The sequence below is a fragment of the Homo sapiens genome, chromosome 7 (assembly GCF_000001405.40).
Source record: "Homo sapiens chromosome 7, GRCh38.p14 Primary Assembly".
NCBI classification, from domain to species: domain Eukaryota; kingdom Metazoa; phylum Chordata; class Mammalia; order Primates; family Hominidae; genus Homo; species Homo sapiens.
In genome coordinates this window covers 93,953,315-94,097,493 of record NC_000007.14, presented here as the reverse complement: position 1 = coordinate 94,097,493, position 144,179 = coordinate 93,953,315, and the positions used below count along the sequence as shown (strand labels likewise).

Here is a 144,179-nt window from a genome sequence, read left to right as displayed (position 1 = left end):
GGGGGGGGTGATAATATCTTACTCTTTTTATGTATAAAGCACAGAAGTGCATATGGGTATGTAAACAGAGATATACAGTCTATCTGTAATATTAACATTTCATAAAGGGAGGCGATTAGGGGAAAATTGCCTAACAAGGCTTCTTAGAGGGTTGGTAACAAAAAAAGTTGAGAAACACTGTTTTAACCTTTGATTCCAAGTGTGGAAACAGTGCTGGCCCCTTCCCCTAACTTTGTGTAGTCTGGCTTAGACTAACCAGCAGGTGTTTTACAAGATTTTACTAAATATTCTGGGGGTTTAGAAGATGAGCATCCTGGATTAGTGCTAAATGTGGTCTCACTCAGATCATGTCTGCCCTTAGGGTGCCTCACAACCTGTTTCCCTGCCTGCTTCCTTTTCTGTCTGGAGCTGCTGCTTTTCAGGGTGATTGACGCTGGGAATCCCCCCTTCCTTCAGGATACTGGATACTCACAATGGGTAACCTTGCCTCATGGCCTCCAAAAGGAAAATCCTATTGGAATACCCTAGTCCAATGCAGTACAATTTTCAAATCTGTGATATCTGGTCTTACATTCTGCTAAGATTGTAACATCAACAATTCCATCAAGATTGAGATTAGTAAAACCCAACCCAATACAGTTTTGATTTTCCTTCCGTCTGGTATGAGATCATATTGGCAAGACCTCCCAGTCATCTTGAAGATCATAGTGCCCAAGTCTCATACAAACATTTAGAAAATGGTCAAGAAATTATTTGCCAAGTTATAATGGTTAGGGGCTGGGTGCGATGGCTCATGCCTGTAATCCCAGAACTTTGGGAGGCTGAGGCGGGTGGATCATCTGAGGTCAGGAGTTCAAGACCAGCCTGGCCAACACAGTGAAATCCCTGTCTCTACTAAAAATACAAAAATTAGCCGGGCATGGCAGTGCGTGCCTGTAGTCCCAGTTACTCAGGAGGCTGAGGCAGGAGAATCACTTGAACCTGGGAGGTGGAAGGTTACAGTGAGCCAAGATCGCACCACTGTGCTCCAGCCTTGGTAACAGAACCAGACTCCATCTACCAAAAAAATATATATATGTGTGTGTGTGTGTGTGTGTGTGTGTGTGTGTGTATAGTGTGTGTGTGTGGGGGTAATCTCGAAAAGTGTATCATTATTCTGTCTTCTTTTGAATACCATCACATGTGTGTCCCAGCAAAGTTGTCAGTGTTTGGGTAGTTAATATATGGTTTTATGCTATCTCAGATCAAAGTGTGCACTGATGGTAAGTGAAAGACAAGTTGCCAGGAGGTTTGCCAACTGGCCTTGCTTTGCCTGGGGCTTTCTCAATCTTAGCACTGAAAGTCCTGAGTCCCAGGACAAACTCGAACTGTTGATCACTGTAGTTTCTCACTTAGCTCAGTAACTACCTGGAGACCATTCTGACAAAGGTGACATAACATCAGCAGGTATTAGTGTGATCTGTGGTACAGTGCTGGCCTTGTTCCCTTGGTGCCACATTCTCCCTTACCCTATTCCACTCTTTAAAAAGAAAAGCTATACAGCAATAATTTTTTCATATATAACAAGTTAAACATTGTATCTTATGATCAATATGTGAACACACATATCTTTCAGAAGATATTTAGATGGTCATTCTGTAACAGGCTTCTACAATAGAAGATGCTATTATATCTGACAGCAGGAAATGGTGAATCATCCTACTTGGGAATCACAGTTTGCTAGTTGTCAAAAAAAAAACATTTTAAATATTGCACGTTATTGCTTAGCCCTCTGCCCCTCCTTGTCAATGCCGCTGCTATGTCTCCTGAGAGACCCAATATGTTAGGGCATGTCCATTGAAAATTGAAGCTGCATAATCTATTACAATGCAAAATAGAAAGCAGCCTCACGCTGTGGGTAGCATTGAAACAGGCTTGTTACATTTATAAAGATTGCTCTGATAAGAGCATCCCCACTTGGCCAGCATATGGGCACTGATGAGGCTGTGTGTCTCTCATTTAAATTATAGTTGGAGCGTCCACCTTTGAGGTTTAACTAGCTTTTCAATGGTACATTTCGCACCTGTTCAGTATTACTAATCCCAAAGACTATTTTCTGTTTTATCCCATGGAATTACCCAGAGAGGCCAATTAAGAAAAAAAAAAGCAATTCAGGGATATAAAAATGTGCTTTATCCCAGAGGTTATGAGATAGAACGCAGGAGGGAAAATGAATTCATCTTTGAGTTTGCTACTTTAATTTAAAAAGTAATGTCTTACATATGTAAAAAATTGGTCCATACTTCAGGAAGCTTTTAATGAGCTTTAAAAATCTCTATTAATTTCTAACATATATAATTTAGGTATTTGTGTAGTTCCTACTGTATAGATTAATGGATATAGACAGCTCTTCCTTTTCTCTTCACAGAAAGAATAGAGTTTAATATCTCATAACTTCCGTCTTGGTTAGAGGAAAGTAGGAGATGCTCTCATTTCTATTTTATTAATGGAGAGACCATAACACAAAGATATTGTAACAGCTCATGTAACCTAATAATTTGTCAGCATGCCTGAAATATGAGTGAGTTGGCTCCTACATCCCTCAGAGCTATTTGGTGGGAAAATGGTCCCCTTTTTTCTCACTATATTTTTTTGTCCTGAAAAACCTAATTTGTTAAATTTATAAAAGATTTATTTTCTGGTGGGTTTTTAGGGTGAAACCAGAAGGAAGCCAAAAAATCAGGTATTAGAAGTTCTGTGAAACCTACGTAGAGAATAAATTTCTGTAAATAAGCTGGAATAAGTGGAGTATTTGTGCCCTTCGAAGTTTCAATGAAAGCAGTTTTTGCTTTTGCTATGTCAGGATAGTGATCTTTGATATTTACTATTGTTTTGAAATGATTAAGAGGCAGTCTTTTCATCTATGACCTGATACAATTATTGTGATAAATTTTGGTACTATGGAATTAAATCAGATCAATTATGGAAGACTTTATGTAATTTTTCTACTTATTTTAGAAAAATTTCAGTGCCCTAATTGCTTAATAGAACTGCTTATATTCAACTAAGATAAAACTATAGTAGATTCTATCATAATATTTAATTATGAACAAAGGACTTGGCTACACTAAAGAGAGTTCTGACCAAATATATAGTTTAAAACACATGATTCAGTTTTATTTGGTTCAGTCTCACAATTTCAGGTCCTAAAAGAATTGTGGCTCTATTATTTCAATAACCCAATCCTGATATAAAAATCTCTTTTTTCTTAAGGAACTCTTTTTTCTTAATCAGCTCTACATTCAGAATTTTAGACTAATAGAATGTTGGGAAACCTAAGCAAGTTTTATAAGATACCCAAACTTTTTGAAGTTTTGATATATGTCTTTTTCAAAAAAATAAAATCTCTTTTGCTGTTTTCTTTAGCTAAAGGAAGCATTTGAGGTATGAGTGGTGGGGAGAGGATGCAATGAATGTTCTTTAAAAATATGTTTTATAGAATAAAAACTTATTAAAATAAGTTTTATAGACTTGATAGAAACATCTTAGTATACTGGGAAGAGATTATTGGGAATTGCTGGCTCACCGTTTTAGTGGCATATTTAAACGCTGCCCATTCTCAAAAGAATCTGAGGTGGTTCACAAAAATATATGAATACAAAAGGATGATAAATAAATTAGGAAATTGAGGAGATAGGAGAATAAGAAACATCAATTAAAAACCCTTCATAAATTGCAGGACAGTGGAGTTCATCTCTATACTAAAGTTTCTCAGCCTTGGCTATACATTGGGATCACATAGGAAGCTTTTTAAAAATTTCAATGCCTGAACTCCACCTCAGAACAGCTATATCAGAATTCTGAGGGTGGGGCCTGGGCACTGCTACTTAAAAAAATAATCACGTAGCTTATACTAATATGCAACAAGAATTAAGAATTATTGTCTTATACAAAAACCGCCTGAAAACATAAACAAAGCAAACAAAAAAAAATCCCTTGTGTTCTCTCCTTTAAACATAAAGAAACTTACTAGACTTTCATTGCAACCTAGTCTGTCTCTTACGTCATTACTTTAATTAAAATTGGCTCAAATTCTTTTTAGGAATAAGTTATTTATCACTACCCTAACTTGTTTTCAAGATGCTTATCATCCTGTGAAAGCAGAAACAGAAAATACTAGTCCAAAATGCAGAAGAAGTAATTGTTGAGTAGTGGTATAAATATGGTGCTGTGAAAGAAAGAAGTGATTCATTAGAATTAAAGAGGAGGGTGTGAAGAATCACAAAGGACTTCATGGAGGAGAAAGCATTTGTTCCAGGCATTGAGAGCTAAGAAACAGCTCTTAGAAGGTGGAGGCAAACACACTTGTGGCCGAGGGAGGAGGGAGCAGAGGCCAAGAATGGCCCCTGTATGTGGGGATTTCATGGATAGAAGAGCCCCATTAGGCAGAAATGTGGCTAAATAATTACACTTACAAGTAATTCTCATACTACATTTCTTAAAATATATTTTTTCAAGGCTGAATGAAGCAGGAAAAAAATTCCCATTTGACTACCCTGGCGTTAAAGAAAATTGATGGTATCCTGTGTCTGTGGCAGAATAATTAATTGAAATATTACTTTGTTCTTGTTATCCCTAAGATTTTCCTGCCTCCATATTTTTTGAAGCAAGTTACCAGGCTTTGTGGTTCGTGTAGTCCTTGCAGCCAGAAATTTGAGTAGGATGAAAGACAGAAGAATCCCAAAGCACATTGTTGGAAAGGTTTTATCAGTTGAGATTTTGCTAGGAGGATGATAGGAGAGAAAGCCTTTGAGGGGGCAAAGGATGTGAGACAGGGCTCATTCCTCTGAGCCAAGGGGCATCTCAGGAGGTAGATCTTGGCGCCTTGGTTCAGAGCATTAGCTTAAGATTCTCTTACTTACATGGGTAGGGACACAGCGAGTCAGGGAACTTCGAAAGGACCAGAGTAGGCAACAGCCATCAGGAATCAGTAGCAGCCGGGATATCAGCAGCTCATCCCCTCCAGGTACCACAGAAATCTTTGAGATTCTGCCATAACCAAGGGGAAAGAGCCTGTCACAACTGATACAAAACTCCTACTGCTCTGAAGGATGATACAAGGTGAAGAGTTCATGCACACTCAAGTTTGTGGACCAAAATTTGTACCTGCTAAATACATGAGAGTCTTGGCCTTAAAAGCAATACCTTGGGCTGAAGGGGATCGGGGAGAGGTCAAACCACCTAAGTTTCTGCCTTTAGTTTTTGGCAGAGCTTCTAGAATATAACTAAATTTTTAGTACACACTCAGTTCAAGATATTTAGTACATTACTTTATCTTTATAGTGTCCCTATAAGGTAAGAACTCATTTTATTATCCTTATATAGATGAGACCAGACCAGTCAACTTGGTGAAGTCACTCAAAAAGTATACGGGGAAGCTGGCTTCAACCCTAGGCAGACATGCCGAAAGCTTATTTCCTTAACTTTATTCCTGTGTTCCCTCCCTATAATCTTTATTCTATGCCCTACTAGTGAAACATACACACTAATAAGCCACAGGATAGGAAGGCTGTCAGCAGAGGACTTATTCTATTACTTTTCCTCCTTGATAATGTGAAAAACTCTGATGAAAAAGGGCTGAACAAATTCAAATCCTCACTATACCAAACTTCCTTTTAGAGATAACTGGAAGAGAAGCATCTCCACTATTACCCAACTTGCTCTTCTGGTGTATCTCTGCACATTTTTTCCTTCTCTGACAACTGGAAATTTTTCTCTGCCAAAGACTACCTGCCATTTACATTCATTCATTGTGCTCTGATAAAAGGACATCATAGCTTTAAAGTGACAATTCCACCAAAATAACCTTCAAAGAAACCATCCCAAATCAAATGCATATAGATCTCTGTCTCCCTGCTCCTTATCTTAAAATGAATATTTGAGAAGAAAATCCTTTTGCTACATATTCCCTGGGAAGGAAAATGGATTGCACTTTCCATACTTGAGGCAGGATTTTTGATAAACTTTGAGATATTTTGGTACTTTATGCACCTGTCACTTTCTTCTGCCATGGTAGTTTTGTTTTCTGACAACTCGTATATTGATATTAAGAGGCCAGTGGGAAGGTGACCTAAATAGGGAAAGAATTTCCTAAATGGTACTTGTGTTGAGGAGCGGCTTCTCCATAAACCCAGTTCATGGTGGAGGCCTTAGGAATAAAAGGGCCCTAAAACTTTCCTGGTGCTCAATTCTGTATTCCTCTGTCTCCATACAATGCAGTTGAGAAAATCTGTATGAGCTGGAGATTGGATAGAATAACCTGTCCATTTTGCTGTATTCAGGAACAGAGAGAAAGGGAGACAGAATGGATGCCTCAACGTAGAATTACAGAAACGTTAGTAGCTTAGTAATTAATGGTGAGATTTTGGGAGTTTTATTACCAGTTTATATTATTTTTTAGGATTCACATTTTTCTAAAGTGGGTATCTATCATTCATATTAATAATTTACAAGCAAAAAATGAATAAGATACATAGAAATAGCCTTATAGGACATCTGCAAAGAAAGGGAAAACTATATAACTCTAGCTTGAAAGTATCCCTCATTACCAACTAAAATGGTACAAAATGTTCTGTCAACCACAGGCAATGCCTCTGAGAACCTTGGAATGGAGAAAGGGAACAATGTCATCTGCACTCAGTCATGGAGGAAACAGCTGGACAAGTCAGCACAGGGCGGAGGTGACCGGTGGAGGCGACTAGGACTTCTTCAGGTACCTGGAGATCACTGAACGCTGGCCTTCCAGACCCCTTTACACCAAGTGCGCTATCCTGAGGGAAATGGCCTGCCTGAAAGGGACTAAATGAGTTTGGCCTTCATGCTCAGAGAGGCACAGCAGAAAGTGTAGGAGGAGATCAGGGTCTTTTGCTGTTTGCTGTCTCTCTACTACCAATCTCTGAAATGCCTTTCTTTAAAAAAAAGAAAATGAAATATCTTTATTGGCTTGGATTTTTCTAATGACAGAAAAGAGAAGTGAGGAGACAAGATTGGGAATTGAGGTCAGAGAAGCATCCGTGGGTAGACGTTGCATTGTGAGGCGACGTCGGGGATCTACTGATTAGCCGGTCTGGCTGCCGCTCTCCATCCACACAGGGCATTTGGCCACCCATTCCTGCTGATTAAGGGGCAGTGTCCTGGCAGCTTCTGATAGATAACTTGGTTGTTTTGTTATAAGGAGCTTTATTTCCTCAGGATGAATTATGAAGATTTTTCTTTTTGTTGTTTCAAAATAGGGCTGTCTTATCTGAGAATGTGTTAATTAAAGTTATCATGTATTACCTTGTTTCTAGTCCTACACATTTGATATGAACAAATTACTGTTTACAAGACAGCTTCCTGTACTTAGAATAGCAGCTGTTGTTACTCCACCAAGAAGAGCTGCCCAGAGGGGCTAGGGCATGAGGAATAGGTTTGGAGACAGGAAGAATAAAGGAATGTTCAGATCTAGCTCGAGGGCAGGCGGGACACTTGTGGTGGGATGGTTGGGTCCACTTCGCTTTCTGTTTTGCCTCCTAACCAATCTGATGTTATCTACTCACGGACCTCCATTTTCCTGGTGCACTCTTTTGGCTGGCCCTCCTGCTAAATCTCTTTGCTGGCTGAACCTTAGCCTTCCCTAGCCACAAGCCAATGAGAAAATCACTACCTCTATCTCACTAGGTTGGAGCGTAGCACTTTGGGAATGGAAGCAACAAGTCCTAACCTCACAGTCAGTCAGGCATTCAACTCAAATACATGATCATTTATTCAGGAGGCATCTGCTGTGTGCAATGGCTTTGGGACAGCACAGAGAGAGATGCAAAGATGGAAACACTGTCTCTACCCCAGTGTAGTTTAGGACCTGTCTTGGGAAGAAAGCAATTGTTTCCAATAACAGTAGTAAGAACAGCAAGAGAGATGCAGTGATGTAGAATGGGAAGGAGATTCAGAGCATTCTTGAGTGAGCTGCTAATTGGAGGGCTGAGGGGATTGTGACTTCATCCTTTGCATCCAGGTGCTGCTGGCGTGTCTGGTGCACAGTGGGTGCTCTGCAGTGTTTGCCAAGCCATTATTGAGAAGGGGTATCCAATGGTGTGCATACCCCTTCGAAAGGGCTTACTAGTCATGTGAGGTGCTACTAGAGAGACAAGTTAAGGTTTTGAATGAGAGATGAGAGTTGGAAGAATATTCTAGTGGAAAAAAAGAATATGAGAAACAGTTCAGAAACATGGAATCCCTGCTCAACTTCCTCTGCTCACTGCCCCCGGCCACTTCATCCAGGGATGTTGAGGACAGATTTCTCTACAGGTAATTGGAAGCAAGACTTACTTGGAGAAAATAGTTTCATTGGTCTCTTGTCTCTGACAGTACTCACAAAGCCTCCTTGCTTGTTTGCTTCCTTCCCTTAATCCCATTCTTTCATTCCGAACCTTTCTACGTCTCCCTTAAGTCCTATTTTCTTTTTCCCTTGTTCTGAGCTCCCATCACCATCTTTATCCCCTGTCAACCAAGGAGACAGGGCACAGGTGCAGTTACCAGGTCACCAAGCTAAACAAAGGGCTTTAGAGTTGGTCTTTTTTGTGACTGTCCTGCCTCCCTCTAGGTATTTATCTCTTTTCTGTGGGTAGCATAACAGAAGCTCAGAGAGTTGATGTGCCTGCAGCATGACATAAGTGGAAGTCACAAACATTCATTTTCCACTTCTTTATTTTGCCTTCTGAGTCATGGTGCCTCTGCATAATTTAAACCTTTTCTCTCCCCACTGCCTTAACCCCTGAAAATCTGCAACAAGTTCACATGCATCCTTAATTCTCCACTCTAGAATTTCAAATGGAAGTTTTAAACAATGTTTTGGCTTCTTGTGAAATCTGAGAATCCAGTGTATGTCCTTGGTCTTACAATAAAAGGCTGGTAAAAGTCCTTTTTTTTTTTTTAACTTCCTCTTTCTCTACTCTATTGTCCAGTTTTGGCTTTCCTATTTTCCCTCATCTTTGTAAAATTGCCTTCCAGATGTCTCTTCAAATGACTTGACAGCAGCCCTGTTATCTTCTAAGAGCCTAAAAGCACTTTGGCTGCTTTAGAAAAATGTGTTTGTTTTTTCTTCTTATTAGGCAGCATCTGAAGTCTCTCTGAAAACACAAGAAAAGAATATACAGAGAACCTCCCAGAAACTGCAAGTCCCATGGAAATTAAGGCCATTAGTGTTTTGTATAATAAACAGTCACCTTTGCATTTAAAATGGACTATTTTGTTTTGGATATAGGTGGAGTAGGATATAAATGTATACTTCCTTGCTTCTTAGTTTATCATAGGAATCTAAGAAAAGAACTAAGGATAAGAGAAAAGGAGGAAAAAAAGACAGCTCTGCTGCTTTTATCTCAGGTTATTTCAGAAAAAACAAAATGATAACCCTGCAAAATTCTCAGCACTCTTCACTTTGGTTCCACCGCTTTCAGTGGGTGACTTGTCTGGAAAGGAATCTCTTTTAGCCTTCCTGGCTAATGAGCCATGGCAGATAATGCCACAAGGTGTCACTATTGCTAAAATCGCTCTCCACCTACAGGATCGATTGCGGTTATGGTTATGTGAATGTGAATTAGATTTCACTTTTGTTTCTAAATAGGCTCCCTGGGAGAGGTACTTTTTGACTGGCAGTGTTCGCTGCCTCCTTCACTCCAAACAAACAAACTATGGCTTTGGCTAAATTATCTAGTGAAGCTCAGATTTCTAATATAGAATTGAGTAGGAGATAATTTCTGTCTTTCCGGGTAGAAAACCTTGGTATAGCTGAGTTTCAGATGCAGCACTTAGTAGGTACGCAACAAAAGTTAGCTCCCCTAACTTAAAAGCGAGGAATGGAGTTGGAAAGTGTGCATGGGGAAGAGGGTGGTAACTTTTTGAGGCCCCTTTCTTTCTTTTTCTTTTTTTTTAAATTGGATTTCAAAGCTGCAAAAATATCAAACACAGAGGTCTGGTTGTTGTTAACAGCTATGCCATAAAAAAATGTTTAGGAAAAGCTAAATACTATAGCTTCCTCTTACATAATCACCGTATTAAAGTCTCTAAGAGGTCCTGCTATAAAGAAATCTACTTAATTTTCTTTACAGTTTCTCAAGTTTCTTTGAGCAAAGAACATATGTGTATATATATGTGTGTATATACACATACACACACATTTGTGTGCATATACATGTGTAATATATTTATATATGTGTGTGTGTGTATAATTATTATTAACATCTAAATTGAAAAACTTTAGTCTTGTTTAATTTTTGATGTACGTATGAGAAAATAGAAACCTAGACAGTAAGGTTTGGTTCACAAAACACATGTCTTATTTTAGAACCACTACTGTGTTAGAACTGGCTTGTACCAGCTCACAAGAGCCAGCTATGCTCTTCTCTTCCCAATTCTGTGTTTGATGATGTCAGGTTGATAGCTTGAAATCAGCCACTGTGGGAATATTTACACCACAGAAATCAGCAAACACTACAAACCATTTTTTCTTTTTTTCAAGAGAGTAGGTTTACCAGTATGCTACTGTTAGAATCTAGCTGTTCAGATTCCCAATACTACATTCCTGTGATTTTTCAGTTTCTAAGGCACTTTGAAAATAGTTTGGCAAAGAAATGACAAAAACTCCTACTACTGTTCTACTATATGTAAACATGTGTGTGGGGGGTATAATATATATGATGCCTATATATCATCTATAATATATGTCATTGCAGGGAGAAGCAGAATATTTCCCTCATATACTAGGAGATATTTCCATTTTCCAGCTGGGTTCTAACTGGCCAGACCACAGTCAGTCAAATTTTAAGATGGAGAAGGAATGTTTGCTAACTCTTCAGTATCTCTTTTAGCTCAACTCTGATTTCTGGGTAGCTTCAGGGGCCAGATCAAATCAGTGGCTCTATCCATCCCACAGCTGGCTTAAGATGGCTTATTTTATAGACCCATGGAAGGCAGGGGTTCAGTGACTTCCAGGTGTTTCCCATCTGTTCTAAAAATAACTTTTTCTTTCTTGAACCCATCTGTCTATCTACTCTATCTATCTATCTATCTATCTATCTATCTATCTATCTATCTATCTATGTATCTATCATCTATCTATCTATCTATCTATCTATCTATCTATCTATCTATCTAGTTTATCATAGGAATCCAAGAAGAGGTATCCAATGGTATGGCTTTAACCAGATAGACCAATCACTAGACTATATATATATATATATACACACACACACACACATATATATATATTCAATATATTAACTCCTCATCACTGATATATATTAATCAATATATATCCCTCACTGGAATACCTGCTCCATGCCAAACACTACATTAGCTATTTCTCATCCCCAGTTTAAGTCTTATAGAGAAAACTGAAGTACAATGAAGTTGAATAACATTTCCCCAGTCACACCACTCACAACCGTCTGCCAGACTTTAAATGCTATGACCCTTCCCTTGAGCCATTTAGCCTTCCTTCTGTATAGAGAAAGAGGGGCAGAAATGATCTGCCTGGCAAGGATATTCTTGGACAAGAAAATATACCAGAACCAAGGAAGAAACCACTCTTTTGGAGAGGCTTCTATCAACTCTCTAAACTCACATTTCCCTAAAATAGGAGGTTGGAAATGGAGAAGTTCCATGCCTTGTGGGGGAATATTACAAAAATATGTTGGGAGACATAGAGAGATTGCTGCAGTTGATTGTTGGGTTCCGGACAGAGAAAATCTAGAGAAAACTAGAAGGTTAAAGTAGTTTTTGCAAACAAGTTTGGGTGTTAAGCCAGAATGACAAGCTTCTTCATGCTTCTTGGGAAATGGCTTCAAATCATTCATCAGTGTTTCAGTCATGACAACATTAACAAAGGCTCTGTAATTTGCAGTGCGATTGCAAACAGAAAACATAAAAAGCACATAACCTGTGGGCTGTGGCATTGGCCCTATCCCGTGGGGCTACTGGGTTGTTTGTGGGTGCTGTGGAGGCTCAGTGCCCAGGTATAAGAGAGTTGGAGACACTGGTCTGTCCTTTGCTTATGCCTCCAGCTCCACTCTTAGTGGCAGTGGTTATGAGAACCCAGAATTGCAATAAGACCAGCTAGGAATCCCTGGCAGTGATGAAGAGGACCTGACCACTCCAGCTGCATAGTTTTTATTATTATTATTATTGGTTTGCAGGATAAAGCTCTGGAGCTATGAAATCACTTTTGCATTCAGGCTTGGATATTCAATTTGTGTTCGCTATGGTCTACTGGTGAACTTCACACAGGTTTTTCATCTTGAAGAGTTTATATATTTTATTGATAAATTTGAATTCAATGCTACAAAATTTGAACTTGAAATCATATCCTATGCCACTATTTATGACTCAGATCAGAAAGGTGCCACTTCTCTACGACAGAGTTCAGTCACTCATGGTCAAGCTTCCAGAATCAAGCCTTCATCATTTGAGCATGGATGAATTGAATATCTTTTTAAGCACATTGTATGTTGGTTTTATAAACTGGTTGCCTGTGTCAAAAGATCCCTGTACTGAATAGTATGCTGTAGTGGAAAGGTCAGTAATGTAATCTGTCATGATCACAACTCCTTTCCAAAGGGGTTCAAGAGTTATTTACAGGTGATTGCTTATATAGTTGGCCATGTTTTGTACCACATGACATTGAATTATTCTTCCACACTAGGCCCATGACCTGTGATCAGGTCAGAATTTGAACATGAACACCTAATTTCAAACTGGTCTAGAGTTGTGTGCCATGAACAGTGGTGGCAGTGTGGACTTTGGCAGCTGTAGAATAATATCTGATGAAAGAAGTGGCCAAGAAGAAAAAAATATCAAAATGTGGCCATAGGGTTCTTCCACCATGACAGTTGCTGCAGCTTGTGGCTCAGCACTGGATTGGTCTCATGGTGGACAGGCCTCCTAGTGAGCCAGTAGATGGAAGGTTTAACTCATGCACTCAAATAGTAAGAATCTACAAATATCCCTGAATTGGGAATGAAAGCGTTTTAAGAATGAAACAGCATGAAAATATAGAATCTGATAGAATCTGAAGTTTAAATAAAAAGTAAGTAAAATATTAAATAGAACAGTAAGATCTAATATCCATTGGTGTTATTAAATGCAATTGATGATCAAACTTTCACTGCCTACTATTTTATTTTAGACCTTGAAAAGCATGACAGATTCGAAAGTTAATTATGAAAAGGGAGGGAAACATCATCACAGTCTTTGTGTGCTTATCTTTATCCACCACAGCAGTTGATTAGCACTGCTTTATCTGAGGATGTTACAATGCAGACACATCAACAAAGCTCATTTATTAATTCTGTTAATGAAATTAGATTGTCAGAGCTTGTTTCTAAATTTTTGGATCAAAGCTGAATATTAATAAGTAAACAGATAATTGAAAATAGAGGAGTGCCTGCTCTACAGAACCCCCCATTCTCACCCCTCCACCATCTTTGAACCTGTAACATTTACTATATTTGCTTAGGTCACCTATACTTGGAGGACCTTCTATTTATTTGTTGTATGGGAAGCAGATGCTTTCTAGTGGGACAGTCAATCGCAATGTCACTCCTACGTGCTTCTTCATTTTTCTTTTTGCTCTTCCCCTTCATTATAGCTTGTCTCCAACAACACTGGTCTCCTCACCATTCGCTAAATACAATTTGTTCTTCTGCTTCTATGTTTCCATTCATGTCATTATTTCCAAAAAGAATGCCCCTTCCTTCCAATTCTCATCCTCAAGTCCTACCCATCCTTCAAAATGCAGCTAAAAATGACTTAATTTGGCCCCCAGAGCAGGATATGATCTTGTCCATCTGGGGTCATCCAAAAAAGTTATTTTCAAAGTTTGGTGTATATAAGAATCACTTATAGAGCATGTCACAAATGTAGATTCCTAGGCTTTACTCCTAACCTTTCTGATTTAAACAGATCTTGGGTGTGGCTCCATAAACTTCATTGTTTTTAAAAGTATCACCAACTAATTCGGATGCACTGTTTGTGGACCATTTCTTAAAAGGATTGTATAAGCCAGACACCTGACACCTTGTGTTTATTGTTTTACATTTTCTATTTGATTTGGATCTTAAGAGATAAAATGACATCATTAAATATTTTCAGAACAAATAAATGAAATTTCGCCGGCCAGGAGTTCAACCATCATTTGCTCTGTGAACAGCAGCAGGCAGCTGAAGTAGTAATCTTCTCAAAATCAAAGATTCTCAAATCCCACTGTAAAGGTATCTACCAGGTGAAAAGGACAACATTAAGTAACATCATGCACATCGGTGGTTCTTATCAATGTCCACTGAGTGGTCTTGACCCTTGATAAAATTTTCACCACTCTATCTAGAAAAGCAATAGGGCAATAGGATACATTTTTAACAAAGCGCTTACTTTTCTTTTTAAATTTAAATATGGTGTTTTATTTGGGAACTATGTTTTTCCTTTTTGTTGCTATTAAATGCTTTTTTTAATTTTCTGCATGAAATAGTAATACTAAATGACTATATTTTTAAACATCTTTACTTAAAAAATTTGCCTCTATAATAGACCCCGTTTTTAAAAAATGACCAGCTACTACTGGTCAGTAAAATGATAAAGTCCAAATACCTCTTAACTATGCATTAATTCCAGCATCTCCATTCCAAAGTGCATCTCCTTTTCCTAAGACTCTGATATGTGATGTATGGTGCAGCTGCTGGGTCTCTGTATGATTTTTCAGCAAACCCTCTGCAGACAGTGCTATGAGGAATAGCTCCACTTCCTTGAGGAAACACTCTACCCTCAACATTGACTTTCTTGAGGACATTCCAGACCTTTGCTAAATAGCTTATTGTGATGCCTTTCAGTTTTGTTGCCTTAAGAGTGTCACTTTTTCTTATGAGATGGTGGCAGTGAATGATAGAATTTAACACCCTTGAAATAAATTGATACACCCCTGTGATGCTGCACAAAGGACAGAAAACCACAAAGTACTGGAATTCAAGGACTTTATTTTGATTTATCTCATTTGTATTACTACATTGAGTTTATTATATTTCTACCAAGGAATAGAAGTTTATTATTAACCCTCAAGCAGTATTTCCTTGACATAGAATGATAGTGCAGCAAAGGCACTCTGAGATGTTTTTCCTCTGATGTGGAGGGAGCCATCCACTGAGTTATCTGCACTTCCTGGCTGGGAGTTGCTAACAGCTCTGTCTCTAGAACAGATCAGACCTAATGATCATAGGACATTCTCTATCCAACTGCAGAAGCCAAGCATCATTTTTGAGATAGTTTTTAAAATTCTCATTATGAAAATATAAAGCCTTGGTCCCTGTCTTTAGAATTAGAAGAAAATTTGTCACTCTTTGGGGCTGTAATTGTTTCCATAAATTGCCCATAGTTGAGACTTGATGCCAGCTAATTTACCAATACCTTCATAGGTGGCTGAGGAGTCTAAATATATGGTCTGAATTATTTGACAAACAACCATTGTCTCAGTTCCTCCAACCATGGAAAAAATTATGGTTTTTCATTAAGCATACATCTAGCTAAACTTAGTAAACTATTACTTTGCAGAGAAGCTTCGATCCTATTTTACTTAATTTGCTTTGTATTAAAATTGTTCAATTAAACCCAGGAAGAAAAATAAGGTGTTCCTCTAGTGTTTATATAAAAACCATTATTCCAAATGAGTTTCTGTATGAATATACGTAGTATTTTGTCAAAAATTAATAGTTTTGACTTGAAAAAAATCATAGTACTATATATTAATTATCCAAAGCAGTGGTTTTATTTATGACCTCTTTGACACAGCTTTCACCTTAGTAGTCTCAACCCCAGAAGCCATGAAGAAAATAGAAAAGGAGCTGAATGTAGGTTTTCAACCGGAACAGTGGTTAATTACTTCTGTTCTACACTATTTGTGCTGTATGGTCAGTAACATGCTAATGAGTTTCAATTAAGTTACCTTTGCAAAACTGAATTGCCTTTGCAAAATTCTGCCAAGAAACAGAAATTGGGTCATATAAGGTGGGATATTAAATAAATAGTCTCTTGCTATCAGTGAAAATATATGCTTAACCCCTCTACTCTCCCATTATCTGTGATTCAGGTCACTGCTGTGTGTTATGGGGTTATGATCATGACTGCAAGTGGCTTAGAAGGAAGTAAAAGACTTAACAGACTAAGCAGTTGTAGCTCTAACATGTTCCATGCAACCTGAAAGGTGTTCATTGAACTGTTCTATCCTAAACCTTGACAGCACAACATGCTGAGGTGGGAAGGTGACTGGTCTGAAAAAAGGGGCTGGAATTAGAGCAACATTTGTCGACATGTTCTCCCAGAACACTAATCTCTTAAAATGAGAGGGTAAAAACATATTCTAGGAAACACTGCATATTCTACCTTCCCTTACCACCTTGCAGATTTATATAAACTGAAATGTCTGAAACTCCTGCAATTAAAGAAAGACCAGCAAATTATTTAAGCCTGTTAACCAATATCTCCTGATAGTTTCCCAAACTAAATCCTTATTTTGAGAACCATTCATGGAATTGGTGTTCTCGCATCTGCGAACAGAAATTTTAGGAGGGTTCCTTCCATTCCCAGAACTGGTAAGAGTGACTCATGGTGCTGAAACTATTTATATAGACAATGTGGTGTGTCCTCAACACCTGCTTTCCTTCTGGGAGTCTGGGATTTAGGTATGTGCTTGGCAGAGGGTCTCTATGTGATTAGCCCCAGTATAAACACTGGACAATGGGTCTCTGAGTTTCTCTGGTTGGCAACGTTTTACACGTCACAACTCATTGCTGGAGAGATTAAGTGCATTCTGTGTGACTCCACTGGGAAAGGATGCTTGGAAGTTGACGCTCAATTTCCCTGAGTGTCACCCATGTGCCACTTCCCTTTGCTGATTGTGCACGGTATCCTTTCACTCCAACAATCACAACTGTAAGCACAAATATCTGCTGAGTCCTAGGAGTCCTCTTAGCAAATTATCAAACTTGAGGGTAGTCTCAGTAACCCCAAACAGGTGTAGCAAGCAAAACAGACATGACTCTACCCTTGCAGAACTTACCAGCTGAGGATGCAGATATTATTATCAACAAACAATGCTTACAAAATAATCACTTATAAATGGAAAATTTAGATAAGTTTTTTTTTTTAAGGAGAAGTGCCAGTTTCTGTGAGACTAGTAACGGCAAAACGGAATCTGAATTGGGGATGTTAGAAAGGCTTTCACCGACGTGAGGATTAAGCTCAGTCCTGAAAGATGGGTAGTAGTTAGTTACTCAGGACAAAAAAAAGGGAGAGGAGCAATTTGGAAAGAGGGAGTAAAAATTGCAAAGGCACTAAGCCTTGTGGAAGATGACACATCTAATAAACAACAGATCAGAATTTTAAATAGGTTTCCAGGACCTCTGTTGAGTGGTCTTCCATAGCACTTATAGTACAATACTGCTTCACACCAATAGCATATAAAGATTTTCAGTCCGTTTTTTCTCTGATCTTTTCATTCCATTGCTCTGATCTTGTCACTCTGATCTTGTCATTCCATTGCTGTGTATATCAGGAAAAAAAGTCCAATCATGCTAAGGACCTTTATGGATTGAGCCCAGAGTCAAAAGATCTGGCTTCTTTTATATATGCCTTATTAGGGAACTTCTGTCTGCTCTTAATATTCTACATCTTGATCCAGGTGGTATATACCTGAAAGTACAGTTTGTGAAAGCCTATTGAGCTGTACACTTAAAATCTGCACACTTCGTCACAGATGTAATTTAGCTCAAAAAAATGTGCTGAAAAAAAATGTGAATTCCTACCCTGTTACTATCTTGCCCTGTTATCAACATGCTTTTGTTTTGTTTTGTTTTTTTACTTTGGACAAATCATACAGTCTCGTTGAGCCTCAGGTTTATTATCTATAAAATGAATGAGAACATCTGCCTGCAGTTTTTTCAAACTTTATTGGAAATAAGATGTCTTAATTAACAATATTATCTGATTGAGAGATGTGATCTTAGCCTGTGATGCCATTTTAAAAATTCATACTCATTTCAGTTGCCTCTCAATTATTCACTGTCTAATTATCTAATGTGTCAGTTTTCTAGACTTCAGCTCTTCTCTTCCAAACTGTTTACCCACAAGAGGTATTTCAGCAGAAAATGTGGAAATAAAAAGAACAATTTTTATTTTTTTACTTGGCACAATTTTGATAGAACAGGAAGAGGAATAAAGTCTTGAGTTTATGTTTTAGTATAGTTTTTAGATTGTCAATGTATTTCCATTTTGTATGCTAACTTGAATCTCTAACAATTTATTTTGATAATTAAAAATAATTGCTATCATTTATTGACTATACATTGTCATAGATCAGGCATTACATAAAATAACATATATATTATATATAGATAGATGTAGGATTACAAGAGACTTTTGTATAAAACTTTACTGAATTAAGAAAAGAAACATGACCTTTCTCATGGAAAAAAAGAGTATAGTTGAAAAAGTAGAGAAAGAGAGGGGATGGGGATTGACATAGAGATTGAAATCTTAGGAAGCCTTTGGAAGGACGTGAAATAGTGCATGACATGTTAGAGTAAGTAAACCAAGGCATCACAGTGCTTGAGACACTGAGGTCTGTCTCTAGGGCTGGTTTAGGTAAGAAAACAAAGACAGGACCTTTCTGTCCTGTTCAAGAGAAGGAGGGCATTGGTTGTTGGGCCCTGCATACAAGATTAACAAAGAGGAGACACAGCTTTCTGCTTCTGCATGATGCCCCATCAGCATCAGCCAGGCCTTACTCTCATCCATTTTACCTAAAAGAGGCTGACATAAAAGACTGTAACACATGTGGTAGCTTCTCTGAGAGATATTCTTTAACATATGAAGCCTTAATAATGAGGTCAGCTTGCTGAAAGGGGTGACAAGGTTGAGGGCAGGCAGAGTGGAGTGGAATTGTGGCTGAGAGGCAGACCTCAAGTGAAAGAAATAAAAGAAATCTCTGGATAAGTGAATGCTCTTAATATCTAAGCTGGTCACAAAGTAACTAAGAACAAAGTTAAGAACTTTATGTGTCTAACTTTGTGTCTCTTTTCCTCTCCATTCTGCTATCACTTCCCTGGAGCCTTTCGTCTCATCTGTAAGTGAAAGGCATAGAAATGGGTAGTCTCCAAGGTCATTCTCAGCTCTGACAGCCTTGGATTAACCCTTCCACGTGAGTGCAGCCCTTTGTACTGTATGTAATACCACATTTCCTATGGGGAGGAAACTAGACTGCAGCACAGAATTATGAATTTGAACTTCGAAATTTAAACTGTTTTGATTTTCACTGTTCTCCTAAGGCAGCGGTTCCTGTTCCTTTAGTATTTGGAAACTAAACATAGTTCTTAAAGCGAATTGGTGAAAATGACTATTATCCATCATTCAACACTGAGGTCTGTCTCCAGGGCTGGTTAGAGGGCACGTGGCTATTTGAGGTGGAGGGAATGGAGCAGGAGAAAAGTTTATTATGCCAAGTACTGTGCCCGCTAGAAATCTCAGGAAACCCAGTCTCTGGAGCTCCATGGAATTTGGAACCACTTGGAGCTTGAAATAATTCACTTCTGCCTAAAGAAAAAAAATTTCCAATTTTTTTCCTCTTGAAATATCACCAGTTGTTCCAGACATTTTAAAAAATAGCAGTATTTGGACATTTTAAAAAGAGTCAGCAAGATTCAGCTTACATTTGCCTTGAGGCTTTGTGACTTTATATTTCAAGTCAATTTGAAAAACAGTTTGAGATACCTGTTAAACTTTGAACACAGCGGGATTTATCTATCTCACTTTTTGAAGCTACAAATAATCCTATATATTTTGGTAATGAGGTAGAAAAGAAGCAAACATATCCATATTTCTAAATGCTCTGACAACAGAACTTGCTCTACTTTGGACCCATAAAATGAACCCAGCAACAGTTCCCAAATCCATCTTTTGGATGAACCTAAGATAATTCTTAGTTCAGAATGGCCTAGAGAGAAAACTTAAATATCTGAATCAGGTGGAATCCACTTAGAGGCTGGTTATTTTAAATGACATTTGCACCAAGAACTCTGTGAATTACAGGTACTGACAGAGCTGTTTCATTTATTTCATCAGCTCATGCTGCCAGGGAGGCCCCACATATATCTGAAAAGATGTACCATAATAAGTTGTGCCATAATGGAAGCGGATTTTTGTGTGTGTGTGTGCTTTTAAATGACTTCATGTGAAAGTAAATTAAGGCCTCTTTGGATGGTCACTAATATGTCCTATCGTCTTAGGTTAAGTTCCTTGGAAACAGATTCTGGGACAGTTATTTGTGAACAGAAAGTTTACTGGAAGGAAGCAAAATTAAGCAGAGGAAGAAACTAAACTGTGATATAGTCACAACTATGGTCTCAGCTATGAAGCTGTGATTGCCTTTCAGATTTGTCCTGAATTAAGGTAAGGGCCCCAGGCCTTTGTACTTCCTTTCCCCTCAGGTGAGCAGTCATTGGAGGAGGACTGTTCTTGGGGAGAGGGGAACATATATTTGAATGAGACAGAACTCTTGGGCAAGGGAAATTTCTGGAAAGCAATTCAGCTATGAGCTGAAAGTAGGCTACAGTCCTGACATAGGCAAATAGGTGTCCCATTCTTAAAGGGAGAATATGGCCTTCAAACCACAGCATCCACTATAGTCCACCCCTTGGGCTGCTCAAATCCACTTACTCATATAAAAAACATTTACCCCATCAAAGACAGCTCCTTCAGGATTCTAGTTAGTCCCTTTCCCTGGGAAAATTTAAAATAAGAGTATCACTAAGATAAGCTCTAGCCCTGTTTCTGTACTTAGCCTAAGGAGCTCAGGTGACATTCGTCACTTCTCGCCTCCACCAACTCACCCTTAGTTACCACCTTTTCTGGTTTAGATGGCTTAAATATTGAGGCAACTCAGACACTTATCCATAAAGCGTCTGATCCCCTGGCCACTGTGCCTTTTCAGATGATGGCTGTTGCACTTATCAATTTACTGCCAATTTGGACAGGGTAGTACCAAGAGATGTCCCAATGGATTGCCAGGTGGTCAAATGTATTCTTCCCTGCCTCCATGTAAGGCTTCCTGTCCCAGTGGAAGACCTGCCTCTGCCTGATCACCGGGGTCAATTACTTCTGCCAGGATAGTAATTCCTTCTGTAGCTTGCCAATCTTTTGGTATAAGAAGTCTGAAATAGGGCCTGACACGGTGGCTCACGCCTGTAATCCCAGCACTTTGGGAGGCTGAGGCAGGTGGATTACGAGGTCAAGAGACCAAGACCATCCTAGCCAACACGGTGAAACCCTGTGTCTACCAAAAATACAAAAATTAGCCAGGTGTGGTTGCACGTGCCTGTAGTCCCAAATAATCAGGAGGCTGAGGCAGGAGAATTGCTTGAACCCGAGAGGCAGAGGTTGCAGTGAGCCAAGATCTTGCCACTGCACTCCAGCCTGGTGACAGAGCGAGACTCTACCTTAAAAGAAAAAAAATAAAAGTCTGAAATGACCAGATGGCAGCCACAACTCAAAGTTAATAGGAATCAGAAATTCCACTGTCCCTGGTGGACACATTACTCCTATAGCAATCAGGACCTTTAAACCAAAAATGCCTAGAATTGCAGATATGGGAAGCATAACTTCTTCAAGTGGGTACATAGAAGCAGAGCCACTCTCTTCTACCACTTGTCTCTGCACCCACATAGTTTACCTCTTGGAAACATAGCACCATATAAACTTCATTGATTTAAGGTGTACCTCAGAGTATCAGTTTCAAGCTGGTGCCTTGTCTATGCTGTTAAAAAGGCCATCTGTTACTCTATCCAACTGGCAGTTTCTGTGTGCACGTGACTTGCATAACCACATGCCCACTGCTATGACTGCTACACCCTCTGTGATTGTTAATTTTATATGTCAACTTAAATGGGCCACAGGGTGCCTAGATGTTTGGTCAAACTTTATTCTGGGTGTTTCTGTGAAGGTGTTTTCGATGAGGTTAACATTTAAATTGGTAGACTGAGTAAAACATATTGCCCTCCCTGATGTAGATGGGCCTTATCCAATCAGTTGAAAGCATGAAGAGAACAAAAGGATGTCCCTCCCCTGAGTAAGAGATAATTCCCCTGCCTGATAGTCTTCAAACTGGAACATCGGCTCTTCCTGGTTCTACAGAAGCTTTTGGCCTTTGGACTCAAGCTAGACACTGGCTCTGCAGATTTTGGACTTGCCAGTCATCATAATTGCATGAACCAATTCCTTATAATAAATCACACACACACACACACACACGTGCACACACACATCCTATTGATTCTGTTTCTTTGGAGAACCCTAACAAGTACACCTCCTTGCTACAAAGTGGGCTTCTTGGTTCAAAGCCATGTTATTCAGAATCTTATATGGTGGTAGTAGTGCCTGAGGCCATACAAGCAGAAAAGACAATCTTATATCGATATTATTAATCGATTTCAGGTAAGATGAACCAATTCTCTTTCCTAGATGAAAGGGGTCCAGTGTAATCAATTTGCTATCAATAGCTAATAGCTCTTCAAAGCATGGTACTATATTGGGAATTCAGTGTTGGTCTCTGTTATTGGCAGGTTGGGCATTCAGCAGTAGCTACACACGCCTTGGTGAATATGCATTCATGCTGTTGGACATATGCATGGCCTCTGTATCTGCCACCATAACTACTCTGTTCATGTGCTCTTTGTGTCAGCCCTGGGGTAGCCAGTGGCAGCCTTGCTTTGTCAGCCCGGCTTTGTCAGCCCGGCTTTGTCAGCCCGAGTACTCTGTCTACTTTGTTTTTAGTGTTTCCTCCATGTAGGATGCCCTGCAGCGGACATTATCATTCAATACACAGACCTTCACACTTGGTGCCCAATCCCATAAGTCTGTCTACTGGCCTCTTCTCCAGACTGCCTTGTCTCTACAGTCCTCTAATCTCTCTCCTGGGCCCTGACCCATCAGGCAAGCCATTTGCCACTGCTCTTCAGTCCACACATATTCTTATCATGGGTCATTTTTCTTTCTACATAAAGTGGATGACCAGGTGTACCACTCAAAGTTTTGTCCCTAGGTAGGATTTCCTTTCACCATGATTTTAAGTGTCATAAGAGTGAAGCTGTAGTGTAACAGCAGTTTATTGTCATCTTTCACAGAGATATTGAGCTGACCCATCTATGAACCAAACTGAAGCTTTATCCTCCTATTTTTTGTGGTCATAAAGAATCCTTTATGTGGACTGGGTGTGGTGGCTTACGCCTGTAATCTCAGCACTCAGGATCACCTGAGGTCAGGAGTTCGAGATCAGCCTGGCCAACACAGTGAAACTCCATCTGTAGTAAAAATACAAAAATTAGCCGGGTGTGGTGGTGCACACTTGTAATCCCAGCTACATGGGAGACTGAGGCAGGAGACTCAATTGAACCCAGGAGGCGAAGGTTACAGTGAGCAGAGATTGTGCCACTGCACTCCAGCCTGGGTGACACACCGAGACTCAGTCTCAAAAAAAAAAAAATAAAGAAAAGAAAAGAAAAGGCAAAGAAAAGAATCCTTTATGTGGCTAAAGCTCTATGTAAGCTGAGGAGAAAAAAGTGTGGGTGCAATACTGGTGAACTTTGGGGATCTGGGCTACCTCCTGGTGAGATACAAGCATGCCGTGTCCTCTGGCCCAGCTCATGCCTAATTCAGTAGGTACCACTTCTAACTTACAATTGCTTTCTCCTGGGCTTGCTTGATGTTATCATTTAGTGGGTCTGACAGTAGCCAACCCTGTACCCATAGCTGGTGGAATCAAGAACAGAGATTGCTTATTTTTTGTCAGCAAGACAAAATCAAGACTTTTCATTTTTTTTTTTAATGAGAGGGGAAGGAGATATTTTCTAAGAGACCAAGAGATTTTAGAGAGATCCATTGTATTCAGGAGCATAGGAGTTCATAAAAAGTGAAAGTAAAGCAATGAAAATGAAGAATGAAGAAAGAATTGAGGAAAGCAGCCACTCTACAATTCAGGGTATTCAGGATGTGACTGCTTCCCTTTTAACATTGTGGGCAATTCAAATGAACCCCATAAAACAAAGCTAATGAGAAGCTTTTAGGTTGCTAAGTTTTATTATTGCTGGTGTTCCTGTGGTATCTATCTATCTATCTATCTATCTATCTATCTATCTATCTATCTATCATCTAATCTATCTATATCTATTGTGTCAGGAAAGTTTACCAGCCTGGGTAACAGAGTAAGACTCCGTAAAAAAAATTTTTATTTTTTTGAGAGGGGGTCTCGCTCTATCACCCAGGCTGGAGTACAGTAGTACGATCATGGCTTACTGCAGCCTCAACCTCCCAAGCTCAAGCAATTTTGAAAATTTTACTTCAATTTTTGCAGAGACAGGGTTTTGCTGTGTTGGTCTCAAACTCATCTAGGCTCAAGTGATCCGCCCACCTTGGCCTCCCAAAGTGCTGGAATTACAGGTATGAGCTATGCCACCTGGCCCATAAAATTTTTTAAAAAATTACCCAAGCATGATGATGTGCACCTGTAGTCCCAGCTATTCAAGAGGCTAAGGCAGGAGGATTGCTTGAGTCCAGGAGTTTGAGGCTGCAGTGAGCTATTATCACTACAGAATAAGATTCTCTCAATCAATCAATCAATCAATCAATCAATAGTTTAGAAGCCAGGAGTTCAAAGAAAAGAGAGAAAGTTGTGATTTCTGGTGTTGTAAGAGACCTTGATTTGCTAATCATGACTTGCTGCAGGATAAAGACAAGCTTCTTCTCACCTGAAGAGATGGTCTTGGGAAAGAAAAAATGACATCTCTAGTTCTGTTAGCTGATGCCCATCCTCACATCCATATGCTTGAAACACACAGAAAACTGGGCCTTTTTTTTTCTGATTTACCATATTATTAAAGACAAGAATCCTTGCTTGTATCTTTGGTATCTCAAACTATATCAGTTTGATTCATAGAGAAATTAGTATAACTGTTCTCAGACTTCAGTGAACATATGAATCACCTAGGAGTATATTAAATTCCCGGAAACCACCTTCAGATGTTCAGATTCAGTGAATTTAATTTTGTCATTTTCAGCAGGAAAAGCACTTCAGGTCATTCTGCTAGAGATGCTTGGGAACAATACCTTGAAAAACATGAATCCAGTGGACCCATTTGAGGAGGTATCGGCCAAATGACGTTAATTCTTTGTGGAGTTCTTGGTCATTGTGATCACAGTGATAATAACTCTTAATGAAATGTATTCTGTGGTATATTTTAGTATCAGCATGCTTTTCAGGCAGTGGGAAATTTTCTCATCCAATTGACATAAAGAGTACATCCTATTGAATTTCCTTTTTCTCTGTTCACTAGATGAAAGACAGACATCAGCAGTGCAGAGAATTAATTGCAGACTTTTGTAATGATTCAGATAATACTTAGACGTCTTGATTTGAACTTTGGTTTCTCATTTAGGCCCGCTGTCAACTCTAAAGCCATTGTACCACTCCATAGCTTGGACTGCCGAGCAACTAACCATGAAGTATGAAGAGAATCTCAAAGCAGGTTTTCTTGAAAAATGAAATGTGAACGAAAACTTATCTATTCCATTTAGTCACTTCTTATTGATAGAGAAGTTTCCATCTGAATATCTGAATTAAACATTCATTAACAGATCTTTTGAAGTACTATGTGTTCATTGCCTTTACTTCTGGAGAGTTTCTAATTAAACAAAATTCCCTTCCTCCATTTCTCTCCTTCAAGGGCTGGTTTTTTGTTTTGTTTTCTGTTTGTTTTTTTTTTTAACCTACAGTAGGTGCCATGAAATTTAGCAGTTGGTAGTGCATTTCTTTGCTCTCTAGATATCATATAAGAAAAAGCATTGAAAGTGATACAGAAGGAGAGAACGGTGTGGTCCCTGGCTAGGACTCTAACCCAGGCCTGTGCCCACGGACCTAGGTGCGGCATTTTTATTTTCCTGCCCAAATGTTGCATCTCCCAAGACCACCGTGGCCTGCCATGCCCCTATCCCGTGCCTATAAAAATCCTGAGACCCTAGCAGGCAGACAAACTTTGAGAAGAGCACAACAGGGGAGGAACACACGGGTGGCTGGATGCCGAGAGGAATGCACTGACAGGCACCAGCAGGTCTGCAGGCCATCGACCTGGCAGAAGAGGCAGAGTTTGGCTGGGATGGTTGGAGGAGAACCCAGGCCGCTCAGTGTCCTGACTCCAGAGGAAAACCTTCCCGCTCCATCCCCCTCTGGCTTCCCCCATCTGCTCAGAAATACTTCCACTCAATAAAACCTTGTACTCATTCTCCAAGCTGAGGTGTGATTTGATTCTTCCGGTACACCAAGGCAAGAGCCCGGGATACAGAAAGCCCTCTGTCTTTGTGAAAAGGTAGAGGGTCTAATTGAGCTGGTTAACAAAAAGCCACCTATAGATGGCAAAACTAAAAGAGCACACAGTAGCACATGCTCAGTGGGACTTCAGGAGCTGTAAACATCCACCCCTAGACACTGCCCTGGGGTTGGAACCCCACAAGCTGGCATCTATATGGCTCTCCTAGAGGTTTGAACAGTGGGGCACTGAAGAAGCGAGCCACTCCCCCTGTCACACGCCCTGTGAGGGGGACAAGGGAACCTTTCCCATTTCAAAAGCACTTCAAAAAGTTAAAGCAGTATGCTCCTATAAAATGACCACGATCACATAGGGATGGCTAAATGATTGTCCCATTGCTACAGTATGGGTTACTGAGAAATAAGTGTCTGTCTTCTAATCTTGGTTCCCAGCCTATGCAAATAGAAGGAGCTTATTGACTTAGCAATATTTGATCACCATATGTAAATTTATTTATTTTTTGGTCCTGTCTCATGAATCTTACAAAATCAGTTCCTACTACTAATCATTTATTGTTCAAACACATCTGAACATGCCTGTAAAATAATTGGATGCTCTAAGATCAGGAAACTGTGAAACCTGGCCTCTCTTCCTTTTTTCTTTTTCCCCTTATAGAAATTGTATTTGACCCTGAGTACCCTTTTCTGATAAGCCTGAGTATGACTCCAAAATCCTTCTTAACACATACATCAGGATTTTCTGCCAGTCAGCTAGGGTTTCCTACCAATCAATCAGGACTCAGAGTGACATCTTTACCATCCTTCTCCTAGATACCAATTTTAGGTTTTAGGTTCATCTGGACTTCTGGGAAAGAAACTAGTTATGGCATCATAAAACCTGGGCATCTAGTCCTGACACTGCCATAAACAAGCTGTATTACCCCAGGCAAGTAAGTTAATATATTGGAACCTCCATTTTCTCATCCACCATGTAAGATATTTGAACCAGATGCTCTCTAAGGCACCTACTGCCAGTTGTGAGAATTTGTGATTTGGTAAATGGAAGCCAGACAATCACAACCTGGTTGGGCTCTTCGTAGTCATAAGAATCCAATAAAATATACTTCTTTTCCATTTGTCTACCAGAAAAAGATCATTTATGTCTAACATAACTGCTAGATGTTTGTCATGAGCTTGTGTTTGCAAATTCTTGATGATTCTTTAATTTTTATAGTCCTCTGTGAGGAGAGCAGTCACACTGCTTATAATGGAGGTAACTAAGCCTTGGACGCATACAGTATTTGGGAACAGTCTATGGTATAACTCAATTTTACAATAACCATTTCTGGGTCCCTCTGGAATGGCACTTTGAGGTAATAAATGTATCTATTCCTTAATTCTACTATGATAGCCATGCTCTAGCTCTCAAGCAAAAACTTGATGCCTTATCCCACTTCGAGAGGCTTTGGACAGTGATGTTATATGTCTGAATCATCAGGCTCCTACTATAGTAATAGGCCAGTCAACCCAGGATGCTGTGGTTATCAAAACCCCAGAAAGTTAGTTTTTCCGCGGTGTCTTGCTCTAGCCTTGAGCTCCAGGATGAGCTCCACAGTCCCATTAGGATCAGAGCCCAAAAGCCACCTGTGCCTCCTGGCGATTTCATCATCACCCCAAACAGATCTGCTGGTTACTATGAGCAGTATGCAATAGGGGGTGGGAGCATATGCAGTAGGGGGTGGGAAAACACCGTGTTAACTCTAAAGCAAAAGAATGGTGTTCTCTGAGAGAAGAGGAACATCCGGTAAACATGGCTGAAAATGACTTATGTCACGAAGACACATCCTGAGCAGTCAAATAGAAAGAAATGCAAATATTCCAAGATGTTTTGTAACTTCCTGATGAAAATGCAAGTAGAAACACAAACTTTTTTTTAAATCTATGATCAGTGTTCCCACCAACACTTAGGAAGATGGACTCATCTGAAGAAGCATCATTGTGTGCACATGTTTTCTTTCTGCCGCTGTTCACCTTCCCCTCCCATCATCATCTCCATCTCCTCCTCCTCCTCCTGATGGACTCATCTGAAGAAGCATCTGAAGAAAACATGAGTGCACATGTTTTCTTTCTGCTGCTGTTTACCTTCCACTCCCATCTCCTCCTCCTCCTCCTTTCTCTCTCTCTCTCTCTCTCTCTCTCTCTCTCTCTCTCACACACACACACACACACACACACACATACACACACACATACACATACTCCCCTCTATAACAACTTAAAGATTTTAAGTACAGGATGTTATCTCTGAGGACTTGAGCTTGGATCCAGTTGTTTTCTATAGTTTTCCAAAATGTTTCTTATCCTGGTGTTTTTCCAGTCTTAGAACAAAAAGAAAATCTATGACTCACTGCGAGGTCAAGAAATACTCAACATGACAGAGCTCTTTTTCTGTCTGTGCAGATTTCACTTTTGTGGTTGCAACCTTGTTGTTTGTGGATAGAAATCCTATTTATTTTGTATTTTACTGGAGATTTATTTATCCATATATTAAGTAGGTGTCAACAGTATACAAATCTTATCAGAGGCCTCACAATATACCTGGAAATTGTGTGGCCTCTGAGAATTTGCATAGTGTCCTCTGAAGTGTGACAAGAGTATTTAAAGGGTATTAGTTCTGCAGAAATCTAACACTGTTAAAAAAAAAAAAGAAGGAAATATGAGGACAGGCAGAAACATTTTTCCTGTAAAATAGTTTTTAAGGTCCCAATTTCTTTCTAGTCTATATATTTAAAATTTAAACTACCTGAACTTTCCAAAAATAAATTCACATAAAGTATAATTTCATGGATGAAGGAGTTAAGTGCCCAATAGAAGCTGCCCCTATGATTTCTTTTGTTAATGAACATGGCTTGTCATGATGACAGGTTATTATAATCATGAAAAATAGTAGATTTATAAGATATCTGTGAACGTTTTCTTTGGTTTAAGGTGAAATCAAAGTCTTCTGTGAAGTTCACAAAATGGACATCAGGAAAAATCACTAGTACCTAGATGCCCTTCATCAATATTTATTCTTGAATAGAAGTTAAACATTTTAAAATGGAAAGCAATATATCTTCTATCTTATTCTTAAACCCAAAGGGGACACAGCTAGGAGAGGTGTTCAAATCACTATTCAAAATCAGAAAGGGTCTGAAGACCTGCTGTGCCAGGCTAATCTTTTTATTGCTGGAAATTAAGGAGAGACTGGGGAAATCTGGGTTTGACACCTGGTAGTATGTGTTATTCAGTGCTCTGGGCAGCAGCTGTGTACGAACCATTATAGAAGAATGCTAGTATTTCAATAATGAGTAAGACCATGTTTACTGGGCACAATATGGGAGAGAAGTGGTCATAGCATCAATAACAACATTCTTCATTCGTCCCTCTTGGGAGTAAAGCAAAATGTAGAGATTGTGCAAGGTTGAAGCTTCTCATTCCCAGTCCTCAGCATTTTGTTTTCTCCTTGAAACTCCTGAGAGTGGAGGGCCTGGAAGATGCTCCTGGCTCGGTAGGTTTATGAGAGGGTGCTGATCTTGGAGCTGCTTTCTACGGGTTGTGCTGGTGCTCTGCCCACTGCAGGTCCCGGGAACACTGAGTTATGGCAGCCAATTCTGATGATGATAAATGATCACAGCACTTGGCCTTCAAGAAGAGACCAGAGCAACCAAACAGAAATGCATGTGTCTGAGCAGTTAGACTAATTCAGTTACAACTGCTGCCACTTTTGGTTTGCAAAAGGAGCTAAGAAATGTTATAGGCAAGCTAGAACTTGAATGGAAATGTTGATCTGGTTTCCTCATTCATAGGAAGAGCATCATGCAACTGAAGGACATTTCTCCATTATGACTAAACCAGGTGGATAATAACATCTATTTTTCAGTTTACAGACACATGTTGTTTTTACAATGCAACAAGTTAGATATTATTTAACAGTTAACCAAGTAGAACGTGGATGCAGACAAGCCTGGTGGTCATTGAGTTATTCAGGGCTTCTATTCATTCTAAGATGATTTTTGCTATACATGCTACTAGAATTCATTTTTCAGAGATCATACTCAACCTTTCTTTTTTTCTGATTTGATGGTTTGTGCTGTTACAAAATAAAAAATAGTGGTACCTTACCATTTGTAATTTTAAAAATTCGTATGAAAGATTATTAAATATAAATTACTTATAATTTGAGGGAAAGAGGGTTATCTTTGAGCTGGAGAGAAGAGCATATCTTTCAAGGAAAAGCTAAGTACCATTTATGTAGGAAAGTAATTTATATAGAAAAGATATCAACAATCATGTTTGGAGGGCATGGTAGATATATCCAAAACAATTTGTTTATTCTCTATCATCTGAAGAAATATTAACTAAAGTCCTTGGCTATTCTTTGATTATACTGAATGAAATAGCAGCTGCATTTGACCAGGAGTTAAGTATTTCAGACAGCATTATCTAAGTTTTTACAGCATGAGCTGAATAGTAGTGAATGAAGATGAATTTACTAAAAGTTTCTCTCCTAGGCAGGATAGAACTTGCTTGTTAGGCAGAAAAATTGTAGCAAATAGTAACAAATTGAAGAACACAGCTCTAGGGATTAAGGCAGTCAACGAAGAGATGGATCTTTGTTCTCGCTGACTTTTCTCTTAGGTTGTCACTTGCAGCTAGCTCTGTGCTGAACTGGACCAGACGATGCCTGTAGGGATGGAACCAAGTCATCCTGCTTAGAAAACCAGTCTCAGAGGTGGCTACATCTCTGCTTTCATAGTGGTTTTTAGTCCACCATCCTTGACCACACTAGGTCTTGTTGCTGCACGGCTTGTTTGCTGAATAGAGTATTTCATACACAACAATGTGTGGTGCTCTCTGGCCCCATCACAAAGTTGCCTTATATGCCTAGATGTCAACTGGAATCAGAAAGTCAGAAAAGACATCTTGAACAGGCTCTGTCTAGCACAGGAGTTCTCAGGAGGCATGAAAGGGCACACTCATGCTTATTTTTCTGCGACAGGGTTCTGGCTAATATACTCATCCATCATTTTCTTTTTCTGTGCACAGAATGAGGAGATACCTTTTTATTTGGTAAAGTCTATAATATTGAAAAGTTGTCACAGAGCACGGGCCCATCTGACAGTGAATCAATGGTGATTATGAAAGCACCTTAGCCATCTTATCTGACTATATGGTTAGGAATAAGAACATTTGATTCCTTGACCAGAAATTACCACCAACTCCAAAAATAGACATAAAGGATACACAGTTCTCCTAACAAGCAAAACATAGGTCTCTTGATTCTTCTTCTGATTTTTCATTCAGCTTCACAGTGATTTTAATTACTTCAGAGCACTGACCAATTACTTCAGAGCCCTGACCAAGTGATTTTAATTCCTTTAGAGCACTGACCAAGACAGCCAAACACTTAGAAGAAAACATAACTAAATGACAGGCCGTGAAAATAATAAGACATTTTTGAGGGATGTAGCAAAAACTAAACTGTAATAAAAGTGTCTGAAGAAGCAGAGCCTAGTAATTAAATGCAAAATGAGTGAAGCAAAAGCAAAAAGAGATTTTGGGTCATCATTTCTGACTTAAGAATGATGGATAACCAGTCACCCACCAGTAGTAGGCTGGTTGTTCACCCCCAAATCTGCCCCCCACCCCAACACCACTACCCACATCCTAAAACCTGGAGCCTGTGAATATTACTTTATTGGCCAAAAAGGACTTTGAAGATGTGGCAAAGGATCCTGAAATAGGAAGATTATCCTGCATTATCCTGGTGAGCCCTAAATGCAGTCATACGTGTCTTATAAAAGGGATGCAAATGCCAGAGAAGAGGAGAAAGCGTTATGACTATGGAGGAGGAGATGGGAATGATACGACCACAAGTCAAGGAATGCCAGCAGCCAGCAGAATCTGTTAGACACAAGGGACAGATTCTGTCCGAGAGCCTCCAGAGGGTGCTGCCAACACCTTGATTTCAGCCGCCAAATACTGATTTTGAGTTTCTGGCCTCCAGAACTGTGGGAGAAAAAATTTCTATTGTTTTAAGACACCAAGTTTTGATAATTTGGTATAGCAATCTCAGGAAACTAATGGTTTCCTTATACAAACCATTCTTTTTCCTTTATAGAAACCAAACCATTTCCTTTCATTCTGTTATCTGTTACACCATCAATGAATCAGCCAAAATAGGCAATAGGCACTACAGATAACACAGTCAGCAGGCGTTTTTTTTTTTTTTCCTGGTTTATGATAATCTTCATAAAAGACCTGCCAGACACCACTCAAGAAATTTCCAAATGGCTTTCAATCTTTTGGTCTCTGTTCCTTCTGGTTTTTTTTTTTTTTTTTTTTCCAGAGTATTAACTTCATTTAGCAGTTACAGCTGTTGACCTGAAAGTCCTTATCAGCAGCATAGCAGATGAGTGAGAACAAGAGTTATGGGTCCTGAATCTATAGGGAAGCCAAATCAAACACAGCTAGAAAAATGCCTCCACTGTGAGTAAAGACAACATATCTTCTTTCACATGTTGTACTAAGGATCAGGAGAGCTGAAATCTCATGTTGATTTCTGATGATTACCTTTGTCTTCTTGAGCAAATGACTTAGTTTCTCTAGGTCTTAGGGTCCTCATCTGTAAAATGAATCAATAAGATACACTGTGAAATTCCTTGAACCCTTAACATTCTATGAATTTATCCAGCCCTGAGTTGAAATTAAAATTTATAACAAGCTCAGCTTTATGGACAGAGTTTGTGGTCACCTCTATGGGTATCAGATATCTCATCATCCTAATCACAAATACCAGAAATTTCACCCATAGAAATGACACAGAGAGAAAGAAAGAGAATATATGTATATATATTCTTCTGTTCATTTAAAAACTTCTGGGTAAAATGACGTAACACATTAGAGTAAATTAACTTATCAATCTTTACTATAGATGTTTTCATTCTGTTATTGTTATAGACACATTACACTAGAACTATTAGCTTATATGTCTGTCTATCCCACTAAACAACAACCTTTCTGAGAGAAGGGACTAGATCTTATATACCACTGAATCCTCATGACCAAGTACTTAAATGCTGGTACAAAGCAAGTGCTTAGTAAATATTTGTTGTATAGATGCATGGCCAGCTGGGTGACTTCTCTCCCATGATAGGATATCAGAAGAGAAGTGGGCAGTAGAATGGCTGAGAAGGTCCCAGGAAGGGGAGCACAAAAACCAAAAACCAAAAACATCATCTACATCTCTTAGCTGTGATGGACAATACAGTTCCCAAATCACCTATCCCAGACTTTTCTCATAGCTTAAAACCTTCATCATGTTTCCTTGGAGAGAAAATTGGGTGCTCTTCATCAGAGGTTTGGTTTCTTTTTAAAACATTCTTTATCTCTCTGAAGCACCATTAGACTGTTAATTGAAATAAAAGAGACTTAATTTGTAACTGGGACTTGTGAAGTGGTAATTAGAAACATATGCTATATTGCATTTGAATGCTTTCCTTATTATTAGCATGTCTATTGATTCTTTTTAAACCACTCCGTTCAGTTGAATTTCAGTAGATGAATTTCAGGTATTTTTCCATTGAAAATGACAGTGAAGAAAATTGCCAAGCAATGAGACATTAAGCAAAGAAATGAGTATTTGGCTGGGCTATTTTTCATGATGTTTGCTATTTTTAAAATAATTAATACAGCTTGTAAGGAAAAAACTATGGTGAGTTATGCCCCACTCTACCTGCAAAATTAGTCTAAAAACACAATGTTATCAAGAGTGGGACTGAACTTGATTTGTAATAGATTACTCTTTAACACTTATGGCTTAAAAAAAATCAGAGAGTTCTTAATTTATAGCATCTTTAGGAAAGGGTGCTGATACTAAATTAAAAATATTCCACTCAGTTAGGTGACTCTGTGTTTAAAATCTCTTCTGTTACTAGGAACCAAGATATTTACAATGTTTTGTTTCTTTTTAGGCTGACTTGGGTACTAATATTGAGAGATATGGGACCTTTTTCCACATCCTTCTCAGACAAGCCATTCAAATCACTACAGTTATACTGTAAGGTACTTTCTATTACACTCTGGTACATTGTTATCTATAAAATATATACTCAAATAAATGAGTGACAAATACTCATCTTCATTACATAATTAAACTGGACATACTTTAGCTAATAAATAAGATTTCTCTTCGAAAACTAACTTTCTATCTCTGTTAAATCTAATCCCTGAGAAAGTTGGACCCTTAGCAACTGGTCTGTGGGTGCAAATAAGATCAAATCTAAACTACTCCTTCCTCCGCAGTCCCTGGCCCCCTTTTCCTTGTATTAGATGTCTTCGTTCACTGCCCAGAACTTCTGTTTTACCTCTAGTCTCCATGTGCCTCTTCCTGAATCATCTTCATAGTTCTCTGCTCTTCACCCTTCAATTGCTTTCTCTCTCCTTGCCTGTTTCTTAGGAAATGATATCACTCTCTGGCTTCACCAACCACAAACTAGAGTGTGTCTGATTAGTAGCAGACACTAGAGTAGTCTGCTACTAGTTAAGATCTGGCTCATTATGAAATGATTATTCCACAAGATCTATATCAATAGTGAAAATAATACACTTTTAAAACCCTTATCATTGGGCTGAGTTTTTGAACATCAGCCAGCGATAGCAGAATGTGAACATAGCTGCATGCAGAGTTAGATGAAGAGTGGCATGCAGTTCCTGAGTTCTCTTTATCCAAGTCACCATTTTTGGATGAGGTCTCAAAAGAATTGGGAGATCCTGGACAAAGTTCCCTACGGAACTGAGATTCTCTGAGGAGAGTTCTCATAATCAGAATCATAGGGGAATTTATGACATTATCATTCACATTTACTCCTTCACTAAACCCCTCCTCACCATCCCCACTCACTTCAAAACAAAACAACCACTAGGCGTGATCTCCCCAAACAGTGTAACAATGTTGTCTTTCAAGACTTAGTTTCTGTCACAGGATGGAAAGTGTCATTGTGGTGCTGACAAGGACACACTTTCCCTGGAAGACACACAGAAGAAATAGAAGAATATAGTGGCTTGGCTCTGGGAATTCAGAATTCAGAAGGATTCCTTTTCCTCCAGAGTAAACCAAGAGCAAATCAAATTGCTTGGTGTCCCTTCAGCTCTCTCATTTTCTTTTCGCATATTTGAAGTGCTTACCTGGCCTTGCTTCTAAATTCCACCGCTGTTCCAGATTCGCTGGATTACTTCCTGTTTGGTTGTTCGGTGTTATCTTCCTTTATACAAATCAGTAGTCTGAAAGTCATAAGCATAGTTTAAAAAATAAAAGAGCAGACATAACTAAATGAGACAGTGAGACTTGTGCAAATTTAATATCCAGGTCAAACTGAATTCACCCAACAAAAGGAACAATAATTTATTTTGTTGTACCCAGTTACCTCCAAACAGATTTTGATTATGTTGATTGCTGAGGATACATGACGAAGAAAAACAGCTGGAACTGGCGGTCATAAATCTTAGGTTCTTGTTCTGGGTTTGCTGCTAACAGGCTTTGTGACCACAGGCAAATCACTTAACTTCTCCGTGCCTTTTCTATGTGTTACCCCATCTGTAAAACATAAATAACAGTGCTTGCCCTAACCTGACTTCTATGACCCCTTTAATACAGCTCATGTTACTAAAATAATTAATCCAGCTTGTGAGGAAAAAAATATGTTGAGTTATGCCCCACTCTACCCGCAAAATTAATCTAAAAACACAAAATATATAAACTAAATAAAAAATAAGATGTACCATAGTGAGTTAGCCTAATCCGACTCTCTTCCTTGTTCCTTTATATCAGGATGAAGTCACAGAGTGACTTTAGGTAACTAACCTAAAGTTACCTAAGATTTAGGTAACTAACCTGACACTGTGAAAGTCTTTCTAAAAGGCTGTCTTATTTAGGAAGAAGCTGAAATTAAAAAGACAAACAAATGGCTCTTTCTCTCAGGCGTCACTTTCCTTGGGAGTAAAATTAACCCAGCATCCTAACCACTGACTGATGTGGCTATGGTATTACGTGTTAGTGAGAGGAGTGGGAGGGACACACAGGAAATGAAGAGGATGACTATGATTTGAGCTGTTTGCAGAGTCAGTCTCCTTTGGGGTCAATGGTGGGGGCAGCATGTAATAAATCTTCTGAGATGGGTGCCTGAGACCTTGTTACTGGAAAGGACTGTTTGACTAGCCACCATTCTTTCCCCTCTCCCCGCTACCCCCGAGATGGAGTCTTGCTCTGTCACCCAGGCTGGAGTGCAGTGGCGCAGTCCCAGCACACTGCAACCTCCATCTCCCAGGTTCAAGCAATTCTCCTGCCTCAGCCTCCTGAGTTGCTGGGATTACAGGCGCCCACCATCCTGCCCGGCTAATTTTTGTATTTTTAGTAGAGACGGGGTTTCACTATGCTGGCCAGGCTGCTCTCAAACTCCTAACCTCGTGATCCACCCATTTCGGCTTCCCAAAGTGCTGTGATTACAGGCGTGAGCCACCGCACCTGGCCCATTGTTTTATATGTTACACATTCACTTTCATTGAAGAGTATGGAAATTATTTATGTCCTCTCCCTTGTGTATGTGTCAGACTTGCCAAAGGAAGTGCCTGGATGTTCTTAATTTCTAAAAGGTTTTAGAAAGGAAAAGGCAGAAAGCTTAGTCAATAAAGGCTCACAAAAGACAGGCTTGGGATCCCACTGCATGTCTTTCCCCACTAAAAATATAAATGGGCGTATCTGATCCGTAGGTGCTCTAATTTCTAAATACCCAACCTACAGTCTGCAACTTAGTCAAAGATAAGTATGATTTGCTAAATTATATACTTAAAACCAGCCAAAGTGGCAACGTTTTCCCTGTCAGATTAAGAAAGTTTAATTAACTTGTCTGTTACGTAGATAGCAAGGATTGGGGTCAGAATTTGAATGCAGCTCTCTCTGACAGTCAAACTGGCAAAGCTAGTAAGTTTTTCACTTCTCCACCCCGAGGTGATAGCTGTGGATCACATCCCTAGTACTTATTTTAGTCTGAAAGGGTTTGAAGTGATTTAGAAGTGGAAGGAGGAGTACCTCATTTCCGATTGCATTTGTGAACTTTCTTCTCACGCACAGATTGTGAAACCCTTGCTGCTGTTGTCATTACTGACACTCATTTGCAACATATGGGTTCACTGGGCTTTCACTGATGGAGCTCTGGCTGCTTTTGTTGACTGGTAGGTGGAAATTCGTCATGGGGACCCTTGGAAAGTGAGCAAGGAAAATACCATGCAGGAAAATGTTGTCACCTGAAAAAGTTACTCAATTTACAGAGTATGAATGTGCTTTCTTAAGAACTCCCGGGTCTTAAAGAAGTTTTTAATACTTTTACTCAACACACACTTATATAGCCCTTACTATGGGCTGACAGTGTTAGTGCTTAACAATTATTAACTCATCCAATTTTCATGAAAACTTGATGGGGCAAATACTATTATCATCTCCGTTTTGTAGATGAGAGAGCTGCGGCATACAGAGATTTAGTAATTTTTGCCCAAAGTCACAAATACAATTTATGGCAAATCTAGGATTCAAATCCAGGTATTTCTGCTCTAAACTCCATGCTCTTGAGCATTCTGCTATACTGCTTCCAGAAGACAGTTGGTGCAGATGTGATGTAAACAAAAATTCAGTAAAGTGAATACTAAGTAGTATGAGCCTGAATATTTTCTCCTTTGGTTTTTAGGTTTTTATTAGCTTCCCATGTAAAAATATCTTTAAAGCATTGAAGTTAGGAGTTTGACATCTAACATACACTTATTTTAAAAGAAATGGAAATAATTTTCAATTAGTGAGGACGCCTTAGAGGACTTGGCCCTCCATGTGTACTTGCTGGGACCAACTCTACTTCACTGTGCACTGGAGGATGGAGGCAGCCCATTGCTTGTTCATGTGTATCCAGGAGTAGCACGTGCTTGGGATATGGTGGGCCTTCAAGGTTGAATGAATGAATGCCAAACCTTATCCTGCCTTCTGGTGATGGGGGCTTGACTCAAGTGCTGAGAGAAGACATTTTCTCCTTCCTACCTTCAGTGGACCTTGAGATACATTCCTTAGTCTCCCTGAAGAGATTCCATTCTCTGTTCCCTTGGGACTTTTCTATTTCAGCCCTACTTCTTTAAGCCTTTTCCTTCTTGTTAAATCTTCTGTTTTCACCACTGTTTTATTGTTTAATATATATCTTAGTTAACTAATATTTATTGAGCAATTATTACACGCAAACTCTCTATTGATGGTTTCATTTTAACCATCATAAAATTGTGGCAAACTCTTAAGTCAATGCAACTTCTGTCATGTGCAAACAACTGCATGACCTTCATGTGTCCCATGAACCTCCTAATAGGAGGCTGCATCAGTTTCCTGTGGCTGCTGTAACAAATTACATCCAACTTGGCATAACAAACACAGATTTATTTTCTTACATTTCCAGAGGCCAGAAGTCTGAAATCAGTTGCACTAGGCTAAAATGAAGGTACAGGCGGGTCTGGAGACTCTGAGGGGTGAATCCTTTCCTCGGCTTTTCTGGCTTCTGGGGCCACCCACAATCCTTGACTTATGACCCTATCCTTACATTACTCCAACCTCTTGCTTTTTTTAGTCACATCCCCTCCTTCCTCTTCTGTGGTGAAATCTTCTTCTGCCTCCATCTTTTAAGGAAACTTGTGATTACTTGTAGGGCCCACCTGGCTAATTCAGGCTAACATCCCAGTCTCAAGATCCTTAACTTAGGCACACCTTCAAAGTCTCTTTTGCCATATAAGGCAATTGTAATGGTTAGTTTTTGTGTTAACTTGACTGGGCCATGGATTGCCAAGATATCTGGCTAAACATTATCCTGGGTATGTCGGTGAGGGTTTTTCAAGATGAGAATAACATATGAATCGGTAGACCAAGTAAAGCAGACTGCCCTCTCCGGTGTGAGTGGGTCTCAACCAATCCCTCGAGAGCCTGAATAGAATAAAAGGTGCAGTAAGGGAGAATTCAATCTCTTTGCCTGACTGTCTTCAAGCTGGGACATTGGTCTTTTCCTCCCTTCAGACTCAGATTGGAACTTACACCATTGACTCTCCTCTCTCAGGCCATTGCATTTGGACTGGAACAATACCATCAGCATTCCTAGCTTTCTAGCTTGCCAAATATAGAGTGCAGGGCTCCATGGCTCCATAACTGTGTAAACCAATTCCTTCTAAAAAAAATCTCTTTCTATATGTGGTGTATGTGTGGCGGGGGGTGGAGGGGTGGCAGGGGGGCGGCGGATTGTATCTCCTCTTTGTTCTTGTTTCCTGGAGAACCCAGACTAACATAACATCCACAGGTTCTGGTATATGAACATTTTTGGGGGCCATTCTTCAGCATACCTAGATGCTCAAAGACATTTATACAGTATTTCTAAGAATCAGATAATCATTTTTATGTTCATCAGACAAACCAAAAACACAAAATACCAAATATGTTTCTTCTTTTTAGTAAAACAGTCTGAATGCAACTAAGCACAGTCATAATTGAATTTTATAAGGAGCCATTCTCTCTCTTCAGCACCATCCCAAAACACTTTTAAAAATTATTGTGTGACTACTATTTTCTTTTTCAACCAAACTTTTGGAATCACTCAAATTCTTATAAAACTTAAAAATCCCTTATTGCAACAAATGGTCTCTTGACTCTTTGCTCATTTCTTAGAGAGTATGGTAGCTTTAGAACATGTCCATAAATTGTTTAACAATTCCCCACAAGAAAGAGGCAAACTTTTCTTCCTGTCCCTCCCCTTGCACCTGGGTGGACATTTGTGATGATTTCAACAAATAGAATATGGTATGTGTGATGCCAAATGATTTCAAAACGTAAGTTGCAAAAGGCCATGAAGATTTTGTCATTTCCTCTTGGGTAATTCACTTTCAAGACCTCAGCTGCCATTTTAAAAGGGTGACTAACTCGAAGCTGCTATGCATGAGTGATCATGTGGAGAGATCCCATTGAAATAGAAAGAAATACCTGAGGAGCTGCAGAATTCCAGCCTCTAGCTGTCATGTCTCCCCAGTGTTCACGTCTTCCAGATGAGGCCTCAGACATTCCAGCAACTCCAGCTGGAGTTTGCAAACTGCAGCCTGCAGGCCAAATCTGGTTCACTGCCTATTTTTGTAAATAAAGTTTTATTGGAACACAGCCATGCTCTTTTCTTGTATGCATGGTCTATGGCAGTGTGCTATAATCGACTATTTGAATAATTTGACAGTGACCATTGGCCCTGCAAAGCCTAAGAATATTTGCTATCTGGGCCTGTACACGTTTGCCAATACCTACTCTAGAGTGTAGACACATTCTCCTCACTGTGCCCATCTAAATTTCTGAAAATCTAATAGCATAATAAATGCTTGTTTTATACAAGTTAGTTTTAGAGTAATTTGTTATGCAGCATTGGATAGCTGATACAGAGTTAGGGTGATATCACTAGGACATTTCTAGGAGTCTTTTTGTTTTTGAAGTATATTCAAGCTCACTGAATATTACTGATTTTGAAGAACATCTCTGTTAGCTATCACCTTATTTCTCTGCTTCCTTCACTGAAAACTCCTGTGAAGGGTGTATTTGCTATTTTTCTCAGCTTATTTCAACCAGGTTTTTGGCCGTTATCATTACCATTTCACTACAATAACTATTATCAGTGTCATCAAGGGCACTTGCCAAAGCCAATGTGTTCAGCTTGCTGAAACTCTGTGGAGTTTTCTTTTTTTTTTTTTCTTTAAATCTTGGTTGATGATTATTTCTTCCTGGTCTCCTTAGTTGACCACTCTTTCCTTTCTTCTGTGAGTTGCCAAGATCCCACACCTCTCTGAGTTTTTATGTTACATGACTCAGCATGTTTTGCCCATTTGTCTGTGACCCTTCTTCTTCTGTTAAGCTTCTAGTTGTTAAATTACTTCAGGGAGATTGCTTCTGAGTCCTCAACTTTTCTTCATCTACTTTTTTCTCCTCTTTTCCTCAGAGAGTAGATCCAGCTCTGTGGCCATAAATGGCACTCCTGTATTGGGTGCATATATATATTTAGGATAGTTAGCTCTTCTTGTTGCATTGATCCCTTTACCATTATGTAATGCCCTTATTTGTCTTTTCTTGATCTTTGTTGGCTTAAAGTCTTTTTTATCAGAGACTAAGATTGGAACCCCTGCTTTTCTTTGCTTTCCATTTGCTTGGTAAATCTTCCTCCATCCCTTTATTTTGAGCCTATGTGTGTCTTTGCATGTTAGATGGGTCTCCTGAATACAGCACACCAATGGGTCTTGAGTCTATCAAATTTGCCAGTCTGCATGTGGCATTTAGCCTGTTTACATTTGGGGATAATATTGTTATTTGTGAATTTGATCCTGTCATGATGCTAGCTGGTTATTTTGCCCATTAGTTGATGCAGTTTCTTCATAGTATCGATGGTCTTTACAATACATATAAATACATACATATAAGTAAAAACACAGCAAAATTGAGAAAGGTGCAAGGATGTCTTATATGTCCCCTGCCCGCTATATGCATAGCCTCCACCATTATCAACATCCCCCAAGAATAGATGTTTTATTATATTAAAAATTATTTCAAAAATCCCAATATTTTAAACTGCAGATTTGATAAAGAAGATGATGAATAAGCAAGTAACCCGAAGCTCTAAAGACTTGATAAAGACAATTCATATAAAACCCATAAATAATACAAGTACTTCTAATTGACAGAACCAGGGTCAATTAAGTTTAATGTCAAAGGATATTAAGGAGAGATATAATTGGTGAATATTAAAAATTTGAAAGAAGAAACATCTGTGATTCAGTGTTCATTTAATATAAAATTTATGGCATATGTTTTAGAATAGAGTAATTTTCCATATCCTGAGGGGGTTACATATTTTTAACTTTTTCTTTTGCTTGTAGAGATAATTTTATATTTAACTTAAATTCCTGTTCTATCTATCCAAATTGAAGATCAATTAAAATATTAAGGATTAAAATGTTAAATTGATTATATGAGAAAAAACTATTAGGTAAAATATTAATGGAAAGAATATTAAAATGTTTGGGGCTGTATTAAATATTTACTAGCTATAGCCTTTAATAAATTAACAGTATTGCCAAAGTTTTTATTGCTGCTGCAGCTATTAAAAGTAGACACCAAAATAGCCATTGCGTTGAGTATGAATAATTAACCTTTTGAAAGAATATTATTCCATTTAATGAGTTTTATCTTGCCATCTTGAATATTTGCATTAAATATTAACTTTTAGCTAACTCAACGTGCATAGCATGGTGGCCTATGAATTTGGATAATATGAGGACTAGGGTTGTATTTTAAAGATGTTCTTTGCTCTTATTCTAAGACAATGGCATATTTTTACCCAAGTGAAATGAACTAGTTCAAATACATGTATATGCTATTTGTACCAGCAGGTTGCACTTTTTTTTTTTTTTTTTAGCATACATTCTCTCTGTGTGTGGTAACAGCAGGCTTTTTCTCTTTGAGCTTTTGAGAAGTCATTTTCCCCTCCTGCTCTCTTCCCCCCACTACCAGACATTATATGCAGTGGCTTACGTGGAGCTTTCAATCAAAGTTCACCTCCTTAACAAAAGGTGAGCACTTGACCTACTGTAGACCAGATGGCTAGACTCTTCCCTTTTTAGCAGAATGATTCACAGATGGAAAAGCAATTGGAGCTCCGGGAATAGTCCAACTGCTGGCCAGGATGTCTGAGCAATTCCACTTCTTGTTCCCTCCTGTTCTGGTCATCTACCTTTTTTAGTTTGGTGACTTCCCCATACCCTTGCCAATCAACTTCGCTTTTGTTTTTTGCTCCTCCGAACACATACACACACCTGGTTTTATGTTAAGTTAACCAGAATCGCTTCCTTTTGTTTTCAATGCCCCATCTGAACAAATTCATTTGGGTTCACGTGAATATGAAACTAACATCTGAGGGTATGTATAACATTATGAACTGCATTTAAAAGATAAAAGCAGATAAAAATTGTTACAAATAATTTCACTATAATATAGTGAATATATATGGTGTTTGTATGTGTGTGTGTGTGTGTGTGTGTGTATACATACATAATCTCCATGTTTGCCTCATCTAAGTTGCAAATACTTTTATATCGTGAATATTTTGTGTTAGTAGCAAGATTTGTTATCCAAATCGGTTTTTGTGTATTGATGTTAACCTAGCATTCCAGCATGACCTACTTGGCTGGAGAAAAGTCCTTTCCAGTCCACTGATATTTATTTGAACTGTGTGAATTCTGTTAGCTAATGCTGGTTCAAACAAACACCATTGAAATAAGAGTAAACACTAAGCAAACACACCTACTTTATCATAAAAAGTGAAAATCCTGTTTCAATAACAGCACTTTCTCCTAATACTGAGTGCATGTAAATTTTCTCTAACTTTCCATGGACCCTTTTATTTTCCACTATAAAAATTAAGAGGTTGCAGAGAGTGCTAAAACTTTTAGAAAAAAGATAATCTTTAAGAAACAGTAACACTTCTTTTATAATGCTTATTATTACTCATGTCTTCTAAATCAGCCCTTGCAACAACTTAAAGGAAGGCATTATCTCTGTTATTCAGGTGAAGAAACTGAGACTCACAGAGGAAAAATTAACTTGTCTGAGATTACCCTTAATTTATGAAGCGACAGGGCTGAAATTTGAACAGAGGTATCTCTGTCAGCAAAGCCCATGCTTTTAACCACGGTACTATTTAATTTCTGTAACAGATTTTATACTCTGTTTATCAGCCCATGAAAGAATATCTACAAGGCACAAGAAAGAAATTGGATACAATTTGTCACACAGAATAGCTTTCTAAAATCGACTCAGATAAGACACTTGGGTAGGTTGTATTTGAAGAAAATAAAATGATTGGAATATGTATCTCAGAGATTCCAATCTCTGCTTTCTTAACCTGATCAGTAATGCAGAACTCTCAAGTTCACTGTGTGATACTTACGGCTGCTAGAGAGACAAGTTCAGTGTTCTCTTTAACAGTAAAAATAGAAAAACACAAATAAAAAACATGTAGCACTAAGAAGTGAAACAAAAGTGCCAAATTGTTATCTAGTGATGTCACCACTTCTATTGTGAATATTGGGTGTTAAAAAGAGAACTTTATTGAAACCCACTTGCACAATTATGCTTAGAGGAGAATGTGGAGGGTGGGTGTAGGGGAAAAAAGTTCTGAAACAAGAATGTAAATTCATGCCACATGGGTAAGAAATTTTCACTAAAAATTAGATTGAATGAAAATTCATACCAAGTCTCTGTAAAATTGTCTTCTACAGCTGTTGTTATCAAAGTGGAATTCCTGTACCAACAGCATCAGCATCACCTGGAAACTAATTAGAAATGCAAATTTTCTGGCAACGCTAGACTCACTAGACCAGAAACGCTGGGAGTAAACCTCAGCAATCTGTGCTTTAACAAAGCCTCCAGGTGACTCTGATGCATGCTCAAGTGTGAGAAGCACTGTGCTAGAGATACAAACTGAGTTCCATTTCTTAGATTTATGGTTGAAGCACATAACTCCCTGCCATTAGACGAGACCCAGTGGGGCTTCTCAGGAAGGTAGAGGGAATCCCAAATAGTGCAGCTTTTGATTTATCATAAATGTCCAATTTCAACAAGCAATTTCAATGACTGTCTGGTTAACACATGTTGCAAATATAAGTCTTACTCTAGACTTCGGTGTGCAAAGAATATTATTATATATCTTTTGTTCATTCCACATCCCATCAAGTTGGCAAGGAATCTAATCATTGGCTATCATGGAGCCTCCCCTCCCCACTGTTTTAAGTGGGTCCTTGATTGTAGGGGAAAGTTAAGTCTACAAAGCTTGGGGGTATCAGCAAGTCATCTTAGGTTTTCAGTTCACACTGGTTACCACTGAGAAATCCACTGTGTAAGCCAACAGGGCTCATTTAGGTCTCGCAATTTTACTATTTCATGGCAGACTTGGGATGCAATACCATTGCTGAGATTAGGGTCCTTTGTTCCTACAGTCTGGCTCCTCTAGAAATACCAGGCAGGCATGCTTGTTGAGGTCTTGCCAGTACACTTAGGAGATTTCAGGAGGCTGAGAACAGGTTCCAGTATTTTTGGGACCACAGTTTCCATCCTCTTCTCAGTCTGAAGGAATTTCTTTCTCTGTGTAGGTGCCCAGAGAAACAGTCTCCCCTAATAGGAACTACATCTGTGGGCCCAAACTTTCAAAGAAAACTGGAATAGGGTTGTCTTTAGACGCAGCCCCTGCTTTGTACTTTCCCAAAGCCTCAACACTTTTGGTTCAATGAAAGAAAAAATAAATGATTATGGTCACCCAAACCAGTTGGCTCTATATGCTACTCACTTACACAGTAGCCTGACCAGAGTTCATACTTTTATAACCTCTCTCCATGCTGGCCACTGAGTCGTAGGATTACACCATCCTATCTAGGGTGTTTACAATGTTATCATTGGTAGCTAGTCTTAATAATAAAACTAATCATGATAATTAATTTTTATTTACTGAGCAACTGTTGTGTGGCAGACAGTGTGCTGGAACCTTTCTATAGGTCCTCTTGTTTTCTTTTCCAAAATAACCCTATGAGGTACTTCTAGCTTCAGCACTTGAAGTAGCTTTCCCAGGATCACTCAACTCTTAAGTGGAGGGAAAGAGATCAGGATTCAGCTCCAGCTCTGTTTCCTCTCCCAAGCACCTGAAAGAGCTTTGGCTCTTTTCCTATGCCACACTGCTTCTTGCTCTACCTCTCTGGGAGCAACCAACCAATGGAACTCATATTTGGATCAGTTACCCAAAGCTCCTCAAAACCAACCAAAGCACCCACTATGTGTCCCTCGGAAGTAGTCAAAATGACTGATTAGTACTGTTTTCAGAAAAAAACTTCTTCTTGGTTGTGGTGCTTTCTGGTCCTGCCCAGTGTAATGAGAGTCATATACTGTGGAGATAATAGGTTCTATCTCCTGGAACTAACTTTAGAAGCTCCATGCATTCTTCCTTTGAAGTATGAAGAGTGAGCCCAGTCTGCATTTGGACAATGCATTTTTTTTTTTTTTTTGAAATAGAGTCTCACTGTGTTGTCCAGGCTGGAGGGCAATGGCAAGATCTTGGCTCACTGCAACCTCACCCTCCCGGGTTCAAGCAATTCTCATGCCTCAGCCTCCTGAGTAGCTGGGATTACAGGAGTGTGCCACCATGCCTGGCTAATTTTTGTATTTGTAGTAGAGATGGTGTTTCATCATGTTGCCCAGGCTGATCTTGAACTCCTGGCTTCAAACGATCCGCCTGCCTTGGCCTCCCGAAGTGCTGGGATTACAGGCATGAGCCACTGTGCCCAGACAATGTATCTTAATGAATTAGCTGGCCCAAGGGCCCACACCAAAGGGGCTGTGAATTTTGAAATGATTATCAGAAAGGGCTTAAAAAGGAAAAATAAGGCTAATTTAATAAATTCATAATAGGAGTCTTCAGCATTTATAAATATTAAGGTCTGTGTTAAGCACTCCAAACATTATCATAGTTAGTGCCGTCAAAATCTCTCTGAAGTAGTTCTCTGTCCCCCAACTTCATCACCTGTTAAACGGGCATACTGTCCTCTCCATTGCAGAGGTATTGGGAGGACTCAGTGAGAGGGGACCTGGCACATGACAGGCACTCAGTAAATGTTAGTTATTTTTACTTCCTCAATTTCAGAATGAGGAAATTGTGGCTTGGCTACACTGAATGCCCCAGCTGGCATGGTAAGCGAGAGTCGAATCTGTACCTGCCTGGTTCTGGGAGCCACATTGGAAACCCCAGTGCTTGCCAGCCTCCCTGTTCCTCCTTTCAAATGCCAGGGAACAAAGCTTCTGTACCTCTCCCTTCCCACCCCTCAAAAAATATACTTGGTCCTCTTAGACCTGATTACCTTTGCCTACTTAGAAATTAAGAAAGACTATTTATTGAGAGAAGATGGGATGTTTATTATCAAGAGAGTTAAGAGGAGTCCAGATAAACTTGTCTGTGAAAGCCATTGGCACTTTCATTAAGTACTGATCTGCCCACTGAAAAGTTCTCCTTTGATGGATGTCTCTGGTATGGCTCCTACAGAAGTCACCCACCTGCCTGCCACGGTAATGTAATCAGGTAACCTTTGTCTGTGACAAGCCCCAGGCTGGCGAATGTTAAAACGCAAACAAAAGGAAATGACTTTTTGATTGACATGACTGTTTTGTGGATTGGCCTCACAGATAAAATCAGTCAAAACAAATCAGTTTATGCATCAACACATACTTAAGAAAGACTATTTGGAAATTTCATGGCAGATGTGATCTTTTCTGTTTTCGCTTTTGAAGTTCTCAGTGTCTATCTTACGATAAGGGGCAATGTTAAGAAAGAGAAAGTCAGCTATAGTTCTCAATTTTAATTACAAAAGATCACATTGGGAGTCTGCTAAAAAAGCAACTTTCTGGGCCTCAAAAGCGGAAATTCTGGTTCTATAAGTTTAGAATTGAGCCAAATATTTATTATTATTATTAATTTCTTAAAAATACTGCCAGAGATGACCTTGGGCTTTGAGAAATCAGAAGATGAAAAATAATGGGTGACATATGCTTTTACATTAATGAGAAAGAATACTTAGAACATAAATTTCACATATTCTTATTTTTAATTTTTTGTGAGTACATAGTAGGTGTATATATTTGTGGGGCATTCGAGGTGAAATAATCACATCATGAAGAATGGGGTATCCACCCCCTCAAGCATTTATCCTTTGTGTTACAAACAATCCAAATTATACTCTTTTATTTATTTAAAATGTACAATTATTATTGACTATAGTCACCGTGTTGCGAGATCAAATAGTATGTCTTATTCATTCTTGCTCTCTATTTTATTGTACCCATTAATGATGCCCTCTTCTCCCCTCAGCCCTCCACTACCCTTCCTAGCCTCTGCTCACCATCCTTCTACTCTCTATGTCCTCATTATGTTAAGTGAAATAAGCCAGGCACAGAAAGACAAACATTGCATATTCATACATGCTTTTAAAAAGTGAATGACTATGTCTTATACTGTCTTAGGCAGAATACATATTCCTGGGGGCAGACACTGGGCTTTTCATTTTATATTCTCAGTGCCTGGGACATGTTAAATATTGCTGAAAGAATGAGGAACAGATAAATGATAATTTTAGAGTCTTGCCTTGTTTTGGTGTTCTTGGTTTCCTTGGCACTCAGGACAAAATCATTAATAGAAGAATTTCATATTTGCACAAATAATTTAAATTTCATATTTGCACAAATAATTTAAATTAATTGCAAATAATTTAAATATCATTGAAAAATTGCTCTTTAAGTAGTCCCCACATTACAAACTCCCAGCCTGCAAAGAGCCCTTATCTATGAAGCGCCTGAGTGGAAGAAGTTTCCATTACCACTGCTCTGGAGATCACTTCCCTGTCACCACCATTTTGTCCCGTTTCACTTCCACACTACAGTTACCCTCAGATACCAGACAGACACAGATGACAGGACAGCAATGAAGTCCCTGGCCCCAACTGTCTCCACATATTTCCAGAGATTCTTCTGCAGTCATCCTATTTGTCCCTTAATGCTTTACTCCACCACAACGCCTGGGAGCCCCTGACTGGACCCCTCATGCACCCTCCTGCCCTACTCTTTGTAGAGTTACTCAAGTTAGCACTTTGGGATAGCACTTATATTTAATACTTTTTACTCAGCTTCACCCAGTAGAGAAAACAGAAGCAATCTAAGGCAATTTCCAGGCCTGGTACATTAGGCAAGAGCCACATATGAGATGTACTCTGCGTTGTCAGTGTAGACTTCTTCCCAGCCTGTATGACAGCATCATTGTGAAAGAACTAGAGGAAAAGTTAGCTCTTGAGCAGCAAACCTGAGAGCATATCTCCCATTCCCCCTCCTTTTTTAAACTTATATCTAAGTGATTATGACAGAATTTTAGGTGATAGGAACAATGAAGAGAGGGTACCATCTAGTCAGGCATGGAGAGGAAGGTTTTTGCCACCACACTTTTTTAATTTATGGCAATATTTGAGGTAAATATTGGTTTCCTCCTTTTAAATATGAGTAAATCTCAGAGAGTTTAGGCCACTTCTCCCAAGTGACACTGTCAATGAGAGGCTGAGATGAGTTTGAATCCCAGGCTGATGTGACAGCATGTGCGCTTCCTTCTCAAACTATTTCTCTCCAGTGTCAGGGAAGAATAAACACAGACCCCGTGGGCTGTCAGAAATATGCACCAAAGGGGCTCCCTTTCTTAAGTTTCTGATTTTATCTTTAAGTTCATGTATCCTTTTGCATTTTCACAGTATGTCTGTGTGGGATGGAAGCTAAAAGGAATCATTATTTCTTCCAAACTTCAAGTAAGATGGCAGCCCAGAAGATGAACCATGGCTGCCCCTTGGCATTGATGACCTCTAGTAGATTAGGGATGTGTGTCACCCAGGGGTGAAGCTTGCATCTTGTGCTGCTGATTGACTACATTTTAATATGTAGTGAAAATTTACAATCCCAATCTAAAAGTGATCTCAAATTGGAGCTGAAACTTTGAGCCAATGAGTAAAGAGAAAAACAATGCCACCTCAGTTGCGTCAACCTAAAGTCTTCACTTTGGTCAACATGCTCAGCATCCGATTCAACTGGTTAGTTCATTCGGCTATCTTTGAAGGTACTTTGTCTGCTATTGCTCTCAGATATTGCCCCTTCAGTTAACTTGATTTGAAGCCCAAAGCAATACATTCTCCTTGGAGACCGAAATTAGGAAAAGTTTGATTTTATTAGACAATAAAAGGTATATACTACAATGTATCCACCTGGAAATTAGCATTAGAATTCCTGAAGTCAAAGGTAAAAAAGTGGAAGAGGAAAAGATTTTTTTTCTTCTAAAACATGTAGTAAGATATTATTCCAACAGAGAAAAAGCAAATGTTTTAGTTTGCTTGTGAGTTGTCAGGCCTCAATTTCCAAGTAAAACTTTATTTTTTTAATGAAGAGCATATCGTTTTATAAAAATGTGTGTCAAAATTACAAAAAGGTCATGGCATTTTTATCTATCACTGTCTGCATGGGTTCCATTTTCCTGCACCACAGTCCAGAAATTGTTTCCAGAAAACAAAAAACAACGACAACAAAAAAAACAAAAAAACCTTAGTGAATGTGAGGGTTACCTTCAGTGCCCCCTTTCTCTTAAGGATTGTAGCTCTGCCTGGGCTCCAGTCTCATAACTGCAAATAGTTATTTTATATGTTTTCTGCAGGTTTTAAAGTTTAAGGTGGGAAAGTAAGTACAATACTAGCTATTCATTATGTCTGAAACCATAAATTTCCTCACATGGTCTTTGAGCAACACAAGTCAAATTTTGATAGCTATTTTTTTAATTACCATTAATTTCCAGAGTTTTGAAAGAAAAAAATTTCAGGGGCAACTTTATAAACATTTCATAGATTTTCCTGTGGATTTATCAATTTAATTAAAATCTTATTTGAGAACAGTCAACTGACTTCAGTCATCACAGAGAATGATTATTACAAAAGAAAAACTAACAGACCAAAATAAGCCTAGGTGATCATTATTCCCAAAAGCTTCCATGTAATTGAGTTTTTAGAAATTCAGAATCCGTTGTCCTATATAAACAACATTGACCTTGACTAGCTTATTTTACCAAAAAGTTAACTTAGATTTAATAGACTACTTTTAGGATATATCACTGTAATTTCTTTGAGAAAATAATGTCTAACGTACCAACTGGAAATTAAGAACTTTCATAAAAGATTCTTGATCTCTACCCTCTCCCCCAACCAGATTTAAATCACTGAGAAAAAATTTTCACATTGCCTAACTCATGTACACACTTATCCACCCAATAATAGAAGGGATTATCCCCTTCACCTTAGCAATTTATACGGAAATCTTTCTCCCCTCTTCTTTATTTCACCTACTTCTGAAAACAATCTTAGGCATCTCAAAATCGAGGCACAAATGCAAGATAGCCATTTAGATATGAATAAGAGGATGTTTTTAGAAACATCACTGGTAGAATGTATTTGTAAGGAAATGCAAATATCATTTTAGCAAATGACCCTGAGTTGTACTGTTGAAGCCCTTAAATGAGGAAATAGCTCAGGAATATGGTAACACATGGCACTTCCATCATGGTGATAATGACTCAGACTTGGTTAGATGCTTCCAGAGACACCTACTTCAGCTTTTAATTATTGCCTAACTTTAAATCCTCCCAAAGTGGTTGTATGCCTGTGCACATGAGAACTGATCTGAAAGAATCCATTACTTTCCTGTTCCTTCCAGGAAACTGTGTGTGTACAAGTGTGTATCTACGTAAACATCATAACCAGATGGGCAGAACCTCATATGGAGTGGGGCAGAATATCCCGGTTATGTATTTCCCTTGTGGAGACCAAGACTTGGAGTTTCTAAACTGAGGTTAGAAACAAATAACCTGTGATCACACATTACACCTATGTCCAGTGCATAAACAGTACCTACGATCAGAGTTTTCTGCCCCCCACTGATAACCAAGATAGAAAACCAATTTTGTTTCAACCTGAATTCAAAATTATCATATTGTATATCACACCAAAATAGTTTTCAGGCTATTTTTCAAAATACAGTCAAAACAACAGTTCTTTGCCTTGTTTTTGTAGTATTTCTTCTGGCATTTTCCCTACAACATATACTTATATAAAGGGCAACCCAGTCAGGTTCCTATAAGTGGTGTCGGTATTGGTTTGCTGGAAGAGGGGAAATTTCTGAGATGTTCTCTTGTTAGTGTACATTATTTCTTTTATCTTTTATCTTTTGACTGCTCTCTGTAACACACTAGTGCTGGTCCTTACTGATTGTTGCAGAAACAGCAGTCATAATAGCACATTTGGGTTGCATGAGCTGTTAAGAGTAATCAAGTAGGGCATGGGAAAGTCCTGGGTGAGCCTCTAATTAGTGTGTGACCTTGGGCTACTCACTCAAGTACATAGACTTGGTTTCTTCACATGTAAAATGAGGTCTTTTAGGTACCTTCCAGCTGTAACTTTTTATATTCAAAACTAGAATCTGTCTATTCAATATATCAGTTCTGAAGGAATTAAATTTTTCAGATACTATGTCAAGGACTAAGAACAAAGGCCTAATGTTTTGAGTCTTTTCATCATAAATATCTAAAAATATCTTATTTAATAGAGTTGGTGATTCTACAGGCCAGATTAAATCAGTCCCATCCTGGCCCTAACACAAATGTGCACATACAGCACCCCCAAACATGCACATATGCATGCTAAAATATCTATATCAGTAATAATGACTAGATTATAGTGTATTAATAAGGAAATTAAAAATCCAATTAAGAAGAAAATTAATACATAATGGCATGATTAGCATTTTAAAATTTATATAGCTACCCTTTTCAGGGAAAGCTAATATTGGGTGTTTTTTGATGATTCACAAAGAAATAAACAATTAATTGAATGTGGGTATGTTAATTTTATAATGATTCAAAGGAGATGTATACTTAAGATTTGTGTACTTTTTTGTTTGTCTCATTCAATAAAAAATTTAAAAATATTTCTAAGTGTTGGAACTGAGACTGCATCTCAGTTTGTTGATAAATAAGATCTTTGTTCAGGGGCCACTTAAATGTCAACTATATCTAAAATATTATATAGGAAACTTGAAAAACATATTTGGGTAGATATAAGAAGGCTATAGATCATACAAAAGAGCAATGGAATTATTAAATTACTCTCTTGGTATTGGTAGTTATGTTTTATATGCAGAATCATGCTGAGAAATCTAGGGTGTGGTTATTGGAAATATGAACATTTAAAAAAGTTGCAAAGATTTCTACAAAATCCTCATTATATACCGTATTGCAAAATCACTGCCATACTTTAGATTAATAAAAATTACTTTGTGTTGATGCTACTTCAAACAAGAAAAATTAAAAGATCAAGACACTTTGGGTTGGGTTGGTCCTTGGCAAATTAAAGAGTCTCTCTATTGGGCAGCTTCTCTCTGTTTTAAAGGAGGCTTGAAGAGGGGAGGAAGAGGCCCATAAACAATTTTCAGGTACTACCACTGGTCTCTGAAGGGCATTCTACCAGGGGTAATAATCTCGGTTGGGAACATAGAGAGTAAAAAATTATGCATTCCTACTTTTGAGCCAATCTGTGGGCTATACAAATGAGAAGTCACCAAAAATATGCACTATTTAAAATGACAGATGCATTTAAAGTGGGTCAAACATCTGCATTTCTCCAGTTCCTCTGGTTAGTGAAGTCAGACTAGTTTGGAGATTTGAGGTCATCTCAGTAGCTGTCAGTAGACTTGCTATTGCCTGGTCCTATGAAGGAATCTTCCTCTTCATCCTCTGTGTCTAAATGTAGAGCAATAGGGCTTTGGATTGTTCTGAGGATGGCAAGAGACTGCCTGAAGTTAGTTAAGCAATAAAACATGACTGAGAATGAATCAGCAGTGATTAATCAACATCTCAAACTTCTTTTGGGAAACTAGAGATGAGGAAGATGGGCTCAATATGCTGAAAGTGAGTTAAAACCAGTAGAGACCTGAGGCCTGACGCCTGAAGTGCCTCCTCAAAGTTAGTAAAACCTCCAGAGTAATGCTCTTTGGTGGCTCTTTGATTTTTATGTATGTGTATGCAGGAGGTGCAACATACATGGCTCAGGCTTCTTGTAAATAGGATAAGTTTGTCACAATGAACAATTGAACTTTTATTATGCTTTCCCTGCACAGTGGGAAGGAGTAGGTATTTATTAATATGTACAATATATTGGTGTGAAAACTAAGGATAATAGAAATTAAGTGACTCAACCAAACATCACAAGCCATGAAAAAATAAACTAAGGAGAAGAAGAATTTGCAGGGAGCAGAGTTTCACTTTCACGTAGGTAGCAAGGTGGCACTTCAAGGTAGAAACCCCTAATATATGGCCCAAAAATTGCAAGTGTATTTTGAAAGTAATGGGAATCCATGAATGTAATTTGATAAGGAAAGTGATACTGTGGTGTTTAATGGCGATTATTCTCATAGCAAAGAACAGGATTCAGAGAGAGAAATTATCATCTATATGGATATACTCTAAATAATAATAATAATAAAAACTGTCAATTGCTATGCTCTAACACCTTTACTATGGACTTTACATGCATCTCTCATGTAATCTAAGAGGGAAGTAATATTAGTGGCTCCATCATTTGAATAAAACAACCCTTGCTATAGAGAGGCGCTACAAGATCCTCTATAATCAAATAGCAAACCCTGGATTCAAAGCTACCTCTACTGCTTTCCAGTGGTCATATCTGATACCCATGGTGTGTGCTTAGAAAGAGGAAGTGAAGATGTACTTGAGTAGCATTCACTTTAAGTTAAGGCATCATTATCTGTTTGGGCTGCTGTGGAAACATCCTACTAATATCTGTTTTTACCTTCTATATTTAGTATCTATTGCTGCACAACAAATCATTCCAACATTTAGCTGCTTAAAATAACAAATAATTATATTCTCACACAGTTTCTGAACGTCGGGAGGCCAGGAGCCATTAAGCTGGTTTGTTCTAACTTGGAGTCTGTCAAGATGTTGACAGAGGCTACCATCATCTGAAGGCTTGACTGTGGCTAGAGGATTTGCTCCCTAGTTGGATCACATGGCTGTTGGAGTTCCAAGCTTCTTGCTAGAAGTTTTTAGTTTCTCATCACAGGGCAGCTAGCTTCCTCCAGAACAAATGATTAAAGAGAATGTGGTAGGGGCTGCATTGTCCGTTTTTATTAGGAGTGAATCACTGAACCCATCCACACTCAAGAGAAGAATTATACTCCAACTATTGAAACAAAGAATATAAGAGAATTTGTGATCATACTTTAAAACCACCACACCCTCTCTTTAATCAGCTCTACATGCTGCAGTTATTTTAATATTTTATAAACAAATCTGATCATATCTCTTTTTATTAAACGTTAAATGTATCTCATTGGTTTGTAGATTAAAAACCCAATGTCTTTGGTCCTACTTGATGTGGCCACTGCTTCCCAACCCTGCCTTTGTCATCTTCCACTCATCTTTGGCTTTCTGGCAACACTCTCTTGCTTTCAGTTCCACCAATATGCCAAATTCCTTTTGGTTCAGGACCTTTGCACCTGCTGCTTCTGTGGCCCAGAATTATCTTGCTTTTGCTTTTACTTATTCATCAGGTCTTGATCCAAAAAAAACCATCCCTCAGGAAAGCTTCTGTGACTCATAAGCCTTTATCAGATCCCCAGCTACAAGTTCTTCTTGTAGCTTGTACTTCTCCTCTGTGCCACTGATTATAGTTTACAGTGTTATATTTCTTTGATTTTTTGGTTATGGTTTTAAGTTTCTGTTTTGCTCACTATTGAATCCTAGTGCATGGTACAGGATATGGCTGGTATTAGTGTTTAATAAATGTATCTGTACTGAATATGCTACTATGAACGGAGGATGAGTTGATGGAACAAACACATCTGCTTTAAGATCCACTTTAAGAGTAGGCAAGTACATCTTTCTCTCTTATTTTTAATAACGACCTAAAGAAAAACAAACCTTGATAAGATATGCCAACAATGGGGGAATCAACAGAGGAAAAAAAATTAGAGGAAGATAAGGAAGGGATGTATGTAATCAGAACTCTGCTGTGGTATCTCAGAGCTGGCTAGCTCAGTGAAGAGATGCAGCCCTAATCTTAATGGCATTGATCTGGAACAGCTTGGACTCAAACTTTAGAATATATCTGCACATCAGGGTGGCTCCACAGGTGGAGGCTTACTATGCTTTAGAACTTTTATTCTGATGTTTTTCTTCATCAGCTGCCCATGATCCCATCATCCACAAATAATCTTAAAAAATGCACACATGGCAGTGTCTGGGCAATAGCCCATGGGTAAAAGCAGTACCTAGAGAATTACTTCTTTAGTTTCATCCTCTTTGTTAACATTTCCCTAGGGAGGCTCCTGGATCAGAACCATCCTAGGATTTGGCGACTCTCTTCCAATAGGTACAGGCTTCCGGGTGAGAGTTGGAAATTGTCCACAGCTACTCATTGTGTCGTCAAACTCTTTGCACTTGCAGGGACTAAGATGCCTGCATTTCTGAGGTTATTCACATAACAAGTGAGAAACAAAAACAGTTTGTTGGGAAATGAGTTCAGTTCCAGCAGCACAGCTCTGAGCCTAGAGATAAAACAAAGCTGCTTCTAAGAATAAAAGCAAATTCCGTGTTTTTCTCATTATGGTTTCTCCTGCATGAGTCCCTTAAAACCTCTTCTGTTGTGTCCAGGACTGAAAGCTTCTAGTGATCCGACTGAGTCTCTCTAATTGGGTGGTTGTAGTTCATCCTATTTTTCTTTAAAAAAATAAACTCATCAGCACTATAGCCTCAGGGGTCCATAAGGAACATGTTTATAGAGAAGAAGTTTTTGTGTTTATTAGCATGAAACAAAGCCCATTACACAAAAGCCTCAGAAACCCACTCTAGCCTCAGCAAGCTGTGGTTTCAAACATGAGCACGTGCTGTCACAAGCCATAAATCATTGCTTGTGACAGGCCCACAGGGCCCTGAGAAGGCTGTCCCTTCACTCAGCTAGGCTATTTGAGTCAGGGGAGCTTTAAAAAGACTACCTCCAAAAAATCACAACCATTCATTTTGGATTGAGGCTGTAGAAAGGACATTTCCTTCCAAGAAGGAATTTTTGAAGCACTTACTAACTTACTATCTGTCTGGCATATGATAGGTAATACATATGTATGTATGTATATATGGGGTTGAAATGAGTTTCTTGTTTTACGGATGAAGTCACTAGGTACCGAGAGATTAAATGGCTTGTCCCGGGTCACACAAGTAAGGGGTGGAATCAAAGTGTAAAAAAGGGGCTATCTAAACCCAAAGCCTCTCGTTTTCCTACCACAGTGTATATCCTCTTAATATAAGTCGAAGTTTGCACAAAAGCCTCTTTAGAGTCTCACTCTAAATACGCAGATGGAGAAGGAGAAAGGGGGCAAAGGAGCAGCCGACCTGGGTTTGGGTTCAGTGTCTGCTGCTGTGACAGCCTGGGTTGCCTGCCGGGCCATTTTCTTTGTGGGGATTAGGTTGGCTGCCCTGCTAGAGGAAGTCTTTATGTCAAGAACTAAGAAGAAATAATGTTGCACAGGGATAAGCCAGCAGGAAGAACACCAAATTAATTTCAACTGCTGCCAGAGGAAGAAAAGACGTTTTAGCAATTGATACCAAATGCCGACTGTTATGAGACACAGTATAAAAGCAAGTGACTTCAAGTTAAACCTGACCTGATCTATTAACAGAAACCATCAAGTAATTGCCTACTAATAGCAGTTGCCTGAAAGGTGCTGGAACCTATGTGAGGAAGTCTCAACTCTATCCAACCCACGCATTTCACAGCACTTGAAAGAACAGGGCCAGTGACTATATTAATATATATAAACTATCATCTTTAATTACTGCACTTAAAGGTGGCTGATTTGCGTATGCTTCATAGTTTTAACCTCCTCTTCCTCCTCCTCAAATAGGCATCTAATAAATGTTGAAGCGAGAAAGAAATGAAATGCAAGTAGGCAAAGATAGTGCAACAGGCTGACTTGATTGTGCTTTCTGAGTCAAACTAAGGTGCATTTCACTAAGACAAGTGAGAAATGAGACATAAATAGGTATCTGATTAACCCCATATTTAGCAAAAATTTTATATAGTAGAAGCCAATTTCTCATATTCAATTTTTTGCTAAATTGAAGTTTGACTTTTCAGTTTCCAAGTGAATTTTTAAATAAAATGATTATTTGAGTTAATCATTACCATAAATCAGCTGTCTATAATGGAAATAATTGCTATGGAGTTACTTACGTCCTGAGCCAAAATAGACCCCTTTCTCAAATTCAGTATGCTTGTTGTATGTCAGGAGACCATCTACAAATACCTGACTTGTGTCTCATTCTGAGGGAAAAGATCCTGAAGGCAGTTCAGGATCTTTTATCATTTATTCCAGTCTATCAGTAAGGGTTCAAGAACTCAGACAGAAAGATGACAAAAAACCTAGGCCATTGAGATTTAAATTTGGATTGTGGCAAAACAGTAACATGTTGAGACCAGTAGGGTAATCACTGAGCACATTCCTGCCCTGGTCCGCTTCACATGTCAATATTTAGAGCCCTAGAATTATTGCTCTTTGAATGATAGCTTTATTATTAGAAAATTGCTTATACCCAAGCAGGATATGACCAATACTTCATTTGATGTTTGTCATTGTGCTATGGACGTATTTTTCTATAATCTGTTGATTGCGTATTTATGAGAAGAAAAGGGCTCTTGTTAGTTCTCTTAGAAAAGAAACATTAGATATTTAAAAGTTGGCGAGTTTTCTGGCAGTATTCTACACAGGTTCATGACATTTCCATGAAGCCGTCTATAACACATCACCTATCAACCTCTTTGACACTATCTACACCAAAACATCCCAAAGGCAGTCAGAGGTGAAGGCTCCAGAGTCTAATTAACCTGGAAGTGTCAAGTTTTCTCCAATTCACTCGAGCTTGAAGATTCTAGGAAATTTCATATGTTCATTAATTCAACAAATATTTATCAAGTTTAAGGCAATGTTCAGGATACAAAAGTGAGTAAGAACAGGTCCTTGCCTCAAAGCGACTCAAAATTTATCTGTGCCATAAGAGAGTGGGAGTTTGAGCTGTAAGTAAGCCGGAAAATTCCTAACAAAAAGTTCTGAGCTTTTCTGAAATCAATCAAATCTAGCCTATCAGAAAATCAGTTCCTAGCTGAAAAGGATTTTGCTAGAGGGAAGGAGATTGTAGGTGTCTAGAAATGGTTGTAGTTTTTAACCCATTTTCCTGATGCTCAAGCTTAAAATTCCACACAGTACATTTCTTACTGCTTTAAAGCAGCCAGCAGATTTAATGCAGAAGTTTAACATATTTTTTTTAAAAAAACTATGAAGCTATTAGTTGCCTTTGATGATCTTGAAAGAGCAAAGCTCTTAAAAGTAGTAATGCTATATCTATTGTAGTATTTGAAGAGAATAAGAGGAAAGAAAAAATGCAAGAATGCAGTTAGATCCGGGAACAGAAAAAAGGTTGAAATAACTTGGGAAATATGAATGAAGTCTGTAGTTTAATAGTATTATAGCAATGTTAATTTCTTAGTTTTGATAAATGTACTATGAATATGAAAATGCTAACATTAGGGAAATCAGACAAAAAGAATATATGGGAACTCTCTGCTCTATTTTTGCAATTCTTATGTAAATTTAAAATCCTTTCAAAACAAAACTACTGAAGAATAAGCCATCCCTAGTTATTGTTGAAAACTACTTTGCTTTTATCTTATCTTAGTATGTATGTGAAATATCTCAAATGAAAACATCTGAAATTGGCCACATAGATAAGGCATTATTAGGATTTATCTATTTCTAAGTGAGGATATGCAAGTAGAGATTTCCAGTGGGTCTTTCAAACATGAAATGCCCCCTTTGTTATGAGAATTAGAGACAAAAGTGTATAACTATCTGTAAAAGTAGAGCTGAAGGATTTTATGTGTCTTTTTCCCAGTGCTTCTCAATTTATTCATTAATATATCTCTTATGGTCAGAGAATTAAGGTGCACTCCAGAGCATGCTGAGGTTTACCAGAAGTGACACACCTATAGATGGAAACCATCTTTCCAGTCTCAAGGTTGAACTTTACAGATTCACACAATATATTATGTTGTATATTATGTACTTACTTAACTTTTTCCAAAATTTTCTTGCAAAATTGATGCTTTAAAAAAAGTTGATGATCTTAGTAATTGCTTGAAAAAATGTTAGCTGATTATTCCATGTTGATCCAAGGGAATTTAATCTTTGGCACAGGACTGCAAAATTTGGTAAAGTAGCAGGAGGGAAAAGAAGGGCAGACAGTCATTTGAGAAGTATAGAGTTCCTGGTCTAAAGGATTTGATGTCTTGGGCTCAAGATCTCTATCAACTGATGGAAGTCCTATCACTGTTGTGCTGGATCTTGAACATGTGGAATGCCACTCTCGCTTTCCCAGCCACAGGATCATTCAGTCAGTCAGGGCAGCTTTCATCTTAGACAATTCTGGAGGAACTTTCCCCTTTTTATATTCCCTGATCTTATTATTTTTCTTTTTTTTATTTGGGCATTCTCTGTTTTTTTTTCTCTATATGGAAGTGGGAAGAACCTTTTTCTATATTCCAAATTCAGTAAATTTAGAAACCCAAGGGGCTGGCATACATTTTATGGTGCCTTTTCTTGCAGCTACCATTAAGCTTTTTACAGTGATGAGGCCATCATCATGGAGTGTGAAATACTGAATGAGAATATGTGCCCTCAGAGTGCCCTTTCTGTCAGGGCCACAGAACACAAGGTGGAATGAACTCAATCTGATGAGGTCAGGCAGTACAGATCAGAGTGCAACTTTGATTTGAGAAATGCCAACCCCAAATTCCATTTATATAATTAAAGTCCAGTTTGAATTTTTTAGATAATTCCTCAATTTATGGATTTGTTTGGTCTAACTAACAGAGCCTGACCTGACATTTATTACTCAGATATCACTTTCTATAACCATTCAGGAAGTTCATTTGCCTGTTTCTTTTTCTCTTTTTTTTTTTATATACTTTAAGTTTTAGGGTACATGTGTACAACGTGCAGGTTAGTTACATATGTATACATGTGCCATGTTGGTGTGCTGCACCCATTAATTCGTCATTAACATTAGGTATATCTCCTAATGCTATCCCTCCCCCCTCCGGGCCCCACCCCACAACAGGCCCTGCTGTGTGATGTTCCCCTTCCTGTGATGACCAAAGTTAGTATGGTTAAAAACTGTTCTACCCAGTATTCTATCAATTAATTAGAACTGCAATGTAATGTACACCTAAAAATTGTAATTAGTGTGAGGAACTAAAATCACAATTATTACATTGCACAGCCATGTTCTAAGAATTGGAACAGAAAATCTAAGACCCTAATGTTTCTGATATATGGTTAATTTTCTTACTGTGGCTCCAAAAAGCATGCTTGGTTTTTATCTCCTAAAAGGGAGGCAATACAAAAAAATTAAGCATCCTCTCTGAAAAAACAAACTAAAATAAAACAAAATTTAAGCAGACTCAGCCAGCTCCTGGATTATTTTAGAATGACATTACATCTGATCCTCAGATCTCCAGCTTCCAAGAAACTTTATATAGATGCACTCATTGGGGCATGTGAATAAAAGGCATGAAAGAGATTTTGGTAATATGGCACTATGACATTTTAGAATTGTCATTTATCTCCTGTTTTTCACAAGGTAAGAGTATTTCCTCTATTTTTCCACTGATGCCCTTTTGAATTCATTTCTAAACATGTTTTTGAGAAATTGGAAAATGTACTTTGCCAAGCTTGGAATGTATGTATTTTCATGAGTTATAAGTATAAACCAGAATTGTCTTTTCTACATGATATTATTCCAATCCTCGCGTGTAGTTGAAAGAAAATTGCTAGATTTACTGATCCCCAGTATTCATGGAATATTAATGCACGAATTTTTCTCCTCTGGGTTTATCTTGAGTTCTTATGAAAGGAAATATGAATTTTAATCAGACCATAACATATAAAATGTATGAAAATTTTTAAAGATTTTATGTTATTTGGTGGAGTGTATTCTTTTGCCTGGTATAATATCTAAAATTACATTTGGAAGGCATGAATTTACAAAACAAAAATCTCTCACTTTGATATTTAATAATCATCTTACAGCAGGTAACAGTATAACAGCGTAGTAACTTTTGAAATCTGAAGGTCAGAAAAAAAATCCCGTGACAGAAAACTGAAGCTAAACAATAAGTCATCAACTTTGATTTTATAGTCCAGATACACTTTCTTTTCTCTGCCATCCAAATATCCCCAATCAAACTACAATAGGATAATGGTTGTCAGATAGCTTATGAGATTTTAGCATTTGTCTTGGTTCATTTGGGCTGCTATTACAAAATACCTTAGGCTGAGTAGCTTATAAATAACAGAAATTTATTTCTCACAGCTCTGGAGGCTGGGAAGTCCAAGATCAAGGCACCAGCTGATTCAGTGTCTAGAGAGGACCTGCTTCTTCATAGATGAACACCTTTCCATTATAACCATTATAACCCATAATGAAAGGAGCTAGCTAGCTCTCTGCAGTCTCTTTCATAATGGTGCTAATATTGTTCATGAGGGTTCTTCTCTCATGACTTAATCACCTCTCAAAGGCCCTGCACTCTAACACATCACTTTGGGGATTACGTTTCAACATATTAATTTTGGGAGGACAAAAACATTTAGACCATAGCAGTATTCAACCTCAGAAGAGTTACTAACAGGAAACAACTTATGTGCCAAACTGTAGCAATCGTAATTTCTATTATGTAGCACATTTCCCTTCTCCTATACTCTGAATTTTTTAAAGAAAATACTTCCTCCATTCTATATGCTTTTGATGGGGTATCAGTTTTGCTTCTTTATCTCTGTAACTGGGCTGAGCAGATGGCCTAGGCCTAGTCAATCACAGTACTCCATTCCCCCGAATATACTGAGTACAGCAAACATAAGCACGTGCTGCATGTAATGTCAATAAGAGTCTTGTCTCAGATTGATACAGAGCTACAGAGAAGAGTGCTGTTTTCTTTCTGCTTGTTGTCAAGGTGAGACGTTGTATAGTTGGGGTTACAAGTGGCCATCTTCTCTGGCCACATGGAAAGAGCTGCCAGCAGCAAGAAGTTAAGAGACCATCATGCAGAGAAAAGAGACAGACAAACAACATGGGGAGTAAGAGATACTGTTAAAGAGAGAATATGAATGCAGATTCAGTCATGCCTGAAGGCATCATTTCTGGGCTTCCCAGTTAAGTGAACCAATAAATTACTTTTTTGCTTAAATTTATTTGAATTGTAACCAAGAGAACCCTGACTAATACAGACTGTGTGTCTACGTTAAATAATGTATTGATGGTTCTACTTACATACTAAAGGGTGTCTGTTGTATAGGTAGATTTTCCTTGTTGGCCAAATGGACAGCTTTGGGGAGCATCACACAGAGCCATGAAAAAGGATTAGAATAATTGGCCTTCCAGTTGAACCAGTCCTGGAGAACCGTAGGTTGGAAATACTATAGCCAAATGACCTATCGGAGAGTCAGGCAACAAGATGGTAGAAAGGTTAAGTCTGTAACGAACACAGCTTGCACTGCAGACTTTTAAAAGCTGTAAGTCAATGAAAACTACATTTAAGCTACAAGAGGAATGATATAGGATCATTCCTTCTCAAGTAGCAGTTCTAGGTCGCAAAATACTAACTAGAAATCCAGTAAGTCTCTTCCTTACCAGATGTCTAAAAGAATAACACAGAACATCTGCAAAGTATAATGAAAGACAAAATGTGAAATATGAGCTGGAACAAACAAAATCTAGGGCACTGTGAAGACCTCTATGAATTAACACCTTAGTCAACTTTTAATTTCACAGATACTACATGAGTATGTGTTTAGTAAGAAAAGCTGTCACGACATTTCTTTTACTAACTAAGAAAGAAAACGGGGGGTCCAAAAAGCATAGAATAGTATCTGGGTCCCAGGGATGGGTGATACTTCTTGCTCTCTGCCCCACATATCCTACGTGACAGCGTGGCCTTCCATTATAGCATAGCTTTCTCAAATTCCTACTGTAACATCACAGATCACAATATCCTGCAGATGGGGGATGGGTTGGATTGTACTTACCAGAAATGTAATAGAATAAGAAAACTGAGAAGACAGAGGAATAGCTGCAAAATCTGAATAAGAAGTCATATTTTCTTCTGCCATAGTGTAAAAAACTGAAAAGTACTATTGAGTTAGAGATTAAAAATTAAAAAAAAATGAGGAGCCTCACCTCATGAAATGACCAACCACGCATTATACATCATGCCATCTTTCATCTTTTTCATGTTATCCCATGTCTCTGCTCAGAAGCTCCCTGTGTAGCCCCACAAAGGAAGTCTCAGCTTTTCCACCCTCTAGCCAATCCTAGTCAATATAATATACTAACATGAAGAGAGATATCATGAAAAGTCAGATTCTGGCCAAAACTTTTTTCTGTAACTAATATATTTTCTTGGGTTCTCTGGATCCACAGAATGACTAACCAAAACACTAAGTTTCTTAGCCATGCCTTTCAAATGGTACCAGCAAAATGAACAATGATAATCTCACATTTTGTATTATCAACTTCCTGATCCTTCATATACAGGTGCCATGCTGAACAACTGCCTTATACCTGCAATAGAAGCTCTTCATTCACAACGAGGGGTTGCAGTGTTCAATCCTTCCATGAAATCCCTCAGCAAAGCCACAGGCCTGAACCAACACATACAATCTGCCAGACTATGACTTGGAAGCAATGCTTCTTTAGGGATTTTAGATGATTTTAGACATTCCTTGTGAAATCTAACCGAAATTCTACATTTCCACCAAAAGGGAGGTTTAGTTACAAGAGACTTGGTCTTCCTTTTTCTACACTTTCTCAGGATTTTTGTGTGAAAATAGTCCACACAGATTTAATGTTCTTAGCATTTACTCATGTTTGCGGCTTTCCTTCAAACTTCCACACACATTTCCCATATCCTGCTTTCCTTGAAAAGTAGAATATTCCAGGTCTGCTCAGTGTAAAGCATAACAAAATAATTGTTTCACAGTCCCTGCAACTCTGCTTTCAAGTGGGTCCCCCAGACTCTCCCCCATATGGTGCAGTGGTTTGCAGTCACCTTGTACAACCAGGCTCTGAGATTCTTCCTTGCCCTTGTCTCACATGGCCAGTTCTCACCCCCTGACCTCTCTCATATGTGGCTTCTCTTTCTCTTTTCTTATGCTTTCGAATTGGTCCTTACACTATGTATTCTGACCATTTTGCTAACTCATTAACGTGTGGTTGAATTGTAATCTCCTCCAGAGTGAAACTAATAAACATGTTCTCTCTTTCATCACAGAGGATAATTTTTTACCTTGACATCAAATGTCTTAAATCACTAGCTATCCCAGAAATCCAAATAAATAGAGGAAAACACAGATGCCACAAAAAGCAAAAAACAAACACACTGATACAAATAGCAAGGATCAAAAAGTTGACCTTCTTCTATTCAAACATCTCATCTTTCTCCCTGCTTTTCTACCTATTTGAATCTAATTTATTTTCCCTTAAAAGGTGGTAGAGCTTTTTACACTTAATGGAATTTACTTCTAAGGTATCAAAGTCAATATTCCCAAACATCGTAAACCCTGCTTCACAATATTTCATTTACAGTATTTCATTTACAGTGCTTACATTAGTTTATTTGACATTCAAAACTACTTAAATAGACCTCAGGCAAGTAGGCATTTATTTTAAAAAATGCATTGAAAATCTGTGATATGCCAGAGGAAGGGACAGTGATAAAAGGCCAACAGTTCAGGATTCTCTATGGAAAATTGATTATAGGATGTGAGAATGGATAGGGGAAAAATAGTTGAAAAGCTTTTATGGCGTAGGTGTGAAATGATTACGGCATGAATTAGACTATGTTTGTAGTGGTGGTGGAGGAAGAGAGGAAAGGGCAATTTGAGAGATATTTAATATGTAAAATCCACAGTCTATGTTGCTGGATTGCATTTTGGATGTGAGCAGGATTTAACTGTCAACGCAGGAGATGTCAAGGAACTCTTAGATTTCTGGGTGTGCAACTGGAAGGATGAAGGTGCTATTCATGAAATCAAGAAACAGTGGAAGAAAAAATTTGGGGGAAATAGATCATGAGTTTGGGTTTAGATAGGTTGAGTTTGAAGCACACCTGAATAATCCAAAAAAATATTTCAAAAAGGCAGTTAGACATACAGGTCTGGAAGTCACAGGCATGATCTGTGCTGGAAATATGAATGTGGAGTTGCTTGCTTGTGGCTCTTCACGCCAGGAAAATAATTGTAGTCATCTGGTGTGAAGCTGTAGAATGATGAGTCTCTAGGAAAGTGCTTCTAGGAGGAGAAACCATCAAAAGAGACTGAGAAGATGTGGTCATAGTGATAGAAACCAGTGCCAAAGATTGTGATAAAACAGACACTATGAACATGAAGAAAAGAATAAAGTTGGGGCTAATGTTGCTGAGAAGTCGTGTAAGAAATAATGTGTCAAGCACCTCCCAAGTGGTTTAAGATATAATCTCATTAAGTTCTCACAGTAACTCTTATAGACGGGGAAACTAAAGTTCACAGAAGATGAGATGACTTGCCCAAGCTCATGCAATTCTGTGAGGCAGATCTAGAACTCAACACCCAAATGTTAAAGATATCTGATTGAGTCTTCTTGCTGATGATATATATATTTTAAATTACAGATGAAATGTTTCCTCAAAATGAAAATGGAATAAATTTGTAAACCACTTTTTAAGTTGTCAAAAAAATCACCATAGTCTTTCTTTTTAGGTGTTACCTGTTTCATTTTATCAGTAATACATGAACATATTTAAAAGGGGTTATTATAAAAAGCACCTCAACTCTGCCCCATTCCCACACTATTTCTGCTTTGGAAAGAAATCACTTTTAATACGTTTAGCTGTGTAGTTGTTCTTGGTTATGTCATTGTACTTATTCTCATATTTCTAAATAAATGGTTTATGCTGCTATTTCTAAATTTGTAATTTTTGGATACTAACTGTGTACTTCCTGTTATGGTAGATGCAGCCTCATTGCACATGACCATTTCCCTGTCTCTTCCTACCCAGTCTAATTATATCATCATTTCAGTTATAGAAAATCACATTATACATTAATGTAACTTGGTAAATATATTGTTCATTAGAGACAGATGTTTTATTATGTTTATATTTTCTCACGTTAATAATCGCCCCATTTTAACTTACATGGTTTTAAATAAACCTATTCTTAATTTTCCTTCTTAATTACCTCATTACAGTCACCATAAACCAACTGCTAGTTGTTTCAAAATGCTCAAATTTGTCAACTAAGTCCTCTCACTCCCCAGCATTTTCATGCCTCGTTATGTTTTTATTCTCCCTCCATCTGCTTTCTGTCTTCTGGCTTTCAGCTTCCCCTGGAGGTGTGTTCCCCTCTTTGGCTCTCATCCTTATCTTCTTTTAATAATGGAATCTATTATAAGAGAATGGAAAGCAATGTGATACCTGTCCCAGGTCATTGATACTTCAAGTGTTGTATCTCTCAACTGTGAAATGTAAGGATTTGTTCTCTACAGAAGGCAAATGGATAAAAAGCAGATTCTATTTGCACCTTAAAATCAGCTTAAGAGGCCACCATTTGTCACTGTGTGTGTTGAAATATGTTGCCTTATCAGCATCACAAGCATCGGGCATATTGATTTAAGACAATAACTTAACTTTCCATGAGAACCCTCCCTGCACAAGAGTGGTGCCATAATCATTCTTAGTTACAGAAACATTTGAGTGAAAGCTGATTTCAAAACGATTTATAAACTGCATACATCGTCAATCTTGCATTAAACCAAATCATTATTTAAAATGTAATTTATGTTCTGCATGTTATATTTCCTAGTTTTTAAAGCATGCTATTAAATATTTTATAAGCAATTGTTGTCACTTTGTCAGAAATATAATAACATTGGGGAATTTTACATTCATTTTTTAGGAAAAGAATCATACAGTAGGTTGTAAAGCAAAGCAAACTGGTTTACAATCACTTTTAATCCATTTTTGCAAAGACTGTTGTTTCAGAAAATCATGCAATCTTGAATATGTATGATTAAAAACTAGATAGTCTTAGATATATTAATTGGATTGCTCAACCTAACTGCCATTTGCTATAATATAGATGTAAGCTGAATTTCATAAAGGGCCATAATAATCTTGCTGTAAAAATAAATATAGACTTCTGGTTTAGGATGACACATAAACCACAAAGTGCTAAGTCATAAAAAACTCATAAGCTGTGAGGTTTTGTTGACAAAATTCCACTAGAAGTCCCCTGGCCTAACATTGTTTAGGTCAGTTATTCTTCAAGTAAAGTCCCAGGAACAGCAGCATCAGAATCACTTAGAATTTTTAGAAATGCAAATTCTTAGGCCCTACTCCACACATACTAAGTCAGAAATGCTGTGCGTGGGGCCCAACAATCCGGACTAAAGCAGTAATTCTCGAACTTCAGTGTGCATCATCAGATCACGGAGACAGCTTATTAAAATACAAATCCTAGGATCCACCCCTAATTTAGTAGCTCCCAGGTGATACTAATGCTGTTGGTCAGGGGGTTACTCTCTGAGAATTAATGACCTAGGAAAGCTAAGCACTATGGGAATTAAATGGGTTACTATATGGAATCTGATGATCTTTGCCCTATGAGGATTTTGTTTGGGCGATTTTCTCTGATTTCCTTTGGAAGCATATGTATGTAAGGAAGAGAAAGGGGAGAGCCAATCCCTGAATAAACATTTATTGACACTGTGGAAAGCACAGACAGACAAGAACTATACTCTTGGAGTTTACAGACTAGCAGGGGAAAATAGCCATAAACACCTAAGTTAAATTTTAGTTATGGCTATTTTACATACTTTAAAGTTTTTTAAAGTAAGTACTGTGCTTAAAGGTCTCCAAACATGGATATCTGGAGAAATTAATAAGTGATTTTTAACTTGCAATCTGAAGGATGATGTAATAGTTTTCTATTGTGGCTGTGTGAAGATCACAAACTTAGTGGTCTTGAGAACACAAATGTTTTCGTTTACAATTCCATAGCATCAAATTCTGACATCAAGATCACCGCATTGAATTCTGACATTGACATGCCTGTACTAAAATCAAGGTGTCAGCAGGACTGCATTCCTTCCTGGAGGTTCTAGGTGAGAATCTGTTTCCCTGTCTTTTCCAGCTTCCAGGACCTGCCCTCATTCCTTGGCTCATGGTCCTCTTCCTCTGTCTTCAACACCAGCAACATAATCTCTCTCTGTGCCTTGTTCCCATAGTCACACCATCCTGTGACTCTCCTCTTCTACCTCCCTCTTCTATTTGTAAGGACGCTTCTGATTAAATTGGGCCCAGCTGTATAATCCAGGCTACTTTCCCTATTTTAAGGTGAGTTGATTGGCAACTGTAATACTATCTGCAACCGTAATTATCTTTTACCATGTACACATCCACAGGCTCTGGAGACTAAGATGTGAACATCATTGGAGTATTCTGCCTACTACAGAGGTTATGAATTTAACAGAGTATAAAGAAGGGAAAGAATATTCCAAGCATGTGTTGTTCCATGAACAACATACATAGAGACCCAGGGAATGACAAGACCAAGGCAATTAAAAATATGTACAGAGGCCAGTATTCCCTGAGGTTTGAGAAAAAAGATAAGGATGGTGATTTGGAGATGGGGTCTCCAGAAGAAATAAATGTACAAACAAATTAAATGAGGTCATAATTTTGGCAGAAGAGATGAATGGAAAAAAAAGCCACCAAAGTTTTTGCAATCTATCCATCTGACAATGGTCTAATATCCAGAATCTACAAGGAACTTAAACAATTTTACAAGACAAAAAAAAACCATCAAAAAGTGGGCAAAGGATATGAACAGACACTTCCCAAAAGAAGACATTTATGAAGCCAACAAACATATGAAAAAAAACTCATCATCACTGGTCATTAGAGAAATGCAAATCAAAACCACAATGAGATACCACCTCACACCAGTTAGAATGGAGATCATTAAAATGTCTGGAAACAACAAATGCTGGTGAGGATGAGAAGAAATAGGGACGCTTTTACACTGTTGGTGGGAGTGTAAATTAGCTCAACCATTGTGGAAGACAGTGTGGCGATTCCTTAAGGATGTAGAACCAGAAATACCATTTGACCCAGCAATCCCATTACTGGGTATATACCAAAAGGATTATAAATCATTCTATATAAAGACACACGCACACGTATGTTTATTCCAGCACAATTTACAATAGCAAAGACTTGGAACCCATCAATGATAGACTGGATACAGGAAATGTGGCACATATACACCATGGAATACTATGCAGCCATAAAAAGGAATGAGTTCATGTCCTTTTTAGGGACATGGATGAAGCTGGAAACCATCATTCTCAGCAAACTAACACAGAAACAGAAAACCAAACACTGCATGTTCTCATTCATAAGTGGGAATTGAAAAGGAGAACACATGAACACAGGGAGGGGAACATCACACACAAGGGCCTGTAGAGGGGGAGGAGGTGAGGGGAAAGGGGAGGGAGAGCTTTAGGACAAATATCTAATGCATGTGGGCCCAAAACCTAAATGACGGGTTGATAGGTACAGCAAACCACTATGGCACATCTATACCCATGTGACAAACCTGCACGTTCAGCACATGTATCCCAGAACTTAAAATAAAATAAAAAATTCTGGAATCATTAAAGCAAATATACTCCAAACTTTTCATCTAAGTAATGTGCATATATATTCAACCTTCAATTTTAAAGTGACCATTTTGCTTTGTAATAACAATTCATGTTCTTCTGGGGATGCTTAAAGTTATATTCAAGTTTCCTAGATTTCTGCCAGAACTGTCAATAGAAGGAAGGTCACTGCTCCTGAAGGATACAATAATAGATGGAAAGTTTTTAGTAGGAGACATAAAGGCTTCCACATTATGTTTCCTACCCAGGCAAACTAGTTTTATCTATTTGATGTGATAATTCTTAAAGGATAATTTATCATTATCAGCAAATGTTACATGGAAATAACTTTCTTTCTGGCATCTAAATGTCCTGAGAGACACCCATGAGCATCATTAGTACATAAGATAATTAGTCTATTTTGCCCTTGGAAAGTGTCTATGAGGGAGTGCTGCCCTGAGTCTAAACACAATTCTCTGTGCTAGAGAAGGTGTTCTTAAGTAAGTAGCCTGGAACTCCTGATGTTACTTGCAAAGGTTTCCAGGTAGGTCCATTTTCCATACTCATTTTTTTTTTTTTTTGGGAAAAGGGGACCATTGCTTTAATCAAAGAATTATCTGCCTCTAAAAAGCAATAAAAATGACCACCGTAGGGAAACCATCTCCATTTTCTCTCTCAACTCTTCCAATGGGGACTGATTTGAACAAATTAATTTTCAGTACAGCCATGAAAGTGAATTCAAAATCTTTAAAGTTAAAATGACTAGAAGATGAAATATGCATTAAGTCCTTATTTCACATTTTAAAATAGCTATAGAGACTAAAATGACTTGATGAAACTATCAGTAGTAGTGGATGCTAAAGAGAAGAGAAAACCACAGGCAAAAGTTCTGGATAGTACCTCTACTCACTGCATTACTGATGGAAGTGGATTGAGGAGCACACATTTAGATTCCTTGCCACATTATTACACTTTTTGAAGCATCCGCTAATTGTTCAAGAATATCCTCTGGGCATGCGAAAGCCAGAATACTCCTCAGTGAGTCTCAAGTTTAGGTAGATAATAGGATTCCTAAGGATATTGTGCCTGGCACATAGAGAGTCCCCAAAATGCAATTTTTGATGACTGAATGAATGAGCAAATGAAAGTGGGTAAGATAAAACGTTGAGTCTTGGGTACCCCATCCTTTTAGAGAATTAGTTGCTCTTGCTAACTATTTTTCCAACCAAATTTTATCTGTGTATTTTGAAGAAACGACCATTTTTATTTTCCCCCTTTCCCCCATAAAAATGCTAATACAGGCCTGTTTTAAAATTCTTAAAAACATCAATTGGTTCAAAGAGGTATAAGCATGAAAGCAGGAATACCATCATCACTGATCATTACTGTTTCCATTTGGCAAGTATCTGTCTTGATTCTTCTGTGTGTGTGTGTGCGTGTCTCTCTCTCTCTCTCTCTTTCTACACACACACACACACTGCATGTATTTATAAGTTAAATATATATATTTACATATGAATACATATTCATGAAAAGAATACTTAAAATGTTATAAACATAATTTTATGATACTGACACAATTTGTACACTGGTTATTCTCATTGATGTTTTTGTTTTGGGTTCTTTAAAAATTATGAAATAAATATTCTGATGTTTACATCCTTTTGGACTCATTCTCTTCTTGGGAAAAGTATACTCTGCCTCAAAGTATATAATTACTTAAAATTCTGATACATATTGCCAAACTGTCATACAGGTTTTATTGACTTAGAGTTCCATTAGCAGTTCATTTCTCTCATCAATCAACCCTGGACATGTCCATTAAAATTTTTTATTACTAATCTCATAGGCTATATATCATACACCATTGTTAATATGTAATAATAAATCAGTAGCTACTTTGAACATCAGTAGTTATTTTGAACACCATTCTTTTCCAACATCATCCTTATCTTAATAATACGTTCTTTTGAGAATTGTCTTTATCCTAATAATTATTAAAATATTCCTCTTTTATCAATTGATTTTGAAACCCTTATTTCAGATTATAATTTATATATTCTGACAATATATATTTTCAATTTGTAATTTTTAAGCCTTATGTATTAGTACATTATTATAACAACAAGAGCACGACATTTATAATAGCGTGATTTGATGAAGAGGTTTTAGGGCCCAGATGCCTTTGATCTTGTGGCTTCACTCTCCCCTCAGGCCTTATCATTGTCCACACCCAGGTAGGGGCAGGAAGGGAGTATGGAAGAGACATACTAGCCTTTTATAAGCCATGACCTAGAAGGTGGCATGAATTACTTTCATTCATATTTCATTGGCAAAAACAAGTCATATGGCCACATCTCATGGCAAATGGGATAAGGAAATTTAGTCCTCAGCTGAGCTGTTACTTCCATCTACAACTGTATACTATAGAAAGGATGAACAAAATTTAAGGTAGAGACACTATTTCTGACATAACTTGTTTCTGATGTTTTTGGCAAGCATACGCTATTACGCTTTATGAAGTTAAATCAATCATTATTTCTCCTCTCAAAATATTTCCTGATTCACTGAATGGGGGCATGAAGCAGCAGCCTAGAACTTGCAGCACTTTTCTCTTTGGACTGGGGAGACAGAAATTGGAGTTCAGAGTTCCCAAAACAACCATTCAGGACTTGAAGGACCAAGATCCCAGAAAAAAAGAGGACTGCAGAGAAGTGAGCCTGATTTTCTGTTTGTAATCTGCCCTCAATATATTTGTTAACTCCTAGCTAGTTTAAGTGTGGTAAGAAAGTCTGACAAAGCAAGCAGAAAGCAGCTTCTAAAAGGTTGACCCTTTAAGCAGAGAACACTGTAATTAGATGTTACCAGGAAAACAGAATTTTAAGTTCATGGCCAACCAAAGAAGAATGTCCCATGCTTCCTGTTGAGAACCTGAAGGGGCTATGCTCTAGGAGTAGGGGCAAATAAAAAATAGAACCATACAACTGGATATAACTCCCTCCCAGAATAATATTAAATCTCTTGAAAAAATTAATATCTGGCAATTCCACTAAAAGCTCTCTGTGTCTGTTTATAAATAGAGTGATAAACTATTTACAGGGAAACAAGAATGATTCAATATTTTCCCTCTCTCCTCCCTTTATCTTGATTTTACTTTATTTTTTTAACTTTGCTTTTCCTTTGAAATAATGCTGGTGAACTGCCTTGGAATTGTCAGGTTGGCTTTTTTTTTTTTTTCGTTTTTTTCCCCCCACAGAATATGATTTGCTTAATCTTCCATGAGTTAAGCAGCCTCTGTGGGGTGTACCAACTTTCTTGTTTTGAAATCACATTTCTAACTTTAAAAATTATTTTTGCTAATCTGAAAATACTTTTCATTTTGATTTTCTATGAAAAATATGTATATAGAAAAAGAGTCATAGAAGCCAGAACTTGTCATGTTTCCAACAAATAAAGAGAATAAGCTTGTCTGTAGACATAAGCCCTTTCTACTATTGTGGTGGGGAAGTGTATTAGTTCATTCTCGTGCTGCTAATAAAGACATACCGGAGACTGGGTAATTTATATAGGAAAGAGGTTTAATTGACTCACAGTTCTGAAGGGCTGGGGAGGCCTCAGGAAACTTACAAACATGGCAGAAGGGGAAGCAAATACATCCTTCTTCACGTGGTAGCAGGAGAGCAAAGAATGAGTCCCCAGAGAAGGGGAAAGCCCCTTATAAAACCATCAGATCTCATGAGAGCTTACTCACTATCACGAGAACAGGATGGGGAAACCACCCTCATGATTCACTTATCTCCACCTGTTCCCTCCCACCACACATGGGGATTATTGGAACTACGATTCAAGATGAGACTTGGGTGGGGACACAGCTGAACCATATCAGGATTGTGGGGAGTGTGTAGAAAGTAAGGGTCCAATTTAAAATTTAGTCTCCTTAGTGGCATCAAAACAAGTCCCTGGTCTAACATGGAATCCTGTCACACCCCCTTGCTCCCAATACACTCACAGAAATGAAAGTATCCATGCCTGTCAAATACAGATTAAAATAACAAGGTATTATATAAACATAAAAAATTTATATAAAAGTAGAATAGATCTCATGAGGTATTTGGAGAGAAAGTAATTATTTTTGTTCTATCCTTTTTGTTTAAGGATATTTCTGAAAGGGCTTTCTTATTTTGTAGTTATTTGAAATATTTTATAAGCTGTTCCTAAAAGAACAGTTGGGCTCATCAGAGAACATAAATGCAATTTTAATTCTGTATTTCTGCCATATTTCAATTTTAAAAGTTTAAGCACAGTTTGCTAATTCTACTCTATTCTTTTTGTAACAGCACCAGTTCACAAATTTGTGGTAAATCAGTTCCAAAATAATTTCATTTTACCTGCACAGATTTCAATTTTATGGGTATTTTACTTTTGAAATGTATAGATATTCTCTGTCTTTTTACTAATGTGTTCCTATTTTAATTTTTACTGAGACTTTTGCCTGTTTACCTAAATATTTGATGCTTCAGGCCATGCATATTTCAAGAAAATCCCATGTTGGACTTTAAAAGAATTGGACAAAACAGACAATGCAACATACTATGTGCTGAGATTGCAAAAGCTGAGATTTTATGATTTTTTTCTTTTAATCAAAAACTTTTCAAATTTTATGAATTGGCATTACAAATACTCTACAATCCCATAAAGAGTTAGCAGAGATGCTAAGAACCAAGACTGAAAACAGATGAAAAAAGGTAATATAAATAGGCTCACAAGTGACTCAGATATTAAACCTACTCATTAAAACAATCATAACAAATATTTTTAAAAATAGGTGAAAAATCATGAGGATCAGACAGCTTCACCAGTAAATTCTTCCATATACATAAGGAATTAGGCCACCTAACCTTGATTATAACATCTGACATTATTACAGAAAAAGAAAATTACAGATGAGTTTCTCTCATTAATAAAAATATATAAATCTTTAACAATTTTTCAAATCAAATTCAACAATATATAAAAACTAATACTGTACTAGATTCTGACAAGTTAAGTTTAACCTGAGAATGCAGAGTTGTTTCAACATTTGAAGATCAATGTAATTCAGCAAATTAAAAGAAGATTTTACAAGCTGATTATCTCATTTGCTTCAGAACAGAATGTGATAAAATTCAACAACCACTTGGCAAGCTAGAAATATAAACTTCTTTAATCTGACATTGTTTTTAAAAAAAAAAAACAAAGAAAATGTTATACTTAATGTTTTAATAGTCAAAGTTTTCACCTTGAATTTGTAAATGAGATTACCATTGTTCAACATTATAGTGGAGGTCCTAGCCAGTGAAATATAGGAAAAAAAGGAAAATAAACAAAAGACCTAGGGATTATAAATGAAGAAATAAAACTGTTTACTTTTTTTTTAGAATAATTTATCTCACTTTATTTTTTTTCTCTCTCTCTTTTTTTATTATACTTTAACTTCTAGGGTACATGTGCACAATGTGCAGGTTTGTTTCATATGTATACATGTGCCATGTGGGTGTGCTGCACCCATTAACTCGTCATTTACATTAGGTATTTCTCCTAATGCTATCCCTCCCCCTCCCCCAACCCCATGACAGGCCACAGTGTGTGATGTTCCCCACCCTGTGTCCAAGTGTTCTCATTGTTCAGTTCCCAACTATGAGTGAGAACATGCGGTGTTTGGTTTTCTACCCTTGTGATAGTTTGCTCAGAATGATGGTTTCCAGCTTCATCCATGTCCCTACAAAGGACGTGAACTCATCCTTTTTTATGGCTGCTTAGTATTCCATGGTGTATACGTACCACATTTTCTTAATCCAGTCTATCATTGATGGACATTTGGGTTGGTTCCAAGTCCTTGCTATTGTGGATAGTGCCACAATAAACATACGTGTGCATGTGTCTTTACAGCAGCATGATTTATAATCCTTTGGGTATATACCCAGTAATGGGATGGCTGGGTCAAATGGAATTTCTAGTTCTAGATCCTTGAGGAATCGCTACACTGTCTTCCACAATGGTCGAACTAGTTTACACTCCCACCAACAGTGTAAAAGTGTTCCTATTTCTCCACATTCTCTCCAGCACCTGTTGTTTCCTGACTTTTTAATGATCGCCATTCTAACTGGTGTGAGATGGTATCTCATTGTGGTTTTGATTTGCATTTCTCTGATGGCCAGTGATGATGAGCATTTTTTCATGTGTCTGTTGGCTGCATAATGTCTTCTTTTGGGAAGTGTCTGTTCATATCCTCCACCCACTTTTTGATGGGGTTGTTTGATTTTTTCTTGTAAACTTGTTTAAGTTCTTTGTAGATTCTGGGTATTAGCTCGTTGTCAGATGGGTAGATTGTAAAAATTTTCTCCCATTCTGTAGGTTGCCTGTTCACTCTGATGATAGTTTCTTTTGCTGTGAAGAAGCTCTTTAGTTTAATTAGATCTCATTTGTCAATTTTGGCTTTTGTTGCCATTGCTTTTGGTGTTTTAGTCATGAAGTCCTTGCCCATGCCTATGTCCTGAATGGTATTGCCTAGGTTTTCTTCTAGGATTTTTATGGTTATAGGTCTAACGTTTAAGTCTTTAATCCATCTTGAATTAATTTTTGTATAATGTGCAAGGAAGTGAACCAGTTTCAGCCCTCTACATATGGCTAGCCAGTTTTCCCAGCACCATTTATTAAATAGGGAATCCTTTCCCCATTTCTTGTTTTTGTCAGGTTTGTCAAAGATCACATGGTTGTAGATATGCGGTATTATTTCTGAGGGCTCTGTTCTGTTCCATTGGTCTATATCTCTGTATTGGTATCAGTACCATGCTGTTTTGGTTACTGTAGCCTTGTAGTATAGTTTGAAGTCAGGTAGCATGATGCCTCCAGCTTTGTTCTTTTGGCTTAGGATTGTCTTGACAATGCAGGCTCTTTTTTGGTTCCATATGAACTTTAAAGTAGTTTTTTCCAATTGTGTGAAGAAAGTAATTGGTAGCTTGATGGGGATGGCATTGAATCTATAAATTACCTTAGGCTGTATGGCCATTTTCATGATATTGATTCTTCCTATCCATGAGCATGGAAGGTTCTTCCATTTGTGTCCTCTTTTATTTCGTTGAGCCGTGGTTTGTAAAATAGTTTACTTTTTATAGACAACTTACTTTAATCAGTGGGTAATCTTTTATTTCATTTTTATATAGCATCAACAGTTGGAAAATGAAATACTTAAGAAAGATATAATTTACAATCGCATAAAAAATATCAATACGTAGGGATGCATGTAGTAAAAATTTTGCCAGATCTCTATACAGAATACTATAGAACAGTATGTAAGCAATCTCAACATAATTAGGATGGATATATAGTGTTTAAGAATTGGAAAACTCTATGCTGTTAAGTATATTATTGCTGATTTAATGCAATACAATCCCAGTCAAAATACTAAATTTTTGAAGTGAAACTTGACAGCTGTTTCTAAAAGTTATATGGAAATACAAAGGGGCAAGAAGTTCTGAGATATTTTTTAAGAAGAAATACATGGTAGGGAGACTTGCTTTACTGAGTGTTAAGTTATATTATAAAGCTATTTAAGATAGTGCATTGATGCTGCAAGTATAAAAGAACAGACCAATGGAATAGGTAAAGAGTTCATAAAAAGGCCACATATATTGTGGTACTTGGTTTATGAGAAAATTACCATTACACAGGATTGGGGGAAAGGACAGTATTTTCAGTAAGAATGATAATGAAAAAAATGGGTATCCATACTGAAAAAAAATACAACTTGATTCCTACTTCATCTCCTACATAAAACCAATTACATTTAAAGTATAGGTATAAATGTGAAGGACAAAAAAACTAATTATTTAGAATTACAGGAGAATATCTTTATGACCTCAAGGTGGAAAAAGTTTTCTCAAACAGAATATAGAATATTCTAACTATAAAATAATAGAATTTCTGTTTGTCAAAGGGCATTACTTAGTAGTAAAATAAGGTAATACAAAGAATGGAAAGAGTTATTTGCAACACATATGGCAAACATAGGCCTTGGAAAGGGAATATATGGAGACCTCCTACAAATAAATAATGACCGATACAATAAAAAGGGGGCAGAAAACTTAAACAGGCATTTAATAAAAGAGGATATTCAAATGGCTCAAAAACATGAAAATGTGTTCAATCTCATTAGTAATAATAGGAGTGCAAAATCAATTAAAATACGTACCATTATTTGTTCATTTCATAAAGAGTTTGGCATCATCTTATACATTTAGAATACAACTATACAATGACCCGACAATTCCACTCCTGTATTTTATACACTAGGGAAATACATGAAACTGTATCATGTGAAAATGACAAGACCGTTCAAAGTCAAGTTATTTGCAACAATTCCAAACTGGAAACAAATCAGATGTCTAATAATTAAAGAATAGATTAATAACTGTGATACAGCAATAAAAATAAAGAAATGAAATATAGCTATATATACCAATGTTGAACTTTTAAGAACATACCATTGAGCAAAACAAATCAGTCACAGAATACAAACAAAACTATCATGTTTAACAAAAAAAACTATCATGTTTAAGAAGGAAAAATCCATCATAAAGCTATATTTAAAAGAGGCAAGTAAAAGTTCTAACATGAGAGCACTACAAAGGGTGTTGATAATATTCTGTTTTTATTACCCAGGTGTTTGCTTTATAAGAATTTGCTATGCCATATATCAGAGTTATATGCACTTTCTCTATATATGTAGTATTTTACAATAATGGGTTTATACAAACTGATTTATTATCGTATGAAAAAGGGATGAGACTCCTTTCACCATTAAATAAATTCCTACAACTTTTTTTATTTTTGCTTGTGACAGTTATTTAACTCATCTATGTATTTTCTGAAAGTTATATTAATATATTCACAGAAATCTTTCTGAAACACTTGTATAAGTAATATAGTTTTTTTAAATAAAAACTTGTTATCAGTTACCATTTTCATATAGCTGTCCCAAAGTTTAATGACTTAAATTGACAGCCAAATTGTCCTGATTCTGATGACTGGCAATTTTTAAATTTAGGTATCATTCTTTTCTTACTTAAAATACATTGTAGAAATCCCTCCAAATGAACTCATATAAACATATATTTTATTTAATGGCTTTATATATTCAATAGTATGAATATGACATAATTTATTTAGCTTTTTTCATTAATGATGCACATTTACTTTATTTCTAGGTTCCCACTACATGCTTTGAGAAACTATAAACTATGTTGATTTTCATGTTCTTTTTTTTCTGAAACTGTTTCAAGTATATTCCAATAGGTATAATTTGCATGACCCAACTATACTCTGGTTTTACAACTCATTGTTACCCTTGAGTAAAGAAGCATAAAGCTCAGTTGTGGATACATGCTTTAAGACTTCACATTCATGTGAACTATTACTTTGGAACTTGGAGGTTATCAATCGCCTTGCAATACAGGATTGCATTAATCTCTTGGATAATATTTAACTTTCTTTATATGGACTCCTAATCTCACTAACAGGTTTGTAAAATCTTTAACAGTAGGAACCATGGCTTATATTTCTTTGTATCCACCAGAGTGATAAGCTTATAGGAGACATTTAGTAAATGCTTCTTGAATATGTCTTAAGTGGCTAGAAGTTTAGAGAAGGATTGATTACTCTTATTTACAGTGATAAAGATAAATCTATGGGACGAAGACAATTTAACCTGAGCCTTACAGGGCAATTATGGCTAATTTTAAGAGTTCAGGCCAGGCGCTGTGGCTCACGCCTGTAATCCCAGCACTTTGGGAGGCCGAGGTGGGTGGATCACGAGGTCAGGAGATCAAGACCATCCTGGCTAACACCCCGTCTCTACTAAAAATACAAAGAATTAGCCAGGCGTGGTGGCGGGCGCCTGTAGTCCCAGCTACTCAGGAGGTTGAGGCAGGAGAATGGCATGAACCCGGGAGGTGGAGCTTGCAGTGAGCTGAGATCGCGCCACTGCACTCCAGCCTAGGCGACAGAGTGAGACTCTGTTTCAAAAAAAAAAAAAAAGAGTTCAGAAAAAAGTTCTTTCTAATTTTAAAGTAAGTATGCATGTTTATCAGTCACTTCTACCTGGAGAATATTATTGTGTTCAATGAGCATATCGAATAAAAATATTAGGAAGTATATTATTCCATGTAGTTAACCCAAAAATAAATACATCTCTTTCCCAAGTTATACTGATTGTTTATATTATGTGTTTGACTAGGTTTGGGGCATGTGACTTTTTTCTTTATGTATAATTCCTTTTGAAATGGAAGCAATAACTTCTTTTGAAATAAAGAATCACAGTAAATAATTTTCTGTAAGAAGGAAAATGGTGGATTGTACACACAAAAAATAATTTTTTCTTGCATATTTTATCTTTCATCCTTTGTTCTTAAGAAATATTTCAAATGATGACTGCAAAAATGTCCTTCAAATTAATGAATAGTGCATTGCATTATTTAAGAGTTTTTGTTTTAGATGTCAGAATTGATGCATTAGATATGGGAGTAGCCTTTTAATTCTAAAGAAACAATTTTTAAATTTCAGCCTATTACATCATTCTTATATATTAAACTATCCATGACCATTTATCCATCCATGTCATGTTTATTTTATCCATGAACTATAAAAAAATGATTTTTTTTTTGGCCAACAATCAGGAAATTACACTTAACTTAGGGTGGATAAACCCCTAGAAACAAGCACTATCAGCAAAATTTCCTCAACCTGATTGAATATTGAACACTCTTTGGGTTTTAAATGTTAAAAATCCAATTTAATGGCAATTGAAGCAAAAACAAAACAAACAAAACTATAGGAGTTTACTGACAAATAACTTAGTACAAATCTGAGGTTAGGCATGGCTGGATTCAGAGTCCAAACAATATCATTATAATCCTCTATCTCATTTCTCTATTTCCATCTCCATCTCCACCTCTATTTTTATCTCCATCATAATCAGTTTTGTGTGTCAAGCCTTCCCTGTGTTTGCCTCATTCTATCCTACTATGGATACCTTTTCTTCTTGAGTTAGGAAAAATGTCTTCTAGCAGTCTTCAGATTTTACCTTTACAGCTTGTGAGATAAAAGGAATAGATCGACTCTTTCCCAGGGTCCATACAGCACTCTTATTATGGAAGATCTCTGGACTTGCTTGTGTTATGTGCTCATGCTTTAGAGCAATCACTGTGCTAAGTGTATGGGTATCTCCCGTAGATAGGACATAAATGGAGTGACTTGATTGACAATCCAGTCAGGGGCACATGAAATGAGGAGAACATCTCTGAAATTAAAGAGTCTTTACCATGTAATCATTTCAATTAAACAGTATCAAACCGCTGCACAGTGTTCTTAAATTTCTTTCGACTTTACCATAGATGTTGTCCATAGCAATGACCTGAAAAATATTAATACATTATGAATGACTTCTCCTTTCTTCATTCTCAATATTTTTTAATTCACATATCCTTAAATTCATATATCCTTTTATTCACATCTGAAGAAATTCAGATGTCTAGTCCTCAGTTCCTTGAAAGTGTGACAAGTAAAGGTCATACTCATGTTTCTAAAATCAAAGGGAACATTCCCAATGATCTCTCTGGCATAATAAAATAAGACTGGCATTAGATCTCCATTATCAGCAGGTTCACATTGTATGGAAATACCACATTTTATTTACCTATTCATCGGTTAATAGAAATTTGGTTTTGGGCCGGGCGCAGTGGCTCATGCCTGTAATCCTAGCACTTTGGGAGGCAGAGGCGGGTGGATCACCTGACGTTAGGAGTTCAAGACCACCCTGGCCAACATGGTGAAACCCCATCTCTACTAAAAATACAAAATTAGCTGGGTGTGGTGGCGGGCACCCATAATCCCAGCTACTGGCGGGGCTGAGACAGGAGAATCACTTGAACCCGGGAGGTGGAGGTTGCAGTGAGCCGAGATCGCACCATTGCACTCCAGCCTGGGCGACAAGAGCGAAACTCCATCTAAAAAAAAAAAAAAAAGAAGAAGAAAAAAAGAAATTTGGTTTTGAAGTCACCAAAAAAAAAAAAAAAAAGGAATAATAATTAGCTGATTAATAAAAGTTGTAGAACAAAGACAACTTAGAGCATGGTCCTTCTAGAACATTTCAGAATGGAGCACTTTGCACCACCAGTGTGAGAAGGTATGAAAAACAGGAATGGCAGAATGGCTGTTTAGGCTGTTCACTTAAGGTCTAGAGGCTAGCAGTATCATTACAGAGAGTGGAGGAGGCAAGACCATTACAAGGGTCCAAATCAAGGTCTACAGCAACTCTGCTGTCCCATATTTACTTTTCCCACAACTTAGCCTCAAGGACATTCTCAAATTCTGGCAGAAACAAAGAATACTAAACTCCTATCATGCACCATAAACCAGTAGAAGACCAAACACAATGGTCCTGTGACAGGAAACAAATATTTTGATTTATTTAACAACTCTTATACCGCCAACTGTTCTTCCACACTCTTTCACTTTCTCCTAGATAAAGGCTTTCTGTGTTTGTTTCCCTTCTTTTTTATTTCTTTTGTCTGTACCGTTGTATTCATTATCTTTCTTTTAATCCTTAAGCTACTCCACTCTTTCCATTCCTATAGTTGCCTTTTTGTTACAAATCTGTCTCCCTCTAAGAAAGCTCAGTGATCATAGATTTGCCTCTCTAAGCCCTAAGTAAATTCCATGTACTTACCTCATTAAAAATATATTAAAAGACAACCATGTGTTTGCTCAAGGAGGAGTGAAAATATCAACAACTCCTAATGAGGAGACTTGATTTGTGAACAGCCAATCAGTATATATTTATTGCATACTTTCTCTGTGCTGTAGAAGTCAAAGAAGAAGAGAGGCTTTCAATGACTATAATTGGAAGAGCAAGATAAACTTCTTGTTTAATACAAAGTTAAATAATGATATGCAAATTAAAAAATATTGAGAATGAAGAAAGGAGAAGTCATTCATAACGCATTAATATTTTTCAGGTCATTGCTATGGACAACATCTATGGTAAAGTCTAAAGAAATTAAAGAACACTGTGCAGCGGTTTGATACTTTTTAATTGGAATGATTACATGGTAAAGACTTAGGGGCTTTTTGTAGATTATGAGACATGGAGAGATGTGAGAGGAAGAGTGAGAAAAAAAGAAAGAAGTGAAGTGAATAATTGCAGCAAGGGAAAGAATGATGATGGTTGAAAAAAAACAGAGGAAAGAAACTTTTGTGTTCTTTTGCACTGCTAACCTACTGGTATCCTCTCTGAAATGTGCAAGAAACAACATGTAGATTAATGTGTCTAAATTACAGAGTGTAGGGTCCTAATAAGATAGAAACTGGGTAAAGCTCGTGGAAAAGAATGGTTGACTGCACCCTATAGAACCATGATCCTATCCAGAGGATCCTGATTAAATGGAAAGTTATAGACATGGGCTTCCAAGCCAATTGCTGCTGCCTTCTGTGCCTCCTTTGTCCTACAGGAGGCACTCCCTGGCCAACTTCCAGCCTACAGTCTGTACCCAACACAACCACCACTTCTGTGGTATCTTCAGGGAAACTGAAACATACCTCTTTATGCTTCCCCACACAGGTCATGGAGAATTCATTAAATGCCTTTAAATAGTAATGAGATGGGATTAGAGTTCTTGAAATTTCAATCTGGTGTGTTTGGGGAAAATGGACCTGAGAACAAGGAAGTGAAGAAGCTCTGGTAAGATTTGAGGTATTTGAAATTTGTATTAATATTGTTAGTTTTGGAATGGAAAGAAAGAGGACAAAAATGATACTTCAAATGCAGTCTCAATAGGGCTTTGCAGATGAGTTGTTTTAATAGGCAAAGTAGAAAAAAATCCAGAGGCTTTGGGCCTTAATGGTATTTTTAACAGGGACAAGAAAACCCACTAAGGCAAGCTGGTTTAGGAGTGAAAATTACTGAGTTTGAAATTATTGTGACATATCTAAACAGGAATGTCCAAAGAAATGGTAGAAATAAAGTTATTGGAAGAGAAGAAAGTGAGAGGTGACAGCGTGCTGGCAGCTCTCGCTCGCTATTGGCTCCTCCTCGGCCTCAGCGCCCACTCTGGCCGCGCTTGAGGAGCCCTTCAGCCCGCTGCTGCACTGTGGGATCCCCTTTCTGGGCTGGCGGAGGCCAAAGCCGGCTCCCTCAGCTTGCGGGGAGGTGTGGAGGGAGAGGCGCGCGCGGGAACCGGGGCTGCGCCAGGCGCTTGTGGGCCAGCGCGAGTTCCGGGTGGGCGTGGGTTTGGCGGCCCTGCACTCCAAGTGGCCGCTGGGGGCCGCAGGCCTCGGGGAGTGAGGGGCTTAGTAACTGGGCCAGCAGCTGTGGAGGGTGTGTGGGGTCCCCCAGCAGTGCCGGCCTGCTGGCGCTGCACTCGAATTCTCGCGGGGCCTCAGCTGCCTCCCTGTGGGGCAGGGCTTGGGATCTGCAGGCCCCCATGCCTGAGCCTCCCGCTGCCGCCATGGGCTCCTGCATGGCCGGAGCCTCCCCGACGAGCCCCGCCACCTGCTCTGCAGCCCTGTCCCATCAACCACCCAAGAGCTGAGGAGTGCGGGCGCACCGCAGGATTGGCAGGCAGCTCTGCCTGTGGCCCCACTGCAGGATCCACTAGGTGAAGCCATCTGGGCTCCTGAGTCTAGTGGGGACTTGGAGAACCTTTATGTCTAGCAAAGGGATTGTGAATACACCAATCAGCACTCTGTGTCTAGCTCAAGGTTTGTAAATGCACCAATCAGTGCTCTGTGTCTAGCTCAAGGTTTGTGGATGCACCAATCGGCACTCTGTATCTAGCTAATCTAGTGGGGACTTGGAGAACGTTTGTGTCTAGCTCAGGGATTGTAAACACACTAATCAGCACCCTATCAAAATGGACCAATCAGCAGGATGTGGGTGGAGCCAGATAAGGGAATAAAAGCAGGCTGCCTGAGACAGCAGCGGCAACCCGCTGGTGTCCCTTTCCAAAGTGTGAAAGTCTTGTTCTTTGCTCTTTGCAATAAATCTTGCTGCTGCTCACTCTTTGGGTCCACACTGCTTTTATGAGCTGTAATACGGGGAAGGTCTGTAGCTTCACTCCTGAAGCCAGCGAGACCACGAACCCACCAGAAGGAAGAAACTCTGAACACATCTGAACATCACCTGGACATGCCGCCTTTAAGAACTGTAACACTCACTGCGAGGGTCCATGGCTTCATTCTTGAAGTCAGTGAGACCAAGAACCCACCAATTCTGGACACAAAAGGAGGCAGGCCTAGAGTGATAAACAGGATGTCAATAGCATCTGCAGGTAAATGACACGTGGCTACTCACTGTCTGTCTCATTTCTCCCACATCCATTCGTTGCATTACCATCGTGGTGCCATCTTCTTAGCAGGTAACTAAGCTGGCTTTGCAATGAAGGAGAAGGGACAAGTGTTGATATTAATAGAGACTGACATCTGCAGAGGCATGCCTGTAACCCTTAAGTCAAACAGAATATTGAGCAAAATTGAACTAACCTTGTCTTAAGGCCTTCTGGATAAAGAGATGTCTCAATATACTCTTGACAAGCTACTCCATTATTTCACTAGCATTAGAGTCTGTCAGGTTGTCTGTTTCATCAGTAAACTTAACCCTCACCCATTAGACTAGTAGAGTACTATGGTGACATACTGGATGACCCATCTACTTAACTCCTTCACTTGGGATAAGGGAGGACATTCGTGATCTGGGAGAGAATTAAAGCATCTTCCCAACTCGTTTTTTTTTTTTTTTTAATTCTTTATAGTACAGGGTAAATATTCTGTGGGTGGCACCTGGAAGAAAAAAGGAAGGAAGGAAGGAAAGAAAAGAAATCAAACCCAGATTTCATAGGATTGTATAAGCATGAATATTAATGTCACATATTATTATTTAAAAACTTCTTTTTTCCTCTTTGCAAAGTTTTCTAACTGAGCCATAAAATTCACACTGGCCTAGAATAAGGCATCCAAGCTAAGTGCCCAAAAGTGCCATATTAATACTTTAATAAAGGTTGAGCAGCCAGAGCAGTAGTGGCAAATTCTCTCCTGTCTGTTCTTATAAAACCAGTTTTCTAATTCTCCTTGTAACAATTCTTATCTCCGCATAACTCCTTGCTAACAGTGATCAAACTACCTTTTTGATCTTGGGGGGCCCTATTAATAGAGATTTTTTAGTGGGGGAAGCACTGCAGCAAGAGAAGAAATTTGATTCATAGTGTCTCCTATTTGACAATAAACAGCTTTTACAGGTGAGTAAACCATAAAACAAAGATGGCAGTTATTTTATAACTGCAAAGCTTATACATTATGACTCAAGTTTTGTGCCATCAGAAATGGTTTCCCTGTGGAAAAGTAAAAAGCAAAACCTTGCTAGAGAAGAATTTTAAATTAAGAAAATGCTCCATTACATTAAAATCTGAAGCATGTATCTGATTTCAGAATTACTGCCCATAATGAGTGAGCAAAGTATTGCGATCTATATATCCTGATATAGATGTACCATAAAGTAAATCAAGAAGAGGAAGTCAGTACAAATTAGTTACAGGAAAACTTTACTCAAGCACAAATGTGTTTTAAAGGATATACCAGATTCCATCCTCCTGGAATGTGGATGTAAAATAATAATGATTCTTGGTGCAATAATTAAATCATTTTAATGCTATCTGATATTCCAAAGCAGTTAAATTCAACCTATAAGAAAAAAACCCAAAATATTAAAGATAAAAAATTGGATCATTTCAGCTGAGTGTGGGATTATGGTTAACAGGCAAGGTGAGAAAACTGGATCGTTTAGGCTCCAAGGAGTGGTTCTGTGTCAATAGCCAAGGCAAATTGAAATGAGATGACTTGCATACATCTGTGACACAGTCTTGGCCTAATTCTAGAAATCAAAAGTCATGAGATCATTAGCTTTAGTAAAACAGGAAAATTAGGTGAAGTGAATGTCTACTACATAAAAGTGGATAGCATATTTTCATATCTGAATAACATTGAAGTGTTTTGTCTATGATATAAACTCAACTAATCACCACTGGGAAAAAAAACAAGTCAGTAGTGTAACATGTCTGTCAAAGTGTCTAACAGTGCTGTAGGAATAAAACTAAGTTGTATACTTCATTTTTCATTTTGTAGTTTAAATGTATCACTATGATAATTCAATATACTTATTGAATAATAAATGCTATTAAAATAAAATGACTATCAACTTGACTAAATTAGTCTTGAATGATAGATAATGCAGAGAATTTAAAAATATACAACACCGACATATTCTAGGCAATGAAAATTAAACCTATCTTCTTTAATCTCAAATTATGTTTTAGAAATGTCAAAGATGTCTTCAAAATTGGAATATTAAAAGGGCAGCCTATGCAAAGTACTCATTTTAAAATTTATCTTTATAGTACTGTTCTGCTGTGGGGCCGGATATTCAGACAAAAAAAATCACAGCTACTGATTAACTGATATTAAGGAAGGAATCATTTCCCAGAATGAGAACTTAGTAATACATTAGAATTGCTGGAAGTGTGAAACATTGTGCCATGAAACACAGAAAAAGCCTCATCCCTGAAGTTATGCCCCATCACTCATGTTTGCTGGCATCATGCCCACCTTGAGGACAGTTTTTCTTACTGCTTATACACACTAGAGTTTTACTCATCTATGGCTCGTCAACCACAATAATAATTTACTTCAGACAGAAACTGGCTTGGTCAGTGGTTTGAGAGAAGTGCGCAACTTACCACCTCTTCCCTTTCTTCTTTCCTTTCTCTTGGGGCAGTACCTGTATACTCTACTCTCTTGCTTCCCTGTGAATTTCACTGCTCAATTTAAATGTTTCATTTTAATTCTATCTGTGGATATATATGTCCTCTGTATTCACTCATTCCCTCCTTTTTCTCTACCAATTATGGCCCTATTTCCTTTGAAAATTTCTTTCTGAGGACCAGGGCCAGGTTCAGGGGCCTGCAACCTTTGCAGTTGCATAAGGTTCCTTAATCAGAAGGCCCCCAAACTTGGCTTAATGCTCTGTGGTCACTGTCTTGAAATTCTTAATAATTTTACCTTTGGCCTTAAGTTTTGTATATAAAGTCTTATGGAACAAGAGATAGTGCCCACGATTGCAGGAGATATGTACAACATGCATTTTCATTGTTCTTTGCCACTTCATTTGAATATTACATTTGCAGTGACCCAGGAACACAGAATGCCAGTGGACCCATGACGCATGGGAGTTCAGAAACACTCAAAAAGAGTACAAAAGGTGTGTTAAGTTTGTGTCAGAATAAGTATGGACACTGACAGCCCCAAAAGGCCACGTGCTCTGCTTGAACCAGAACTTCTTCCACAGAAAGAAGAAAATGACCAAGGAACTCTATCACATACTTTTTTATCTTACATTGTTGTGTTAGCCAATTGTATTAAAAATGATGGCATAAAAGGAAAAGAATAGATAAGGCAACCCCTTGCTCTCTTTCTTTTAAGTCCCTCCTAACTCATCAGTAGGCTGAAGGTAGAATGTTGGTAGAGTATGTGCCTGTCAAGACATGAAATAAAATCTGTTGACTTAGTTTTGATGCAGTGTTTTGACTGCTCTGCCATGGTAAGAATGAAATACAGATTCATGTGTGAGGTATCTATTTAGGCCATTCTTGCATTTTTATAAAGACGTACCTGAGACTGGGTAATTTATAAAGAAAAGAGGTTTAATTGACACATGTTTCTGCAGGCAGTACAGGAAGCATAGTGCCAGCATCTGCTCAGCTTCTGGTAATGCCTCAAGGAGCTCTTACTCATAGCAGAAGGTGAAGCGGGAGAGGGCAGGTTACTTGGTGAGAGTGGGACCCAGAGAGACAGGAGGTGGTGCCACATACTTTTAGACATCAGATCTCGTGTGAACTCACTCAAGGGGATGGTGCTAAGTTATTCATGTGGGATCTGCCTCCATGATCCAAACATTTCCCACCAGGACTTACTTCCAACACTGGGGATTACATTTCAACATGATGTTTAGTTGGGACAAATATCCAAACCATATCAAAGTACAAAATACCAAATGTGTAATTTTAGTGATTTCACGAGTAGCGTGCTCTTATGTTTGCATTTAAAACTGTCATTGCACAATATAAAGATCAAGGGTAAAATTAATGCTAATAATTTATTTTTTTCTTTACTCAGAAGAATATTAAATAGCAAATAAAAACACCATGACAAGTTGGTGTGGGGAGGGGAGGAACGATGGTAGGGAGATTACAGAAGAAAACAGAAGAAAGAGAAGTTTTGTATCTTAATACCTTTAACTGAACTTTTCCCCTGTTTTCTGAACTAGAGGCACAACATTTTCATTTTGCCCTGAGCCCCACAAATTATGTGTCTGGCTCTGCTGAGGACTTTAAGGTTGGAATTGTGTGCCTAATTTTTACAAACTATGGCTGAAAAGCTTGCCATCAGTGCTAGTAATATTCCCAAATTATGGAAAAGACAGATCAAATTGGTGACTTTTTGCAAACTCCTTGAAAATATTCTTCGCATTCTTAAAACTTTTAAGTAAAACTCATTCTTTCTCAAACATGAATAACCAAAATAATTTTTAAACACTCTATTTCTTCTTTAATGGCTTTGCTTTATTTTATCACAAGTATTACAACATTATTTTCCTTCTATTGGTCTTGAAAATACGCGGTATTTCTGCTGTCCTATGGGTTACACAGACTTTGATTGGCCAGCATAGTAACTCTAACAGCCATGTGTTTTCTGGGCTGAGTTGGGAACCTGACCATCATTTCAGTCTTCAGGGAAAATGTGCTTTAAATACCAAACAACAAACTTAGAAACAAACTTTGTCCCATAGCTTGTTTGTAAATCAAGAGCTTTTTGTTTCTAGTTTACATTTTGTGACAGTTCAAATATGATACCCGAGATACTGAATTTGCTTCATGATTGAAAAATGTGTTAATGTTTATTGAACCAGTTTTGAGAGCTTGGTATGCTCTTTTCCCTTGGATTGGACTTGAAATTTGGTCAGGAAGAGGTAGGACAAATGGGCAGGCAGGAAGCAGACAGATAGGAGAAAGAAAAGTTCCAATTTTGCACCTCGATTCAGACATTTCCTGCTTTTATTCTTGCTTTTGTAATTACTAGAAGGAATACTTAATATTATTTTAAGTAATTTTTAGTCCTTTATCTCCTAGAGACCTACAAACATTAGATGTTTTCTGTGAGACTATCCTGTGAGAATAGAGAAGAGGTTCTAAATGCTATTCATCTCTGTGAAATTTATTTGCTTTCAATCAGTAAGAAAAGTTAAGGATTTTAATTTAAAAAGGAAAAAGCACAACGAGAAAAGTGAAAATGATTCCCTCTGATCGCTAATGTCAACTATGGTCACATTTAATAATTCTTTTTCTGCACATTGAGTTCATTTTTCCTGCCTCTTCCTTTGAGTGCAAATTTTTTTCAGATGACATTATCCTAATTTGATACTAGCAACGTTAGCTAAAAACAATAATTGGATTTTTTAGGTAACAACTTCAATATGAACTAGCTTTGCCTTACTTCAGTTATATTCTTAGTACATTATATATGTTTTCCTTTTAACTACATTTCATTCTTATGTCTTCCTACCATGTAAAGGAAGCAGTATATTTTATGTAATCTAAATGATTAGTTCTAGTAAATATTACCATATTTTCAAAAATAACGATTTCTACATTTCCATCAGCAAGCCTTCTGTAAGGCAATTTTTAAACGTTTTAATTATAGAACATGCATTTTTTTAACCAAAGGACTGTCACAGATTTTAAGTTATAAAGGGATACCTAGCTATCATTTCTTTTATTGAATCTCCATCTTTTATTTGTAATAATTGTCCCTGATATTATGCTTATTTAATTTCATTGCTTTTAGAAAATGGCGGTTTTATTTTAATGATTTTTTTCTATCAAAACACTATTGGATAAAGCCTCCTTCCCAGGTTAATAACTCTTATTAAAAATTGTTTTCATGTGTTTTTTACAAAAGCAACTTAACGCAGAGACTTATGCCAGTATTATAGTCAATGTTAATAATGTCCTGGGAAACTATGAGGAAACGCTAAATGATCAAAGATCACATATTCGGAAATCTCTAGTGTGGAGACGATTCCACTGCCATATATACAGCAGCAACAACAAAACCGCAGACACCCAGTGAATTTTGATCACCTACTGTGTATCAGGTTTTTTTGTTTTCCCTTCAAAAACCACGATTTCATCGTATTCTCACGATAAATCCTCTGAGATAAAATGAAATTCTAGGATTAACCTCGATACCAGTAACACCTCCAACTCGCCAACAAGTTTTAAACCCCTAATTGGCACACTGCCTTGTGTAAGCAGTATTTCAATAAGCTTTGTGTAAGTTAAAAAAAAAAAAGTGGGAGAGCGTTTAGGGGTCCTTTGGTCCCCATAACAACTAAAAGTCTTGGTTCTTTCTAGAAGTACAACAGATGCAGTAACAGGGAACTAACTATTCAGTGCCTCTGACCAGATCCCGCAGCCTTTCCTAGTCTGCTCTCATCTGAGCAGGAGTCCTACTCAAAGGAACCTGGTTTTCTTTCCTTTACTGGATACTACAAGGCACAAATCGGTTACTTCTGTGGGTGTCGGATTACTTGTTTGTAAACTGAGAAACCTGGACAAAGTTTTCTCTAACTTTCCCTGAATCGTCTCTGGAGGTGAGAGGGAGTTCGAGGCTAAATCAGGAAAGATACCCCAACCATCCTCTTGTGGGTGGGGAGGAGCAGATCTGCTGGGTTAAACTTGGTGGTCAACAAACTGAAAGCAGCGACCCGCGGGCTGCGAGCGGAACAGCGGGAACGTTGGATCAGAGACCCAGAATCAGAGCCGCAGTCGAAGCCGCCCCCTTTTCCGGACGCCCCGTCCGCTCCTGGAACCGGGTTCACATCACGCCCTCAGCAACACGTTATGCGTTGGTGAACTACATTTCCCAGAATGCCTTTCAACCTTCTTCCCAGGGCTCCAATGAGCGCCGTGGTGACGCCATCATCCGGCGCGGTGTTTAGACTCCACTGATGTCGTGGCGCTTTAGGGGAAGAAGTTGGTGTTTCGCTGGGCCCTGGTACTGAAGACGCGGTCCGGGTCGCCCCTAGCTGTTTCCTACTCACCCAAAGCCCCGCACCCGCCTTTTCTCTCTCTCCTCTGGCAGGATGAGGCGTGCAGGCCTGGGTAAGAAGAGGGCTGAGGTTCGAAGTTCGGGGCCCTAGAACCGGGAGCGCTGGGGCGCGGGAGGAAATCGAACCTGTCTTATGTTCCTGGCATTTGGTCCAAAAAACAGGATGTCTAGAGGGGATCTTTGGGGTCCATGTCGAGTGGAAACACACCATTTGTCCCAGATCTTTGGAATTTCCTTAAGTTTGAGTCAGATTCAAGTTTGGATGGTAGGCTAGAGAAAGTAGTGGACTAGGGGTGGGTGTGTACAGGTGGCATCTCAGTGGTCGAGTGTTTTAGTGTTATTGACTGAGCGTGGTTATGGACGCTGCTATGTTTTCCAAAGCCCGACTCCGGTTTCTGTTTCCCTACTGGCCCTGGATCTTAGTTTCTTCAGAAGCGGAATTTGAAGAGTGGGTGGTTGCACCCAAAGCACGCTAGTAATGGTCGTTAATCTGGTAACAGTGAGTTACAAAGGTAAATGTATGTGTCATTATTGTTAAAGGTCCTGGAACTGGAACTTCTGGGTCAAAGGCGATTTCTTAATCTGAACCTTGTGCCACGGTTAAGGCAGTAGAACGTGGTTAAGGTTTGGCGACTTAACATTTGATCTTTACCTTTGGGGTTAGGAAACTGGCTCATCAGCAAGAATAAGTTAGACACAAGGAATTTTAATGGACCCTTATAGTAACGCACAGCTACTAGAACGGCATTTTCTGGTTCTGAAGCTTTCTCTTAGGACACGATTTTTTTTTTAAAGAAGACCCCGCTAAATTAGAGTGCAGTATACTTCAGAAAATAAATGAAACATTTGAAAAAAGATATTACCTTTCTCAGTCATTATAAGATTGAAAAAAGAAAAAAAAAATCCCCAAAGTGTCAGATATTTAAAGTCAGTGAAAGTTGCCAATAACCGTAGACTTGTTTATTGATCAATAAATTGTAGTATGAGAAAGTTTTTTGTTTTTTTAATGAAGTTTTTATGAATACTTAGATCATAGAAAATGGGGCCAGGTAAATTGAAGAGAAAAAAAAAAGAAATAATTTTGAGCAAGTTTAGCTTTATATGTCTAAATGTTTTTCTTGTTCATCATCCTTAATACCAAAAAAGATTTATTGTGTGCTTGAGTAAGCTCTAGGTATACAGTTGTTTGTTGCCCTGTTTGTGATCCCCAAAGCTTCCAGTCTAGGTGGGGAGTAGGAATATGTGCAAAGATAAATTGTAGTACAAAGTGTCGCTATACATCCAAATACCAGATAAGTTCTACATATAAGGGATGGTCTCAGAGATTTCAGAGATAGATCACTGTGTACTTTGTGGGGAAGATCTTTGTGTATTTGGTGGAGACATAGGAATTTGAAGTAGACCTTGAATAATGGAGAGTGGGGGAAGTGAGTTCCAGATAGGAGGAACTCAAAAGAAGTAAGGGATTATGATTAAGCCAGTTTGGGTGAAGTAGGGGATTCGGGATCACACTGTGGAGATCTTTGCATGCGAGGCCAAAGAGTTTGGATTTCATCAGTAGGCCCCTAGGCCCTTTTGAGTATTTTCCTGCTGCAGTGTGCCATGTTAAATTGCAGGAAAGTGACTTGAGTAATGGTTCTCAGCCCTGACTGTACATTAGAATCCCTTGGGAAGTTTTTAAAGTATTGTTACCTGGACCTCAGCTCAGCCAGTAAAATTAGAATTTCTCCAATTTAGAGCCCACTACCTTCTCCTTTTTTCCTTTTTTTTTCTTTCTTTTTTTTTTTTTTTTAAAAAAAAGCTCTTCTGTGATTGAGAGGAGAAGTAATTACCTAGGTAACTACTATTGCTATAATTTACATTGGTGTGAAGTGACAAAGGCTTTTGTTACACATTTTTTCTTTTCTTTTTTTTTAAAGTATGAATGCATATTGACCTGAAATTTTAAATTTGGGATCATAGTGAATCTGATACATATCCATAGGCAGAAGCTGCCACACTTCACATGAATCTCTAAATGGTTTTGTTAGCTTACTGATAGAACCTATCCAAAAAAGTAGCGTTTATCTAAATAAACAAAGGCTGAGGATGATCTTCAGTACTCACTAGCTTTTTTACAACTTTTCATAGCAGTACACCACCAGAAGAGAAGTGGCTTTGTTTGGAATAGCAATTCTAGCATTTTATTTGGTTTTTACTTTTGTCATTGTATTTGGGATGGGTCATAGTTTGAGGGAAGATCAACTCTTTAATAGGAATGTGCATTGATATATTTCTGGACGATAAATACAACAAGAATTTCACTTTGAATAAATGGAACAGCATGGAAGAACTCTAAAATTAAAATTAAGATAGGCAAAAGCAACTAAACAAAGGAAAGAAAAAATAGCAGTTAATTTATAATGAATTCCTTGGTGAAGTTGTCAAATGTTTGAATTCAACCAGTCAGTAATTACTTATTGGGTAAATGTTATATACTCAGAACCTCAGCCACACAAAATAAGAAGACATTCTTTCTTTAAGTATCTTGGCCCTTATTAAACTACAGTTTGCACAGAGTATCATTGGTTAACAGAGTAAGAATGCATTTTTAAATGGTGATTTTAATATTTGACTGAGCGGAAAAATATGCCCACTCCTTGAGTTCTTTTATAATAAAACATGTGGAGAGCTTCATGGATAGTGTGTCATGGATAGTGTGTCAGCAGCAAAATTCAGATAGTACAACTCTCTTCTGTTTGGAAAATACTTCTTCAATATTTTGTTGTGGTTTTTGTGGTGGTGGAGATTGCATAGGTATCTGCTGCATATAAAGTACTCATTAGGTACAGGGAGGATATGGAAGCATGAGATACTGTCTTTGCCTTCAGAGAAGCATATGATTCCATTCTGGACAAAGGTATGCACATTCAAAGTTCAATAACAGTGAACTCAGATTCTTTTCATTAATTAGTTCACATCATGTATTCATTGAGTGTGCCTTACAGTGTGTATGTGTTTGTAGGTTTATGGGGGGACATACAGTGTTGAGTCAAACAAACTTATTCTCTTCCCTTATAGTACTGTACAGAGTGCAATATTAGTGTTACATACAATCAGAGCTGTAAGAAATCAGTGAGAGTTTTGCTTCATAGGGAAAATGAAATTTCTATTGTGCCTTGAAAGAAGTTCCTATTCACACCTTGACTGTCCTTCAGTGATCAGTGCTGTTACCTCCTGTCACTGCTGCTGCATCTGCTCATTGAGCATATGGAGACTTCTAGTTTTGTTTGTTTTTAATAGATGAGGTCTTGCTGTGTTGCCCAGGCTGGTCTCAAATTCCTGGCCTCAAGTGATCCTGCCTCCCTCAGCTTCCCAAGTAGCTGGGATTATAGGTGCAAGCAACTGTGTGCAGCAGGCTCTGAGACTTCTAGTTTTGATATCATTCCTTTCCCCACATTCTCAAGTCACTGTTGAATCTGCTTTAATATCTGTCCAATCTAATCCCCATAATCCAGATCTTCAACCGCTCTTTTGGCAAGCAGTCTCAACCTCTTGGGGCTCCGTTTTTCTGCAACCTCAATATTATAAGCTTCCAACTATAGATTAGTCCAACCATCCACCTTCTCCTGGACTAACTCAGGCCGATGAACTCTTCTGCAGAAAAAAACCACACACCTGGGACGATTGAAGCCACCGTAGTATATTGCCTCAAACAAGTTTGTTTTATCTTTAGTAATCCTGTGCAGTCCCGGTCCCTTTCCTCCATCATTCTCCTTACTGTATATTCTGAATGATCACCCATTCTTCAGCAGATAGCCCGTTTTCTCCCTTTACTGAGAAAATTGATGGCAACAATTATGTTAAAAAAAAGTTCACGCCTGTAATCCCAGCACTTTGGGGGGCCGAGGCGGATGGATCATGAGGTCAGGAGATCGAGACCATCCTGGCTAACAGGGTGAAACCCTGTCTCTGCTAAAAAATACAAAAAAAAAAAAAATTAGCCAGGTGTGATGGCGGGCACCTGTAGTCCCAGCTGCTCGGGAGGCTGAGGCAGGAGAATGGCCTGAACCTGGGAGGCGGAGCTTGCAGTGAGCCGAGATCGCGCCACTGCACTCCAGCTTGGGCGACAGAGCGAGACTCCACCTCAAAAAAAAAAAAAAAGTATAGTTAACTAACACCCTGAACTATGCCGTTTCCTGTTAATCGCCCAACATATTTATATATGTATTCACTAAGGCCCACTCCATCTGTTGTTTGATAGCCTGATGACTATGAAGTACTATATTAGGCAGGGAGGTGTACATTCTTATCCCTTAGAGTTCCATAAAAGTAGCACCTAGAAAGAACAGTGGATCTGATACATGGTAATTCTTCAAATATATGTTGAAGAATAAATGAATCTCCCTCTTGACTCTCAGCTAGCATTCTGCATAAGTTATTGTGTCTCTTTCCTAGAGCTTCAGTTTGCCCCCTCCCTGCTTTGGCTCTTTCCTGTCCAACTGTCTATTTAAGAGAAAGAGATGCCAGTAAAGAACCCTCGCCGCTATGAGCTCCCGTCCTTCTGTATTAACCACTTTTCCCTTCCTCTTCACAGCCACGCTTTTTCAATGGGTAGATGATGTTACTGCTTTTAGAACTTTCATTAAAATATATGTTTCTCTTGAGCAGGGAATGTATCCTGAATATTCTTGTGTATTAGTACCTATTTTTGTATCTTCTGGACAATCAATAAGCAATCCAGAAATGTGTATCAAAATGAACTGAACTGAATATTCTTTGGTTAACAGAGAGTAATGGAAAGAATTGGTCTGATCTCTGTTTGGTTATTTATTTTTTAAATTCATTTGGAGTATGAATATTAGAGACATATGTGGTTTGCAAGGCCCTCCAGGGGTCTTTTTCAGTTCTTTCCTAACTAACAGTGTTTCAAAAGTGGCTTCTCTAGAACCACCTTTGTGACTCTGATCCTTGCAGGTGAAGGAGTACCTCCTGGCAACTATGGGAACTATGGCTATGCTAATAGTGGGTATAGTGCCTGTGAAGAAGAAAATGAGAGGCTCACTGAAAGTCTGAGAAGCAAAGTAACTGCTATAAAATCTGTAAGTATATAACAAATATTATATGTGTTTTAATTCATATATTTCTATACATATAATTATAAACTATATATTCTTATTGACGTCATCCTAAGGAATTCATTTACTCAGATACTGTGGTTTTGTGAGGTCAAAGTACACTCAAAATTTAGACTGTGCTTTGAGTAAGTTAAAAAATGTGGCACATCAAAAGATAGATTTTTTTTAATACTTAAGAAAAATCTCCAGCTCTTTTTTGTATACTGTATGCTGTCTGCTGTAATGTCTCAAACAGAGCTGTCCATCTTCCACCCCCAAGTAGCTCTTCTGCTTTTTTTAATCTAGCCTTCTAAGCTATAAATCTTGGTCTTTCTTATTTCTACCTTTGTACTTCATTTCAGTCACTGAGTCTTACACTGTCTTTCTGATGTTTCTATCTTTGCCTTTCTATTTCTAATACTATCCCCTGGTTTTCTTTTCTTTTCTTTTTTTTTGAGATGGAGTTTTGCTCTTGTTGCCCAGGCTGGAGTGCAATGGTGCAGTTTTGGCTCACTGCAACCTCTGCCTCCTAGGTTAAAGCAATCCCCCTGTCTCAGCCTCCCAAATAGCTGCGATTGCAGGTGCCCGCCACCACACCCGGCTAATTTTTGTATTTTTAGCAGAGACAGGGTTTTACCATGTTGGCCAGGCTGGTCTTGAACTCTTTATCTCAGGTGATCCGCCCGCCTTGGCCTCCCAAAGTGCTGGGATTATAGGTGTGAGCCACCGCACCTGGCCTATCCCCTGGTTTTCTTAGTTGAACTATTGGAAGAACATCTTAACCTATCTGTTCCTGTTTTTTTGCACATTATGATCTGAGCTATATAATCATTGCCACAGTCCTCGTTTAGAATATTTTAAAACTTGCATCCTGCACTCCCAGAAGTCTTCAGCGTCCTTCCATGATTTAATAAAGTTCATGCTTCGTAGCTTGATTAAATCAGATAGATCTTTCAAAAATTGGCCTTAGCTTTTGAGATCTTATCTCTCACACTTCCAGAATCTGTATGTGCTTCCTGCTAGACAAATTACACTTTGTGTCCTCTGTATGCTGTCACTTTCCCACCCCCATATCACACTATCCCTTTGCCTTAAGCCTCCACTTCCTTCTTAGATCAACTGAAGTGCTGCTTATCCACATCCGCCCCACTTCATTGCACCCCCTCCCTCCAAACTTTTACCTGATTACCACATCCAAAAGTAACTTTTCTTCTTATGAACATAAGACCATTTGTGCCATTTCTGTAGCACTTATTCATAGTGATTTGCATTGGCATTATTTGTATGTAAAAGGAATTTACCAGAATGCAGGTTTTCTATTGTACTTACTTTATATTCTATATAGCACTTAGCATAATTCCTTATCAATGGTGTTGAGTAAATTTGTATTGAACCAAAGAATTACACGAAGATGATTTTAATAATATATGTGATTGATACTGCATTATAATGAACATGACGTTCACTTATAAAGCATTCAGTAGAAGCCCATGTTGATAAAACTTAATTGGTATTTCAATATAGTCTTTGGAAAATCGAATTACATTCAGTCTGGAGACCTTTAGATTTTGAAACAGGATTGTTTTCAAAGTCATATTAAACTAAAGTTGATTTATGAACTAAGTAATATTGTATAATGTTAATTTTAAAAATACAACACTTGGAAGGACTTAAGAATTAAATGCCTTTAAAAACCCCCCCAATGTAGATAATTTAGATTACTTGTTAGAAGAAAGTTGTGATGTCCTGGAAATATTTTTCCTTGGCATGAATGACAGTGATAGAAGTTGAGTAATGTGGGCAGTCTAGCTTTATAGTTACTTTATTATCTCTGAGTTGTTAAATCTGGGAGGAAAGCTCATGTTCTGATCTATAGAATTCTAGTATGGTTTTGTATCAGTATTATCCCATGTGCTTTCACACAGATGAAGAACAATATTTGCAGTGATTTACCAAGATTTTCAGTAGATGATTCTATTTATTTAAATATCTTGGAAGTGAAGCCTTTGATGAATCTGTCCTATAAAGTATTAGATAGATTTTGGTTTGAATAGTTGTCATAATTAGCTATAGTATTGTATTTTGTAAGCTATGGCTCTTTTCTTCAGAGCTTCAGGAAGTAAGTAACACTAATATTTATTTTTTTCAATTTATTATCATATTTTAAAGCAAAAACCTTTAAACTAAGGAAAAATCAGTTTAGACATATTTAAAGTAATGTAACATTTCATTAGGAAAATATTAAATACTTCTGTCTAGATTTGAATTGGTTGTATGGGTACTTCTAGATCTTTCAAAATGTAATAAGGTTGGGTACTAGGCTTAATTCTTGGTTGACGAAATAATCCGTACAACAAATCCATGTGACATGAGTTTAACTGTATAACAAACCTTCACCTGTACCCCCAAACCTAAAATAAGTTAAAATATATATATATAATTTATAAAATATAATAAATAAAATGTAAGAAGGAAATATACAGATATTTGTAGGAATTTGTAGCTTTTGTAGGAATATAATAAAGATATAAAAGCATACAAGGTTAAGAGAATCAGAGAGAAGTAGTACATACCAAATTAAAAGATGGAATTGAATATTAAGATGAAATTAAAATAAAGAGGAAAGAAGAAATGTCCATAATTGGGAGGAGTAGAAATTCCAAATTTATTTTTTATTGATCTTGGTAGAAAAAGTATCAGAAAAAGAGAGTTTATGTGTCTAGAAGACCGTTTCATTTCAGAAAATGTGTATGCTTAGAATGACATTATTTTTACTTTATAACACTTGAATACTTTTATGTGAGTAATCCTGTGTATACCTTCTTCTTTATAGCTTTCCATTGAAATAGGCCATGAAGTTAAAACCCAGAATAAATTATTAGCTGAAATGGTAAGTGGTTATGATTTTAACTTTAAGAAATTTGATCTAATATTCGCAAATAATAGAATTTCAACTTTTATTCATTTTGAAATACAGAGATCGTAAGTCCTTGATTCCCGTCCATTTGTATCTAATGTGTTTGGAATAACTATAAGGTTTATTTTGCCATGCTTTTGCATTTTTCATCTCGTCTTACGCATGTAAGTGGGAGGAACAAGTGGAAGCCAATATATCTTTAATCCTGTTTTTAGAATGATTGTTAAAAACAAGACAAATGACTATTTTGAGTAGTCTTAGAAGTCTCAATAGTAGAGACTACTAGTAATTTATTAACCAAGCAATCAAAAGGCACTTGATATCCAACCAACTAAATGTCGTTCACTTAATGGATACTTACTCTTTTGCTTGATTTCCTAAGGATCACTTATGAAAAAAGTGCTCATACATTTGAACAGCCCAGAGCCTTTTCTCTCTAACAACATATACCTTTTCTTGTTAGAGTCCCCTTCCATTTGTTAACGTTTATCTTGAATGTCAAGCTTCTCTGAACCTTCTCTGGTTCCATGTGCTTTTAAAATTGTGCTATTCAAAAATGAATTTGGCATCAAAAGCAATGTTCTTGCTAAGCTTGTGCGCTATAATAAGCTAGGGACCTCTTTAAAAATGTATATGCCTGATTCTGTCTTTAAATATACTGATTTAGAATTTCGTGAGGAGGGATCTAGATGTAAATATTTTGAAAAAAGCATCTCTGGTGATTCTGATGCATAACCATGAAAAAGCATCTCCGGTGATTCTGATGCATAACCATGGTGAAGATCCATAGATCTAAAGTATATGAGCCACATAGACACTGAGCTATACAAAGGATATTTATTATTATGCCAGGGCTTTTACATCTCAGGATATTATAATTTCTATGAAAGTATGTGTAATATTTCTAGTCCCTACCTAAGCCTCTCTCATCTTTAGGATTTTCCAGCTATGTTTTAATACGTTAGTTTTTCCCCATCCATATTTATAGTCCTTATCACATTTTACTACCTCTATATGATATTCTCTTAACTTAATAGACTCTACTTCAAAGTCAGCTGTCTAAACAAAAGGATATTAAAAGTAAAGGTCCAAGGCCTAGCATGGTAGCTCACGCCTATACTCCCAACATTTTGGGAGGATGAGGTGGGCGGATTACCTGAGGTCAGTAGTTCAAGACCACCCTGGCCAACATGGTGAAACCCCATCTCTACTAAAAATACAAAAAAATTAGCTGGGCGTGGTGGCGTGCGCCTGTAGTCCCAGCTACTTGGGAGGCTGAGGCAGGAGAATCACTTGAACCTGGGAGGCAGAGATTGCAGTGAGCTGAGATTGCACCACTGCACTCCAGCCTGGGCAACGAGCGAGACTCCGTCTCTAAATAAATAAATAAGTAAATAAAAGTACATTTAACTGCTAACCGTATTACATTTTGGATGAAATCCTCTACTTGGGTAGCAGTCAACCATTTGACCTTGGAGAGCAATGGCACAACAAAAAGTGGGGAAAAAAATCTGTGTGATAATGCACAAAGTACTTACATTTATTGTTAATTTTTTTTATCCACATAATTGGAATAACACCTAAATAGTTTTGAGTTGTTGAATTACTCTGTGGAGCTGAAAGAAGTGTTTATTGGACAATGAAAGAGCTTTTTATTCGCTGAGAGTATTACTGTATTTTGCATGGAGAAATCAGGCTGATTATCCAAGGTTATCAACAGGCTCCTGAATTGATTAAACACAAAACTGTCATTACAAATGTACTATGGTAACAGTTATTCAATTACTTGGATATGCATATGTAGACTCTTAGAATCTAACTGTGATATTTTATTTGCCTTTATCTCTGATAGGATTCACAATTTGATTCCACAACTGGATTTCTAGGTAAAACTATGGGCAAACTGAAGATTTTATCCAGAGGGAGCCAAACAAAGCTGCTGTGCTATATGATGCTGTTTTCTTTATTTGTCTTTTTTATCATTTATTGGATTATTAAACTGAGGTGATGCATGTAATTGTGAATTTGGAATTTGTTCCAACTTAATGGCTTGCAGTACCACTTTGATAAAAATCAGCATCAAAACATTCCTAGTGTTCAAATACTGTGGCATTTTCCATTGAAAATTGCTGAATTTTGCTTATTTTATAAATCACATTAGTTAATACAGTGGTCTTTGAATACTGTTTCTTAATGACTCATTTTAGCCCCTATTTTCAGGGGTAGTGAGAGGGTGTGGCTCCACTAATTTCCAGTTTGTTTTTCTATTGTTTGCCAACTGTCAGATTAAATAGCATTATAATATTTTGTTGTAATCATAAATGCAGGTTTATGTCCCATGTAAGGAAACTTAGTGGGAGAGTAACAGAATGCCTGGAGAGCCTGACTCTGAGCTCTTGAAGTAGTCAGCCAGTTTGTGGTAAAATGGTAATTGAATTTTCCTAACTGCATCAACTGTAATGATATACTCCCTTCTCCTCCTTTATTTAGTTAAAATTGTAGGCTGATTTCTTTTTACCTACAATCTTCCTAATAATTTTTGATGATAATGACCCCTCATTTCTTTCTGCCCAAAGACCTCATTCTTTAAATAAAACTTGTTATTTTGGCATATTTCTGGTAGGGCCCATTGCACATGTGTATCAGTATAGTTATTATTTCATATTAACTTTATGAATTCTCTTGACTTGGCTTATAATAGTTTTATGATTTTTACTACATAGGTAGCACATTTATCATTTGTGACAGAATAATGTGAAGTTAAGTAATTACTGAACTTTAAATGGAAATAGTATGCAAGAAACTCAGGCATTGAACTTGAAGATAAGAGTATTATTGCTTTAATCCAGTGTATTTGTTTATGGAAAGAAAAACACAAAGGCAGACTGTTGAGTAAAAAATATTAAATATTGTTAAATATTCTGTATTTTGGAATTTATCCATTTATAGGCTTCAAAAGTAAATTTTTAAATAAAATATATTAGTCGACTGTGTTACTTCTTTAAGTCTCTTTTACATTCTCAGTAGAATCTGAGAAATGGTCCTGACAACTCAGATTCCAACCCAAATCAAGCAAAGTTAATATTTGTATTGTTGGAACTTGATTCAAACAAATAAGCAAATCTTGACTCTATTTCAAAAATCTCTTTAATTCTTTATATTTTGGGTTATGAATGTATTTTCTTGGATTTTACTGAGTTTTCAATTCTTTTTGTTCATCCCTAATAACCTGTCAGTTTGGGTTCTATTTTTTCTGGCTTCATTCGTCATTATTTGGGCCTCTACCTGACAGGTTAAAACCACCGGAACTGAGTGTGGTTAAGGGACTTAAACAGATAAGCCTGACGTGTGATGGGAGAGGCACTGGTTTGAGTTAGATGACCTGGGTTCATATCTCTATTCCTTAACTTGCTCACTGCTTTTGTCCTTGATTTCTTCATTACACCATCTATTTCATAGGATAGTTGTGAGAAGTAGATAATATGTTGTAAAGTGCCTGGTATGCGATAATCACTCAATAAATGTTGGTTCTCACTACCATTAACAGAAATTCTCAGAAAAGGTAGTTATTTTAAGGACAAGACAATAGGTTGTTTTCAGGCTTCAAGGTGATGAAATACCTCCAAGTAGGTATTTTCATCAGGCAATTGGAGAGTGACTCATTCATTCAAGAAGTTTTTAACTGTACTTTGTGTCAAGTATGTGACACCAGAGCTCACGGGAGATTCAGAAATCATTGTCAATAATTAAAGTTGTGAAAAACGGGAAGAGCAGAAGGCCAAAGAAAATGACTTAAAAATGAAAACAGGAGAATCAACAATGGAAGTAGAGGATATCAAAGCCTTAGGAAAACCAATGATGGCAAGAGAAGGATGGATTTCAGGATTGTTTAGCTATTTTATGAAAGTACTTTGTAAAATATTTAAAAATTTTAATGTGGACAGTATCATCAAGCAGATAGAGATTTCAGGAAAAGGGATTTTGGGTGGTATAAAAGTGATTCTCATCACTGCATGGTTCAACATTTCTTATGATTTTTATTTCTAAGTACTATTTAAAGTAGGTCTCTACCTGGCATTTTGTCTTGCTCCTTCACATCACTGTGTCTGCTGAGATTCCTGGCAGGCAGGGAACTCCTCTGGACACACTGGCATGTCGCTGCCCAACCAGGGATCCTTCTGCCAGCACCCTCTTTTTCCATCTAAAACAAATATGCAACATTTTAAGCATCAGAATTCTGGAGCAGAGAACCCTAGCACCTGTCCCCATGAAAAACTCTGGTTCTATAAAATAGTTTTCCTAATTTTTTAATGCTCCTAAATTTCAAGTTAGATATATTGAATTTACTTCTTTGAGAGAATGTTGAAAAAGTGTTTGATAATTTGGGTTTATGCAGTCAATAAATAATAAATAATGTCATCATTCTATACTGATGAATAAACTTTGACTAAATATTTATTGGGAAGCAGAGTAGCATTGTGGCTAAGACCAAAGGCTATGAAGTTACACTGCCTGAGCATAAATCCTGGCTCCACCATTCACACTATGACTTTGGGCTGATGACCTCTCCATCTCAGTTTCTCTGTTTGTAAAACAGGAATAAAAATTGTATAAAAATATAGAAATATACTCATAGGCTGATAGGAATAATTAAATAAAATATTTAAAAATAGTAATTTTTTATTTCTGTGTTGTAAAATCTCCCACCACACTCGATTCCAAGCACTATTGTGACAGCACTGAAACACAAGAGTTGTGAATATACATGCACAATTAGCTCTCTTGAGTTGGTACAAGCTAAATTCAGTACACTGTGGTTATGTTGGTAAGTGTTTCTGAAATATTTAGAAGTTGTTTCCCAAATGAGAATCTCTTACTTAAATTTTAATAGAGAAACTTCAGATGACATGAAATTAACTGGTGAATTAACTTGAGAATGATACCTTTCAAAGGCAATAGACACTTAGAAGATCATTTCCATATTTTACATATGTTAACTTTTTCTCAACTTGTATGGATAAAATCTTCCTACATTTATTAACCTTCCATCTTCTGGTATTTGAAATCCTGTGCAAGAATCATTTATGGAAAAGGCATGTGGTTATTGTTACTCTGGCTTCCTCCGTTCTTTTCCTTTCAGTTAAATGTTCAAGCAGGAGAGCAGGATCCTTCTGTACATTTCATAGAGCTTTGTTCTCTTTGTATATATATTGGCATCTGTATCTTAGCCAAGTAATTCACCTTGTCCTTTTAGAAGAATTTTTCACAAGCCTTGGAAAGACTATTGCATGAACCAAAGAGATATGCAAAGTGCCAAGTTCAAGTCTTAAAGTAATCTTTCCTTAATCTTCAAAATGAAGAGAAAGAAATAAGCATAAAATGTTTCTGACCGAAAAAAAAAACAAGCATATACTAGATGTGAGACTCCAAAATTCATTCAAGCTTAATCATTTATAACATTAGTAGCTGAAGTGTAATGCAAAATGTAACCACATTACCCATTATAAATATAAGTATTCTACAAAGTCTTTATGACATTTAGAAAAGAAAAACTGTTTAATGTTTTCTTTTGACTTTGCTAATTTCAACATGGGTTATAATTATACAATTATGTAAAGAATTGTCCTACTATGTTTTCTCAAAGATCGATGATTTTGGTGTGATACACTTGAAAGCAGACAGCTGAATCTGACTTTTAGTATTTATAGCTTCTCTAATGCCTGTAATTAATTTAGAAATGAGCAGGAGAAAATGAAATACATAGCATAAAAATGTCTATATACAACAGATATTAATATATTTATAATGAAAAACCTTGTCAGGTCATCAATTTACATTTTAAAAGAATATTTATAATTATTGCTTTCTCCTCAAGTTTATCTCATTAATTAATAAATAGTTCGACCAGCTGGTAATTTATTAAGCTTTTACATTATTTAATAATCCATTTGCTTTAAAGCACATAAGATAAAGTGTCTTATTTTTAAGGAAAGTAGAACATGAGTTTTATGTGAGGTAATTTGTATTTCAGAAAAGTTACTGGAATAAAATGCTTTAGTCTGATTATACACAGATTTAATGCTTAGTTTCTTCAAAGATCTTTTAATATGTTAATTTTACATTAATATATATTTATATTTAACTTATTTCAAAATTATTTAAAATCTGTAAAAGGCAAATTGAGTTTGTTTTGTTCACACACAAGACAATTTCAAGGAGTCCAAATATGTTATGATGATGTCTATTAAAGATATCCATACCACATGATTAAAATTATTTTCATAATTAATGGATTATCTTCTAGGTTACTGCTTGAAAGACAAACTTCTGAATGGTATGAGCTAGTCAGCTTCCTTAAACTCTTTGTCTGCATTTATTTCTCATGGCTAAATAATTTAAATTTAATTTTAAACTATTTCTAAAATAGTTTTAGATTCACACAGAGAGCATTTTAAACCAGATCAATGGGGATATAGAAAACATTCTTTCTATTGGTTACACACTCTTTTGTCTTCAAAATTGCCATAAACCCTATTTCCACAGGCTCAGTGAAAACTGAGCACCAAGAACGTGATGTATTTTTGACTCTAGCAAAAAACTAGAAAAGTACACACAAATTTTGTTTGCATTCACAACCGGTCACTTAAGGCAACTGACAATGCCAGGCTCCCTACTGTGAAGTTTGTAACAGATGGGACAAGACAAATTGCAAAGTTTAGTTCACTTGCACTTACACACAGTGTAATCTGAATCTACCTTTTGGGCATGGCTAGCAACCACCCTAGGGCAGTTTCACAGAATCCTCTCTCTAAACTTTAAAAAACTTAAATTTATTTTTTTTTAAAAAAGAAACTACAAATCTATTTCATAGAATAACAGCATTCTAATATTTGAATTTAAGAGTGATTTTAATATACTTGCTTCGGCCTGGCACGGTGGCTTACGCCTGTAATCCCAGCACTTTGGAAGGCCGAGGTAGATGGATCACTTGAGGTCAGTAGTTCAAGACCAGTCTGGCCAACATGATGAAACCCCGTGTCTACTAAAAATACAAAAATTAGCCAGGCGTGGTGGCGGGCATCTGTAATCCCAGCTACTCGGGAGGCTGAGACAGGAGAACTGCTTGAACCCAGGAGGCAGAGGTTGCAGTGAGCCGAGATCGCACCACTGCACTCCAGCCTGGGTGACAGAGTGACTCCGTCTCAAAAAAACAAACAACAACAACAACAGTATATATATATATATTTTATATATTTATATATCTTTTATATATGTATATATATATATTTATATGTTTATATATATATTTGCTTAACTTTTTTCTACCACTGTGTGTCTTAGAATTAATCACAAGGAAGTTGTGGTGGAATAAGTTTTAATATAAGTGAAATGTGTGTTGGCAAAAATGAAAAGGAAGGAAGGAGAGACAGGAGAAAGTTAAACTTCAGTCCTTTTTGTATTAATATAGTCTTTTACCTAAATTATATTCAGCTTTTTCCGGAGGATGTAGACCTTCTAAGGGCAGATGGGCAGTATGAAAATATTATATGTTAACTTATTTGCTTTTTAATTAAGTGTACGAGTGTTGCTTTATTCAACATGCAGTTTTGCTCTTGTTTCTAGTAATGAAATGATGTATGTTTTCAGAAAATTTAATTAATTACTAATTAAACAATTCCTACTGGTACTAATCCATGCCAGGTAAACTCAAGATGGGTTTTCTTAATATAAGCATGCATATTTACTCATGACTTAAATTTTTGTTCTAGTACTTCCCTAGAGAGGTTATACACATACATCCATCTTAAACTGTAGCATCTGCTATGTAAAACTCATGTTTTTCTTCACCAGTGAGGAATTTTAAACTGTTAACGTCTTCAAAAGATATCTCTGTGGTGTTTGATGGCCTATGCACATAAACAGTGTTTCAATTCTTTTAGAGATATGAATTCCTAATAATAAAGAACATAAAATTCATTTAGGAAAGACATATTTGGTGTGTATCAACATAAAGGACCTTATGTTAAACACCTGTGTTTTCCATTAAGCACTTGGCACAGTAGTAGATCCCAACAAGTGTTTGCTGAATAAATTGATGCTTTGGTTTTCATCTTTTCTGCTAGAGAACATATCTTTTTAATCACCTCTCACTAAAATTCCAGTGCTGAGACCATAAAAGGCCCCTAATAAAAATATATGGCTTGATTAATAACATACCAAGTTTACTTACTAGCTGAGCTTCTTTAAGTATTAGAGGTACAATATTTTAGCCATTAGATTAATTGGGGACCAAAAATTATTGCTAAATTAAAATTCTTCTTATGATTTTCGCTACTTTAAAGCTGAGGGAAGATGAGTTAAAATTGAATGCCATGTCTACAGGGTCAAGTATGGATGCCACTTAGGCACAAGTGGAAGAACAACTGAGGAAAGCTGTTTAATATTCTTCCTCTTCCATCAAAATTCACATTTTGTAATCAAGTATCTTAGCTTTAAAATGCACTTAAAAACTTTTTTTCTCTAAACTCAGAATATAGCCTTGAAATGCACTTTACAACTCTGTTTCTCTCCCTTTCCCACCAGACACTCCCTAGCACCATGCACACTTATTCAATGATATGCTTGTTTAGAAGCTCCCGGGGCTACTCTAGAAGCAAACCAGATACGGAAACCCAGTTGTAGAACTCTCCCCCACCTAGAAATTACCTCAGAGGGGATAATCTATGACCCAGCCACAGTGAAGATGATGCCAGCTTGGATTCTGTCCAGGTAGACAATAATTCAAGATAGCCATTGGAACAAGACATGCAGAACTGCACCTTGCACAACTCCTGCAAGTTTCTCTTTTTAAACCCCTACAGTCAGCCCAAAAATTTGAAATGGTTTTGTAGAGGCATAAACCTAGCCATTTCCTCAACTGCCGGCATTTGATTAATAAAGCTGCTTTCCTTCCACTATACCTCACCTCTTGTGTATTCGGCTTCTCAAGCGGCAAGTGGCTGAACTTGCTTTCCACTGCAATTTCAAGGCATGAGAGGTTTATCAGTATCTCTGACCCAAGTCGATCCGGTGAGTTAGGCATTTCATTCCTGAAAGCCTAGATTAAAAAAACAAAAAACAAAAACAAAAAAACCCTTTTTTTTTTTTCTATGTCTGTTTCAGAAACACATTCTGAGAAATGCATTGTTAGGTGATTGATTTTGTCCTTATGAGAACATCCTAGAGTGTGCGTACACAAACCTACATGGTATGTTCTACTGTACACTTAGGCTATGAGGTGTACCCCATTGCTTCCAGGCTACAAACCTGTATAGCATGTACTATACGGAATAGTGTAGGCAATTGTAACACAGTGGGAAGTATTTGTGTATCTGAACACATCTAATCATAGAAAAGGTAATGCATTGCACTGTGATGTTACAATAGCTACATCACTAGATTATAGGAATTTTTGCAATGTTACAATGGCTACAACATCACTAGGGGATAGGAATTTTTCAGCTCCAGTTAATCTGATGGGACCACCATTATATATGTTTTCCATTGTTGACCTTAGCCAAGAAGTCTGCATTTCACTCAAAGCCCTACAGCAAGATGTGTAATCCACTTAGCCCACAATGTAAGTGGTGACATCTTACCAGGGAATTTCAGTGGCACATAAATTAAGAACGTATTCAAGTGACAGGCGGGGCATATCCCTACTGTTGGCAATTAGGCACACCTAGTTAGCTTAGTATCTGTGGGTAGTTCACATTTTGCTGCCATTGATGATGCAGTCATTACCTTTCTTCATGTTTGTTATGCTGATATAAGGGAATCAGAGAAAAGAGTTTTTGTTTCCAACTTTCAGAACAGGCAATCCATTCTCATTTGTGAAAGGCAAGTGATAAATATTAGCAACTTAGAAACTCAGCTCTTTAGGTCTACCATGGATTTTCAGAGCTAAAACTTTCCAGTCTATTCCCTGGATTATAGAATTTTGAATTGCAAATGAGATACCATTTAATTCAAACATTATTTTATAAATTCAAGTTTCTGTCCTGCACATGTTCACAGGTATAATTGAGAGATACTTGAGAACTAATTGAATCAAGAGGATGCACATAGGTCGAATAACAAAAACCGAACAGATTTGTTTTTCTGGTCTGGCTACCATCAACTCTCATTATTTCTAACCATTAACTTTAGCTGAGACGATAACAGAAATGGTAAGGAAAGAAGAATGGGGTGAGGGGAGCAGGAAAAAAGATAAAAACATTTAAATCTCAGTATCACAGGAGGACCACTGTGGTCCGTTTCTAACTTTACAACCACCAACTCTAAGATGCTCTAGGTCCTTGGCTGTGTGTTTCTGCCTTGATCCCTTAATTGCTTATCAGCTTGGAGGGTGTTGTTTGAATGATTGTGTCTTATTGTGGGACAATCTGAACCTGAAATTTAGTTGGAGTGTCCATATTCATTGGGTCCTATTCCACTGAGCTCAACCTACCATTCACAAGAGCTGGATCATTGCTCTGTTAAAAGCACATTTATATTAAGTATATGAGGTGATGTTCTGTACTTAAAACTCTCCATTATTTGGTTTGAACACAGTTTAGTTTGAATACATTACAATACAGTTTGAATACATTACAATATAGTTTGAATACATTACAATACAGTTTAGTTTGAATATGAACTCTCCACTATTTAGTTTGAATAGTTTAGTTTGAATGCATTATTTAGTTTGAATTATTCTGTTATATACCAGCATCACACAGATTAATAATAATAACCATTTATTGGGTGAGAGACAGTTCTGAACACTTTATGTAACCTAGCTCATTTAACCTGCATAATATCCTTAAGGTGAGTATTAGTAATAGCCTTATGTTACACATAAAATTCTGGCCCAGAGCCATTAAACAACCGAAAGTCACATAAAGTTTGGAATTCAGGCAGTCTGTCTCCAAAGCCTGCATTCTTAATCACACACAGCATTGTTTTTGTAGCTCAGCATGAAACTTTATAGAAAGTCTTCCCAGACTCAAGGTAGATTATGAAGTTGAAAGAGGACCAGCAACAGTAGCCATATTTCTAACTTTCTGGAGTTGGGAGCATGGTTAGGGAAGGTAGCAGAGACAGTGTGGGGGAGGGCAGAGATATAGAGGTGAGAGAATGGGATAGTAAGACTGTTTTGCTAGGAATTGAGCCTGATTAAAAATTCTGAATTTTCAAAATATAGAGTGAGAATATATATTCTTTATAGCTTCTGAAAAAGCAAACTATTTTAATCTCCTAGCTTCTGAATTTGATTTGTAAATCAGCAGTTGAATTTGGCTAGAGACTGTACTAGACATAAAGAAATCTGTGTAACTCCATGATATCTGACATTTTCTTTTGTCCTGTGAGGATTATAGTACTAATACATGACTAAGTTTTCTAGGGAGAAATATTTATTCATTTAGCCATATTTATATCTGAATTTTCTTTGAAGACTTTTTTTTAAATCACGCAATGCTTTATAGTGCTCTGATTTAAATTTCCATCAAGCATTTGCAAACACAATCTGGAGGCTATTCTGTAGTTCATTATACAAGTAGGCATACTGAAGCACAAAAGGAAAGAATGATAAGCTAATCAGTGCTGTTTTGCCACCTAATTACAACATTTTTTTTTTTAACCCACGACATTTATCTTTGTTTCTGGTTCATCCAATTTCCAGGAAAGAAAGTGGCCTTCTTCAGTAGAAGGAATTTCATCTCAAATAACTTACAATTAATGTTCACCTATTTGGCAGAATGACATTGTAACAGTACTAAAAGGTTTGACGTAGTTGTCCACCAACTCTTCTCAAATGTACTGAGTTGAATAATAGTTCCTAAAGATTCATGTACACCCAGAACCTCAAAATATGACCTTATTTGGAAATAGCATCATTGCAGATATAATCTAGGTAAGATCAAGCCACACTGGGTTAGGGTGAGCCCTAATACAATGACTAATGTCCTTACAAGAGGAAGGACATTTGATGGGCACAGAGACACAGAAAATGCCCTGTGGAGACAGAGGCAGAGATTGAGCAATATGCCTACAAGCAAAGCAACACCAAGGATTGCCAGCAACCACCTGAAGCTAGGAGAAGGCAAGAAAGGATCCTACCCATGAGCTCTCAGAAAGAGCATGGCCTTGCCAACATCTTGATTTTGAAGTTCTAGCCTCCTGAATTGTGGGATAATCAATTTCTGTTGTTTTCAGCTACCAATTTGTTAGAGTCCCTAGGAAACTAAGACATCAGTCATTGCAGCATCATGGGTTGCCTAGGAGTGCCTGGGATGAAAATCCAGATGCACAAGAGTGAGATTCTAGACAGCAAAATACAGGGCTCTGGCTACCACATTCTCCTAAGTGCCAGCTATTGCCAATGCAGTCAAGCTCTGTGGATATTCTAGGGAATATTTGCTCAAAAGACTTTATTTCTTTTCCTTTTTTTTTCTTTTTTGCAATGCATGACTGAAGAATTGAATTGGGTAAATAATGCACCCAGATTAGTAGAAGCAGCAACCTGAATGAGGCTGAAATCAAGGAAAATATTCTGAAATGAGGAGCCACTAATAAGACACTAACCCTTTCCAATTGATATAGTGTAATTCTGTAAGCATTTTTTTCCCACTACAATTTTGTACAGAGTCATGGCTCATCTTAATTTGGTCCTAAAATTTTTTTAGGTCCATGAATGTATATCAAACTTAACCATTGATGCAGAAAACATGTTATGTGTCCTTAAACACAGAGGAATTATTATAAATTTTAATCCCCTAAAATATTGCAACTTTTGGAGATTTTCCCCCATGAATCAGAGACCAGTTCATGTCTTTTTAGGGAATTCAATATATTGAGGTGAACCACCAATGCAATAATATTTTAAAGACAAGAGTTGATCTTGTCATGGCATGAAGAAATAATTAATAGAGACGTACTCCATGAAGAAGTGAAAGGGAGGATGTGTTCCAACTAGAATTGGGAAGAATAATGTGACACCAAATACCTTTTTCTATCAGTGATAGGAAAATAGACAATGACAGGTCAAAAATAATCAACAAGCCATGGGTCATGCCTTAATCATTGAGTGAATGCTAAAATGGGAATCTCCCAGACTCTCTTATTTCCTGGCCTGGGCCACCTCTGGTCTTCTGGTACTGATTTTTTGGCATCAGGATCAACTTTGGATCTAGAAGAGGGAATTGTCTGAAGAATGCCTTATCTGCCCTGTTCTTTCCCTAGTGTAGGGTCAATTACGTCAGTGCTAAAGAACATCAGAACCTTCGTATTATGAGAAATGTACATACTCTTTTCTCAAGCAGAATAAAAATAACTATTCTTACTGAAATATGTAGAGGTGTTGATAGTATTAAGCACAATTTGAACAAACAAGCAAAACTATCCCCTTTCTTGGAGATAAGGGACAAAATTCTGTATTATTTGTTCAGAATTATTATTATTTCTTGTGTACCCAGAACCTCAAAATGTGACCTTATTTGGAAATAGTGTCTTTGGAGATATAATCTAGTTAAGATGAAGCCACACTGGATTAGGGTGAGCTCTAATCCAAGGACTAATGTCCTTACAAGAAGAAGGACATTTGATGGGCACAAAGACACGGAGAATTCCAGGTGGAGAATAAATTCCCAACCATACCTTCAGTCTCTTGAGGGCAAGGACAGGATGTATACACATTTAATCTTTATTATCCAAGCCCAACATAGTATCTGGCACATAGTAGAAACTCAATGGACTGAATGAGCAAATAAGTTCATAAAGTAAGGGGCAGCTGAACCAGAATCACCAAATTACAGAGTTCTAGACACCCAGATAGGTAAATTTGTTTATGACTGAGAGTTGTCAATTATAATGGGATGGCAGAGTGAGAGAATTCCTGGCTTCCAAGACCATTGGAACTATCATCTTATACTATGTTTCTATTTGCTAGAAAGTCACATAGTACAATGAGCTTCATAATTATAGACTGATCTATATATCTATATTTCAAGCAGTGTGCCATGATTTCATAAAATATTTATTAAGCTTCTGCCAATAGTCTACTAGATATCATAGAAAAATACATATAAAATCCTGCCTTTAGCAGATTATGACATAGCTAAAGATGTTTACATTCATCACTACAATTAAGCAATAAAGCAGGTGCAAATAGGTGTGTGGTGGGATGAGGGAGTAGCTTTTATTTAATATCTGTATCAGATCCAGACTCTGTGTCATACCAGAGCTACTCAGCTTCGCCTATCCACTCTCCCCACAATCCTCCGCTTTCTTTGCTTCCCAGCTGGAAGGATCCTGGCACTGCCCACTGGTCTTATAGTTTAATGCCGTGACTTCTGCCACTGCCATGCACACCCTTGGACCAGTTCCCATTGGCACTACTGACTGCAATGTCTGCTCCATCACCAGATTGGACCAAGAGAAGGTGTTACTTCTCCAGTGGCTGCCCGGGAATGCTACCTGGAAGTACAATGGATTTAATGACTCCTAGGAGGACTTCAACCAATGAAAGACAAAGAGACAGCAGCAGCCAGCTGATACATTACTTGAATTCCAGGAATTGCCCTTCTGGAGAATTTATATGAGAATCAGCAACCTACTGTTTTTCCTTTGAGGCTGTGGACAGCTTAAGTAGTATGCTCTCTTTGCATTTTGGTCCCCTTTCTTCTCTGCCTTGCTGCTGTTTTCCCCAAATTTACTTCCCAATAAGCTTTTGAATCAGGCTTTGTTTTTCAGGAAGTGTGGGCCAAAACAGTACTTGGAAAAGATTTTACTTGGGAGAACATGATAGCTTTTTGCTATTTATAAGAATTCATAGACAACCCACTACTGAAGTAATGTAAACAATTAATGACCTTTTGCTTCTCTCACAATGTGGAATGATAAAAAGCAATTCAATGACAAATCATCCCAGTCTGTAGAGGACTGAGGGATTTCCCAGGGCATGAGACTTCCAGTGCTGAAACTGGGAAAATCCTGGGCAGACCAGGAAGAGTTGGTCACTGTGAAAAGCAGTTAGGAGAAATTTACAAAGGTAGGCTGAATTTGTGTAGAAACACCCCCAACAGCAAACACATAGAAATGACAGATAAAATACTACAAATATTAACAAAAAATTCATATAGGAATAAATGAAACAAGGGGAAATCTCCAGATGGCAGAATTGAAGAAACTGTCTAAAATAAAGCCCAGAGACAAAAAACAGAAAACTAAAAGTGATACTAAGATACGTAAATGGCGACTTTCCCAATTACACTTGAACTCTTGTGTACTTTCGCTTTGCAATAAAAACTTCTTTGCCTTTCACTTCAAAGAAAAAAAAATGGTAAAATGAGAACTCCAACATATATAAGATCACATCATCAGCAAACACAGACAGTTTTACTTCTTCCTTTCTGATATGGATGCGTTTAAAAATTTTTCCTTGCCTGATTGCTCTCGCTAGGACTTCCAGTACTATGTTGAATAGAAGTGGCGATGGTGGGTATCCTGGCCTTGTTCTGGGTCCTAAAGGAAAATATTTCAACTTTTCCCATTGAATATAATGCTGGCTGTGGGCTTTCCATGTATGGCCTTTATTATGTTGAAGCAATTTATTTCTACTGCTAGTTCTTTGAGAGTTATTATGGAAGTGTGTTAAATTTTATCAAATGCTTTTCTCATGTGATTTTTATCCTTCATCTTGGTAATACTGTGTATCAGGTTAATTGATTTTTGTATGTTGAACCACCCTTGAATCCCAAGGATAAATTTCACTTGATCCTGGTGTATGGTTCTTTTAATATGCTGTTAAATTTAATTTGCTAGGTTTTTGGTGAGAAATTTTGCATCTATGATCTTCAGGATTATTGGCCTATAGTTGTTTGTTGTTGTTGTTGTTAAAAAATAGTGTCTTGGGCTTTGGTGTCAGGATAATGCTGGTCCTGCAAAATGGATTTGGAAGCCTTCCTCCTATTCAGTTTTCTGAGGGAGTTTGAGAAGGATTGACATTAATTCTTTAAATGTTGGTAGAGTTCACCAGTGAAGCCATCTGGTCCTGGGCTTTTCTTTGTTGGGAGATTTCTGATTCTTGATTCAATCTCTTTACAAGTTATAGATCTGTTCAGGTTTTCCATTTCTTCATGATTCAGTATTGGTAGACTGTAGGTTTCTAGGAATTTATCTATTTCTTGTAGGTAGGAAAATTTGGAATGTTGCTCACATGGCCCAACTCTTTCCCTCCCCAGGGAGAAGCTGGAATCTGGGTTTTTTTGACCACTTGCTCTGCACCAAGCCAGGTGGAGGGGCGATGGCAAGTGCATGTGGGCTGCACTAAATCACTGTTTTTGTTCTTTCTCAGTGGCTCCCAGCATCTAGAGTACATTGAGTCTAGTCAGAACCTAAGGCCAGTGAGACAGAAGCCAGTTCCCTGAGCAACCCTCAGAAGAATTAGAACATTGGATATATGATCCAGTCCTTTCCTTAACTCCCCAGGGAGAAGCTGGGAGATGGAAACTTCCTCCCAATCATATGGCAGTATGCTGGGGGTGGGGATTATGGTGAGAAAGAGAGTCGAATTTTCTTACTGGCTTCAATGTGCCGGTCTCATGCTTGCTGGAGTGCAGGAGTCCCTCAGTTAGTTTCTGAAGTTCTCACAAAAAGAATTGGTTCATATGTGGTTGCTGATGTGTCATGGGGAGAAGGAAGGTTCTTGCTGACACTACCATTCCCATCTTGCAGTCATGTTTAAAGGCAGACAAGGTTATGCAAATTAGGATAGAATGTTAAAGTTCACTAATTTATGATATGACACTTATGGGAAAATGTCACTGCTTTCAGGAAATAAAAATATACTTTTATACAAAAGTATGTATAAAACATTTTAAGTTGGTGGTAAATCCCTGCCATTGCACTGAACAGTGGCACAGCTAGGCCTGTGTGTTAGACATTGGTTATTTTTATGTACCCAGCATCCAGACAATCCTTCCTATTATGAGACATTCCCTAGTTGTGTGTGTATCCCTTCCCACTCCAGAAGCCAAAGGGATTGAAGATACTCCCTTCCTGTCTTCCTGAAAGCCAGATGTAGGCTCAGAATGCAGACTTGACCAATTGGATACCACCAACTGGACTTCCAAAGATTCAGGAATCTGAAAAACTATCAGTGGCAGAAGCAGCAGCATCAATTATTTTGCAGGGATAGGTGTGGCATCCAGTGGCAGAGGCCTTGAGCATTTAGTGCTGAACAGTCTGGTAGACACGAGAAGACAGTAGCTTAAGTGTCCACTAGTGGCAGCTCCAGTGATTGGGTGCTCTTGAACCATGACCAGCTATACTTCTTATTCTCTGGCCAACCTTCATTTGTCCTTATCTATTTTTTATTCTTGATCTCCAAGCTTCCAGAATGAATGTGTGGACTCCCTTCAAACAGATTCATTTTCTGTAAAAGTTTGTCAAAGCCATTTTTTCTAACATCAAACTCTGACTGATATCCTAATTTTCATGATGTAAGTTTGCATATTACAGTAATTTTTAAATTACTAAAACTTGGGAAATGGGCACATAGTTTTTTACTTTAAGTAATCTATAAACTGAAAATTTAAACAAGATATTAAATAGAAAAAGGAAGCATATGAAAATAGTCAAACAAGCCAACAGACTAGTAAAGGCAAATTCTTACAGAGTTCAGAAACTCTAACAATGTATGATAATGTAATGAGAAATGCATCAAGGGGGAAATGAAACGTGGGCAATATTGTATAGGAAATGCAGGAAGGAGATAGATGAAGAGAACCAGAGAGATCTTTCCAAGTGGAAGTGCTGATCTGAGCAAAGACTTAAAAATGAGATTGCAGGCCAGGCACAGTGGCTCACTCCTATAATGCCAGCACTTTGGGAGGCCAAGGTGGGCAGATTGCTTGAGCCCAGGAGCTCCAGACCAGACTGGGCCACATAGCAAAACCCCTCTCGACAAAAAAATACAAAATTAACCGGGCATCATGGTACATGCCTTTAGTCCCAGCTATGGGGAGGCTGAGAGATGGGAGGATCATTTAGCCTCAGAGGTGGAGGCTGTGGTAAGCCAATCATGCCACTGCACTCCAACCTGGGCAACAGAGTGACACCCTGTCTGGAAAAAAAAAAAAGAAACAAAGTTGCAGATGCCACATTTTGAGACAATAACAACCAGTCTAGGACAGAGAGTTTAAGTAAAAGAAACATTAGATTATGGCCTCAGATGCTAGTAAGGAGCTTGAATTTGAGCCTGTACACGTAGGGGAATTGAAGGTTCCTAAGTGGGCAAGTGGCATATAATCAGGTAAAGGATTCAATGAAACCGTCACAAAGAAAGACTCCACAGGTTCTGGTCAATAAATATGATGGGGTGGTCATTAAAGAAAGTGTCAGATATGTTTTCAAGCTGGAAGAATGGAAGATTGACACAAGCATCTGGCCTCTGGGACAACATGCAGAATTCAGTTTTATTTCTGTTTACAAAGGAGAGTGGTCAAAGTGGGAGTTCCAATTTAGGAAGGAAGCTTCTGCATAGAGTGCCCCTGTGAGGGTTGGTCCCGTGGCCAAGAATAAGAGCTAGAGAGAGAGAAACGGAGAGCTGAGGTCTGAATCTTGTGCCAGATAGAAGTGAGTAAATGGTCAAAGTACAGGGTTTTTATTCTAATCCTTAAATCCTATTAAGTAAATAATTTAAAATATGAGGATTCATTTATAAACCAATTTTTTATTTTTTCTCAAATTAGTTTCACTTATACAGAGCTACTACCCGTAATCTGTACCATCTGTTTGGGGTTTATCTAATTAGAATGCATTCTGTAACAAAGCCAATGAAGGCTAAATAGTGACTTAGACTGGCAGGCAAAAAACTAGAGGTGCCTGCCCCATGCCCTGCTAATTCTGCATATGTATAGTAGAGACAGGGTTTCACCACGATGGCCAGGCTGATCTCAAACTCCTGGCCTCAAGTAATCTGCCTGCCTCGACTTCCCAAAGTGCTGAGATTACAAGCATGAGCCACCGTACCCAGCCCCTCCAACATCTTTGATGCTGAAAGATCTGTGCACAGTAGACGAAACTTCATCCAGATTATGACTGACTAACAAGGAAGATACAAGAGCTCAGGTTGGAGTATCCAAAGAAAATGTGATTGAGATATAGATATAGATAGATATAGATATATCTCAGCCATAAAAGGGAACAAAATAAGGGCATTCGCAGGAACCTGGATGGAGTCAGAGACTGTTATTGTAAGTGAAGTAAGTCACAAATGTTAAACCAAATATCTTCTCTTCTCACTTATAAGTGAGAACTAAGCCAGAAGGACGCAAAGGCATAAGAATGATATAACGGACTTTGGAGACTCATGGGAAAGTGTGGGAGGGTAGTAAGGGATAAAAGACTACACATTGGGTACAGTGTATGCTGCTCAGGTAATGGGTGCACCAAAATCTCAGAAATCACCACTAAAAGACTTATGCGTATATCCAAACACCATCTATTCTCCGAAAACGATTGAAATAAAATTTAAAAAATAATAATAAGTACTCTTTTATTAACCACATGTGGTCAAGGTGAGATGAAATATGAGGCAAAAAAGCAGCACTGTAATGCTATGTTCATTGCTATTTTTAAAGAACAATAAAATTACATTTTTTATTTACCTGAGAACTATTGTTCAGAGATCCTGCCGGCGTTCAAGCTTGACTAGTTTAAATAAAAATGACAATACCAAACATTCTTATGTTAAAAGGTCATTGTGCCATTTTAAGTGAGTACATGTACTTCATTTTATTGTGTTTTGCTTTATTGTGCTTTGCAGATGCTGAATGTATGTTTACACACACACACACACACACACACACAATAAGTAGATATCTTTAAAATGTATCCTGTGAAAAGTAGTTCTGGATGTGAAGGGGTTGGAGGGAAGCAGGATAAAATAATGACTTAGAAAGCTTTCTATCACATAAGCCTTCCATTAATTCTCTGAATACCTGCTCAGTTTTTCTGTAACTCTTCTGAGAGTACATTTACTTCTACTTTAAATGTTGTTTTGTTTTGTTTTTTCAAATTATTTAGAAACTAAGATCTCCATCTGTTTTTACAGTGGATCCTTCAGGTTCCAGGGATTTCACCAGTAGCAGTGAAAGCCTACTTCTGCTAATTTTGACTGTTCCTCAGCATTTGTCCAGAAGCTTAAAAAGAAGGAGGCTTACTTTCAGTGCCATCTATCACAGCTGCAGAATTATATCATGACATGTCAAAATAATGACTCTGAAGCCTTCCAAATCTTCCAAGAAAGAAGTAAGTTTTTAACAAGTACATTTGATAGTCTCATAATATTTTGAAAATTAAAAATCGTTATCTGGCAGGTGTGATTGAGCATGATATTAAAAGAGAACATCATGACATTCTTCAATTACTCAAGAGAAAGTAGCATTTTCCACCTATACCCATTATATCTGGATCATCTCGGCTTTCAAAAATGGTAAGCAGTATGCTTGTAATTAAAACATAAAGGATGACTTAATGACAATTTAAGTATCTATGCAAAAAACAGCATTAACTGGTGTGGAATGTCCTTTGCTATTAAAGCTTACAGACACTTTCTAATACGTCATATAAACATTTTTGCATTATCTTTTAAAATTAAAACACGATTTGTTAATTTTTTTACAACTAAAGCCATACATAAGGGATTTCCTGGCCAAAAATAAAAATAGTAATGCATTTTCTAAATATCACATGCTCATTGTAGAGATTTTGGAAAACAAAATTAAGGAAAAAATAAAAATCGTCTGCACTTTCACTTTCCAAAGATAGCTATTCTCAATATTCTAGTACATTTTATTTCAATTTTTAAAAACTTCTTGTTTTGTAAGAACATTACTTACAGAAAAGTTATAAAAATAGAAAAATACAGTTGCTTTAATGGTCAAAACCAAGAAGTTAACATTGGTACAATACTATTAATTAAATTACAGACATTTTTCAAATTTCACCAATTTTTCTTTTAATGTTATGTTTATGTTCCAGAGTCCTAGTCAGGATCTCACATCTCATTTAGTTGTGATGTCTTTATGGTTTCCTCTGATCTGTTACATCAGATACAACAGACACTTCTGAAGAGTCCTGGTCAGCTATTTTGTAGAATTTCCATCAATTTGGTTCTATTTGATGTTTCTCATGATTAGATTGAGATTATGCATTTTTGGCAAGAATACTACAGAAGTGATATGCCCCTCTCAGTGTATCATGTCAATATATGTATATCATGTATGATGTCAATGTATCTAATTATTGGTTATGTTGACCTGGATCACTTTCTAAAAGTGGTGTCTCCCAGTTTTCTCTACTCTAAAGTTACTATATTTCTTTTTTAATTAATAAATATTTTGTAAGAGTTACTTTCAAATGCAAATATTATTTCTCCTCAAACTTTTACCCAACAATTTCAGCATTCATTAGTGGTGTTCTAATGGTGATTTTCCATTTCCCTCATTCCTTCTTTACTTATTAATTGGAATCTTTTTCTAAAGAAGAGCTGCCTCTTCTCCTACATTTATGTATCTACTCAAATACTTATCTTTATCACTATGGCACCACAGATATTTACTTTATTCTATGGATTATAATCCAATTACATTTTTTCTTTTTGTAAATTTTTCTAGCTTTGGGCATTGGGATCTTTTCCATTTGGCTCCTGTGCCCTTTCAACATGCCCTATTCTTTTTTGAGCACTGTCGTACTTCCTGCTGCTGCATGGGGCTAAAGTCTTATCTTGTATATTTTCTGTGCCAGCCTTGGAATCAACTATATCTCCAAGGAGTTCTGGTTCCTTTTATTAGATAAAGGTATTAGAAACAAAAATCTGGGTGACAGGTGTGCTTACTACTAACAGAGTGTCACTACTTTTAGTACCTGTCAGTGAACATGGTTTCAGAATACATATATTATACTGGTTATTGCATACACATATGTCTAAGTTTATGTCAGTATTTATCTTTAAAAATGATGAATTCATATTGATATCTACAATTCCAATCCAATACTACAGGGTTTATTCTAGCTATCCCTTTTCTTATATATAACTTTTCTATTATAGACAAAGAGAAAACTGACTCTCATTTTCTTCAATATATGCATGTATTTTTTTCAACCCTAGCATACAAAGAAAATAGCTTCTGAAATATGAATCTGTACCCATTTGGGAACAAATTTACTAAGGAAAGTATATTATTTGTGTGCAGTTCTTTTTGTCTTTAGCCTCATACTATTCAATCAAAATATTGTTTTCCAAAATAAGTTAGTTCTTCTTTTACACCTCCTGTAGTGTTCTGTTACTCATTTTTAATACAGTTAGATACATTTGCTACAGTTTGTATTCTAGTTGGGGTTCTTCCCAGGCCTGGTGCATTTTAAAACCTTTATGTAGCATATAATTCAGTATTTGTATGCAGTGTCCCTGTTCAGATTCCTTTGTGTTTCAGCCTTCTCATCACAGGGCCCAGAGGCCAGGTGTTGAGGTATACATGGGAAGCCTATAGACCTCTCTTATCTGTCTTTCTGTGTTCTCGCCCCATGATCAGTAGTCACTAGGTTTTTAAAATGTATGGTTTGTATGCATACACATTTTTTTTTCTGAGTTCTTTATACAGCAGTTCAAGTAATTCACATGGAAAATCTATTTCATGAAAACTCCTTCTCCAGAGTTTGTCTCCCCAGAGCTAAATTCTGGTGGATGGGAATAATATACACTTTGTAGTTCAAAAAGTTCGGGGAACTGAGGATCCCAAAACCTTCCTAGATACAGCTGAAGTTTTGAGCCTTTACTTTAGTCATCAGCTAGCAATGTAGTAAATATGATTCAAGAATGACTGTTCAATTCTGCTCAACAGCTATAGGAGATCTAAAATGCCAGGCTTTTGCTTAGTAGTAAGACTGCAGAATCCTTAAAAACTGCAAACTCTCTTGTTCCATACTGTGGACAATCTTTCATCCCACATGTGAAGTTTTGACATCTGTGGCAGCCATGACTGAATGCAACCCAGGACTTCTTTTTGATATCTGTTAACTATACTTCAAATATCTGTATAACCAAATAATTCATTGATCTTAAATGAAAAAAGTCTCAGATTTTCCTGTTCTCCTTTGTATTCCTGATACTCTTTCATTTCGGAGCAAAATTTCTAGTTTTAAAGTTGGAAAGACTAAAGAATTCAGCCAGTTTACAGCTTCAAAAATAAATGATATGCAGAAGATAAGGCTGTCTTGCAGTAGTAGAATAATAGAATCTTCCCACTGAAATGTACAGTTTCCTCCATTGAATTGTGAAGGGCAGATGATAGAAGAAAAAAAAAAAAAGATACGAGTGATGCTGTCTACCCACTTTTTTTCCCTAAGGAAAGTGTTGAAGATGTTTCAAAAATAATAGGAAAAAAATATTCAATTTTATCTCCATGCAGGGATTCTTATTTTAGAATAGTAGGAAATGGCTATCAAAAATAATAGGAAAAAATAATATTCAATTTTATCTCCATGCAGGAATCCTTATTTTAGATTAGTAGGAAATGGCTTTCTACCACTCTGAAAAGTCTCTTCTTGGCCAAACATCAAAGTCTGGAGCCAGAGATGTAAGCAGAAATGGGGCGGAAAGAGCTCACATGTTGAATCAATCAGCCTTGATTTGAATCAACCTTCCATCAATTACCAGCTAAGTAACTTTAAAAAAGTCACTTAATCTCTCTGGCTTTCTATTTCCCCATCTGGAAAGTAACACATACCTCACAGGTTGTTATTAGGAACAAATAAAAAATTTGTGTCAAGATGCGTGGCACATAATAGGTTTTCTGTAAATGTTAATTGAATAAGAAAATAGCCTTGGTTCAACATATTTTGCCTTTAAGCCAACGACAATGATAGCATTTCATGCATATTGGTTTCATTGCCTGACTACTTAGGCAATGTTATTGAACTTACAGTGTTGTGACATTGTTACACAGGAGAAGCAAACGTTGTCTCTGATGGATGGCAGCTCACACTCTAGAGCTAACACTTCGTATACAATCACAGATGAAAGGAATGACTTGCTAATGTCTATAGCAAAATTCTGGCCAAATATTTGATGTCGAATGTTATTCTCCAGGTGGGAAGGAGCACAATCTTAGCTTGACACCTCAAATAAAGCCCCTTTTTAAGAAAAAATAAATTCTCCTTAGGGAATTTTCTCAAGAATGCTTCTTTTTTCATATCCAATGGCTTTTTTTTTTTTAAGCTTGCAGTTTCTGGAAAAAGCTGTACAATATCAAAAAGCATTTCATTTAATAAAGCATTTATCTGCACCTTTAAAATTCAGATTACTTCATGGAAAGTTACCATATAATTTAAACTTTCTTAGTTAAATCTCATTAGTAATGAATCCATATCATTAATACAATTTCATATGTATTACATTAACCTATAATATAATAACTATGTAATTTATTATGTAGACCGAGACACTTTGGAGAGTGAAAGTGGGCTTTATTAATTATTATCCTGAAGTCATAATGTGAGCATAAGTGGGGCCACATAGGGACAGCCTTGGACAAAAAATGTTTACTAGGCCTACTACTGACACCTAAGAGGACTGCTCACAAGGTACTGTGAAAGGAAGTAGGGCTGTTTAGATTCAGCAGAAGCATATTGTGATTATTTTTCTTCCTGAATTGGGAGATTTGCATGCCACTTTCATTTCAGCATTAACTGTTATTCCAAGAAAAACTCTGTAGACTTAAATTGTCCTCAAATTTTAAGGCAGGAACAGAATTCCTGTATTGATGGCATGGACTTGGATTTATTACTTGCTAATGCATTAACAACAGTAAGTCAATTTATGACTATTAGATTTGAGCTTCATTATATGGTACCTGTTTCACCAAAAAGGGCACATTGCTTTTAGCAAGATATATTGTTAAAAGGGGGTCTGGGCTTTTAAATGAAGTGTGAAGGGAAACAAAGGTGCCTATTTATATATTGTATTCTATAGGTATTTCTGCTTAAGTATTATTTACAGTATATACAGTATATATTTTAATCTATTGAATTTATGTTAGATGCAGTAGAAGTTGTTTTAATATACTGCAATATTTTCTGTCAGGCAATTTGCTTAATAACATAATAACATAAATTACAATCTTCAGTACTTGCTATTATAAGTAATTCACAGCTACTTAAAACTTTCGATAATAGCATGTCCCCCTATTCAGGGACCAGGCAAGATATATTTGTTTCATCTGTGTCTGTCTTTTCCAAGATTTCTATGTTCATTCTGACAATTTACCATCTAGCTACATCTTCCAGCTAGTATATTACTAACACTCTGAAATATTTAAAGAAAAAAACTAAATGGTTGAATTAAAATACAAATCGAATTAATAAGTTTGAGTCGTTTTTGGATTAAAACCAGATTCTATGTAATATTTAACACATTTATTCCCAATTACATTTGTGAACACATTTTCTCTTTATATAATTAATTCATTTTATAATCCAAATAATATTTTTAAACTGTTTACTATGGAGCACTATTCCCATTTTTGGGATGTCAATGTAAGATGGGCCTTGTCTCAAAGAGTTGACTCTAATACTTTCATTATTTAGAACAAGGCAACAGAGTAAGAATTATGACTATATATTTGCATTATATGTGCTCAGGGTTCAGAAAAAAATGCGTAAAATATGCAAATTCTAAAATTATTTTGAAGTCTAGCTACTTAAAAGGTCAAATAAGTGTTTTCTTCTCGAGAGCTAATGGAGATGGAGAAAAATCCACCAAACAAAGAGGTGCAATTTGGCCCTGCATTCATTAGCTTCTCCACACACTGTCACCTACCCAGACAAGAGGAGATACTTACCCAATGTTCCAGGGGCTACCTGAATGAGTACATTTCCCAAAGAGGCAACCCTGTTTTCTGCTAGTATTTAATTATTTCTTTTTCTCCCCTCTATTAAACAAAGGTCTTGGTGAATATTCTTTGCAAAATCCACTTATTTCCCTCTTTCATGAATGTTAGATTGTACAAAATTTTATTGCAGAGTAAAACATCTTTAATGCAAATACTCTAATGTAACACATTTTGTATGAAGTATTGTGAATTTAGGTATTTCATTTACAAAGAGCCACTGACTAAAAACACTTAGCAATTGATACTCTCTCTGTGAAGACCAAAAAAGGCATATAGAAATTCATCAAATTAATAAATATTTGGGTAATTATGACTTATCCAAGATTGATTTCAAATAGTATACATTGTTTTCTGCAATTCAATTTTGAAATTTATAGCTAAATTCAATGAGACCAAGTAGGGCATTTGAAATCATCATAAACCAGGTGAGAAAAGAACAAATTATCATTTCCAGAATCTTGAAGAATCAAGGATAAAGAGACTAAAAATTAAACATATGAATAATTCAAATAGCCACAAATAAAGAATATAGAAATATATGCCGTGTGAGATTGCACTGACTGTTGTAAACTGAAATAAGCACAAAAATACTTACATGAAGTCAGCATGTGCTCAGGTGAATACCTTATGGATTATAATTTGGGTTTCTTCTGCTTTTCCAAAAAAAAAAGCAGGTCATAAATGAATCTTTCTCTCCTAGGGGAAAAGTCCAGCATCTAGGGGAAAAGTCCAGCATCTATGTCTCCTTCCTGATTATTCATATCCACCAGCATAGAGTAGGAAAATGTGAGTTTACTTGTTAAATTGATAGTTTGAGAGTGACTGCCAAGTTACAATTATTTACTAGACAGGGAGCATTCTTTAAGGAAGCAACACTTTCCCCAGGGAAGCCAGATCCTTCCCAAAGCTGTTCATTGTTGGACTACCCTGTTACAAAAGAATCACATATTTCTTCTTTCTGTGTTATTAACAAATTGATAAATGAACTCAAAAGTCAGAGAGTGATAAGACAGAAATTTCATTAAAACTGGATTAGAGCATTTCCTTGGACCCAAGAAGAAAAATGTGCCTCTCATTCTTCCTCCTCTTACTCCTCACTTTTCACCCAGTGAAGGGCAAAGTCATTGGGCAACCAGTGACACAAGCGTTTCACATCTTAATCTGCCTATTGCAAGCCAATAGTTTTCATTCTTTTGCTATCACACCAATTAGATAAATTATGCTGTTAGAGAAAAGTAGCTGTTTCTATCTCATCTTTCACAGAAGAGTGAAGTCACTGGTGAACGGATGGGGAAGAATGTGAGAAGAAAAGATGGTCAAATTCATAGACATTGAAAAGAACACAGATCCCCTAAAATATGTATAATACTCATAAGAATCAAAAACTTCTTCAATTACATTTGTCTATATTGTACTCATCTCCACCTTCTTTGAACTTTGTATATATGTGTGTATGTGTGTGTATAAGTGTATATACCTTCTCTGAACTTTATATAAGTTCTCCCTCCTTGATAACAGATTATAAATTTCAAAAGAAAGAGAGTGTAGTGTGACAAAAGCATGTGGGCTTTAGATTCTTAGATAATTGGGTGCACATACCAGTTCTGCAACTTAGCAGGTATATAAGTCCTCGGCTAAGTTACATTTGAGGCTCAGTCTTCTCATCTATAAAATAGGCCTAACTCTGAGGATTATTATAAAGCATACAAATAATGATGCATACAAAACATGTACTGAATAGCCCTTTAGACACATTGATGTTCATGTTTTTCCCACAGAAGAAGGCATTTGTTATCTATTTTGAACTCTGCACAAAGCATGATCTTCTGCACATTGTTAAGAATGTCAAATGACTTAATGAATATTAAGTTCCTACTTCCCTGCCTTGATAAGTCACTACAAATTAGGTAATACTTTTGTATGTATGGTTTTGAAATATTTACACAGTTTGGTGTTTGGATATTCTTGTCTGGTAAATCAGAAAAAAAATCTACTTTTAAAATCAGGTGTATTTCTGTAAGACAATGCCAACGCTATTGCAATTCTTTCTAAAAATAATTGAAGACTTATTAATACATTATATTTGGTTAGTTATGTTTGCTAATGTTTAGAAATTGCATAAATCATCAAGAGAGTGATTATGCTAAACTTGAAGTGGAGGTGGTAGGAGTAGTATGGAGGAAGTGAGCTCATAACCAAATTGAAATGTTTGTGAATTGAATGTGCTCATTATTACGTTAAGAAAATGGAAGGATAAAATGGGATGTCATTTTAACATCCCACATGAAGCAAACAATTGATTTAATATATTCTGGTTAGAATGTGTCAAATGAGTTTCTGCCAGAAGTAAATTTGGTTGTTTCCTTTATGGGCAAAGAAACACACTCAATGGAAATGCCCATTGTTACTTTGGGTTTTCAAAATACATTGTGATAACTGCAGAGATGTCACAAATAGAACTGGATTCTATTATTCTGATGGTTTATATAATAAATTATATGGAATTACACTTATTGAAGTGAGAAATGCAGTACTTAATCATATATGAATAACAGAGCCATTTTTATCCTTCAGTACAAGATATTTTTTAAGAAATTGTTAAAGATTTTAAAATAGACACTTTGAATTGTTAATAGACGTCATAATATAAAACTCATTTCAGCCTTTCAAAATAGATATAAAATCTGGTTTTAGTTTCTTAACAATTGCAAAGACAAAAAACCTGTCATTTACATATTCTAAATGTTTCCTTTCAGTCTTATTAATTCTTAGATCTCATCCTATGAGAATTGATCCCAGTAATATCACATGACACAGGAATTTCACAACTAAAGTTGATGGCCCTATATTAAGGATTTCTCAATAGTGAGGTAGTTAAATACAATATTGCCTACTCTTGTAGTATGAGGATTACCACTATTATAAATAACTGTGACCACCAAACCACATTGGATCAATTAGAAGAAAAGTGTTACCAGACTATGAATACCTACTGTAAGGTTGAGTGAGTAAGGCACAGGAGACTCTTTAAGAGATTATGAAGGTGGGATGGAAATCTAAAGCATTCCAGAAGTTGCCATACGGTTTGAGAATATAGATATGTATTCATTAAAAGTACCTTACACAATTGTACTGATGATTCTTCCTATTACTGAGAAGTAACAAACAGAATTACCATAGGAAGAATTGCTACCATAGTGGAATGGCAGTGAATGAAAAATGGTTTCCATTGCTTAAAGCTTCCTAATTCATAGGCATATTCTTTTTAAGTCTGTATATATTACCCTTACAATGTCCACACAAAATGGAACATGGTTAAAAAGAGTATATTTAGAAGCATAAGAAACATCTCATTTAGGATGCTTTAGACTAAAACAGAAGAACTAACTCCAGATGGTCCAAATATAACCCAAAGCCCAGAGGTAGAGAAGTCCCAGGGAAGGTTGATTCAGTGGTCCAAGGATGCTACCAAAGATTCTTTTTTCTTCCCCCTGTATTGCTAAACTACCAATCCTTTGGGCTGATATCCAAATAGCTCTATCATACTAATATACCATACCCTCAAGAAGTCTGCACAAACTAATTATGACATTCCCAAAAGGAACTAAAGGACTAGAAGATAGTATATTCCCCTATCTCCCACCAAAAAAAAAAAAAGAGGAATTTTTCCTGGTACCTCCGTCAGACTTTCAAGTGACATTGGCTAGAATTGCATTATGTGCTTATTTCTAAAACAAGCACTAGAAAAGGAAATGGCATGACCTTCATTTGCTTAAAAGAATCAAGATTTGCCCCCTGCAAGTAAAGAGAGCTCTATGATAGAAGCAATATATACATACCAGGTTTTAATTCTATTTAAATATTGTTCAAATTCATTAAAAGTATTTCATGTATGAACCAAAATTTGCATTTTCAGAACAAAAACATGCATCTCTCAGTTTATATTATTTCATTGTTTTAAATTTTAAATATAAATAAAAACTCAAAGCAAGCACTTCTTGGAAGAGAAGAGGGATGATATGAAGAGTTGAGAAGCATCCCATTCTCTCTGCTTCTTTTACTTGGGACCAATCAATCAATTCTCCATAGGAGAGATGTGGATTCTTTGTAAATATCAGAATCATATCAGTAATTTTAGTGATTCCAGGTAGCTTAAGTGACTTCTTAAGCTCAGTGACCACCATTAATATTCCCCTGTTGGCTATTTTGACCCTGTTCACTTTTAAAAAATGCCTTCATTTTTGCTAATCATAAGATGAGTACTTAGTCAGTGGTGGCGGAGGAAGTCAGAGTGGTGGGAGCAGTCTACTCCAAGTACAGACTTAAGAGTACACATGGTCTGTAAAAACTTTAAAAGCAATAAGAAAACTAAGTAAAGGTCTATCTTGTTTTCTTATCACTATCCACCAGAAATATTTTAAATGTCGGTAATAAAGTACTTCTCTTAGAAAAAATTATTTATTGATTTCATTTCTAAGTTGCTTTGGTTACTGCTGAGTTTCAATAATATATTTTAAGCTTCAAATTAGCATATTTTATTACTTATACTTTCATAAATCTTGTATTTTACACAGAAATTAATGCAGAGAACTCCTAGTTGGGCAATCAGTTCCAGACTCCACAGACCCCAGGACACAAACTCTATTCAAGAATCTGTTTGTGATGGTTCAGAAGTTTTCAAGCTTGCTTTGGGTACAAACTGTATTTCCAACACTTCTAGCCCTATATATACCTGTCAATGATATTATACTTATAAATACAAAAGTCCTTATTATGGATGAAGAAATAGATTAATTAAAATTGTATAGATTATATATTAGCATATGATATTATACATCATTATAAAAACGAAGAAATAGGACTTGAGCTTTTTTTCAATTTTGCCACTGTTAAAATCACTTGAATCTTTACCTTTGGGAACTAGCATTCACAAAATGGTGAATACTAACTCTTATCCTGATTTGCTACAAGAAACTAGTCTAGAATGAGCAGTGTAATTATTAGCACTACACTCTTTCTATGCTTCACACACTACAGAATCTTCATCTTCAAGTCTGTAATTCCTCAAAGTACATGGATCAACATTTAGGCTTCTGGAGGCCAGCAGTGAACGAGGCAGTGCAAAAATGACCATAATTCACAGTCAACCAGCCAACATGTGTAGCTCCGGGCACATGTTATTATATTCACTGGATGTTAACAGGATTTCTAGTTAGATTGAGAGATGAGAAACTCTTTAAAAAGCTCATTCTCTTTGGTAGAATGATTTATTTTCCTTTGGATAGATACTCAGTAATGGGATTGCTGGGCTAAGTGGTAGTTCTGTTTTAAATTAGTTGAGAAATCTCCAAGCTGATTTCCACAGTGGCAGAACTAATTTACATTCCTACCAACTATGTATAAGTGTTCTCTTTTCTCTGCAGCCCCGCCAGCATCTGTTATTTTTTGACTTTTTAATAATAGCCATTTTGACTGATGTGCAATCTCGTGGTATCTCATTGTGGTTTTGCTTTGCATTTGTCTAGTAATTACTGATTATGAGCATTTTTTAAATATGTTTCTTGGCCGCTTGAATGGCTTCTTTGGAGAAGTGTCTGTTCACATCCTTTACCCACCTTTTAATGGGGTTGTTTTTTTGCGTATCGATTTAAGTTCCTTAAAGATTCTGGAAGTTACATGCACTCATATGTTCATCGCAGTGCTATTCACAATAACAAGGACATGGAATCAACTGGGGTGCCCTTCAACAGTGGACTGGATAAAGAAAATGTGGTACATATATGCCATGGAATATCACATAGCCATAAAAAAGAATGAAATCATATCCTTTGCAGCAACATGCATGCAGCTGGAGGTCATAATCCTAATCGAATTAATGCAGGAACAGAAAACCAAATACTGTATGTTCTTACTTATAAGTGGGAGCTAAACATTGAGTGCACGTAGATATAAAAATTGGAACAACAGGCACTGTAGAAGGGGGAAGGGAGGAAGGAAGGTATGGGTTGAAAAACTAGCTATTGGGTACTATGCTCACTACTTGGGTGAGAAATTCATATCTCAAACCTCAGCATCATGCAATATAACCATGTAAAAAATCTGCACATGTAACCCCTGAATCTAAAATAAAAGTGGAAATCGTTTTTATTTTTGTATTATTTATTTATTTATTTTTATTTTTATTTACTTATTTTTTGAGATAGAGTCTCGCCCTGCCACTGAGGCTGGAGTGCAGTGGCGCAATCTTGGCTCACTGCAACCTCTACCTCCTGAGTTTAAGCGATTCTCCTGGCTCAGCCTCCTGAGTAGCTGGGACTACAGGCACACAGCATCATGCCTAGCTAATTTTTGTATTTTTAGTAGAGACGGGGTTTCACTATGTTGGTTGAAGGCTGAGGCTGACGGATCACCTGAGGTCAGGAGTCTGAAATTGTTTTTAAAAAGTATGTTTTGATATAAAGCCTTTTTTCAATTTTTTTTAAAGTCTAATTCTTGACAGAGCAACAGAAACAAATAAAGTAGAAGCCCAAAAGGAAATTTGTCATTACTAAAACCAACCAGGCTCAGGTGACTTTTCTTCTCCATTCAGACGGGAACTTAAATGAACAAAAATATCTTTAACAAATTGAAGACAACTTAAAGATCAGTTTATTTATTCATTCAACAAATATTTATTAACTGGCTGCCACATATCCATCATTGTTCTAAATTCTGCAGATATAGTAGTCAATTAAGATCCTTCCCTCAGTGAAGACTTAACTTTGAGTGGAGAGAACAAAAAATGGACAAATAAAATATATAGTATGTCAAATGATAAGTGCTATGAAAAAAAATGACTACTAGATTCAGCATGCATGTATACTGACTTGCTCTTTAAATTTTAAGAGTTTTAGGAAATGTCTACAGTATTAGTTTTCTTCTCATACTGCTATAAAGACATACCTGAGACTGGGTAATTTATAAAGAAAAGAGGTTTAACCAGCTCATGGTTCTTGGGGCTATGCAGTTTTCTGCTTCTACAGAGGCCTCAGGAAACTTACAACCATGGTGGAATGCGAAATGGAAGTAGACAGGAGAGAGTTTCAGTTTTAGTCTTAAAAGAAAAAAAAATACATCTCTAACTAACCCCAGTCCTTGTGTTAGCAACAACTACTCCTTTTGACTGGTTAGGGAATGAGCATCTGTGACATGGGCTTGATGAAGTCATGGCCAATGTTAACTTTAAATAAGTTTGAAACTATTGTTGATACAAAACAAATAAATTGCAGAGGATTTTTTCCAAACATCCCATAAATGCATAGAATTGAAAGCAAGTTTCATTTCCAATAGTTAAAGAGTCTAATGTATCCACTTTTAATTATAGCCAAGATGTTTACCATCTTATTTGATGTTCTGTGCTGTGAACTGTTGGGAATCTATTAGCTCAGTATTTTGAATTTCAGATAATGTATCCTGTGTTTTTTTTTTAATAAAGGTTTATCTGACCATTAAATTACAAAAGCTTTGAACCCTGTGTGTAAAGAAATAAAATCAGTCTTAGGAATTTATCTTAGTAACTGGTGATTTTCAATTTATATTATTAAACAGTACTTGACAGTTTTCTATTAGCTTTCAAGAGATTTAACTTAGTTTCATCTTTGTTTATTGTGAAACTGGACTTCCAGGCTCATCAGAGTTGGTTTGCAGGGTTCAGCTATAATTTCAGACTATGGGTAAATGTAGAAAAACACTAAAACAAAGACTATTTTTTTTGTAACATGGTTGAATTTTCATATATTCCATTTGACATCATTTATCTTCCCTCTGATTTCTTTTCAATGACAATCTTTTGACAAGACTAGAAATCTACTGTTGAGGTAAAGATAAATCCAGAATATAGATGATGAGTCATATTTTGTACATAGGTCAGCTTATTATAAAAACTTGTATATAAACTCGGTAGCATGTAACTGTTCTATAAAAAGACCAGGAGATTGATCATTGAAAAATTACATCTGTGTGGAACGATTTCTGAATGGGATCAGAAATACTGAGGCAATTCTTAGTATCTTCACTAGAACTAGAATCATTCCCATAGAACACCATACTAACTTTAAAGAGTGATATTTGGTATGAAAAAAGACATTCACCACAACTAATGAACTATGGTATTGTTAAGAAACTAATTTCTAAAAACAAATATATGCCAATGAAAAGCACACAACTTCTCAGAAATCTTTGAAATGTTATAGAACTTTATCAAACACTTTCATAACACTGGTCCATAGTTTGGTACCAATTGAGTTGGAATTTTATAAGCATGTATATGGACATATAACACACATATATGTATGGATGGATATATAAAATTGTGTTTTCTCAGTGAGGGGGAGTATTATCCGCTTCTATTATTAGTGTGGTAGACAGCCTCCAAGATGGTCCCCCAATCTCTCCATATAGTAGTAAGCCCACATGGCTATTGAGTATTTGAAAATGAAATCTCACAAGTTTACAAGCTTAAGGAGAGATGCTAACATCAGAGCAATGCAAATTAGAACAGCACTTAGAATGTCTTAAACCTTGTTTCTCTGGCAAAATTAGAAAGCTACTAAATGAGAGGCATTGGTGGAAGGGATGGAAATACAGATACCCTCATGCACCTGTAGTGCCTACATTGTCAGAACATACGTATGTGTGTATGTGTGTGTGTGTGTGTGTGTGTCTGAGTGTATATATATACATAATATATAAACACACACATATACATATATACATATATAAATTATACATACAAACACAAATACTATACATAAGTATTTGCATATGTACTATATATTACACATACATTTCTATTTTGTTCTGTCCTACTGTTTTCTTCATTTGTTTTAGGCATAGTCATACAGCCAAATATATTTAATGTATTAATCGTTGGTGCAATAGAGATCAAATTACAAGATTTAAAAAGATCATATTAATAATATTGTACTCTCCTCTTGTCTGTTGAAAATATATACCTGTAGTCTTCAGACTTGAACATCTTGACTGCATATAAAAGCCCTGACGCACACATTTTTTCCTCTATGTGGTCATGCAAATATTCCAGCTTTTAATTCTTCTTTAAGATTATCCTAGGCCAGGTGCTATGGCTCATGCCTGTAATCCCAGCACTTTAGGAGGCTGAGGTGGGAGGATCACCTGAGGTCAGGAGTTTAAGACCAGACTGGCCAACATAGTGAAACCCTGTCTGTACTAAAAATACAAAACTTAGGCAGGCACGGTGGTGGGTGCCTGTAATCCCAGCTACTCAGGAGGCTGAGGTATGAGAATCACTTGAACCCAGGAGGCAGAGGTTGCAGTGAGCTGAGATCATGCCATTGCACTCCAGCCTGGGCAATAGAGCAAGACTCAGTCTCAAAAAAAAAAAAATTATCCTAGCTATTCTTGGCCCTTTGCTTCTCTACATAGACTTTAGAGTCGATATGTCAATGTCCATAAAATAACCTGCAAAAGGCTTTCATTGAAATAACATTGAATCTATGAATAATTTTGGGGGGACTTGGCCACTTTATAATATTGAATCCTATAATCCATAAAGATAGAATACCTCTTCATTTTATTATATTATCTTTAAGAACTTGCTATACTATTTCATAGTTTTTGGTGTGCAGTTATTAACTGCATTTCAGTAGCAAGTATTCCTAGCTATTTGATGTCTTTGTATAAGATACTTTTTTAAAATTTAAAGTTTTATTTTTAAGTTAATGGTATATAGAAATACAATTGAATTTTACATATTGACTGTTAATCCAGCAACTTTGTCAAATTTAACTGTTAGTTCTAAGAGCTTGTAGATTATTTTGTTTTAATCCTGTTAAACTATATTTTTATTTTGTGTTTATTTTTCTTATTTCTACATCCACATGCTTTATGTTCATGTCAAGTGTCTAGTGTTCCTTGTACTCATTCTAATTTTCTTTCATTATATTTTTTACTTTTATTTTAATTCTATAACTTACTTTTCATCTATTTCAGTTTTTTTTCTATCACTTCCCTGAGTTCTTATATTTCTACTTTGTAATCTTCCTTCATACAGGTGATTGTGTCAATAAGATTTTCAATTAATTATAAACTTTTGGTCATACTTTTCATTCATTCTATGGCAACAATTTTCTAGTGAGTACTCAATCTCTTATAAAATTTTATTGTTATTTTTCTTCTTTTTTCTATAGACTCTTAAAATATTTGTATATGCTATGTATCTTCTTTTAAAAAAAAAAATCACTATAGATGACAAGCTTAAAGGTGGCCCTCCCAGTGATCCTGGCCTCCTGGTATTCATGCTCTTATGTGATTTCTTCCCTTGGGTGTAGGTGGGCACTTGAGTTGTTTCTATCCAAAAGACTATGGCAAAAACATTGGGATATATGTGATTACATGATTATGTTTCATAAGATTGTAACCTTTCTTAAGATTGTAACCCATCTCCTTTGCTGGCTTTGAAGAAACATGATGTGAGGCATCATATGGGGAGGGCCATGTGGCCTTAAGCTGAGGGCAGCCTCCTATTGACAGCCAGCTGGAAACAGGCCCTCAATCTCACTGGCACAAGGAACTAAATTCTACTAACAACCACGTGAGTTTAGAAGTAGATCGTTTGCCAGTCAAGCCTGCAGCCCCAGAAACATCTTGACTGAGTTTTTGTGAGACCCAGTGGCAAAAGACCCAGATAAGCTGTGCCTGGACTCCTCATCCACAGAAACTGTGAGATAGTAAACATGTGTTGTTTTTAGTCACTAAGTTTGTGGTAAGATTGTTACACATCAATAGAAAACAAATGCAATCACTCATTATTGCAGTTTGCTGAAAAATATTACAGTCTTACTTTACAAAATATACTTGACCATATATAAAGTATATTTATATATTATATAGAAAGTATATTTATATATTATATATAATAATATTATTATATATAATAATATTACACTCTTTATAAAATATACTTGACTATAATATATAAATATACTTTATATATTATATATACTATATATAATATATAATTATAATAAATATATATAATATAATATATAATATAATAAAGTATATTTATATATTTTATAATATATAAAGTATATATAATATACTTTAACATATAAATAAATATATAATATATAATATAATATATAAAATATATAAATATACTTTTATACTTTATATATTATATAGAACATATAAATATACTTTATATGTTCTATATAATATATAATATAAAAATACTTTACTATATAAAATATACTATTTACTTTATAAATATAATGGCCCCTCCAGTTGCTGCTACCAGAAGGAAACTGCTGCTTGCACACGTCAATCTTTGTGCAGCCTCACTTCCTCCATTTCTCTGAGTCAAACCAGTCCCTCCAGCTATAACTCCATTCCTATACTCTCTGCTGCAAACAGGGCTATAGCTTATGCATATTTTCCTTTATGCATATTTTGGCATTGACGGATCATACCTGTTTTTTAGATTCACTGAAAATTAAGTTCAATTATTTTTTTGTTCAGTTTTTAACCTCTCCTTGTTGCTTTTGGATGATTCCAGGAAGAGAGCAAAAAATACTGACGTAAATAGTCATATTCATCCTGGAGGTTCAGACTGGCATTATGAGATGACTGCTCTGGCAACCCTGCGGAGGATAAATGAAAGGGAGCCCAGTAGCCGTAGCTAAACCAATTAGGAAAATGCTGCAGTGGTTCAGGTGGTAGACAACAGTAGTCTAGACCAGCATAGAATCTGTAAAATCAGAATTGGAGTCAAAGGGGAAATGAGTAAGATAATTTGGCTTAGGTATCTGATCTGCATCATACTCCAATCAGCATCTCATATTACCACTGTCGTGTACTTAAAACAATGATTCCTGGAATTTTCCATCAACTCCAGCTGTTATTGTATGCAAATTGCTATTTTCTCATTGCCAATAAGTACTCACCATCAGTTATATTAGTACTAGGCTAAAATATAAATGAAATAGTAAATGAAATGCTTGCAAGCTATGATTCTCAGACTTTTCAACCAGTGACACAAAAAACAAATTTTGAAACACGCAAATAGGAAAATCTGCTCTTGTTGTTACTACTGCTATTATTACCATTACTAATACTTATGCACATATGTTTCAAATGCCAGTGAAGCCACATGATTTATAGTTAACAGTAGATGGAATGGAAAGAAATAGGGTTGAGAGTAAATGCCCACTCCTGTCTTCAAGCGCAGGATTGTCTGCTCAATAGATCTCCCTTTCACTTTTGTGTGAGGCAAAGTGTGCAGCACACTTATGGAGGCCCTGCCCCATCTTCTGTTTCACATTCAGAACATAAATGAAATTAGGCACCTGTCTAAATTTATCACATTTGTAATTTTTCAGTTTCCTTTACATTTAAGTACACTTACTGCATTCTTCTAGGGTGAATCTTGATTCATGAAATACATTATTCCTTTTGTTTCAAAACAGAGAAATTTTATGTATTAAACTACCAAAGGGATGTTAAGATATATTTATTGTATTAGTCCGTTCTCATGCTGCTAATAAGGATATACCAAAAACTAGTTAATTTACAAAGGAAAGAGGTTTAATTGAATCGCAGTTCCACATAGCTGGGGAGGCCTCAAAATCATGGCAGAAGGCAAAGGAGAAACAAAGGCATAGCTTACATGGCAGCAGGCAAGAGAGAGCTTTTACAGGGGAACTGCCATTTATAAAACCATCAGATCTCCTGAGACTAATTAACTGCCACGAGAACAGTATGGGGGAAACTGCCCCCATGATTCAGTTACCTCCCACTGGGTCCCTTCCATGACATGTGGGAATTATGGGGGGTACAATTTAAGATGAGATTTGGGTGGGGATATAGCCAAACCATATCATTTATTCTTAATTATTTATCTTTGAAAAACTTTGGGAGAATTAACACAAGTTACCAAAAAAGATTCAGGGACAGTCTCTGAAGCAATGATCTTTTGGTGGCTCAGATTCTTCAATTTTTTTCTTCCTTAACTTTGAGGGGTGCAAATGTGGCAGCCATGTTGCTATTGAAGAGCTGAAAACTGACTGTCCAGGGCTAAAGTCAACAGGTGATTCCAATTCAACCCAGTGGATGATTTCTTCTATGTTCTAAAATTAGGACAGCCTAGCTTTCTCTTCCTCGCTCTCTTTCACATTTTGTTTGTCTAAAACTATTATCCACGCAACAATTTCCACCACAGCAGTGGAGGACCCTGGCATGCAAGTGGAGAGGAGAAAGTCAGCAGAAGACAGGACTAAAATATGAAAGAGCCTGGAGAGCATTTTAGTTCCTGGTTTTCATCTTTACCTGCCTTTGGTATCCTATGGCATATCTGTTTTAGTAATTTTCTGCTTAGCTTAAGCTATTTCAAGTTGCTTTCTCTCAGTTGTAACTGAAACAGTCCTAACTAGCATAATCTCCAAGTCATACCCACTGGCACAAGAAAGCGTGGACTGATTGCCAGTATTTTTTTCATACCCTGACACTGGTATAACTGTAGTTTCCCCAGAGCACCTGGGATCATACCTCTGGGGGGAAATGGACATAACACGGGACTCTGCCTTTTGCCTTCTTCTGATTTAACTTTCTTAGTAGTCGCTGTGCCAGTCCAGGATCTCCTAGGCCTACCATATTCTGCAGTTGGCTCAGGCTTGGCTCGTTTATTAAAACCGTCTTGTTTTCTGTCCTCGCCTAGCCTAAGTTATTTTTGCTACTTTGCCTAGAGGAAGGGAGAAAGGAACTAATGGGCAGAAAAATTAGGAAAAGTTAAAAAGTGTGGAGAATGGAAGATGTAAGAAAAGTAAATGATAAAGAGGGAAGGAATGCCAAAGCAACCAGAAAGGGTGGGGTTAGAAATAAATAAGGAAAATAGGAGGAAGTTGATAAGAAAAGTGAATAAATAAGATGAAAGAATATGCAAAAAACCACATCTACTTGAAATATATTAAACTGCATTTTGATTACACCTTCCTCTTCCAGCTTCCCTTTTTCTCCAATATTTCAGTGAAAAGATGTTGTTCCTTACTCACCCTTTTATCTTTGTAGGTGTTCACACCTTGTTTACCTTTTCTACTGCCTCTAAATATGGTCACCCCAGCCCTTCTCTCTAGCCCATGGTCCTGACTGAATATTAGAGTCTCCTGGGAAATACTGAAAAATATGACATCTGGGCTCCCCATAAGACCACTTATATCAAAATCTTTAGGAGTATGACCCAGCATTAATATTTTTAAAAGCTACCCAGCTAAGTTTCAACACACTTCCTGCTTCCAGTGATCAGAACCATATAGTAAAAGTTCTCTCAATATTACATTTATTTTGCCTCAAATTTATTTAGGTGTTGTCATCTTTTTTTCTCTGTGATCTTGGAGGAAAACTGTCCCATCTTCTTTGGAAGATAGTACCTCTATGTCTACTCCTGATTCCACAACCCATGCCTCCATCTGCAAACTTGCTATATTATTACTATTCTTTCTCATTTTATCTTCTCCCATCCTTGGCTGAAAAACTGCTTTTCATTAAGGAAAACTTCTCTTTACTTCCTCTGCAGGTATCAGTTCTGTTTCTTCTTTATCTTGACCATTAAATTTCTTCCTACATTCTCACATATTGTTTTCATAATTCATGTTTCAGTTGAGGCTTCATGTCCAACTGCAGTGACACTGTTCACTCAAGACCACTGGTGACTCCCCAGGGTTCAGATGCTGTGACTCATTCCAGTCCTGGTTCACCCCATTCTTTCTGCACTATTTGACAGTGCCGCCCTTCTCGTCCTCCTGAGACTGTATCCTAGCTCTCTCATCTTAGGTGAAAATGTTCCCCTTGCCTCCCTATACCAGTCTCCCAAAGTTCACTCATATTTCAAATCTCATTTCAGACTTCTCATGCATGAAACTCTTATGTTTTAGAATTAACCTATACTCATATTAACAGTAATCCCTCCCTTTATAATTAATCATTTTAGGTATTCTAAATATTGCCTTAGAAACACTTACATCTCATTTGGTAACAAAACTTTGAGGAAAAAAATGCCATAAAGCCAAGAGGTCTGGGAGAAGCATTTGGATGTGAAGAGTAAGGAAGGAGTAGGGGTCAATGGTGTTTCCTAGGTGTCTAGCTTCAACAGATGACCTTTGACAAGAAGCATGTTAGGGGAGCTAGAGATAAAAATCATTACATTTTATAGCATGCTGTATGAGATATAGCTGTGTACCATTGGCATGGACTCATAAGAGTGACAAAAACATAAAAGTTTTTGTTGTAGTTGGGGCCACGCAAGTAGGTCTATTTCTCTATTTAAAGCATTCAAAGTAAGAAAAGGTCAAGGAGAAAAGTCTGCAAACCAGTATTTGAGAATCAGACAAAAGAAGAGATTCCAACTTCTATTTAGATAAAACTCATATAATGGATAAAATCAAATGCTTTGAAATATTTGATACCATGTTGATAGATTACAACTTTCATTATATGTATCTTGTATACAAAGCAGGGCACAGCATCATAAAATGAAATTAAATCAATCTAGCAGGAGCTGCATTCCTCAGGGATTCACTCTAGTGTCCCTACGACCACCCCATCCCCAAGAATCTTTGCCTTGTGGCTCTGCCTGTGAAATTTGAAGTTTTCTATTTCATCCAATGGAAGCTAGAATTTTTAAATATTTGGTTCTGTCTCTTAGGCCCTTAAGCTCAAGGATAGCAAGTACTAGGAGCATGAAGCACCTGTTGAAAATATTACATGTTTGCTGGAGAATTCTTGCAAGGTAACAACAACAACAATAACAACTGCTATAGGGAAACTTGCAGAAGAGATCATGCGTTTCTGTAAATACCTGTAACACTTCTTGCTACAATGTGTTATATAAAATAAGTAGAAACTCTTAAAAATACATAAGTCATTTTTCATTATTATCTTACATCATGCCAGGAACCCCATCTACTCCTCTGTGTTCCTTGAGTGCACTCAGTTTCGTTTTCAGCAGAAGTTGTGTCATACACTCACTGTGCAAAGCTGACAGTCCCTAACATCATTTGTTTTGATGAGGGTTAAAGAAAGGGTATTGTTGTTTCATAAAAACAATGTTGAATAAATTTATAAATAACTTTGTAATGATGAATTGTTTATACACTGCTGTTGAATTACATGCGGGCAAAACATCAATAAAATTTCTAAAAATTCATTTGGCAGAATTGCTTTTCAAGTCTCTCAACTCTTTTACTTAAAATAAAAAGCTAGACTGGACACTAGACATTGCATAGCCCATCCTTTGACATCTTTCCAGTTCTCTTAATCCTTGATGTAACTCTGTTGAATTAGTGTGAAAATAACCAATAACAGGCTCCTGGTTATACATTTGTATGTGTGTAAAATGTGTGTGTACATTTGTATGTGTGTAAAAGGGAGAGAACATTCAGGCATAGAGTCAATTCTGCTCTTTACCATGTTTTTCAAACTAACAGCAGGTATGGCCCACTAAACCTTCATTGTTTTAAATTTAACAAGGGGAGGGGATTTCTTCCATTTCTTTATAAAAGTTCTCATAAAAGACGAACTCCATTGAGACTAGGTCTAAATATTAGGTATATCTGTTTTTGCCCTTCTCCAAAATGCATATTCTATTAGTAACTGGACAACAAAAAGATTTTAGAAGATTAAGTTTACAAACCCTTGGGGAGGAAAATGACTTGTGCTACCAGGCACTTAACTAAAGCAGCTCTGGCAGGGACAATTATATTATAATCTATCACCAGAGAGCACACAAAGATGCAGAATACATAATTATCTTATCAATAAGCAGAGAGCAGTGGCAAAACTCATTTGAATTAAGAGCCAAAAATGTAAGTCTCAAGGAAATTATAAGGTGTCAAGCAATCAGTAATATTGAGATGAATTTTACTGGGATGCAGG

The 144,179-nt window shown here is 37.1% G+C and overlaps 1 protein-coding gene and 3 long non-coding RNA genes across 7 annotated transcripts, besides 7 other annotated features; 2 read left to right on the top strand and 2 right to left on the bottom strand.

Annotated features, from left to right (window-relative positions):
* Positions 1-7,692: 7,692 nt before the first annotated feature.
* LOC124901812 (uncharacterized) lies at positions 7,693-9,256 on the top strand. Its single transcript, XR_007060642.1, has 2 exons — positions 7,693-8,325; positions 9,129-9,256. It is a non-coding gene; the product is annotated as an uncharacterized LOC124901812 (long non-coding RNA).
* A 20,483-nt stretch (positions 9,257-29,739) lies between these two features.
* Positions 29,740-74,688, bottom strand: LOC130890646 (uncharacterized). The gene is made up of 4 exons (NR_186703.1): positions 74,587-74,688; positions 35,869-36,038; positions 35,630-35,725; positions 29,740-33,068 (listed from the first exon to the last, which is right to left on the bottom strand). It is a non-coding gene; the product is annotated as an uncharacterized LOC130890646 (long non-coding RNA).
* Positions 35,996-37,195: an enhancer, noted in NCBI's record as "MED14-independent group 3 enhancer chr7:93689611-93690810 (GRCh37/hg19 assembly coordinates)". NCBI's record gives its function as "activates an origin of replication core promoter dependent on BRD2, BRD4, P300/CBP and CDK7 cofactors, and independent of MED14, by STARR-seq in HCT116 cells {active_cell/tissue: HCT116}" and the evidence as "EXISTENCE:reporter gene assay evidence [ECO:0000049][PMID:35650434]".
* Positions 92,573-93,202: an enhancer, noted in NCBI's record as "active region_26286". NCBI's record gives its function as "activates an Ori minimal core promoter by ATAC-STARR-seq in GM12878 lymphoblastoid cells {active_cell/tissue: GM12878}" and the evidence as "EXISTENCE:reporter gene assay evidence [ECO:0000049][PMID:35858748]".
* Positions 92,573-93,322: a biological region, named in NCBI's record as "H3K27ac hESC enhancer GRCh37_chr7:93633484-93634089".
* Positions 92,717-93,322: an enhancer, noted in NCBI's record as "H3K27ac hESC enhancer chr7:93633484-93634089 (GRCh37/hg19 assembly coordinates)". NCBI's record gives its function as "activates a minimal SCP1, AML or CMV promoter by ChIP-STARR-seq in naive H9 embryonic stem cells {active_cell/tissue: H9 hESC(naive)}" and the evidence as "EXISTENCE:reporter gene assay evidence [ECO:0000049][PMID:30033119]".
* Positions 93,139-134,732, top strand: BET1 (Bet1 golgi vesicular membrane trafficking protein). 4 transcript variants are annotated; one of them, NR_133908.2, is made up of 7 exons: positions 93,139-93,296; positions 98,200-98,324; positions 101,173-101,229; positions 103,109-103,142; positions 121,394-121,590; positions 124,831-124,919; positions 131,807-134,732. NR_133908.2 is itself a non-coding variant. In NM_001317739.2 (5 exons), exons 1-5 carry the CDS (start codon positions 93,278-93,280, stop codon positions 103,598-103,600), a joined length of 252 nt encoding a protein of 83 aa, NP_001304668.1. In that variant the 5' UTR covers positions 93,139-93,277; the 3' UTR covers positions 103,601-104,249. The 4 variants fall into 4 exon arrangements, 2 of the variants coding, with proteins under 2 accessions (NP_001304668.1, NP_005859.1); NR_133909.2 differs by lacking the exons at positions 103,109-103,142; positions 124,831-124,919; NM_001317739.2 differs by lacking the exons at positions 121,394-121,590; positions 124,831-124,919; positions 131,807-134,732 and adding an exon at positions 103,584-104,249.
* Positions 93,213-93,262: an enhancer, noted in NCBI's record as "active region_26285". NCBI's record gives its function as "activates an Ori minimal core promoter by ATAC-STARR-seq in GM12878 lymphoblastoid cells {active_cell/tissue: GM12878}" and the evidence as "EXISTENCE:reporter gene assay evidence [ECO:0000049][PMID:35858748]".
* Positions 93,323-93,929: an enhancer, noted in NCBI's record as "H3K27ac hESC enhancer chr7:93632877-93633483 (GRCh37/hg19 assembly coordinates)". NCBI's record gives its function as "activates a minimal SCP1, AML or CMV promoter by ChIP-STARR-seq in naive H9 embryonic stem cells {active_cell/tissue: H9 hESC(naive)}" and the evidence as "EXISTENCE:reporter gene assay evidence [ECO:0000049][PMID:30033119]".
* BET1-AS1 (BET1 antisense RNA 1) lies at positions 104,353-129,114 on the bottom strand. The gene is made up of 3 exons (NR_186701.1): positions 127,828-129,114; positions 110,222-110,353; positions 104,353-105,457 (listed from the first exon to the last, which is right to left on the bottom strand). It is a non-coding gene; the product is annotated as a BET1 antisense RNA 1 (long non-coding RNA).
* Positions 108,203-108,407: a silencer, noted in NCBI's record as "fragment chr7:93618399-93618603 (GRCh37/hg19 assembly coordinates)". NCBI's record gives its function as "represses an EF-1alpha promoter that drives an FKBP-Casp9 reporter gene in an ReSE screen in HepG2 liver carcinoma cells {active_cell/tissue: HepG2}" and the evidence as "EXISTENCE:reporter gene assay evidence [ECO:0000049][PMID:32094911]".
* Positions 134,733-144,179: the final 9,447 nt, after the last annotated feature.

Excerpts from the sequence above, each read along its gene's own strand:
- BET1 (NM_005868.6), top strand. Across the intron at positions 98,325-101,172 it reads AAGTAACTGCTATAAAATCT|CTTTCCATTGAAATAGGCCA; the intron begins GTAAGTATATAA and ends TCTTCTTTATAG. Across the intron at positions 101,230-103,108 it reads ATAAATTATTAGCTGAAATG|GATTCACAATTTGATTCCAC; the intron begins GTAAGTGGTTAT and ends TATCTCTGATAG.